This window comes from Mytilus edulis, chromosome 1 (genome assembly GCF_963676685.1).
Source record: "Mytilus edulis chromosome 1, xbMytEdul2.2, whole genome shotgun sequence".
NCBI lineage: Eukaryota > Metazoa > Mollusca > Bivalvia > Mytilida > Mytilidae > Mytilus > Mytilus edulis.
Window position 1 is genome coordinate 418719 of NC_092344.1, and position 107510 is coordinate 526228.

At 31.7% G+C, this 107510-nt stretch overlaps 3 protein-coding genes across 7 annotated transcripts; 2 read left to right on the forward strand and 1 right to left on the reverse strand.

The window, feature by feature from the left end:
* Window positions 1-1512: 1512 nt before the first annotated feature.
* Window positions 1513-58887, forward strand: LOC139520879 (ATP-binding cassette sub-family C member 5-like). 4 transcript variants are annotated; one of them, XM_071313904.1, is made up of 33 exons: window positions 1513-1645; window positions 2728-2763; window positions 4276-4394; window positions 7245-7304; window positions 22359-22523; window positions 24221-24368; window positions 25273-25420; window positions 25738-25823; window positions 26468-26641; window positions 27139-27201; window positions 28696-28780; window positions 30118-30266; window positions 30908-31015; window positions 34565-34682; window positions 35236-35279; window positions 35847-35918; window positions 36101-36225; window positions 36731-36803; window positions 37446-37649; window positions 38579-38717; window positions 39057-39194; window positions 40496-40680; window positions 41410-41598; window positions 42933-43062; window positions 44300-44582; window positions 44985-45171; window positions 47095-47184; window positions 53815-53998; window positions 54960-55119; window positions 56115-56193; window positions 56653-56766; window positions 57567-57731; window positions 58730-58887. In XM_071313904.1, exons 3-33 carry the CDS (start codon window positions 4360-4362, stop codon window positions 58823-58825), a joined length of 3996 nt encoding a protein of 1331 aa, XP_071170005.1. In that variant the 5' UTR covers window positions 1513-1645; window positions 2728-2763; window positions 4276-4359; the 3' UTR covers window positions 58826-58887. The 4 variants fall into 4 exon arrangements, with proteins under 4 accessions (XP_071170005.1, XP_071170012.1, XP_071170020.1 ...); XM_071313911.1 differs by lacking the exon at window positions 2728-2763 and having other exon boundaries at window positions 1528-1645; window positions 4334-4394; XM_071313919.1 differs by lacking the exons at window positions 1513-1645; window positions 2728-2763; window positions 4276-4394; window positions 7245-7304 and adding an exon at window positions 10146-10276.
* Window positions 58888-59369: 482 nt separating this feature from the next.
* On the reverse strand, window positions 59370-80790 carry LOC139521134 (beta-galactosidase-1-like protein 2). Its single transcript, XM_071314449.1, has 19 exons — window positions 80756-80790; window positions 77806-78014; window positions 77417-77485; window positions 76319-76414; window positions 75590-75698; window positions 75266-75379; window positions 73700-73781; window positions 73117-73275; window positions 72186-72329; window positions 71605-71697; window positions 70900-70950; window positions 69962-70017; window positions 69379-69528; window positions 68995-69072; window positions 67915-68005; window positions 64351-64438; window positions 63905-64016; window positions 60082-60198; window positions 59370-59546 (listed from the first exon to the last, which is right to left on the reverse strand). The coding sequence occupies exons 2-19, from the start codon at window positions 77979-77981 to the stop codon at window positions 59478-59480; spliced, it is 1854 nt and encodes a 617-aa protein (XP_071170550.1). The 5' UTR covers window positions 77982-78014; window positions 80756-80790; the 3' UTR covers window positions 59370-59477.
* Window positions 80363-94405, forward strand: LOC139521165 (HMG box-containing protein 1-like). Of its 2 annotated transcripts, none has more exons than XM_071314476.1 (13): window positions 80363-80404; window positions 81691-81905; window positions 82448-82590; window positions 83474-83612; window positions 84313-84429; window positions 84743-84849; window positions 87107-87212; window positions 87698-87864; window positions 88510-88630; window positions 89044-89104; window positions 90128-90288; window positions 91111-91270; window positions 94081-94405. In XM_071314476.1, the coding sequence occupies exons 1-12, from the start codon at window positions 80396-80398 to the stop codon at window positions 91244-91246; spliced, it is 1482 nt and encodes a 493-aa protein (XP_071170577.1). In that variant the 5' UTR covers window positions 80363-80395; the 3' UTR covers window positions 91247-91270; window positions 94081-94405. The 2 variants fall into 2 exon arrangements, with proteins under 2 accessions (XP_071170577.1, XP_071170587.1); XM_071314486.1 differs by lacking the exon at window positions 80363-80404 and adding an exon at window positions 80420-80539.
* The last annotated feature ends 13105 nt before the right edge of the window (window positions 94406-107510 follow it).

The following is a 107510-nucleotide window of genomic DNA, read 5'->3' on the forward strand; positions in this document are numbered from 1 at the left end:
ATGGTATTGAAACTAGATATATGATATCGACAATGTAGAGACAAAACGAATTATTTTCCCCAAAAATCAAATACATAAGGGAAAAAAGGGTTGGAAAAGTTCATTATGAAAAAAAGACACAAAACACGAAAATGGAGACACAATTGTAGTTGACAAATTAGGGGAAAAGTCATGGTTCAAGGTCGTATTGTCTAAAATTTAAGCAACATATGGCAATGAGTTGCAATGGTCTAGATGATAAAAAGAGGCAAAAGAATTCAATGAGAGACCCACAAAATACGACAAACGTTAACAAAGTTTTGTTAATCTTTATTTTCTGCTTATAATCTGAGCAATATGTATTAAAGAGTAATAACAGAATTAAATTGACTTGAATTTGGAATAGTATCATGAATAAGTCGGGATTGACTTACATGCCGTACTTCAGACTTATTTTGGAAACTCGTATGCTTATCGTTCTAGTATTGAATTTGTTTCATTCAAGTAATACAACTAGACCTAACTGTGTACAAAGAACAATGCAGTAAATTTTTATCAGATGCAGTAACTATCGCTTTAGACTTTAACCCTTAGCTTGCAAACGAGTATATGGACCTTGAATTAAAACGGTGAATAAAAACTAACAAAATCATACCTTACACTTTTATCATCAAACGAAACGAATGAAAAACAATTGTCATATTCCTGACTACAAGCATTTTTCGAAAGTAAAAACAATGGTGGATGAAACCTAGTTTCATGGCTAGCTAAGCCTTCCATTTGTAAGGCAGTTGTTTATAATGTGTTTAGTTTCATTATTTGAAAAAAATATAAAAAAAAAAAACTGCCTGTGTTTCTTTGGAACAATGTCTTTGCAAAGGATAGGAATGCCAAAGAAATCAAAATTTAAAGTAAAGGGAGGTGAGTATACCCTTATTGCACCAATTTTCATAGTTTTTTTTTCAACCATATTATTTCATGGTCCAGACAAAAGTTTCTATTCTGTGTTTATTTTGTAGACATATCCATATTTACTTATAGTTACACCAATTTAATTTTGAATATATATTGAATCATATAAAAATGGGTTTGGACCGACCAATAAACAATGTACGATTCTGTGACGAGGAGTATCAGATTCAATCCATGCTTTAATTCATAACTTTGAAAGAAAGAAAAAAAAGAGTTTGTATGCACATTTTCGTTGAATAGGGTATTTAACCACTTTGATCTTTTATCGAAGAACAGCGGACAGGTAATAAATGTATCATTGTAAAATCTCCACTGACTAGTTTCTTACAGTAATCAATTTCAATCACTAAAAAATATAATGACAGACTATCGAAGTTAAGTTTAAAGCACATTAACATAAACCATACAGAAATAAACTTTGTTATGATTTTGTATCATTGTTTAAATAGTTTATACTTGTCACAGTTTAGTTGAAATTTAATTTTATTTATTTGTTGATAATGAGATAAAACTTAATCAAGAACAAAACAGGTAAATCAGGTCAAAGGTGAGAGGTGTTAAAAAAAAACTCAAATACAAGACAATTGATGCTAATGGAGAATACCATTCCTTCAGCAATGGTCAGGCTTTAATATATACGACACAAGTGTTTCCTCGTCGACAAAGTATACAAAGACGAAAACCTGTAATGAAGGTATGGGAATATTTGAAAATATAGAATTATAATGTAAAGTAAAACAGATCTTTAGAAACTTTAATGTTAAAACTTGTCATGTAGTGGTTATGCGATATTGAACTAGTGTTGTAACTTGTAGAACTAGTGTTGTAACTTGTAGAACTAGTGTTGTAACTTGTAGAGTACATAGTAAGTTGATTTATACGGTCAATGTTCACAGATCACAGATGGAGGCCCCTAATTGTACAAATTTGCATCAATATAAATTTATTAATATAATAGTTCGTTATCTTTCACCAAGTAAGTCAGTGGTCTATATTTTAGTTTATTGATACTGGCTCGAGGATACTGGTAATACAGTTTGTAGATATCAAATATAGACACGCTAACCTAATATTTATGAATTGAATATTTAGTATTCCTATCAAGGGCCCCTTGATGGATAGCATGACATGTACACACAAACAATACATCATGATTTGTAACATAAAAATATTTTCATATGTTGAAATAAAACATGATTTTATGTGTGTATATGATAACAAAACAGACGACGGGCGAAACATAACAAAAAGTTTACACAATTTATACAACAAAATTATTTAATCTTTTGTCAACCAACAATTTGCACAAATATATTTACATTAAATAGTATGGGCAGGATAATTAAAAGATGAAACAGACAATTGTATTGTCATAAGGGGGTGACTATGGCTTTGTAACGACACAGTTTGCTATGGTGCATATTCATTCATTAACATTTTTCTAAGCTTTTAATGGTTCGAAATACTAAAAATGTTCTGCCACAGGAATAAATAACATTACCTTATGTGATTTTACCTTTCTGAAATTTGCTCCTCAATATCCTTCAACTTGGTACTTTAATTGGCCTTTTAACTTATCTATTTCAGACGAGTGTCTGGCGTAAAAAATTATAAGCCTAGTATAGTTTCTGTCTTATCAGAATTTAAAAAAAATAAATTATAAATCACTACAAGTTTTAATGTCACTCTTTAATTACCATCAAAGTTTTTTGTACAAAAATGTTTACATATTTCAAATTTAGACATTTAATGAAACTTATGTTTTATCTCCTTCAGGTAAAGTTAACATCAGAAGGTATTGGCAATTTAGAAGTAATTTTGCTCTTCAACTGTTTCATTTCTCATACATCATTCAAATATTCGGCTTTGAGCTTTCCTGTTGAAGTTAAATCCAGAAAGATGCTTTGAACCCCAGAATTATAAAAAGCATTGTTTTCATTTCTTAATAAAAAAAACACGTCATTAATATAATGCTGCAGTGATACTTTAATCACTATAAAACCGCTGCTCAACTGTGTGTATATATTCCTCAGTGATATTATTAAAAATGTAAAACAACAAAAATACCGAACTCCGAGGGAAATTCTAAACGGAAAATCCCCTGATCAAAATTTAAAAACTCAAACGCATCACACGAATGGGTATAACAACTGTCATATTCCTGAATTGATACGGGCAGTTTCCTTGTGTCGAACATGGAAGATTAAACCTGGTTTGGTGGCTAGTTAAATATATCACTTGTATGATATTTGCATAAAACTCCAATATATTGACAACAAGATGCATCGTTTAGCTGTGTTTGATATACAGATAGTTAAGGAATAACAAACCAAATGATGTTAGAACATGTCTGACAAACACAAAAGCAATTCGGCAAGATTTTATTACATCATAAACATTATATATCTGGTTACTACAACATACTACAATACAGATGTATCAGAAATAGGGTCCTTTTTTACATTGGCTAGAGGTATAGGGGGAGGGTTGAGATCTCATAAACATGTTTAACCCCGCCGCAATTTTGCGCCTGTCCCAAGTCAGGAGCCTCTGGCCTTTGTTAGTCTTGTATGAATTTAATTTTTAGTTTCTTGTGTATAATTCGGAGTTTAGTATGACGTCCATTATCACTGTACTATTATGCATATTTTAGGGGCCAGCTGAAGGACACCTACGGGTGCGGGAATTCTCGCTACATTGAAGACCCATTGGTTGCCTTCGGCTGTTGTTTGCTCTATGGTCGGGTGGTTGTCGCTTTGACATATTCACCATTTCCTTTCTCAATTTTATCCTTTTTTAATTCCAATCGATTAACGTTATAAGGTATTTCCTCTCTTTGCTTCGCACCAAGATACACTGTACGTATAATAATATGTAACCCTATTGATAGAAAGAAAAAAGGCACTAAACACTTGAGACATCTTCGGAGAAACCTTGAAAATATCCTGACATGCAGTTCCGTTCAAGGCTGCAGATTAATTAAGGCAGCATAAGTAATTCGATTTTCAAACCGAAAGCGATGAAGAAATTCCGTTGTTCAATTTGTTTTAGCGGCATTTAAAATTAACTGTACTTACACAGCAACAAAACAAAAGCTATACGTTTTACAATAATAATTATCAAAGGTACTAGGCTTATAATTTGATACACCAGACGCGCGTTTTGTCTAGATAAGACTCATCAGTGACGCTCAAATCAAAACAGTTAGAAAGCCAATAAACGTGTACTATTGTATGCTTTTTTTTAAACATAAAAGTACATTATAAATTTCAAATGTTAATTTATTTTATTGCCTAAATTGTTTGAATGAATTATCTTATTCAGCACATCGTCTGTATCTTTTAAATAAATGTGGTGTCATACCCCGATTTACATTCTACAGGACAATACGCAGGGAGGTATATCACAATGAATAAAACAGAACAAAAAGGATCCAAAAAAATGTAAGTTAATAATGTTTTAACTAGTAAAATGTCAGATTCTTAGTTATAGTCAAAGTGTAAACTGTATGTTTTTGGGGGAAAAGGTCATATCGAGAAACAAATTGACTGTTCCATATTTTCAACCCAGTAAGCAACGATAATATTCACTTAGTATTCATCTTGGCAAAATATTTAAAGGCAACTAAGATCGATTCTTTAGAATAAACGAACATCATGACTATAAATCGAGCAGTCTGTCATTCATTTGTGAGTTGGTGTAACAATGCTTCCGAAGAACAATATCAGAAATTGACACTAACTGCTTCCCTTCTTTGTTCCGTACCATGATACATTATGTGATCAACTAGTATCGAGACGTCGGGAACTCTAGATTCCCTGACATCAGAATATATTTGCATAGTAATTTCTCAAATAGGAGGTTAACATTGCCTTTAAAAACTGACCAATTGCCTCAATGAACTACAATTGTAGGCTACTACGAGTTCATTATAACTTAAAATACGTGGAATTGTTTAGTAAAACTGTCAACTCATCCTATGTCTGGGACTCTCATAATGATTTATTTTGTTTAGCGATAGCGTTTAATGTGAAATACATAAGTTTCAAATGTGCAGGCTCAGATTTAAAAAAAAATGTTGTTTACTGCCTTAACGATTTCACTTATTAGTACTTTCTTTTTCGCCTTGTGATAGTAGTTGCACTGGTTTTGTCCATTATTATACATTGCACTTGTAATCGTAACATTAAAAATCATGTATCTAGCGTGGCGAACAGTATCAAATGGGAAACAGTATCTAAGAAAATAACTCAAATACTACGCTTTGAATCTGGACGGAGAATATTAATAGAATATAGGGTACAACCGAGACAAATTCAGGAATTTAAATCTGAAAAGAAAATCAAAATACATGTATCCAATACACGCAAAACATATCATAGGTGTTGATCAAACGCTGCAATTTTCACAAAATTTACGTCCTAGTAGTACATAGACATGGCAAAAATGTGAAATATTTCAGTTTGTAACACGTGTTCTCGGTTGATCATAAACACGTAGAAGTCCTTAATAGTAACTTATTTAGATTGATTGGTCATTTACCCATGTTAACAAACAATGCGTCATATGTAAATAAACAAAAACATATGCAAGGACATAAGTATATCAATTAATGCAGAAATATAAAAGATAGTGTTCCCGACCTGATGAAGATCAATGCCAATATAGTTACGTCTGTTTCAAATATTGACTTACATCTAGAAATTGAAAACGAAGATCGTTTTTGAAATTTACAATAAAAGAGAAAATTTTCTTTTTTCTTCCTTTTTAACTTGACTTATATATTTAATTCTAATGAAATTTGTATGTAACAATTTTTTTTATTGGCTAAAAGTTGCCGTCAAATCCACAGTTGACCAGGCGTAACTTAGGAGGAACCCATCATTTTGAATTGATTGAATCAACAAATGTTTGATTACTCAATCGTTAAAAACAGCACCTACCTTGAATTTGCCGTTTTATTGTAATTTTATTCGAATTTGAATCGTGCAGGTAACGTAATAACCTCCAGTTTGTAAGTTTTCATTTGTATGACGTCACGTTTGTCCATGACGTCTTTGCGCCAAAATCATTCATGAAGTTTCGTGGATTTTTTTGTAGTCAAATGTAGACAATTTTTCAAGTATTATCGTATTATTTCTTTTATTTATGCATTATAATCGGACGGCAACCGTTATATTATATATAAAGTCATAACCGATAAGTCGCATTCATTTACAAAAAGAGGATGACATTGTGACTTTTGAAAGATGACAGATAGAAAGAAACACTATGATTAAATGACACAGTAACTAATATATCAGGTATACTTAGGGCAATTTTTTACAATAAATTGTTAACAGCAATTGCATGCAATTAAGGAATAACAGTACTGTAGTTGAAGAGTTGCCACCGTCCATTGTAGATTGGACGGTCGCAAATGCAGTTTTACTGGCGACGCGTAAGTCACAATGTCATATTCTTTTTTTTTTAAATGAATGCGACTTATCGGTTGTGACTTTCAATAATAATATAACGGTTGCCACTTTTGAAACATGAAATGCTTATCTTTTCAAGAGGGACATTTAATGAATGTGACCTACCGAATTAGACTATTTACCGGATTTGTTATTACATAAGCAACACGACGGGTGCCACATGTGGAGCAGGATCTGCTTACCCTTCCGGAGCACCTGAGATCACCCCTAGTTTTTGGTGGGGTTCGTGTTGTTTATTCTTTAGTTTTCTATGTTGTGTCATGTGTACTATTGTTTGTCTGTTTGTCTTTTTCATTTTTAGCCATGGCGTTGTCAGTTTATTTTCGATTTATGAGTTTGACTGTCTCTTTGGTGTCTTCCGTCCCTCTTTTAAATTGATAAGTTAAAATAAAACTGACAACGCTATCGATAAAAATGAAAAATAGAGATCAACAAACTAACAAATAGTAGTACACAAGCATAAGATAGAAAACTAAAGTCTGAGCAACAACAACCACACAAACAACTAGTACACAAACACAAGATAGAAAACTAAAGTCTGAGCAAAAACAACCACACAAAAAACTAGGCGTGATATCAGGTGCCCCGAAAGGGTAAAATTGTCTACTGAATTGAGTTTAACCTGATAACTATACGATTGAGCTACTCGGCCACATTAGCCATGCTTTTTATGACGAGGAGTTATAATGCGACAGCAACCCTACAATCATTATAGAATAAAAGCTTGATTTAGGGTAAACTGATGTTATTTGATGATTTTTTTTTAAATAAGAACTATCAAACAACATTTAAACACTTTTACAATTTTAATTGCAGTGTATATGAAGCAGTTACACAGAAACCCGATGAAGCTTTGCAAACAGATTCAAAAACACAGTAAGTTTTGGTTAAATGCATAGTCTATCTCTACGGTTTTCCAAAAATAGTTTATAGTTGTAGTGGTCGAACTTATTTCCACCTTAAAAAACGAAAACAGATACAAGAAATCGTTATTTTTTATGTTATGACCATAGCAACGTCAAATTAGTTATTATGCCGTTAATCTATAAACAACGTACTCTTTCGTAAATTGGATAAAATGTTGAGTTGAAGCGATTCATGAACGTGTATTAGGGTGAAAAAACATGTCCTCAAAAGATTTTACCTGTTTACTATTACTCAGTGTGAAATCTTTAGTATTTGGAACAATTTAAAGTTCTGTAAACAGTTAATATAGTATTATAACCATATAAATGATAACCCAAGTGCTGACTTCTGAACTACTCGGTATGGTAACCTCTACCATTAATGACATCGACCATGTGTTTGTAAATAAATCCATTATAGATACAAGGCTTAAATTTTTGTACATAAGACGCGCGTTTCTCGCCTACAAAAGACTCACCCTTGAAAAGTTTAATAACAAGAAATACCGAACTCCGAGAAAATTTCTAAACGGAATTTCCTACACAAATTGCAAAATCAAAAGCTCAAACCATCAAACGAACGTCAATGTCCTTAGTTAGGGAGAGCTTTAGTGTAGCATCGATCATGTTTAACCCCGCCATATTCTGTATATACCTGTCCCGGAGTCTTTAATTCGTTGTCTGTTGCTATAATTCAGATATATAATTCGCTTATTTTTTTCGTTTAAATTCAACGGATTTTTCAATTCCGCATAATATATTATGTAATGAAATTGAGAATGGAAATTAAAAGATATACACAGTCACGCAACGGTAGTAAATAAAGGCAACAGAAATATACCGCTGTTGGACATGGGACATGCGTTAGATTAAATGTACCATGATAAAAGAGTTACATGTACTAATAACCTCATTTCGCTTTGCAATTCTTTTCCAGTGAAAATTTCTGACCTGATCGAACATGCGGTGTTTTCTTATAGCTGACCATGTTGTTTCTACCTTTCTTTATAATTTACAACTAATATGAACTCGTTCTGACAACAATAATTCGTAGTGCATGTTTCTTTTTGGACAAGTACATCAGTACTTTGATTTCGTTATTACTGTATAAGAGTACTGTTGTTTAAATATATGCACATACACAATTTTAAAGAAAATGGCGTGAACTAATTAAGCGATATCATGTTCAGGAATTTCAGCAGATCTGAAAAAAAATAACGGATTAATTGTCGACAATTTTTACTTTATTCATATGAAACTACATAAAAATAAAGTTCTTAGGTTTTTGTTACTTTTTGTAGTAAAAATAAACATTTTTCTGATAAATTAGGTTCTTTTATCAAACATCTAAAATTCAAACTATTTTGAAATATTATTCAAGATATCTCAACCGTTTAATAAAAGATACCAGGTTTATTTGCCATTTTGTGCTTCTTTATTACATATTTGTTTGGGTTTTTTTTAGGGATTAAGATTATAACACAATGTTGACTGCCGTAATTTTGACATTTTAATCTTTTATGAATATGATGGAATTTGATGCGATTGTAATACAACTGAGATGTTTAGCTAGCTATAAAACCAGGTTAAATGTACAATTTTCTTCTTAAGAAAATCCCTGTAGCAAGTCATGAATATGACATTTTTCCATTTGTTTGATGTGTTTGAGCTTTGGATTTTGCCAATTGATTAGGGACATTCAGTTTTGATTTTTCCTCGGAGTTTATTTTTGTGATTTTCTTTTTTTTTTTTTGTGTACGCAAGACCCAATTTTTAAACGAAGCAAATTTAAAAGCTTCTAAGAAAAAAAGGTACAAAATAAAGAACATCAAGAAATATCTTGAAATATAAATCGCAAAATGAAATATATAGAATATTTCGGATATATTTTTTATGCTTTTATATATCTTTCGTTTTATCAATGGGCTATTATTTGCCTTTGGTTCGGAATAACGACTAGGGATGTTAAGTTGGTTTTTTTTTCATGTTTGCTCTGTCTTAACGTCATATAAAACGAGTGACTGTTGAAAAATGATGTTTATCCAATTCTTAAACCAATGCATGTATATATCATAAACTTCGTCTCATGTGCACGATTTTATCATTTCTTACGCTAACATATCATATAATCGTCAGTTTATTTTTTGTCTCTGTCTGTTATGATATGAAAATATGGCAGCCAATTAATTGCCGTGTTTTGAAGCCGTAGTTTACAGATTGTCCCCTTATTGTAAAAAATCAACAAAGAAGCATGGATATTGAGCAAGTGTATTACAGATAATACTTAATTTCAATGACATATTCATGTGTATTGCGATCACCGGATTTTTACGAGAATGTCCACGCTTAAGTTACTGGCATACGGAAAATATTTTGGCGAATTGCGTCATGGAAGCAAGCAATTAAGCAAAGTAAACTTCTTTTAAATGTGGACAAATTAAGAGATTTTCTCCAGAAAAAAGTATACATACATAAGTTTTAAAATGAAAAGATAAATCACAAAAATATCGAACTCCGAGGAAAATTCAAAACGGAAAGTCCCTTATCAAATGGCAATATCAAATGATAAAACACATCAAACGAATTTACAACAACTATCCATTAAGTTATAAAAAAACATATGCATCATGGTTGTTTTTTATTTACGGTTTCATATGACTTTAAATCTTCTATCTCTCGCTAAGAAATGTCTTGTTATTGTTGTCTATCTCTCACTAAGAAATGTCTTGTTATTGTTGTCTATCTCTCGTTCTTTGTGTTTATGAATTTACGGTCTGAAAATAGAAATAAGACGGAAAAAAATAAGTGTGTGTGACGTCGCTTAAAATATCAATGAACATTTTTTACAAATTCTTGTCATATAACCTAGTAGTGAGGAGATTTTCATACATGGATGAATTTAACGAAATTCAGATTTTATTTTAAAATGGGAGCCAAAGAAATGTGAGTATCTTTTCCATTTTAAGTTTATAGTTTAAAGTGTGGTTTTTAATCTTGATATTTTTTTTTAATAAAAATCACGGTATTACTCTGAAATTTACAAACAATCCAGTTGATGGACTTTCGAGGAACATTTGATAATATTATAAACATTCAAATAGCATCCAATAGTATTATTTGAAAGAATCCGAATATATTAAAGACATTCAAAGTTCAAAATTCATAAGTTGAAAAAAATTTAACGGAATTTGATGAGACTGTCGTACAAAGTAAAAGGTTTAGCGCTATAAAACCAGGTTTAATCCACCTTTTTTTTCATTTGAAAATGCCTCTACCGAGTCAGGAATATGACAGTTGTTGTCCATTCGATTTTGATGTGATTTGTCATTTGGTTTTGCCATGTGATTATGGACTTTCCGATTTGAGTTTCTTCTGAGTTCAGTATTTTTTTTTATTTTACCTTTTATAAAACATTACATTGAAAACCTCACTCTCAGAAACTACCAATTTCTTAAACATAATATTTCTTTTGTTTGTTCTTATTAATCAAACAATGTTAGATTAAAAATGCAATTGAAAAGGGTAGAGAAGTTTTATACTTTCATAAATGCGAGATAAAACTCAGATTGTTTGTACTTGAACAGAAAACCGTTGGTTTTCCCGTTTCAATGGTTTTACACTAGTAATTTTGGGATCCTTTATAGCTTTTTGTTCGGTGTGAGCCAAGGCTCCGTGTTGAAGGCCGTACAATGACCTATAATGGTTTACCTATAAAAATTGTTATTTTTTATGATATGAAAAAGAACATATTATACAGATGTCCATGCGCACGACATAAGCTAGCGGCATAATTTTTATCTGGTACGTCCTAACCAAGTGTTTAAAACATGTTTGGTCGTCCATGCTGTCCAACTTAGTACTTTCTTTGCCTTATTTTTTTGCTAAAGCTTCGCTGATGATTCTTTCGTAGACAAAATGCACGTCTTACAGTCCAAGCTATTAGCTAGTCTATATTCAACCTTTGAAGATTTTTTAGATGAATAAATGTATTCAACATTTGGAAATAAAAGAACGAATTGAACAGTTATAACTGTGGGAGCTTTTGATTTTTTCAATATTTTACAAATTTTTCTTGAATAGTTCCAAATTTATTCATAATTGATAAGTTCAATTGTACATTAAGATTATCAATTTTAATATCTGACATATCATTTATATTATTATAAAAAGATTGAATAACTCTACCATTTACTCTTATAATGAATGTGTTACACTATCATATCTTTAAATCAAAAGATTAGCTGTAACACTATTCATACACATTACTTGTATGTTTCAATTTGATTAAGATATGACAGAAGACACATAAAAGAGAGACGAAAGATACCAAAGGGACAGTCAAACTCATAAATCGAAAATAAACTGACAACGTCATGGCTAAAAATGAAAAAGACAAGCACAAAAAATAGTACACATGACACAACATAGAAAACTAAAGAATAAACAACACGAACCCCACCAAAACTAGGGGTGATCTCATGTGCTCCGGAAGGGTAAGCAGATCCTGCTCCACATGTGACACCCGTCGTGCTGCTTATGTGATAACAAATTCGGTAAATAGTCTAATTCGGTAGGTCACATACATGAAAGGGAAGGGGATTGTAGTAACGACGTAAGGAACACATCCGATATCATTTGTAAAACGGTTATTCCATAACGTCTGTAAAATTTACGAAGGTATGATTTCAACTTCACCATTTGGAACTTTTGGTTTGATAGCTTCCTTGTGAGCAGCAACCCTCTATCAACAAAATCATGATAGGAAACACAAGCACGGGAATATCGTATCAATTGGAAGATATATACCCCGTATGCAGGTGCTGCTGGAATGTTACTACTTAGAAATGGAAAGTTCACAATTGGAAAGCTGAAATCATCTCTTTTGTCGTAAAGTTTTGTTTTCAACCGACCCTCATTGTCAATTTCTAGATGTAAGTCAAGATATGAGGCCGACTTAACGATGGAATAGATGCGTTCCACATAGTCACCAAATTTTGAATTATTTAGTGAAAGAACATCATCTATATAGCGGAAAGTAGAGTTAAAGGATATCGCTTACTTCTTATCTTTCTTCCTAAGAAGTTCTTGCATGAGGTCAGTCTCATAATAATAAAGAAACAAGTCGGCAAGTAGAGGGGCACAATTTGTTCCCCTTGGAATGTCGACAGTCTGTTGAAAAAACGTCTTCCGAACGTAACAAATATGTTGTCAATAAAGAAATCAAGCATCTTGATAATATCAGTTTCAGAGAATTTTTTGTTTGAATCAGAGTGATCCTTTACAAAGTAGGATTTATCCCTCCCTAAGACAAGATACTTGTATCTACGTTGGCATTTTTATGAAGCAAAGCAATACCAACTCTTTCAATTTGTCTTTAGTTTGGAATGTGGAATACTTGTGTAAAGAGTAGAAAAGTCAAATGTTTTAATACTGTTACAAGATGAAAGAGAGTTAGATTGTATGTACTCTACAAGATACACATAAGTGACACTCAGGGGTCCTCAGTTATAAGTAAAGTTGAACTAAAACCACTCATACTATTTTTTTCACTTCATTTAAATAACAACTTAAAATTCAGTATACAATAAGTGAACATAGAAAATTCCGTAGATTTAAATCAATAACTTAATGTCGAAATGTTCGGTGTGTTAACTTACATTAAATACAAATGTGATCTACATTTTATTTGATAATTCTATAATTATTTGGAAATCTTAAATTTACACAGAAGAAGTCTTTTTCTGCGTAGGTTGATATATACCACTAACACATTTTGTTTTGCATTACAAACAATAAGATGAATGAATGATCAAATTCATATGTTTTTAAAGGTAGACGTGTACTTTTGGCTAAATATAGGCATTAATACTTTATAGTAGTAATTCCTCTCATTTATTGTACTTTTACCTTGGTTCAGTTTCAGTGATGATGCATGTCACACCCAGGTATAGTAATTTTTATTAATATTTTGTCATGGTGTTTTTCATTGACTTTATGATATTAAATATCTTTGGAGTCGGGGGAGGGGCATCATCTATGTTATACAGCATAAAAGGACATGCCGCTCGAATTGGAAACTTTTCCAGCTTGGAATTTGGGAAAAGGTTGGGGGCCATTATCAGAAGTATATACATTTTTACCTGCGCAATATATGAAAAGGTAAAATGGTAAATATGTGTAAGAACTGCATTATATGAAAAGGGTGGAATAACAGAATTAACTCTATCAATAAGTATTGAAGTGACCCCACCCCTCCCCTTGCCCCTCTGGTATCTTCAGACTTCTTTAAACGATATCGATTAAACTGCATCAGCTCTGCGTTTAAAAAAAATTCTTTTCACAGTGAGGATCCTACTTCATACAAATTATCTTACGTCAGTCAATTTTTTAAATCGTCAAAATGGAAGCCATTGTAGGGACGACGCGCTGCCAATTTAGCTCTTGAAAACCAATACATTTTCCCGCATAGAACAATCATAAAATGCCTGTTGTATTCTACAAGACAAATATATCTACTAGCTATTGAGCATCATGTAAGGTACTTTTCTGCTTTCAGTCAACTTTAAACTATTATCTTATCGGTTGTCAGGTGGAATTTGCTAAAGTTCCAAAACGTTTTAAAAAAAAAAAAAAAATATTTCGTTGAAGGGCAGACTTAAACAATTTCAGAGGTTGAAAACTGATAGACCTGCATAACACACACAAAAAAATGAAGCTTAATTGGAGTTATACATTTTTAAGATCCAATTTTTAAGTCTGTCGTCAAGTTCTTTTAGTAAAAAATAGTAATTCCAATACACCTACGCTATTGTTTAGACTCATTAGAAAGGTCGATCCTTATAGTACTGCCAATTTTTAAAGTTATCAAATCAACCTGTAGCGTAAATATATAAAAGTAATAGAATCTGATGCGAGAAGATATATCAAATATCTTGCTTATAACGTTTTCAAGACATAACTGTCAACTTAAACACGTCCAGGCTTAAAAAGGTTCACTCGACTTTCGATTCAATGTTTGTTAATTTTGGGGGATTTTTGCCATACAACTATCGCCGATCAAAGATGAAAGTTAATGCTTTAGAAAGATCAATATAGTATCTGTTTAAGGAATTTTTGTTTATGCACAAAAAGATCCACTTGGATATAGGTTCTACCACAATCGACTATTTTATAAAAAATTGTCTATTATTTCAAAGTTAACAAATATCTGGAAGCTCCATACTATAATTAAAGTCAAAACATCTATATAGAATGCGAAAAAATCCTAAATTAATCACTTTTATTAAACTTTTTAAGCCCATAGAAACAGACAGATGTAAACAATTTAAATATACCAATATGGCGTTTCCCCTTTTTAAACAAACATCACTGATTTTACAATTTATCTCAAAATTTTGAGTTATCTTATGATGAAATAAATTAAATTTTTAAATCATAATAAAATATTGTACCTGGTAAATTTTTCTTGATGTAACACAATATGTCAACTTCGTTCTAAATTAACCTTTAAACAAGAAGTCAACTGGTTTTTTTTTTCACAGACACTTTTTGGAATTGAACCCCGTTTTTGTCGAGCCTGCGACTTTTGTCAAGTCTATATCTCAGATACTATAAGCAAAAAGGCAAGTATATTCGGTGTATGGTAGGACAGTAAGGTGTACATGTCCAACTGGCAGGAGTCATCTGATCTTGACCTCATTTTCATGGTTCAGTGGTTTTAGTTAAGTTTTTGTGTTTTGGTCTGTTTTTCTTATACTGTATGCAATAGGTCTACTATTTGTATGGAATGATTGTAAGGTGTACGTGTCTAACTGGAAGGTGTAATCTGACCTTGACCTCATTTTTATTCAGTGATCAAAGTTAAGTTTTTGAGTGGGTTTTTTTCTAATACTATATCCAATAGGTAAACTATATTTGGTGTATGGAAATATTTTATGATCTATATGTCAGTTGCGCAGGTTTTATTTGACCTTGACCTCATTTTCACGGTTCTCTGCACAGTGTTAAGTGTTTGTGTTTTGGTCTGTTTTTCTTAAAATATAAGCAAAAGGTCAATTATAATTTTGTTGTATGGAAGAATTGTTAGCTTTACATGTATGCCTGGCATGGTTCATCTGACCTTGACCTCATGTTCATGGTTCATTGGTCAATTTTATGTTTTCTTGGTTAATGTTAAGTTTATGTGACAGTTATAATAAAGCAGCTTTATATTTAGAACTATAAACATTATATCAATGATTTGTATTCTATATTATATAGGTTGTTTCACAAATATAAGAGCAGTTTGTATGACAGTTGTTTTCTTTTCGTTTTATGAGTTTGAGCTTAATATTTAGCTATTTGATTAAGGATTTTGTTTTGAAGTTTCCTTACTATTTCATTTTTTTAATACAAAAAAAAACCAATTAAAATGGGAGAGAGAAAATAAACATGAAAAATACAAATGAATATTATGCATCACAGCACCATTCTGTAACACTCAACTTCAAAAAATAAAAAAATAAAATAAATGAGAAGTATTAAAATTTCAATCTATATTTTCCTTTTTTATTATGAATTGTTGAAATACAGTACAACAAATTATAACTAGACAGTGACCTTTGGTTGTGTAAATCAATTGGCAACTGTTCAAGTTTTCTGTCCTGTCGAAAAATCACAGCTTAAACGTAGGAATAAGCAAGTAAGAAGATGAATCAACAATCAAATTAAATTTTGAAAGGTAGACGTGTAGTTCTTGCTAAATATGGGTATTTTTACTCTACCGTAATAAATTCTTTCATTTATTTTACGTCTTATCTTGATTCTGTCACAGGGATGATGCGAGCCTCACGCAGGTAACTTTTGTTTTGTATTTTGATGCCTGATGATAACCTTTTGGTATCTTCTGTCTCCTTTTTAACGGTATCAATTAAACCTCATCAGTTGTTCGTTTCTGCATAAGGAAATGTCAGAAATATGACAGCTGTTTTTAGATGTGTTTGAATTTTTATTTATTTTACCTTTTTAAAAGAAGTTTCCGTTTTTAAAAATTATTTTTGTTATTTGCCCTTTTTCTGAAGGCGTAGTACTTTTAAAACTTTATCTGGTATCAAGCCGAATAAAATATAATTTTATCATATTGTTCAATAAATGTTATATACCTTTGAACCCGGATTTGTTTTCTCTCAATCTGTTAAAGACTATCGAACAGTGGTATACCACTGTTGTCTTTATTTATAAAGAAGTTACTTCAAATAGATTTAAAAAAAAACACAGAAATGTTCCTTTTAAATGAATCTATTTGCGACTTAAGGTAGCACTACAGTCTAACAATGATTTTTTAAAGATATTTTTTTTATCACATAATTTTGAAGTTAAAATTATTCTGCACAGTTTTTAAAAATCCCAAAGTCATTATCACATCACAACAGGGAGTAAATTGATAATAAACTTATTGAAATAAAAGCACATGGTAATTAATCTAAATATATAGGCATTTGGGAGGGGCTAATATGTCAATCATCTGTTGATACCAGTGTCCAGCTGTTAATCCCTGACCACAAGATAAATATTGTAGTCTTATCTTATTGTTTTGCAACAAAAATAATTTACATAACATGGAAGTGAACAAAGAGAAAGAAAAAATCTAAAAGGAAAAAATCTACAAAAAATTAAATAAAATTAATATGGTAAAGAGTGGGGAAGTATTTTTGAAAGCCTCTGACTGTCTGTATAAATATCTTCTCTTTGGTCTTATTCATTTAAATACAGTTTTATGCATTTTAACTAATTTTCAGTTCATGTTCAATTTGTCAGTTCCATTAAATTAAAAAAAAAACATGTGGAAAGTGGATTTTCAAGAAGAGTGTGGTCTAACTCTTGATCTTTTTATGAACATGTTTTTTGATGCACACTTTTAATGTTCTAGCTTATTTCAGACAGTTTATTTCTTTTTTTTTTAAATTCAAATGAAAGTTATTCTTTATATATAGACAATAATGATGTTAAACATTGATTATATGCAGCTGGTCAATCTTGTTATTCTCTTTTCTAAGACTGTCTGGAAAGAGGCGGAGCGTTGTCTATATTTAATTACTACATCACAGATGTTGGTCAAAGCTGTGACGTCAAACTCCCGCCAAATGCCAAGTTAGTGTTGGACAGTTCACATATAATGCAAAATTTACAGCATTAGAGCATCAAAGACACAAAGTGTGGTTCTATTGACATAGTAATGGTATCAGAAATCTCCTGGGGTGTTCCAAGTGGAATTTTTGTATTTATATTGTCTTTAAAGGGGTTCTAAGGGGGAAATTCAGTTTTTAGGTCATTTCTCAGAACACTTTTTCATGAGAATTGTAAGGAAAAAATGAAAATAGAAACTTAATGATTACCCCCTTTGTCCTGACTTTGATATATCTGATTAAAGGGTGTATTTTCTACAATACCGTGTCCCAGTTTTTGGATAATTTGTTTCTAAATGAATTTATAGGTCTTCAAAGATGAAAGGTGAAATGAGGTTTGGAACCCAGCAGTTAAATCAATATATCTTTACTGGAGGAATATATCAAAAATCTAAGACACGGTTTTGTTGATTGTATATGGTTGATTAAAGGGATGAAAACAAATTTTTACTACCATTTGACATGAATGTGCCATTTTCATCCAAGTTGGAAGACCACTTTTTGGGCAATTAATGAGCTATATTTTGAAATTAATCAAACAAAAAATAAATTTATATATAGATTAAGAAAATGTTATATTTCAGCTTTAAAATGAGTTAAAGATTTTAAAAATCCATTGAGTAGTTTTGTAGAAATTAATCTTTAAAGACTGTTGATTGGAGTCTATAAATTTTGACTGTAGTGCTACCTTAAATACGTATAATCAAACCCAGCTATTAACTATGTTCATTAGCTACTGTTGAGAATATCTTTTAGGTAAATGTTCTGGCAGTAAACTGAAGTTATGTCAAGAATATCGATCAATATTTGTTTAAAAAAATATATTTTATCTTCTGAATTTAGAAGTTTTTATTTAATATTTACGTATTTCTATACCTAGGTTACATTTCAAACGTGCATTCCCCGACTCAACAAATTATTGAGTGACCTTTCCCATATGTTGAAAATGAGGTTCAGTTACTTTTTGATTCCCAATAATGATTTATTGTCTAGCATTGCAAAAATTCAAACCATTTTGATAATCTGAACAGTAAAAAAGATTGTTTGATTTTTTTCTTGTAGAAAACAATACAAATGCAGTTGCAAACAAGTTATTGAAATTATTATATGCATAAATATCTTACCTTTTCACTGTAGATGGTCTTGAAGTGTAGATTTTCCGTACTGACGTTGGTTATCATCTTAATAACGTGTTTTAGTATTCTTTTATTTGTCCTTATTAATATTACTTGTACTGTTAAGTCAGTTTTTTTAGATATTCTTTTGAAGTGACTCTGTGGTTATGTAAACCATCATACTTTGAACGACAAAATTATTTCATTTATTAATATTACTTTTACTTATGGATCTTGACACACTATGAATGACAAAACTATTTTATTCAATAATACTTCTTTTTTTGTTAAGTCTGTTTTTTATGATATACATTTGACGTGAAACTGTTCTTATGTATCCCGTGATACTTTGAACCACACAATTATTTTATTTATTTGTATTACTTCTACTGTTAAGTCTGTTTTTTGTTATATCTACTGTACGTGACTCTGTAGTTATGTATGCCGTCAATCGAACGACAAAATTATTTTTATGTCTACCTGTTCGAATTTCAAACGCGCAATTTTACACCAGTACTGAAAACCTTCTATCCTTTACGGGTAGACTTAACATAGATAAATTAAGTCGTATAAGAAAAGCAATATGAGTATGTTAAATTTGAGTATGCCTTTTTGTGCTTCTTCGTTACATTTGATGTTTTTATAGTGATATTAAGATGATAACACAATATTGACTGCTGTACCCCTATTTTTGACATTTTTACTCTTTGAGTATGTTTGTTTTGTTCATGCATCGTTGACAATGTAATGGAATTTGATGCGACTGTCATACAAGTGAGAGGTTTAGCTACCTATAAAACCAGGTCCAATCCACCATTTTCTACATTAGAAAATGCCTGTACCAAGTCAGGAATATGACAGTTGTTATCCATTCGTTTGATGTGTTTGGACTTTTGATTTTGCCTTCTGATTTTGGATTTTCCTTTTTGAATTTTCCTCGGAGTTCAGTATTTTTGTGTTTTTACTTTTTTTTTAACTTACTGATATAAAAATCAAACACATGTTATTTCTGTAAAAGATATTAATTGATCATCGATGTACATTGTTGAACTCATTCTTTCTAAGCGCCGCACCCCCCCCCCCCCCTCCCCCCGGCCGCTAGGCGCTAGGCGAATAACATATTAAGTGTTATCATAGTCTGTCCTGTCTTTCCGTCCGTCGCGTTCGTCCCCAATCCTAGTAATATCGAAATGTTGTTATATCGTTATGGCATGATTCCTTGGTGTTCTAGTTACCTTTTATATTCTGATGCAGGTAATTTAGATATTTCAACATATATATTTAGCATAACAGAAAGTCTTTACATTAGTATATGACGCCAGATGTATCTAGGATAACACAATGCTATCGTAATTGCTGCTTATTACTTGTAGGACTGTAAATATTTTAACTATAATTGTTTTGCATGTAAAATGTCAAATGTTTAAGCCATTCTGCACCCTTATTTCGAATAAAACATTCTTCTTCTTCTTTAATCTGTCTCTTTTTTCAACATTTGATTATGTTAATCAAGTACTTTGATAACATGACGAAGTACTAAATGATCTGCATCGATTTTTATCTAAACGTATGCAGGTAAAAATAATCTTAACTTTGAACAAAAAAGTAAAAAATCTTAAATGTTTATAACTCAAGAAAATGATGATTCATCGTTTACAAAAACGCTGAGTAGACTCTTACACTTGATTTAGATATAAAGGAAATTTAAGATACTATTTAGAAATAGTTATGAATGAATAACTTTTGTAATTAACATTTAGTTCATATATAATAAAGTGAAATGCATGCCAACGCATACCTAACGACTACTTCTTTTGATATTTTTACGAAGTTTCTGTTCACTAGTAGGTAAAGTACATTAAGTACATAATTCAAATGTTTACAGATAAGAAGAGCTTATACAGTTCAGGTTCTCTTGGTGTAGAAATATTCAGTATGTTTACTTACATTAAAGATAAATGTGATAGTTATATATTTACATAACTTAAGTTTTTCACCAAAATTTATTGGCTTCAAACTTTGAGGCTTAGATACAGTTGTTCCCGGGCTTATATCTACTATCACGATTTCCTTGATAGAGAGTTGCTGCTCACAAGGAAGCTATTAAACCAAGAGTTCCAAATAATTCATATCATCCATTCTTTAATTTTACGGACGCCATCACGAGTTGGTTGACCGTTATGGAACAACCGTTTCACAGATGATATCAGATATGTTCCGTACGTCGTAATTACAAATCCCTTCCCTTTTCACGAATGTGACTTACCGAATTAGGCTATTTACCGGGTTTGTTAAAGCATGAACAATACCACGAGTGCCTAATGTGCAGGATCTGCTTACCCTTCCGGAGCACCTGCGATCACCCCTAGTTTTTGTTGTGGTTCGTGTTGCTTAGTCTTTGGTTTTCTGTGTTGTCATGTGTACTATTGTTTGTCTGTTTGTCTTTTTCATTTTTAGCTATGGCGTTGTCGGTTTGTTTTCGATGTATGAGTTTGACTGTCCCTCTGGTATCTTTCGCCCCTCTTTTGTAATCAAATAGACTTTTCGGAACGTAACCTTGATCCTATGGTGATGTAGTTTGAGTCCAATTCCGTACCAGAGTGCGATACTCTTAGTTCAAGTAATAGCATTCTCGTTTCGATAGTAACAGTTCGAATTATGCCATATGCAAGCTCATTCTAATATATGATTTTGTCACCGAGTCAATTATTATTTGATTTCACTCTTTATCCCCATGTGCAAATAGGAGATACTTCAAACTTCAAATTTTAATTTAAAAGTATTTAGCAAACCATCGAAAGCAATTCGAGTTGCTTGAACATATTCACTACATTCATTTTTGATAAAACAGTTGCTGTGTTGTGGGACATTAAATAATAATTTCGACAGTAAAATCTTTTGTTTTGCATTCTATTTAATGGTAACTAATTTAGAAAGTTGATTTTTTAAATTTATGTATTTAAGAGCATATTGGGGTTCTTATCAAACTACAAAAAAAAAACAGTCTAATACCACAACATTTTGTTTTACAAACAAACAGGTTAATTTCTTATCATAACGAAATACAAAGCCTTTGATGACAAGGTTGATTGCTTTAAATGGTGTCGACTAAATGTACAGCAAGACAATTCACGTTAATAGTAATTTAAATTAAATCTTAGTATTCTATGGTAGATATGAAAATTAGAAATACAAAAATATAGCTATATTAAGTGTTACCTTAGTCAGATCTTATGACATCCAATCAGAACCGATATTTGAACAGAATTATTTCAAGATAATGCAAATGTCAAATGAAACAAATAGCTTGATGCTATTAGCTTCTCATCGTGATAATAAGCAACAACTCCTGAAACGCATTGTTGAATTTACCTCGAATCAACCTTATGTATTCGATTAATTTAATTGATAAATAGACTGTTATCTTTGGTAGGGTTGTTGTCTCTTTGACACATTCTCCATTTCCATTCTCAATTAACTAAGGATTTTTTTATCCGAGGCATAGATTTCCTAAGCCGTATTTGGCACAACTTTTTGGAATTTTGGATCCTCAATGCTCTTCAACTTTGCACTTGTTTGGCTTTTTAAATATTTTGATATGAGCGTCACTGGTGAGTCTTATGTAGACGAAACGCGCGTCTGGCGTACTAATTTATAATCCTGGTACCTTTGATAACTATTTACATATAAAGTACCACATTTTGATTTTCTTTATATGAATAATTTATATCATTTCTTATTTTGTAGAACTGACCAAATACCAATAAACGATGTTGGTATACTATCGTATATTTTTCTGTCTTGGTTGACACCACTTGTTATGCAAATGTACAAACATGGAGACGAAAATATGGACGAAACTGACATTTGGCAATGTTCTGACCTTGAAAAATGCAAAGTCAATACTGACAGGTAATTAGGTTTTTCCAAGATACTTTGAATACTAAATCATGAGATACTAACCCAAAATTGACAGAAGAGTAAAATCGGCAATCAAAAACAATAAATCGAACAAACATAGAAGAAAAAATATTCGAAAGAAAAACAACGAACATATAAGCAACCGTCCATAAAACACTACACAGAAAATCGAGAGATCCGAAAGACGGATTCTCGACAGAAAGTATTCATTGTATTGTTCATAGCAAGTTCATTTTTTGTATTTTGCAATTTTGCGAGGAAACGACAATTATAACATATTTACGGCCTTCGCAGACATTCCTTAGATATAGGAAGATGCGATTTGAGACAACTCTCCATCCAAGTCACAATTTGTAAATGTTAACCATTATAGGTCAAGGTACGGTCTTCAACACGGAGCCTTGGCTCACACCAAACAGCAAGCTATAAAGGGAAACCAACGGTCTAACCTATATATAAAAAACGAGAAACGAGAAACACTTATGAACCACATGAACACACAACAACTACTGAACATCAGATTCCTGACTTAAGATAGGTGTTAACAATTGCAGCCCTATTAAACATTTAATAGTACCAAACCTTCTCCCTAATCTGAAACAATAGTGTAACATCACAACATAGAAAAACACATTATACAAACTTAAAAAAAATAAGGGGTGAATGATTAATGCTTTACAATTTCAGAAAAACATCAACTTTGAATAAAAAATACGTCATATTATACACAAGTAAATGAAAATAATTTTGTTGTTAAGTATACTTTTCTGTCTGCATAATTTTCCGTTTAGGAATACCAAATATTTCTTGTAAATCAATAAAACTATTCTAAAACTTGGAACATGTGGGTATTATTTGCAACCCTTTGTTCAATAGTTTCCTTATTGGTAGCAAATTAGGGGCGAAAGATACCAGAGGGACGTTCAAATAGAAAATATCTATCAAGGAGTCATTAAAGTAATCGCAAGCCATGGAATATCATATTTATTAACTATGAGATGTATACTCAAAATGCGCAAGTGCTGCTGAAATGTTGCAACCTTTATGTGTAAACAAAAATCAATCCAATCCAAAATATGAATAATTATGTACACATTAAAATATAAAATAGTAGATAGCAAGAATTCTCATATAACTGACGCCGTTGTTTTACTGGTTTGAATCGTGTTTTTTAAAAGGAGACTATACGGCATTTATCACGAAGAAGGCCATACAATGACCTATCGTTGCTTACATCCAAATCATTTAAACTCTGGTCGATAATTGGTACTACATGTCCTTTTTTTTATATAGACATACACAAAGATACATGTCAACAACAGATGATCCAAATCAAACATAAACGAGGTCACAAGCACAAAGTAATATTGACTTATAACTTGAAATCGACAGTGAATGTCGATTGAGTACAAAACTTTATTACACATCAGATGATTCCATCTTCCCAAATGTGAACTTTTCATTTCTATGCATTAACATGTAAGCACTGTCTGTATAAGGAGTACATATTTCCCAGTTGATTCGATATTCTAGAGCTCACATTTCCTTTTAAGATTTCCTTGATATAAAATTGTAGTTTACAATTAAGTGATTACAAAAAACTAGTGAAGTTGAATTCATACAATATTTTTACGAAACTAAAATTAAATAATATATATTCTTGAAAAGAAGATTAGCATGTGTTGTAGATTAGAGGAAATTTGGGACGAGGAAATTAAAAAGAACGGGAAAGAAAATGCTTCTTTTATGAGATGCTGGTGGAAGTTTTGTTATGGTCGATTTCTCTCAAGTTTACTTGGGGTCATCGTAAATGCTGTGGCAACATTTTTAGTTTCGGTAGGTCTTTGATAAACTTTAGCAACATTATTATTATCGATAGGTCCTTTATAGATAGTTTAAGAATCTATATATAGGTCTATAATTGAAGACCTGTTGGTGACCCTCTGCTGTTGTTTTTTATTTGGTCGGGTTGTTGTCTCTTTGACACATTCCCCATTTCCATTCTCAATTTTATCTATAATAAATATTTTTACTGATAAAAAAATGATTATGCTATTAGAGTCGGATTCAAAATCTGTGCTTAGTGCTGACGAAATATGAAAATAGTATTTGCAAAATGCAAGAGCCAAAAAACAAAAAAAAGTAGAGTAAAATACCAAAAAATACCGAACTCCAAGGATAATTCAAATAGGTAAGTCCCTTATCAAATGGTAAAATCAAAAGTTAAAACACATTAAACAAATGGAAAACAACTGTCATATTCAATCATTACCTTATGTAGAAAATGATGGATTAAACCTGGGTCATAGCTTGCTAAACCTCTCACTTGTACAGCAGTCGCATAAAATTTTAGTATATTGACAACAATATGTGAACAAAACAAACAGATTTTATAGGCACACATGTCAAAAATAGGGGTACAGTAGTCAACATTGAGTAATAATCTTTATTACTATTGTTATTTACTATAAAAACAAACAAATACGTCAACAAAGAAAAACAAAGAAAAACAAAATCGCATATAGACAAAATTAAAGCGCCTAAGAAATAAATGTAAGATAAAGCCTGTATTCTTCATTTAGAAAATATATTTTTTCAAAACATATTACTTATTTGAAACTGAATAATGAGTTACATCAAATGATCAAGAAAAAAATAAATAGCATTGACAGATTTATGAAAGTTTACTTTTAAAGATATATAATTAAAAATCAATTCATCACAGTGAAATATGTTATAGGGACTGCTCTTAAAAGAGATAGTATCCTACATTGAAACATCTGACGGTAATATGATACTTGGTATTGGACTCGTTATATCGATGTTAGTAGCTAATATTGTTAGAGCAGGGTCATTCTGCTTCATTATGGTGTTTGGTGCTCAAACAGGTAATTCAATATTTAATTTGAATCAATTCTGAAAAAGGCATTCCCAATTTTCCCTGATTTTTTTCAAAATTGGACATTTTTTATCCGGTCTTTCAGTTTTGACCATGAATATAATATGTGAACAATTAAGTGAAACAATATAATCACGAGATGGTAAATGGAAAAAAAATATAGATTTGATAAATTATAATGATTAATTAAAATAATAAGTATAAGCAAGATTTAGTCCTATTAGCGCTTTTTTTAGTATTGTCCCTTATTTTATCGTTACAGTTCACATGCACTTTGATTTACCTGATTTCTTTTCATTTGCAAAGGTGCAAGATTTCGGGCTGGATTTCTAGGAATTGCCTACCGAAAACTTCTGAAGCTGAAAAAAGTGAAAGGAAAAGGTTTATCAGAGGTATAGTTATATTGATAAGTCATCAAACTATTTAATCCCACGTATTTTGTGTGAATGATGTAGTCAAAGAAACAAAAGACTCGTATTTTTCTAAATAAATATAAAAATTAGAAGATGTCGTATAATTGACTATGAGACATCTCTCCAACATAGACGAATGCAATAGAATGGTTTTTAACAATGAACAAATCACATACTGCATAGACAGCTTTAATATGCCCCGAAATGACAAATGTAAAACAATTCAAACGAGAAAACCGAAGTCCTGATTTATGTGAAGAAGAAAAAACAATGAACGAAATACAAACATGATATACAGCAACCACTGAATAATATGTTCCTTCATATGAACAGGCAAAAAATAATGTGGCGGGGTTAAACATGTTTTAGGTCGCCCAACCTGCCCTAAGTATGTATTCAAAATAGACACGTTATTGCATTTTATTAGGACTCGATTACACGCACCAGTTTCTGCTGTCAACGATAAGATAAAAATCGGTTTGTTCATATTTCACAGACATAGAACTTCATCATCAAATGAGTGTCATGGATAATTATAAACCATTTGTTTTAGAATACAAATTTATTAAGAAGTCAACAGGTATTTTATATACAATTTTAAGACACACGGTTATATGTTTTAGATGATAACAATATTTGGTGGAGATGCTTACCGTGTGTATTTTAATTGTCTACTATTTGAGTATCTGCTGGCATTACCAGTGTATTTGATCATTGCCATAGCGTATTTGTATTATCTTATTGGAACATGGTCTTTTCTAGCCATTGCTGTCTTTGTTGTTGGCTATCTAATTCAGGTTAGTATTCAAATATTTGATATAAGCACAGCTGTTCCAATTGTACATAGAAATAATAATTGTTACACCCACAAAAAATCCCTAAGTAGTAAAGAATTAACCTCATGTTTTGAGTTTCTTATATGTCAAACATTTGAGTCTCGTTGAATATATTCCCTTATTGCTTGGTAAAACAGAACCCCATAAGCAGGTGCTCTATTGATTAAGGTGTATCTGCCAATTGTTTAGGAACTTTCCGTTTTTGACTTTCCTCAAAGTTCAGTATTTGTGTGATTTTAACTTTTTTCTTATCAGTTAATGCGTTTCGAATTGTTTATGAAACACATGATTTCGTTCCTTGGTGTACTACCTTCCTTATTAATTCCGCGACTTGGTCTTTCAAATTTAAAATAAAATAAAACAGAAAATGTACAATTTATTTACTTTGATAAAGTCAGCAGTAGTATATCGTTGGGTTTAACCTGGTAAAAATGAATTCTTTATTCCTGATATTTTAGCTACTTTTGGCCAAGTGTGGACAATTTTCAAGGGAAAATCAATTACTGTTTACTGATGCACGGGTAAATATATTTAAATACATTTAAGGTTTGCTGTAAATGTGTACTTATATATAAGGCTTGACGATTGTGTGTTATATAAAAAAATAACACCACTTTATAAACTTGGTGTCTACTCTATGTCTAGTCAACACAGAAGTGCTGACTACTGGGCTGGCGATACCCTTGGGGAATTTAAACTCTACCAGCAGTTGCATCGACCCAGTGGTTATAAATAAACTCATCTTATATTTACGCCAGAAATAAAAAATGTTAAAAAGGCCAAATAAAGTACGGATAAAACGCATAAATGTCAAAGCATCCCACAAAAAAACGGACATTAAATAAATACTAGTAGTCAAATTCACATACGGTCACATTACTTTGGAACCTTTGTTTCCAAATATATTTGACATTTATTTACGGAGAAACCTTAACGTTATGTCAAAGCAGAAACAATCCATAACAACTGCTATTGAAGACCTGATTCAAAAATAAATATTATAGTTTATCTTAATTTATAAAATTGTTTATTTCTTAATATAACTATTCAGTAAATAATTTGAAGAAGTGTTTAATGTTGTTTGTAATATATAAACTTAAATGAATTCATATTTTGTGTATTTTTTTGTGTGTTGGATTATGTTGGTGTATGTAATGTATCCAGGTTTTTTTTCTGTAATTAGTTAATACTTCAGTCTTATCATGTATATTTATCCTATAGTTATTTTATAAAATTTACTGTTTGCAAAAGTATAAATAATTCTAAGTAATAAGGAGGTTCTTATCCCAAGCAGAAAACCCTCACCGTATTGGGCACAATTTTTTTTAACTGTTGGTCATCAGTGCTGTTCACTTTTGTACTTCTTTTGGCTTTCGAACTTTTGTATCTGGGCGTCACTACTTAGTCTTGTATGGACGAAACGCACTTCTGGCGCATTTAATTTTAAACCTGGTGCCTTTTGTTAGCTATTATTCGTGTGTTTCTTTGTCCAATATGTTCTATTTATTTGTATTGTAGTCCTGTAATGTTTTGTTGTCATTTTAATGTTATATTTAAAGAGGAAGGTTTGACATGCCACAAAACCAGGTTTAACCCACCAAAAATGTCCTGTACCAAGTCAGGAATATGACCATTGTTATATTATAAGTAGTTCGTTTCTGTGTGTGTTACATTTTAATGTTGTGTTTCTGTTGTGTCGTTAGTTTCCTCTTATATTTGAGTGTGAATTTACATTACTATAAGACGTGTCGCGGTACTTTTCTATCCCAAATTCATGTGTTTAGTTTTGATGTTATATTTGTTAAAATATCATCGGATTTTGTCTAATGCTTAGTTCGATTCTGTGTATGTTACATTTTAATGTTGTGTCGTTGTTCTCCTCTTATATTTAATGCGTTTCCCTCATTTGTAGTTTGTTACCCGGATTTGTTTTTTTTTCTATCGATTTATGAGTTTCTAACAGTAGAATACTACTGTTGCCTTTATTTATATGTATAAATTGTGTTTGATTATAGGTGAGAAAAATAACAGAAGTTTTAAATAGCATAAAATTCATAAAGATGTATGCATGGGAAAATTCATTTAACGATGCAATACTACGTAAGTTAAATGACAAAATTGGAAAATTATTGGAAAAAAAGAGTTTTCGTTGAGATATATATATGCTTTCTAATCTTATTGAGAACATGGGGGAAACTAACTATATATAATAAAAAAATAAAAACATCTACCTAATCACAAAAAACACTTCCTTTCCATTCTTCTCTTGAAAAAATTTCGATTAAACTCATCATAGATACCAGGATAAAAAAAATATATTTACGCCAGACGCGCGTTTCGTCTAAAAAAGACTCACCAGTGACGCTCGAATTCAAAAATATTGTTTAAGAATTTGAATATTGGTTATGATTAAATAATTTTCTAATTTTGTCAACACTGACCTTTATTGCCAGAACGGTTTATATTTGTTTAATTGTCGGAAAGTCTGAAATTACTAAAGTAATATAGTTATAAGACATCGACACTGGAAATGTTCATTAACAACGTAATGATGGAGGAGAAGTGAACGATACCAGAGGGACAAACTGTCGAAAATAAACTGTTATCGCCATGGCTGAATATGAAAAACACTAAGCAACACGAACCCCACAAAAAACTTGAGGTGCTGCAGAAGGGTGACTAGGTCATGTAAGAAAGACAAATAACAATTGTCTTTGATGAGTACCTCACTGCATTGGATTGTTTGTTCAAATTCTAAAACTAATATATAATCATAATGAAACTGGATCTGTGTGATTGCATGTGAGTGCGTTTGTGTACGTGATATTAAAACATTACTGTGATTAAATAAAATTGAGAAAGGAAAAGGGGAATGTGTCAAAGCGACAACAACCCGACCATAGAGCAGACAACAGCCGAAGGCCACCAATGGCCATTGGGTCTTCAATGTAGCGAGAATTCCCGCACCCGTAGGTGTCCTTCAGCTGGCCCCTAAAAATATGTATACTGGTACAATGATAATGGACGTCATACTGAACTCCGCATTATACACAAAAAACTAAGATTTAAAAAAAAAACTAAGACTAACAAAGGACAGAGGCTCCTGACTTGGGACAGGCGCAAAATTGCGGCGGTGTTAAACATGTTTATGAGATCTCAATCCTCCCCCTATACCTCTAGCCAATGCAGAAAAGTAACGCATAACAATACGCACATTAAAATTCAGTTCACGAGAAGTCCGAGCCCGATGTCAAAAGATGTAACAAAAGAAAATAAATACAATGACAATAATACATAAATAACAACAGACTACTGGCAGTTAACTGACATTCGAATGAATTCATGACATCAAAGTATCAATAGTTTGCTTTTGACTCGTGGATATTTTTTTTAATTGTTTGACTGAAAATGGTACAATATTGTTATTATCTTTTTAGAAATACGAAGACATGAAAGGAATTTTTTATTACTATCTGCTACTATAAGTTCTATAGGGAGTGCTATCATACCTGTTTTACCTACATTTGCGTCAATAGTGAGCATCGCAGTATATCAAGCTACAGGACATGACATATCGGCTTCAACGGTTGGTTTTTATTTTCTTATGAAATGAAAAATAAAAAATAAACATTTTTATGCTCCTGCAATTTTAACTTCCATTCTTCTCTTCGTTTTTGCAAATATGTGGTTTATCAATATGAGACAAGAACTGACGACCAATGAACAACCTATGAACTATAGATATGGAGAAACTTAACACAAATCATCGAAGGTCTTCCTGCAACATAGAAGTATCATTTAACAAAAGACATTATAAAATGACAAACCACAATCACTCAAAAGATTCTCGAATGTACCGACTTTAGTAGTAACTACGACAATTATAAACTATAAAGCTTGAAAAGAAAAATATACGATAGTAGCCTTTACGCACTATGCTACAACATGAACACTGAAGCGTGAAAGGTATACGTTATATCAATTTATAATAAAGATAATGAAGGTATTGTCAGACAGAAACTGTACCAGAACGAAATGATTTATAATTTCCTATTAAGGAATACAATGATCACCCTGAAAAAAGCCTGGTAGAAAATTTATCGATGTTGCAACACACGATGAAATTGCACCTGATTAATTTTTTACACGATTCTGTATGGAAAAAGTGACGTCTGTTGAATTTCAATTTACTTTTGATTTATTTATTCATATATAACATTTTTTTAGGCTTTTGCCGTAGTTGGAACACTTCATTTCTTCAGAATTATTGTAATATTTACACCAATGTGCTTTCGAATGCTGAGTGAAGTTCAAGTTAGTTTTGATCGAATGAAGGTATGTACTATATAATTGCACTATTTATCACTTTCCCAAGTGCTTTGTTTCACCAGGTTTTTAATTGAGTTAATATATAGTTGTGATTACTAATGACAACACGTACGTATGTCTAGCATGTCAATTAATTACAAGTAGCTAACAGAATTGCACAAACATCTCTTGATAACGTTTGCCTATTTTCAAAACGACAGTTAAACCAAACTGATCAGCATTCTATATTTACATTGCGAAGATTTTCATTTTTGTGAATAAAGTGTTATCAACAATAAATTGCAGAGTAAAGGTTGATATGTAAATTTATGTCGAATGCAAGCTGATATGTTTTAAAAAAATCATTTAAAGTGAAAACGTCATTGTACATGAAAATTGTACCAATCTGTATTTAAGTTAAAAAAAAACCTCGTTATTTCACTGGCTCAAATGTTTTGACCAAACCAAATATGTTTTGAAAAATAGATATATGTATAAACTCGTCATAAATACCAAGATTACAATTTGAACGGCATTCGTGCGTATCGTCTACAATAGACTAATGAGTGTCGCTCGATACAAAAAGATCAAATACAGAATGAATTTGGTTAGCATTGAGGACTCAAATATTCGAAAGGTTTTTCCAAATACAGATAATGTTATCTATTTCTAGTAACGTAAAAGAGGAGCGAAAGATACCAGAGGAACAGTCAAACTCATAGATTGAAAATTAACTGACAACGCCATTGCTAAAACAAATTTAAAAAACCAGACAAATATGTTAACTATTCTTAGTTTATAAACGTTTGTCTTTACACATACAAAATTGATCATATAGTAAACACTTGAGGGACGTGGCTTCTGACACATAACGTATAGTACGCTTTGAAATTCGCTTTGCTTGACAAACTGTAAAACTGTTCAGAAGGGAACACAATATTTTACTTTTATAAATTGTTATTTGGCACTCATACCACATCTCCCTCTATCTACAAACGCTATGATGCATGGTCCTTTCGGAGTTTTTGCGATATCTCCCTCTATCTACAAACGCTATGATGCATGGTCCTTTCGGAGTTTTTGCGATATATCCCTCTATCTACAAACGCTATGATGCATGGTCCTTTCGGATCCCTCTATCTACAAACGCTATGATGCATGGTCTCATACCACATCTCCCTCTATCTACAAACGCTTTGATGCATGGTCTCATACCACATCTCCCTCTATCTACAAACGCTATGATGCATGGTCCTGTCGGCACTTATACCACACCTCCCTCTCTCTACAAACGCTATGATGCATGGTCCTTTCGGATCCCTCTATCTACAAACGCTATGATGCATGGTCCTTTCAGAGTTCCCTCTATCTACAAACGCTATGATGCATGGTCCTTTCAGAGTTCCCTCTATCTACAAACGCTATGATTCATGGTCCTTTTGGAGTCTCCCTCTATCTACAAACGCTATGATGCATGGTCCTTTCAGAGTTCCCTCTATCTACAAACGCTATGATGCATGGTCCTTTCGGATCCCTCTATCTACAAACGCTATGATGCATGGTCCTTTCGGAGTCTCCTTATATCTACAAACGCGATGATGCATGGTCCTTTCGGATCCCTCTATCTACAAACGCTATGATGCATGGTCCTTTCGGAGTTCCCTCTATCTACAAACGCTATGATGCATGGTCCTTTCGGATCCCTCTATCTACAAACGCTATGATGCATGGTCCTTTCAGAGTTCCCTCTATCTACAAACGCTATGATGCATGGTCCTTTCGGAGTTCCCTCTATCTACAAACGCTATGATGCATGGTCCTTTCGGATCCCTCTATCTACAAACGCTATGATGCATGGTCCTTTCGGAGTTCCCTCTATCTACAAACGCTATGATGCATGGTCCTTTCGGATCCCTCTATCTACAAACGCTATGATGCATGGTCCTTTCAGAGTTCCCTCTATCTACAAACGCTATGATGCATGGTCCTTTCGGAGTTCCCTCTATCTACAAACGCTATGATGCATGGTCCTTTCGGATCCCTCTATCTACAAACGCTATGATGCATGGTCCTTTCGGAGTCTCCTTCTATCTACAAACGCTATGATGCATGGTCCTTTCGGAGTTCCCTCTATCTACAAACGCTATGATGCATGGTCCTTTCGGATCCCTCTATCTACAAACGCTATGATGCATGGTCCTTTCGGAGTTCCCTCTATCTACAAACGCTATGATGCATGGTCCTTTCGGATCCCTCTATCTACAAACGCTATGATGCATGGTCCTTTCAGAGTTCCCTCTATCTACAAACGCTATGATGCATGGTCCTTTCGGAGTTCCCTCTATCTACAAACGCTATGATGCATGGTCCTTTCGGATCCCTTTATCTACAAACGCTATGATGCATGGTCCTTTCAGAGTTCCCTCTATCTACAAACGCTATGATGCATGGTCCTTTCAGAGTTCCCTCTATCTACAAACGTTATGATGCATGGTCCTTTCGGAGTTCCCTCTATCTACAAACGCTATGATACATGGTCCTTTCGGATCCCTCTATCTACAAACGCTATGATGCATGGTCCTTTCGGATCCCTCTATCTACAAACGCTATGATGCATGGTCCTTTCGGATCCCTCTATCTACAAACGCTATGATGCATGGTCCTTTCGGATCCCTCTATCTACAAACGCTATGATGCATGGTCCTGTCGGATCCCTCTATCTACAAACGCTATGATGCATGGTCCTTTCGGATCCCTCTATCTACAAACGCTATGATGCATGGTCCTTTCGGAGTCTCCTTCTATCTACAAACGCGATGATGCATGGTCCTTTCGGATCCCTCTATCTACAAACGCTTTGATGCATGGTCCTTTCGGATCCCTCTATCTACAAACGCTATGATGCATGGTCCTTTCGGATCCCTCTATCTACAAACGCTATGATGCATGGTCCTTTCTGATCCCTCTATCTACAAACGCTATGATGCATGGTCCTTTCGGATCCCTCTATCTACAAACGCTATGGTGCATGGTCCTTTCGGAGTTCCCTCTATCTACAAACGCTATGATGCATGGTCCTTTCGGATCCCTCTATCTATAAACGCTATGATGCATGGTCCTTTCGGATCCCTCTATCTACAAACGCTATGATGCATGGTCCTTTCGGATCTCTCTATCTGCAAACGCTATGATGCATGGTCCTTTCAGTGTTCCCTCTATCTACAAACGCTATGATGCATGGTCCTTTCGGAGTCTCCCTCTATCTACAAACTCTATGATGCATGGTCCTTTCGGAGTCTGCCTCTATCTACAAACGCTATGATGCATGGTCCTTTCGGAGTCTCCTTCTATCTACACACGCTATGATGCATGGTCCTGTCGGAGTCTCCCTCTATCTACACACGCTATGATGCATGGTCCTTTCGGAGTCTCCCTCTATCTACAAACGCTATGATGCATGGTCCTTTCGGAGTTAAAGCGATTTGTTTTTACCTTGATTTGTATCTTCCTGACACATTCATGATATTTGAATTTCCAGATAATTGTGTTTTAATTAAAATTGTGTCTTTTTAATAGAATCTACTCCTTGAAGAAGAATTTCTTCCACATAATTGTAAATGTAAAGATAAGGAGAATGCTGTTGAAATTTCTGATGGGTTCTTTCAATGGGATGCACCACCAGACGACTCAACAGGTACTCGACTTTACATTAATACATTCATTGCAGGTAGATAAATAGAGGTTCTACCAAGATTGATTTTCAAGAAAACAATTATGCAATATGACCTTTTTGGTCCGTAAATAAAGGCAACTGTAGTATACCGCTGTTCAAACTCATAAGCCAAACTTTCTCGGAAATTTTTTTTTTTTTTCTAATATGACAATTTATATCCCTAAAAGGATATTGTTTCGTTCCATTGGATAAAAATTTACTCCAGTAAGAAATAAAACGTATATTTTGACTATGAATTTGATTAATATATCTGGGTTAAGTTCATTAGTCCACGCTTGATGAAGATCTTAATTAGGATTACTTAAGTAACACGAAGTAGGTGCGTTTTGTTAAAATTTGTAAATTAGATAATGACTTAAGTCTTTGTTGTTTGAATGATAAAATATTTACAAGGAAAAGGGATGGTTATTTTTTTATTATCACAAAAGCAATATTAATTTTACCTTTGCAATCAGGTAGTTATTGTTAAGTTGTTTTATATAGTTTTTTAACCAGTTGTTTTCATCTTTTTTAGTTGAAGGCTACATTATTGAAGGACTTAATTTAGTCATTCAAAAGGTAACGTAAAAAGTTAAATAACAAATCATCTGAACTCCGAGGAATATTCAAAACGGATAGTCCGTAGTCAATTTGTAAAATGAAAAACTCAAACACATCAAACGAATGAATAATAATTATCAAATTCCTGACTTGGTAAGGATTTTTCTTATGCAGAAAATGTTGGATTAAGCCTGATTTTTTAGCTAGCTAAACCTCTCACTTGTGTACAAGATTTGATTTACAGTTTCGAACATCATTTGAAAGTAAAAATGCGGTTATTGCTTTAATGAATTTTTAACATTGCAAAATGTTGAAATATCATCATATCAGCGTCAATACTATGGTAACTTGTGTAATAATTAAATAATTAATATGTTGATCACAAATTGTTGAGAGTCTGTATTCTTTACATTACTTTTGCTTGTTACTGCAAAGACAAAATAAATGGAAAATGAAATTTGAAAACTAGTAATGTAATTGTAATGCTTATTGTTTATAAGTATAATTCTCAATTCTTTGTTTTACTTAAACATATGCACATTCAGTGGACTGAGAAGCAAGTTAACTTAATATCTTTAATTTCAGGAGAAACTAACAGCAATTTGTGGACCGGTCGGATCAGGGAGATCTTCAGTTCTTTCTGCAATTCTTGGAAGGGTATATTTATTTAATTTTTAATTCTACATAAAGTTAAAGAGCATAGAACAGTACTTACCAGTCTTTGCATATTTCAACTTCAAGTGATAATTGCAATTTGATTTTGTAGTTTTGAAAGGTCTACACAGTTGTATAGAATAATGCACATTTCGATAGGTTTTTCATTTTTTTCTAATTTATAGATGCCAATGATATCAGGAAATGTAGCAATTGATGGAAGTATAGCATATTCATCTCAGCAGGCATGGATATTTAACGACACCTTGAAGGAAAACATTCTCTTCGGGAAACCATCTGATGAAAACAAGTAAATTATCACAAAACGGCATATTTAATGAGAAATCGTTAGGTCTCTTATCGATTTATGTAACGTTACGGTGGTATAGTATATGACAGAAGCATACCAATTCATATATATGTTTTACAAGAATTCGATTGTCACAAAATTGAACAAGTAACTGAGCAACACATGAATATTCGAAAAGTTAGGTATCGATTTTATTATATTAGCTTTAAATGTAAATAAATAGAAAACGTTAAAACAAATCATTTTCTTCAGTATTTCAGGAAGTATTTCGAAGTATTTATTGCCTCCAACAATATATTATTAGCATTATGAAGAGGGGAAAGTAACGATACACTGAAAACTTTAGCACTGCATGTATTGACACTGTAAAAACCAGGGTTGAACTGAGCTGTTTGGAGTGTTTTCGTAAACCATCATTCCACTACTTATCTATAATCCAGTTTGAGTATTTCAATTATGACAGCATTTTATTAACTAACGCTTTGTTTGAATATCTAAATTTCAGATTTAAAGAAGTAGTAAACGTTTGTGGACTAGAGTCAGATATTTCTAATATGGACAACGGTGAAAACACAGAGGTTTGTTAAATTATTTTCAAGAAATACTGTGTTGTTTATGTTCTTTACTTTTTACGATGATTTGCGAAAGTCATTTTTCGTTCATTATTTTGTACATAATATTGTTATACATTTTCATCTCGGGGCCTTTTATAGCTGACTTTGTGGTAGGGGCTTTGCTCGTCGTTGTACGGTGACTTTAATACATAGCTGTCAATTTCTTTGTCATTTAGTCTCTTGTGAAAAGTTTTCTCGTTGGAAATCATACCACATCTTTTTTACATCTTGTGGAGAGTTGTCTCATTGGAAATTATAACACATCTTCTTATTTGCATGAGCTTAGCTTATAGTTTGCTAGCAATAAGAGTTAATAGTTTTACCGACACTAGATCAGTTTGTACCGAGATATAACGTCATCAGATTATTATGCGTATGGGTTTTGGATTTTATGGTTTAATAAACAGTTTATTTTGATTTTTTCTGTTTGAATCATTGGTACTTTGCAATTCATAGACATAATTTGAAATATTCTTCAAATAAACACATCTATTAGCTTCATAAAAATGTAACGACTACAAGTGCTAACGTCTTTACATGTAATACTTTGTGGGTTTTTTTTCTTTCTCAAATATATCTCTTTATATGAAGTATGTTTCTTTTCAGATAGGTGACAGGGGAATAAATCTTAGCGGAGGACAGAAACAACGTGTAAGTCTTGCTAGAGCTGTATATAGTGACAGTGATATTTATCTTCTAGATGATCCGTTGTCTGCAGTTGATGTCCATGTTGGAAAGCATCTGTTTAATGAATGCATAAAAAAGAAGCTTTGTGGGAAGACCATTATTCTGGTTACTCATCAATTACAGGTAAGTGTATTTCAATTTGCATGACAAATTCTGTGTTTTTGTTTGTTTTTGTTTTTGTCTATTACCTCGAACGTAATATAATCAATGGAGCATTAGACGAGTCAGTGAAAGTCGAAGCGTTTATTTTTAAGTGTAGTAAGTACTTGATAAATTGCATGCATATATTGGTGATTTTGAATCTGTTCATAGTTTTTATTTGTCTACCCTATATACCACTTTGCCTCATATTCTTATTAAGAAAACATTAAGAAAAAATTCGCATCCCTAATTAACTGCGCATTTAAAAAGTCAGAATGCGAGTACATATGTTCAAACTCTTTTAGGTCGTTTTTTAGCAGCAATAAACAAAAGAACTATGTCAATTAGACATGCTTCGATACTATTTATGCGATTGAATGTTTACTTGATAACATTTTTGTTCGCTTTGGAGATTCCGTATATCGTCAAGTTATCGGAATACCAATTGGGACTAACTGTGCACCACTTTTTGCGGACCTGTTTTTGTATTGTTATGAGTTACAATTTATGATTAAAATTAGCAAAGACCCATTGAAACAACATTTGATACATAAATTTAACAATACTTTTAGATATTTGGATTATTACAACTATATTTGTTGTATGGAAGCATTGTTAGCTGTACATGTCTGCCTGGCATTGTTCATCTGACCTTGACCTCATTTTCATGGTTCATTGGCCTTTGTTTAGTTATCTTGGTTAATGTTAAGTTTATGTGACAGTTTTAAATAAAGCTTTATACTTAGGACTATCAACATAATATCAATGATTAGTAAAGAAGGCGAGACATTTCAGCGTGTGCACTCTTGTATTTACAGGTTTTAAAACAATATCAGCTAGATAATATTTGAAAGTTTATGATGGTAAATTAGTTTTTTATATACTTATGCCCCTTTAGCAGTTTGTTTCAGTATCTACAATTCTGTGACGAAATAGTTGTTATAGAAAATGGGAAAATAACCGAGAGAGGACATCATGAAGAATTGAATCAGATTGGTGATGGATACTACAAATCCATGATAGAGAAATATCACCGTTTAGAGCAAAATGGTATGTAAAATCATCATTATCATAATTCAATAATATAATCTAAGTATTTCCCTAACTCACAAGTGATTTGAATTAGAAAACAATAACAATGAACCATTGTTGTATTTGAAGTAGACTATTCCTTTCAGATTATTTACTTATTCTGAGCATCGTTTACTAGTAAAATAGCAAAATATTTCAGTTTAAAAACAGTAAAAAAAAAACATTAAGGAAAAAGTATGATACAGATTTATTTCATAGACATATATTATCAGACAATAAAGATTAGCACTGTCATATAACCTATGCAACGCAGGCGAATCATTTTAATATTGAATATGGTTTCTTGCATAATTTTAGAAATTACCTCTCCTGATGATATTACAATGGAAGATTCAAATAAAGACGAACTAACAGTAGACAGTGAGGAAAAAGAAGATGAAAAAGACAAACAAACAACCAAATCTGACTATAACAAGACCAATAATAAGGAAAAAGGTAGGACTCTCAGTACCTTGGTAAAGGTAACTTTATCATTTTGTCATTTAAATGCTTTACGTTTTCAATGATTATTTTTCTTACAGTTGAGGAATGTCCCTCAATTTAGTTTGTAAACCGGATTTGTTTTCTTTCAATCGGTATGACTTTGAACAGCTATATACTCTTGTTGGTTATATTTAACAAATATTCAAATATCTCATTGCGGATTTCAGAATGATCAACAAGAAAAATAAATAAAAACAATAATCTTAATATTTTAAACGTTCGATTTTCTTGATTTACCTCTAACAGGTATGAAGAAGTTTTATGACAAAATAAGGACCTGCCCAATTCGCAAAATCCATTAAATGACCAACCTTGCCTTAGGGAGTTTAAACCTTAGTTTCTTAATAATTTATGAATTTCAATAAATAAATTTTGATATATAAAATGGAAAATGGAAATGGGGAATGTGTCAAAGAGACAACAACTCGACAGAAGAGCAGAAAACAGCCGACGGCCACTAATGAGTTTTCAACACGGCAAGAAAATCCCACAGCAAGAGGTGGGATTTGGCTGGCCCCAAAACAAAAATGTGTACTATTTCAGTGAGAATGGATATTATATTCTCCATTTGGATTTTATGGTTTAATAAACAGTTTATTTGGGTTTTTTTTTTCTATTTGAATCATTGGTACTTTGCAATTCATAGACATAATTTGAGATCTCACAAACATGTGTAACCCCGCCGCATTTTGCGCCTGTTCCAAGTCAGGAGCCTCTGGCCTTTGTTAGTCTTGTATTATTTTAACTTTAAGTTTCTTGTGTACAATTTGGAGTTTAGTATGGCGTTCATTATCACTGAACTAGCATATATTTGATTAGGGGCCAGCTGAAGGACGCCTCCAGGTGCGGGAATTTCTCGCTGCATGTTGGTGACCTTCTGCTGTTGTCTGTTCTATGGTCGGGTTGTTGTCTCTTTGACACATTCCCAATTTCCATCCTAAACTTTATTTCTGAGATCTCAACTATCCCCTATACATATAGCCAATTTAGAATAAAAAAAACACACACCAATACAAACACTAAGACTCAGCTCAAAAGATGTCCGAGTCTGGTGTAAGAAAGAAACTAAGCAAAAAATATCGCATAAATTAACAAAGGACTACTAGTAGTTACTGACATACTTGTAATAAATCATGTCAGGACTGAAGTTTTGACTGCTCAACTCATGACACGACAAAAATATAGATTTATAAAGATTTTGTTTTGAATATTTATATAACGATATTATTATCATTTTGTTTTGACGTTTACAGGAAAGCTTACAGAAAAAGAGGACTTGGAAAAGGGAACTGTCAAATTTAGCACGTACACAGGTTACATGTCGGCTGCTGGGGGTGTACTCATCTCCATTGTTGTGTTAATTTTGTTTGCGGCTTCTACAGGGTCTGTAGTGTTTAGCGACTGGTGGCTAAGCATATGGATAAATTCCTTATCTAAGGTATGGAGACGATTTTTTTGTTATACTAACGGTACATCAAACGGCTTGGGCTCGGTTTCATCTTTTCCTAATACTGAGCTTTGTCTAATAGAAAAACAAACTCGTATTATACTCGGATAACTCTTGACTAATAGTAACCAAGCGTGACCTGTATTTTCTATCGACATGTCTGATACTATGCATATTGTTTACTTGGCCAAACATATGTTCAAGGAAAAAACAAGCATTTTGTATGAATATGATAGACAAAGGAGATGTGGTATGATAACTTATCAGACAGAGTCCAAATGAAGCAGTTTAAAGCACAAGTATGTCACCCTACAGCGGGTTTTTTTGATAGAATTTACTTTTGTTGAACAACACACTTATTCAGAACATAATGGAGTAAATATATTGCAGATATTCATTTTGCAGTGAACCATGCTTACTACAAAAAAAGACGCCAGTTACCGTTAACCCTTCGGTTTACATTACCTAAATACATTACTATAAAACTGCTGAAACTGATTACACTAGATAATCATACAAATAAGCAATAATGAAATTAAAAACAAAAATTATTTATGGTTGTGAGAATATTGTCCAGCATGAAACAATATGATAATATAAATAGGACCCTAACTTCTAAAGTTAAAGAGGGCCCAATTGCAAAACAGATTTTGGTTTTTAATCAACATAATGCTGTACTAATGTTTACGATGATGATCATTCCAATATTATACCACACAGGAAACTCTGCTGGAATCCACAAACCTAACAACAAGTAAAACATTACTAGTGACAACACCTATTACATACAATTCCACCACCGGATCATCAGACAATACAAGACAAAGTGATGTATATTTTTTAGTTTATGTCTGCACAATTGGTGGCATCATATTTTTGACTATTATTCGAGGATTTATTGGTGCTGCGGTATGATTATTTTATTATACATTGCTTCTATCAGGTTTAAATTTTGACTCGTACTTAAAGTAGATTCATGGTACACCGCCATCTTGGATTGTACAATCGCAGTACAAAATCGGTCTAGTTATTTGCCCAAATCTCAAAATTTGAATACAGATTCGCAATTTTATTGTTAATTTATTTGTTTATATAATGAAAACTGGTGATTTTTTGCATTATAAAAGATATTTAAACAAAAAATATAAAATGTTGAGTTTTTACAATCATTTTTTTTCAAATAAGCCATTTAAGGGTAGATAACTCTTTCATTAAGTATTTATACTGGACTGATAGGGAATTTTTTTATTTTTACTTGTAGCAAGAAAACAAGTTCGGTGACACAATTTTTTTTATTTTCATTTTCTTATCGCATATTATAAAACCATTATTTTCACAATTTATTGCAAAATTCTATCTCATAGAGAAAAAAAATTTGCACACACATATGTTATTTTCATGAAAAATCTAACCAAATTTCGGCAATTTTGAAGGACTTATAGCTTAGAAAATAGCACGATGATTTATACTTTTTATTATATTTTTGAAACAAACATATCAATATTAAAATCTTCATTGTGGCATAGAATAAGATAATTCTATTTAAAAAAAAACATATACTAATGATGTCCCTTAAGTTCTATTAAAGTACTGTTAACATGAAACACCTTCAAACAGAATAGTATGTAAAAAGTAAAGAAGCAAAAATTAAAGGAAAATTCAAAACGGAATGTCCTTTTTCTGATGGAAAAATCAGAAGCTTTTAAAATACAATCGAATGTAAATGAGACAACAAACTAACCAACGAACAGTTTCAATGGAGTTGTATAAGAACAGTATATAAAGCTTAATCTTACAAGATCTACAATACCTGTTCTGTCGACAAGTAGTACATATACTAAACATAAACAAAACTATCCTGTCAGAGTCCTTAAGGACAAAAACAAGACAATGTCCAAATATACTTATACTTTATTCTAAAGACATGTCCGCTTGAAATAAAATTATGTAACTTTTTACAAAAGGAGATTCGTTATGTGTAATGAAAAAGATACGGAAGATACAAAAGAAACATTCAAAAGTCGAACAAACACAACATAGAAAACTACAGCTAAATAAAGGCTGCAGTAGAACACCACAAACCCAATCAAAAACCAATATTCGATGTAAATTTAGTTGTAATAAATAAACAGACGGTGATTTAATATATTAGCGTCATGAAATGATAAAAAGCCGAACGAGCTTCATGTTAATGTAGTATATTTTGCATTTATTTATTTTGCTGAATTGCAATTTTTAAATAGGTGACAATACAAGCATCCGTCCAACTTCACAAGAGGGCACTACGTGCAGTTTTATTAGCTCCGATGCATTTCTTTGATGCTAACCCTACTGGTAGAATACTCAATAGATTTTCTAAAGATGCGGATGAAGGTAAATTAATTTGATAATAGATTGGTTGCAAGATATGGCCTAAGTATGCAAATGGTTATTATTTAATACGCCAGACACGCGTTTCGTATACATAAGACTCATCAGTGACGCTCAGATCAAAATAGTTATAAAGCCAAATAAGTACACAGTTGAAGAGCATTGAGGACCCAAAATTACAAAAATTATACCAAATACGGCTACGCTTATTTATAACTGGGATAAGAACATCCTTACTTTTTCGAAAAATTCAAAGTTTTGTAACAGGAAATTTATAAAGATGACCATATAATTGATATTCATGTCAACACCGAAGTGCTGACTACTAGGCTGGTGATATACCCTCGGGGACGAAACATCCACCAGCAGTGGCATCGACCCTATGGTGTACATAGTTATCAAAGGTACTAGGATTCTAATTTAATACGCCAGACGCGCGTTTACTCTACATAAGACTCACCAGTGACGCTCAGATCAAAACAGTTATAAAGCAAAACAAGTACAAAGTTGAAGAGCATTGAGGACCCAAATTCCAAAAAGTTTTACCAAAAACGGCTAAGGTAATCTATTCATGGGACAAGAACATCCTTAGTTTTTTCGAAAAATTCAAGTTTTGTAACAGGAAATTTATAACAATGACCATATAGTTGATATTCATGTCAACACCGAAGTGCTGACTACTGGGCTGGTGATACCCTCTGGGACGAAACCATGGCAAACATAGCAACGATTAAATTTTAAAAAAAAACATTTACACTGCAGCTGATTTCTGAAAACATTGCAAAAATGCAACAACTAGATAAATAAAACTTATTGTTATGTAAAATAAATTAGGAAAACATATGTCAAGAATTAAACTTTATCTTATATCAATAATAAAATCATCATAGAAACCAGAACAAAAAAATGGTACGCCAAACGCACGTTTTGTCAAATCCAAAAAGTTAAAAGGGCCAAATAGAGGTCTGACTCATTTTTACCTCACCTGACCCAACAAGATCTTCTTCCGAAATACATTTATTTCATTGTAAGTTATCATCCTGTTTCTGGAGTCGCCGTATGCGGTTTATATCTTTGGTCTTAAAATTTACAATGTATATTCATGATTGACAATGTCATGTGCTGTTCGTTGTTGTTTTTGTTTGTTTGTACAACTGTTTTGATCGCAGTTATTTTTAAATGGACCCGTTTAATATCCGATTGTATTTCTGTTATCCTATTATTTATTCTTTGATTGTAGTTGACGTTTTCCTGCCACAAAGGATTGATGGTATACTACAAACATTGAGCACTGTAATAATCTCCTTAGTATCAGCTGCAGTAGTAATACCATGGATACTTATAGGAGTTGTTCCAGTTCTTATCGCCTTTGCTGTTTTGAAAAACATTTTTAATGCATCAACTAGACAAATGAAAAGATTATCAAATGTTGCAAACTCGCCATTATTCGCCTATCTTAACACTACAACTCAGGGATTATCTACAATAGAGGCATATCAAGAGAGGAACAGCTTTACCGAAAAGCAAGTATATAGACATGTAACTGTACTCAACTTTTAAATTACTTATGCCTATACATCTCTAGCATTTGTCTAGTATTTTCTTTGTGATTTGAAAAATGATGAAACAAATCACCTTACATTAAGACACTGAAAAAGAATAACTTATAGCGCAGATGAAAAAATATTTAACATGGTATTTTTAATTTCTTGCTTATAATCATATTCTAAGAACTATCCAAACAATTAAGTTTACTCTAGTCAGATAGTCAGAGAAGCTGATTGATATGACTTCTTCGGCTAATTTACTTTATGATACATGTATGAGATGTACATGTTTATTTAAGGTCAGAAAAGCTGATTGGTGTGACCACTACGACCACTTTACTTTATGATACATGTATGAGATGGACTGGTTTATTTTAGGTCGGAGAAGCTGATTGATGTGACCACAACAACCACTTTACTTTATGATACATGTATGAGATGTATAGGTTTGTGGTTAGATTTGATAACATCTATTATAGTAGTAGTAACTGCAGCTGTGCTCGTCAGTACCAAAGGAACAGTTAATCCAGCATTAGCAGCTCTTGCCCTGACTTTGTGTCTAAAGGTAATTTATTCAATTATACTAGAACACACCCGCGAAATCGCGGGCATTCAGACCGTAGTTTAAAGTATGTAAAGTGTTGTTGGAAGAATTTTGTAAAATATTGAATGACTGGAGAATTTCAGCAAATGTATCATAAGTCATAGGTTATTGGGGACAGGAAAATGTTTTTTTTTTATTCCTCCTTCTTCATTTCCAAAATTCCCAATTTTTGGTTTTCTATCAGTTTCAGTATTAACATACATTTAGTATGTTATGAACATTTAAGTAAGGAACCTGTAATTCAGTGGTTGTCGTTTGTTTATGTCAGAGACATATAAAAGTATTATATGTCTCTGTTTATGTGTTACATATTTGTTTTTCGTTCATTTTTTGTACATAAATATGGCCGCTAGTTTTCTCGTTTGAATTGTTTTACATCGTCATTTCGGGGCCTTTAAAAGCTGAGTATTCGGTATGGGCTTTGCTCGGTGTTGAAGGCCGTTCGGTGACCTATAGTTATTAATTTCTGTGTCAATTTGGTCTCTTGTAGAGAGTTGTCTCAACATGGCAATCATACCTTATCTTTTTTTGTTGTTGTAATTAATGAATTTTGTAAAAGATTTAATGACTGGAGAATTTCAGAAAAGGTATCAAAAGTTCACATGAATAATTTTAGCGCTTATCTGTATATTATGAACATTCATTGCTATATAAATAAATTAAGTGTATTTACTTTCAATTCCAAGTTTACTAATCGATCCATGGTGGTCAATTGATATATAGTATACAGACCCTCTCCATTTAATAAACTCTGTGACCGCCGTGGATAGTAAACTTGAAAATGATAGCAGATAGAATTAAAATACACTTTATTCGTAGTATATGTATGTTCAAAGTATACAGAAAAACGCAAACCGGAAGTCTAATCTGACTTAAAATTTCGTCCAAAGACGGGACAATATCCGGATGCCTTTTTTCTCGTTTTTCTCCCAAAATAAATCAATCTGAATAATCATATAAATGGATGACAAATGCGACTATGCACTGTACCTATAGGAAACAGAGGCATGTTGATTAATTTATTGTGAAAAGAAGAGAAGCGACACCAAAAATTAGGTCTTCTCGTTTAATAGTATAGATATCAAAAGACATGGTTGTTGTGATAAAATATTGTTCACACTTCCAGTATCTACTATGATATAGTTATCAAAGGTATCAGGATTATAATTTAGTACGCCAGACGCGCGTTTCGTCTACATAAGACTCATCAGTGACGCTCATATCAAAATATTTATCAAGCCAAACAAGTACAAAGTTGAAGAGCATTGAGGATCCAAAATTCCAAAAAGTTGTGCCAAATATGGCTAAGGTAATCTATGCCTGGGATAAGAAAATCCACTCAATCCTTCTACTAAAAAAAATAAACAAATGATAGGAAATGCAAGCTCTGTGCCATCGTATAAACTGGAAGATATATGCTCCATAGGTTGACGTTACTATATAGGCTTATCCACGAAACTTAAAGACAAGCTTCGGGTAATTGTATTTGCAATATTGGGATTATTGAATGTTAGTGAAAAAGTGAAACAACTACTTCCGAATCGTATTTAAATTTTTCATAGAGAGTTGTCATATTGGCATTCATTTTATTTATATCGGATAATTTAAAAAAAAATGAGAAGTAAATTTCCTTTTGTTTTCGTTAATTAGATTATCACGGAGGATTATAATGCAAACGAAATATTTCATGAGTTCCTGTATTTATGACCTAGGGATTGTAGCAATGTTTAAAGTTGTTGTTACTTTACCTTTGCTTTAGAGACCATGGCTTATTTGTTTTCACTAATTTTACGTGTATTTGGTTTGCATTGATGTTTAATGAATTGGAAAGGCTTAGTTTCTTCTTACAATTGTCAGAACATAATTGTCAGTATTATTTCACAGGTTGTAGGTCTCATGCGTGAAACAGTTCGAATGATGAATGAAGTGGAAGCAAAATTTACCTCAGTTGAAAGGTTAAATCATTATATTGAGGTTTGTAGAATTAATTTAAATTCAAACTATGATAATAAAAAATAAAGGGCTGCGCTTTAGCGCATGATACGCCCGTTGCTCTTTTAACTTGTCTTTTATGCTTTAAATGAATTTATATGATCAACTAGAAATAGTGTGAGCCCTGTCAAATACCCCCCCCCCCCCCCCCCGAAATAATAAATAAAAATGCACAAAAAAATTGGCACTATTAAGGCTACCTCAAATTTAACTAAGTTTGTTGTCTTTAATTTTTCATTCATACATAAAATTTTATGAAAGTGTTAGTTATTGTCCCAAAATTGGAAAAATCCCCACTTTTTTAAGCATAAAAATTCATAACACGGAAATGTAAAATCTGAAATTAATAAAAATTGAAAGGGAGCTTACATCAATAGATATAAACAATTCACCAAAGTTTCATGGACATTGGTGAAAGCCTTTTTGAGTTATTGTCCGAAGAGTTAAAAATCACCCTTTTTTTTATGAATAAAGCCCCATAAATCCAAAACTTAAAATCTGAAATTTATAAAAATTGAAAGGGAGCTTACATCAATAGATATAAACAATTCACCAAAGTTTCATGGACTTTGGTGAAAGCCTTTTTGAGTTATTGTCCGAAGTGTTAAAAATCCCCCTTTTTTTATGAATAAAGCCCCATAAATCCAAAACTTAAAATCTGAAATTAAAAAAAAAAACGAAAGGGAGCTTACATCAATAGATATAAACAATTCACCAAAGTTTCATGGACATTGGTGAAAGCCTTTTTGAGTTATTGTCCGAAGTGTTGAAAATCCCCCCTTTTTATGAATAAAGCCCCATAAATCCAAAACTTAAAATCTGAAATTAAAAAAAAACGAAAGGGAGCTTACGTCAATAGATATAAACAATTCACCAAAGTTTCATGGACATTGGTGAAAGCCTTTTTGAGTTATTGTCCGAAGTGTTGAAAATCCCCCCTTTTTTATGAATAAAGCCCCATAAATCCAAAACTTAAAATCTGAAATTAAAAAAAAACGAAAGGGAGCTTACGTCAATAGATATAAACAATTCACTTAAGTTTCATGGAAATTGGTGAAAGTGTTTTTAAGTTATTGTCCGAAGTGTGGACGACGGACGGACGGACGGACGGACGGACAGACGGACGGACGGACAACGGTATACCATAATACGTCCCGTCCCGGGCGTATAAAAACCGAGTAAAACACTTTATAACTTTCATGCGTCCGAAGAGCTGAACTCTTAAAAAGTCAATGGTTAAAAATGTATAGATAAAAATACCGAACTCGAGTGTTAATTCTTAAAAAAGGAATTCTATAAATATTGTCATAATCAAACACGCGACTATATCATCCAACGGACCGAACAGAAACATCGTTTAGTTATTTTGTAACGCAGTTTATAACAATTCTATTAAACATCAATGGTACAAAGGAATGGATGAAACTTTTTTCTTAACATATTGATCCTTAATACAAGTACAGGTTCAAATTTTCATATTTTTTACTATGAAGGTAAACCCTGACATACAGCAAAATAATTTTTTTTTAATACTTTTGTTGTAGAATTCCTGATATTTTAGTCAAATGAATAAACTTTTGAATAGTTCTTGAAATGAGGACATTTTTGTATTTTAAACATATTTTATTCATTAAGATATGAAAAGGATTGAGCAACAGGCACAGCCTATAAAAGCTCTCTCCATATTACATGTTCAAGGTATAATTCAATTATAACAACTGTATTTAAAATAATGCAATATAGTGGAACATGCATGCTACTAATGAGCACACAAGAGCAACTATATGTTTACAGTGTTACTTACTAAATGCAAAGTATATCTAAGTATATAGGCAATTACTCATCATGTATTCAAAAACCTTGAAACATGCAAGTATCCTTTATAAGTCATTAGAAATATATATATATATATATGGCTAGAAAGAGACACTTAGCTTGTTTAGTGGATAAAATGAATTAATGTTTAAGTTGAGGAGAAAAAAATAAAAAATTAAACTAAATGAAACAAAAAATAGGTAAGTTTCAAACAAAACGTTGAGTGTCACTGATATATTTATGAACAGATTTAGAAATAGCAATATTCATATCATATGAAAATAATCTGTTTCCAAAATGTAATAATTCAATATTTATATCAACATTATCAGTAATGGAATTAATGGAATCAAGAAGGATCTGTCTTACATCATTGTACTAAGGGCAAATGAAAAAAAATGTTTGTTATCCTCAACAGGGTGATTACAGTTTGGACAAAAAGTGTTCTCGGATAAGAACTGATTAAACAGATGATATTTTAGGTTGCTAGCATTATTTATGAGTTGACAATGACTTATATTAAGTTTCCTTATCCCATAGTGAAAAGGTTTAAATATATCATCAGTCCTATAACACTTTTCCAGTACACTTCTAAATATACCCAAACTTGGGGATTTTTATAAACACAAAGGAAGACTATTCCAATGTCTTATAGTGGAAGGAATTAAACTATTAAAATAAGAGCTAGTTCTAGCAAGAGGCGGATGAAACTTGTTATTGTCATGCCTCAAAGTATAAGGGGTTTGTCTGGGAAGATATGGCTGGACTAACTCATATAAGTATGCAGGTGTCATCCCATTTAATATTTTATAGAATAGTATAAGTTTATGTTTATTACGTCTATTCTCCCGAATTTCTAAACCTAATTCAATATAAAGTTTTTGTCTGGAGGAATTACCTCGAAAACCTGTAATAATTCGAGCGGCTTCTATCTGAATATTTTCAAGAAGCTCAGACTCGTGTTGGGAGCAATTTCCCCATACAACATCACCATACTCTAATATAGGTCTAATAAAAGCATAATAAATACGTATAAGTGAACTCCTATCTAATAAATGTTTAACTTGACGAAGCACACCTAGACGAGAGCATGCTTTTTTATAAATAATATCAATATGTCAGTTCCATGAAGCTGATGACTGAAATGTTATCCCAAGATGACAGTGAATATTTATTTTCTCAACCTCTTCTCCATTTATCCCAAAAAAATACAGGTGGGTGCTCCCTTTCCCTTCTAGTAAATACTATATTTTTAGTTTACTTAGAGTTAAATTGAACAGCCCATTATTTTGCCCAATTTTAGATAACATCCAAGTCATCAGTCAAAGCAGCAGCTACTACAGCAGGATCATCATCTACTATAACAAATAAAGAGGTGTCATCTGCAAAAAGTCTAATATCATTAGAAATGTCATTTACTATATCATTTATATAAATAAGAAACAGGAAGGGTCCTAAAACTGATCCATGAGGGACACCTGCATGTATACTTCTTAGAGTTTACGAAAAACCTTCTGAAACGAACTGTTGTTGACGATCTGAAAGATAACTTTCTATCCAAGATAAGAGCTGATCATTTATGCCAGATTGTTTCAGTTTAAATAAAATTCCTTTATGCCAAACTTTTTCGAAAGCTCTAAATACGTCACAAAATACAAACCTTACATCCCTCCCACTATCCATATTACTAATAATTTTATGATATATTTCAATTAACTGATTAACAGTAGAGTCACCTGGCTGGAATCCAGATTGAAACTTTGACAAAAGGTTATTACTTCTCATATAATTATACAAATGTTTAAATAGAACTGTTTCCATAATCTTACAAACAATACTAGTAACAGATATTGGACGATAGTTTAGAGCTGAGTGTGGACTACCTTTACCTTTAAAAATAGGATTAACATGTGCAATTTTCCAGAACAGTGGAACCTGTTTAACTGATAGAGACATATTTAATAACTTAGTTAATGGTTTAGAAATAAACTAGCAACCTCTTTTAAAATTCTTGGACTTGCGGGTTGGTTAACATTCAAGATTTTTAACTGATCTAAAATTTCTTTCTCAGTGATGACAAGTTTATTTAAATGATATGGAGGAGGCTCATTGTTATCAGGAATTTCTGGTTCTGTATCAATATTAGCTATATTAGCAAAATGATTGTTCAGGATCTCTGATTTGTCCAATTGATGAATACAAATTTGGCCATCATGTTCCAAAAAAGGGGGGTAATCTCTATTTTAAGTAAAATTTGATACAGACATGGCAATGCGCCACCATTTACCAGGAGGAATATTTTTGTCAATAAGTTGAGATGTCAGTTTGCACTTATAATCTTATTTTGCCTTTCTAACTAAGCTAATAATTTCATTACGAATTTCTTTAATTTGTTTCCAGTGATCTGGATTATTTGAAGTTGTCGCTTTGTGGTGAATTCTATTACGATGTCTTATCTTGTTTCTTATTAAGTTGCTCATAAAAGGTTTATCATTTGGTCTTACTGTAATAGTTTTAGTTGGTATATATCTATTTACGGTACTTTCGAATGTTCTGACAAAGTTCATATAAACATCCTTTATATTATTTGAATTAAAAACAACATTATCCCAGTCAGTATCGTTCAACTGGGTTTTAAGACCTTCATAATCTGCATGCTTAAATTCACGAATTTGTCTTTTAAACGAGTGTTGTTTAAAAGTTTTAAATGAAATTTCGACTTTGACAGGAGCATGAGAACTGCATATCGGTGTAAGACCAGTTACTGGTTTGATTAAGTTCTTGCGATTAGTCACACATGAATCAATACAAGTACCAGTCTGGATTGTAAAGTTGGTAGGCTCCCAAACAACATTTTCTAAGTTTAAACGGTGAAGTAACTTTTTAAAAGAGTTACTTGTGTTTGACATCAATTGAAATCACCACAAAGGAAAATTGTCAAATTACAATCAAGTGCTTTATCTACTGACTCATTAAGTCCCATATATTAGAATTTGAGTTTGGAGGCCGGTATAAAACACAAACTAAAACTTTTTCATTACTATAATTCCTCACTTCAACCCACAGCACCTCAAGATTGCTTACAGATATGCCATTCTGTAAAATAAAATGTAGACTATTTTCACATAAATGGTCACACCTCCACCATGTCTATTTCTATCTAACCTAATAGGCTTTTGAAACCCATTTAATTTAATTTAATTTAGTCATCGGTAATTGACTTGTCAAGATGAGATTCTGATATACAAATAATGTCATACTCATGTAGTTTATTGTTAATGAGATCTAACTTAGGAAGTAAACTACACACATTATTGTGTACTTTTTTCAAATTCTTTTTGTTACTCTGATCTGGACCTGGATTTTGCTCAATTCCATCAACCAGTAATAAAACTGTATAATACTACTAAGGGAATAAACATTTTTTTATGATTATAGAGAGGATTATGTTGTGATTAATATTATAGTTTACAAATTTAAAGATTAATGTTAAAAATATTGATCAGTCAAAACTACCAAAACGTATAATGAATATATAGTGAAACATAACACATGATGTACACTTTGGACAGACCTTCGAAACCAAAAGCTGGTATTTGCATTGATTAACAGGACACTCAAAACTAGAAGAGATAAAGTACAAAACAAAACATACATGTGCATAACATATATACAAAAGGAAAACATTGATATATAACAAATGTTAACAACATCAATTATCACTTATATTGTGATACTGTAATACTATTAAGAAAAAAAATAGCAAGGTCTGTGTTCCTTCAATAATCTTTGTTTTAGAGTTACAAAGATGTGGGCAGTTATTCTAAATTGTGAGACTGTGAAATGTAGAAAACAAAACTACAGCAAAATAAATAAGTAAAAGTAGGATAATATTTAGCATGCATTTAAGATAAAAATTCAATAATGCGCAATGATATTGACTAGACTAATCTATAGAATATGCTAGACGGAAATTTGTAAACTCGACTTAAACTTTCAATTTACGAGTGTAGAAGTGAGAAACATATTTATATGGGGACGAAGTCCCCAATAACAGTAGAAAAATCAATAAAAAAAAAATTTAAAAAATCGGGCAAATTTTTCCAAAATTTTCATTGTACTATTGAACTCAAAATCGTTCATTTTTTTTTTACGTCATGTTTTGAAATCCCACATCTGCGCAGAAATCTACAATGTACTTCCTTTCTTTCCGGTCACGTTTGTATGAAACTTTGAGTAAAATATATATTTATCAGTCTAGTATAAAATATGAAGGAACACTATACCAATTTTATTTTTAATAATTCCTTGATATGAACAAAACGTTACCTTATGATACATTCTTTGTTTACATTGCATATGACGTCATAACTTAAATAACGTCACAACTAAAATCCCTAACAACAGAATCAAAATAGAAACAGTTACGGTATTTCCGTTTCTTTTTTTTTTAACAAATATTTAAGTTACAAAAAAATAATTCATACAGACTTCGTCCCCATTTACAGGTAATGCCTGCCTCATATTATTCTCTATGTTTTAGATTCTGGTAATACTATAGTTATAACAACAAATGTATGTGAAACCCTTTACTATTGCAACCATTTGTCAGTTGTTTTTGTAGTTGAGTGGTATCAGAGACAAAGAGACATAATGTCAACCCAAGGTTCACATTTGTGTTAAAAACAAAAAAAAAATGATAAATGAACAGGAATTATATAAAAATACATATTTGAAACAAATATTGAAATGAGGACATACTTTAATTTCAAACTTAATTCCATATATTTGTTATAGAATATAGACGTTGAACCAAGCTCATTTCAGTGTAACCCAAATGATCAATGGCCAAATAAAGGAGATATAAAGTTTTCTGATGTAGAAATGACGTATCGAGAATCATTGGCACCTGTTTTGAAAAACATTTCATTTGATATTCAGCCACAACAAAAAGTAGGCGTTGTTGGACGAACTGGTGCAGGTATTTATCAATACATGACAAGAAACAACTTACTTTTCTTCAGAATGTGATCTTATTATTTTTCAATCCTCTACCGTTATCTCCATATAAGACCACAAAAATCTATAATTTTTGAAATCCAAAGACATAATTCCGATCTTTTTTACTAGGAAGACTTTTCTTCTTTAACCAATTCAGGAATATGACAGTTGTTGTCAATTCGTTTGATGTTTTTTGCCATTTGATTTTGCCATGTGATTAGGGACTTTCTGATTGAATTTTCCTCGGAGTTCAGTATTTTTGTGATTTTACGTTCTCTTCATATTCCTGACTTGGTACAGCCATTTTCATCTATAGAAAATGGTAAATTGAACCTGGTGTTATAGCGCTAAACCTCTCACTTGTATAACAGTCGCATCAAATTCCTGTATATTTACAACGATGCGTAAACAAAACAGGCATAACAGGTAACATTGTCAAAATATTGGTACAGCAGTCATTACTGTGTCACAATCTCAAAACAAACATTCCCCATTTCCATTCTCAATTTTAAATATCTAACAAAGAAGCACAAAGAGCATCTATCAAATTTAACAACCACAAACCGTTAGTTAACTTATAAATGACAATAAAATCAGTTCATGACACGAAACACTGCACGTACATGTCAATATTAATAGAGTATGTGTCAATACGACACAGATTATGCCACCGCTTGAACGTTACATTCACAGAAACTCTCTTTTAACTGTATATTCAAGTCACACCCTAGCAATGGTTAAATGTGAACTCTGCTAAACATTAACCACGCTTCATCTTGGAAGTTTATAAAGATTAAATTGCAGTCAAACGGAAAACACACCAGGTCACTGATGATTTTTTGCTCGGATTCTTTATATCATGTGTGTGATTTGCTTTATGCATAAGAAAACTCAATCAGATGTTTCCTAACCAAAGTCATTATATTGTACCACTATTGTAGGTAAATCGTCTCTTATTACTGCGCTATATCGACTTGTGGAATTGAGGAACGGACATATCAACATAGATGGTATAAATATATCGTTAATTCCGCTAAATGTTTTACGATCTAGATTATCAACGATCCCACAAGACCCGGTCATGTTTTCTGGAACTTTGAGGTAGGTGAGGATAAAATTCCGTAGAATGATGTTTCCAGTATATCTACCATACATTCTTTTTCTCCGACAAACACGAGGGAAATGGTTTTTCATAACTGAATAATTGTGAAATTTTAATAACATAAACGTTACCAATTTTTCTGCACCAAATGCGCATTTCGACAATCAATGTCTCTTCAGTAAGGCTCGAGGCCAAAAAATTCCTTCCGGAGCACCTGAGATCACCCCTAGTTTTTGGTGGGGTTCGTGTTGTTTATTCTTTAGTTTTCTATGATGTGTCATGTGTACTATTGTTTGTCTGGTTGTCTTTTTCATTTTAAGCCATGGCGTTGTCAGTTTATTTTAGATTTATGAGTTAGACTGTCCCTTTGGTATCTTTCGTCCCTCTTTTAAAAATTCAAAGCTTATTAAAAGGATGAAGAGCCATACACCAAAAAGGACCCAAAAAAACCAACCAAAGCCTTCGGGAAAAGATTGTTTCACAATTTTTTAAAGTTAACAATCATATTATTTCATTCTGAAAAGGAATCCATTTTTGACAGCGAAGTATTTTATTCTAAGGATCAAGGTTAAACAAAAAGAAGGGCTAAAAAAATAAAAAAATCCAAAAACATTCTTAAATTGGCGAGGCACAAATTGACTAGAAGCCTTAATTGAAATTTAACCTCCTGTGAAGGATAGTGGTTGGTTAAAGGTAGATAAGGTTATTCCCCACGTTTATGTTATAATACATAAATACTAAAAAGGACTTCAAAGACATGTATACATTCTTTACACATAAACTTGAATTGTTTAAATAAAACTGGTCCATGGCTGTCCGAAATACTAGCATATTTTTCATAAAAATGACTGATGTTATATAGACACGAATTTATAATGCTACACAAACGATTACAATTTTTTCAAATATTATTTCAATTTAGATATTCACCAATGCGATGGAAGTATAGTATCATTTGAAAACGTGAATCTGATAAAGTATTGATTAATTTCAGGTACAATCTAGATCCTTTTGACAGTTACACAGATGATGATTTGTGGAGTAGTTTAGAGAAAGCTCATATAAAGAAAAAAGTAAATGTGTATAGTATTGGTTTTTTTAATGTTTTTTTTTTATATAAAAGAACGTACTTTTTTGTTTATATAAAAGAACGTACTTTTTTTGTTTATATAAAAGAACGTACTTTTTTGTTTATATAAAAGAACGTACTTTTTTGTATTTACTAAAGCCATGTTAAAATCAAAATAATACATGAAGGAAAATATGATAAAATTCTTTAATGGTCTTCCACTAATGAGTCCTTAGCAGATGAGAAACATTTTAATTGTTTACCAAATTATGAGCCACTTATCTTTGATGAGTTTTTAAATATCAATTTTTAACAGTTTTTTTTATATTGTTTTTTTTAAACCTGACTTTAATAATGTTAAGAAAACACTTCATTTCGTAAGACTAACATAATATTAGTTTTGAACGAAGATCATGTTCATTTATATTTAATATGCATTAGTTAGGATTACATTTTTCATCAGATACTGCAACTAGATAAAGGATTACAATTACTTATAGAAGAGAATGGCGATAATTTTTCTGTTGGAGAAAGACAGCTTATATGCCTTGCTAGAGCGATCTTAAGAAAAAGAAAGGTGAGTGAGATAAGACGTTAGAGTGTATGACTTCATGTTAAAATAATTTATACATAACAATGCTCTGGATAAAATCGTTAGGTCCACTACTCCAAAAAACAAATATAAAAACCGTTTTATACTGCATAGAAATAATACCAGTTTATCTCTTTCCTGCATAATGAGGAGCTCATTTTGGGGATGGAGAGATGGAGAGTACAAAAAGGTAATTTTTAGGTGTGTTAAAACGTGTATATTAACATTTAAATTGCCATTTTTCTGCAATTTAGAAAAATATTTGTTTAAAGATTGATATATTTTAAGGTTTTCATAACACTATAAATAATTATTACATTGGTTGCCATGAATTACATTGATTTCCCAGTGAAATAAATACCGAAAATTTCACATGTGGAATAAAGATGGTTATTTCACTACTCTGACATCATACAACAAAAGACGTTGTCAAGACGTTGAATCAAAACAAATTGTGAATGCGTAGAAAAATATCTAGTTGCTTACATTTATTACATTAATTTCATACAAAAAGCCTTTTGCCAATATAACAAAAAGAGTAACTAACCAAAGAAATAAAATATCGTGACCCAACAACATTGATATTCAACTCATGCGCTACGCGCAATCGTGAATTAATGTGTTGTTCGGTCACTAGTTGAATATTTTTCACTATTTGAACTCTTCGATTAATTGTTCTATAAATGATTCCGGAATAAAAGATGTATATGAACAAAGTATGGTCGACGTTCACAGAAATATGTGATATATCCTTGCTGTTATTTATCCTGTAATTTTCATTTTAGATACTAATTTTAGACGAAGCTACAGCTTCTGTTGACACTGATACAGACTCACTGATTCAAAAGACAATCAAAGAAGCATTTTCCAACTGTACAGTACTAACAATTGCCCATAGATTGAAGACAGTTATGAATTCTGATCTTTTAATCATAATGGAAAATGGCAATGTAAGTTATATTAATCTGTCTGGTTTAGGTATGACATTTTTGTTAACATTAGTAATCTGTTGATAGTGACAGCATATATGTGATGACAGGGATCATATATCAATGATATTTGAAATTCATTACAGAGAAACGTGAGATACTTTTCATTTGTTCTTCATTGCATATAGTTAATAGTCATATGATCGAACAATTAGGAATAGAAGCAAAGAATACCAATGTCACAACAAAACTCGCATGTCGAAGAAAAACAGAGGATACTATGGCAAAAAGAAATAAAGAAAAAATGTCAAGAAGAAGAATCAACGTTACAATTTTCTATACAGAAGATTAAAGAATAAGTAACACCATTTTCAACCAAATCCGGGGATGTCCTCTGGCGCTATGGAACGGTTAGCAGATCCTGCTCCATTAATGGCATTCGTCATGTTGCTAATGACAAGCAAACATTCAATAATAAGTTTAATTCGGTGATATCTCAAACGAAGAAAACAGAACGGGATTGTGTCTTCAAATAAGTAGTACATTTTTACACAGATATTCCATTATGCCTAGAAAATTATGATGCCGACCCTAAATCATTCGTCGGGACTTTTTCAGTAGGAGCCTTTTGATAAAAAGCTTCCTAGTACGCTGCAACTCTCATTCAAGATAATCATTATAGATATAAAACGCTCCTTAATATATTTCCATATATTTATACCATATACAGGCGCTGCTAAATTGTTGCTACATAAAAAATTATAATTAGACAGCTAAAATTATTTCTGTTGTCCTAAAGTTTATGTCTGAACCAAGCATACTTATTGTTAAGCAAGTTGATTACTCTTAGTCAAGAGATCATATACTAGTACCTGTATTTTACTTTTAACTGCATAATCTTTTCACCGTTACTAACATGTTGAATATTTTATTTCTGCTAAGATCAATAATGCATATGCAGAGAACTATCTACAGATTATCGATATATATCAATTACTTTCCCATTATCTTATTGGCAGATCATAGAAACTGGTAAACCAGAGGATCTTCTTGCAGTTTCAAGTTCTCATTTAAATGGAATGCTAACAGCAGAGACCAGTATATCAAATGCATGAATGAATACGATGAAATTTTTAATACCCCATAATTTTTTTAATAAATAAGATTAAACATGCAACGTGACATTGATTTTTATATTCTTATAAATAAGAGGATGTCAATGAGACAACTCTCCACAAGAGACCAAATGAGACACAGAAATTAACAACTATAGGTCACCGTACGGCCTAAAAAATGTGCAAAGCCCATACCGCATAGTCAGCTATAAAAGGCCTCGAAATGACAATGTAAAACAATTCAAACAAGAAAACTAACTGCCATATAGCAGCATTTACAATCAGTAGACATGTAAATCAATATAAACACAGAAAAATATTTTGGTAAATCTGCATGTTATTTATTTTTTTCTAAGATTTTTCCGGAAAAAAAATAAAGAAATATTAGTGATAAAGTTAACTGGATAATGCAGACTGCATGAATACGATAACCACTATAAAATATTATTAACTAATAAAGAAATGAGCCTGAAAAATCTAATTCTAGTTTTAAAGAGTAGCATTACAGATTTACCTGCTGAGATTTAGAAATAAATATCATAGATTTTTTTCTTCTATTTTTTTTTATTTTAAGATTTTATAATTAGCCAGCGAAATTATCAAATATACATAATATTTTTACAGCATCAGGTAATCGAAAGAGCAAAGAGTTTCATTTGAGTATTGGTTCCTTTACAAACGCCACCTTCTTTCCAATTTGTTGATGCTCAAAAATCAAAATCTACAAGACAAAAAGAAATAGTTAAAAAAATGTTTTCCATTTGTTTAATTAAAAACTGTACAAAAATTGGCATGTCGTACTTGGTATAGATGAAGTATACACCTTATCGCTATTTGTCCGCCATTACTGGATATTACACAGGTTCCCGTAAAAATTTGACGTAACAAAACAAAATATCTGTCGCCACAATGGAAAAGTGATTGTTGTATGCGTCAAAAGTTCAAGCGGCCTGGTCAGCCGGGATTAGCGATAAGGTGTATTATATTGGAATCTTATAAAAAATATTAGATCATAATACACCTTATGGCTATTTTAAAACGCTTGACCAGAGAATATGTTCCTCCTGAACTTTTGACCTCCTACAACAATCACGTTTACATTGTGGCGTCACATATTTTATATTATGACGTCAAAGTTACACGGGAACTTTTTTTATGTACAGTAAAAGCGGACAAATAGCGATAAGATGTATCTAAACTTGTACTTTTAAAATGGTGAATAATATTCGGTGTAAACGTCCAGACTGATAACTTACCTGGTTATCACCAGTTTTTAGAATCGGAGCTGGTACATACAATGTCCTTTGTGGACCTTCACTCCAATATCTACCAAGATTGAATCCATTTATGAATACAATTCCTTTACCCCATTCCTAAATGACAGAAATGTATTTTAGTTTAAAACAATCATTTAAATCAAAGCCCTCTTCTTTATTTGATTACAAAACTTTAAGTTTGATCAGCTTTTTAAAACATTCTGTATTCATTTAATTTCCTGTTAATTCAGTATTTGTTCAGTAGTTTATCGATAACAGTTTGGCCTTATAAATGAAGGCAACATTAGTATACCGTTGTTTGAAACTCATAAATCGATAGAGAAAAAAACAAATCCGGGTTACAAACTAAAACTGAGGGAAACGCATCTAATATAAGAGGAGAACAACGACACAACAGAAACACAACATTAAAATGTAACACACACAGAAACGAACTATAATATAACAATGGCAATTTTCTTGACTTGGTACAGGACATTTTAAGAAAACAAATGGTGGATTGAACCTGAATTTGTGGCATGCCGAACCTCCAGCTTTTATGGCAATGTAAAATATAACATTAATATGACAACATTATATGACAGGACTACAATACAAATAAATGGAAGAACATATAGGACAAAGAAACACACGAATTATAGCGAACAAAAGGTACCAGGTTTAAAATTTAATACGCCAGACGTGCGTTTCGTCCACACAAGACTAACCAGAAACGCTCAGATGACAAAAGTTCGACAGCCAAAACAAGTACAAATATTTGAAGAGCACTTATGACCAAAAGTTCCAAAACGTTGTGCCCAATACAGCTAGGGTTTTCTGACGGGGATAAGAACATCCTTATTATTTAGAATAGTTCATACTTTTGCAAACAGTAAATTTTATAAAATGACTATATAATAAGTATACATGATAAAACTGAAATGGTGACTAACTACAGAACAAGAGGCTCTCAAGAGCCTGAATCGCTCACCTGAATTTTTTTGGTTTAATCTCTCATCAATGATTATTTTGGCTTTTCAGTTTATTTAAATGTTCTTTGAATCGTCCTATTTTCTTCAAAAGCAAAAAAAAATCATTTTCTCCTATGTTCTATTTTAGCCATAGGAGCTATGTTTCTTGACATACAAGGAAATGAAATATAAAATTTATACTAGATACTCGGAAACTCTGAAACTCATTTAGCCTAAGTTTGGCTGAAATTGATACAGCAGTTTCATAAGAGAAGATTTTTTAAAGTAAGTCAACATGATGAACAAATTGTGAAAAAAGTCTTTAAAGGGCAATAACTCCTAAAGAGGTCAATTGACAATTTTGGTCAAATTGACTTATTTGTAGATCTTACTTTGCTGATCATATTTGCTGTTTACAGTTTATCTTTATCTATAATAATATTCAAGATAATGACCAAAAACTGCAAAATTTCCTTAAAATTACCAATTAAGTGGCAGCAACCCAACAATTGGATGTTTGATTCATCTAAAAATTTCAGGGCTGATAGATATTGACCTAATGAACATTTTTACTCCATGTCAGATTTGCTCTTAATGCTTTCGTTTTTGAGATATAAGCCAAAAACTGCATTTGACCCCTATGTTCTATTTTAAGTAACGGCGGCCATGTTTTTTGACGGATCAAAAATCAAAGCACACACTTTGTGCAGGATAATCTAAGGAACAACCATGCTAAGTTTTAACCAAATCCATTCAGTAGTTTCAGAGGAGAAGATTTTTTAAAGTTAGCAAATATGATGAACAAATTGTGAAAAATTGTCATTAAAGGACAATAACCCCTTAAGGGGTCAATTGACAATTTTGGTCGTATTAACTTATTTGTAGATCTTACTTTGCTGATCTTTTTTGCTGTTTACAGTTTATCTTTATCTATAATAATATTCAAGATAATGACCAAAAACTGCAAAATTTCCTTAAAATTACCAATTAAGTGGCAGCAACCCAACAATTGGATGTTTGATTCATCTGAAAATTTCAGGGCTGATAGATATTGACCTAATGAACATTTTTACTCCATGTCAGATTTGCTCTTAATGCTTTCGTTTTTGAGATATAAGCCAAAAACTGCATTTGACCCCTATGTTCTATTTTAAGTAACGGCGGCCATGTTTTTTGACGGATCAAAAATCAAAGCACACACTTTGTGCAGGATAATCTAAGGAACAACCATACTAAGTTTTAACCAAATCCATTCAGTAGTTTCAGAGGAGAAGATTTTTTAAAGTTAGCAAATATGATGAACAAATTGTGAAAAATTGTCATTAAAGGACAATAACCCCTTAAGGGGTCAATTGACAATTTTGGTCATATTAACTTATTTGTAGATCTTACTTTGCTGATCTTTTTTGCTGTTTACAGTTTATCTTTATCTATAATAATATTCAAGATAATGACCAAAAACTGCAAAATTTCCTTAAAATTACCAATTAAGTGGCAGCAACCCAACAATTGGATGTTTGATTCATCTGAAAATTTCAGGGCTGATAGATCTTGACCTAATGAACATTTTTACCCCATGTCAGATTTGCTCTAAATGCTTTCGTTTTTGAGATATAAGCCAAAAACTGCATTTGACCCCTATGTTCTATTTTAAGTAACGGCGGCCATGTTTTTTGACGGATCAAAAATCGAAGCGCACATTTTGTGCAGGATATACTAAGGAACAATCATGTTAAGTTTCATTCAAATCCATTCAGTAGTTTCAGAGGAGAAGGTGTTTGAAAAATTGTTAACGACGACAGACGACGACGACGACGACGACGACGACGACGACGACGACGACGGACGCCAAGTGATGAGAAAAGCTCACATGGCCTTTTAGGCCAGGTGAGCTAATAAAAACGGATACATTACATAAAACAACATAATCAAGCACATAAAAATACATAGCCCAGTTATAAACTTGATGAAAAGTAAAATCACAAAAATAACGAACTGCGACAAAGATTTAAAACGGAAATTCCCTAATTTAATGGCAAAGTCAAAAGCTCAAATATATCAAACGAATGCACAAAGTATTGAGTACTGTTATCACCATGGTTACAATATATGACAAATTAAAACAATCTAAATAGGACTTGTTTGAAAGATGCAAATGGCTAGCAAAGGTGACTTTAGAGCTTCGATTTCAAGATAAATCTACACAAAAAAAGGAAGGGAAACTGTGCTTTTCTTTGTCAACGATCCTTTTTAAATTTGGAATTTTCTTGAATAAAACAACGTCTATGGTTAAGTTTACAGCACCAGTTGCAACACTTAAGCACCACGACGGCTACTGCATGTGCAGCAGGATCTGACAACTCTTCCGGAGCACCTGGGATCACCCATAGTTTTGGTGGGGTTCGTGTTGCTAAGTCTTTAGTTTTCTATGTTGTGTTTTCTGTACTATTATTTGTCTGTTTGTCTTTTTATTTTTAGCCATGGCGTTGTCAGTTTATTTTCAATCTTTGCTATCTTTCGTCCCTCTTTTGAAGTAGAATTAAACTACAATGATCATTTCCATTCTTCTTATCAAATGCCAAAATTCATAGATTGCTAACATATCTATCAACATCATCAAAACCAACGAGTTCAATCGTGAATGATAGTTATCTTTAATCCAAATTTTTCTGATAAAGCTTTGATGTATATAAACTCATCATAGATACCAGGATTAAAATTGTGTACGTCACACGAGCATTTCGTCTACACAGATTCATTAGTGACGCTCGAATCAAAAAGTTAAAAAGGCAAAATAAAGTAAGACGTTGAATAGCCTAAAAGGCAACTTCTTGGTCAGGTTCAGTACTTACTCTAAGTAGAAGAAATGTGTCTTTGGGTGTATCCTTGAGAGTCAAAATGGTTTTACATAGAACTGGGATATCTTTTCCAAATGAGCTTGTCCAATTGTTACCGTGCAAGACACTGTACAAATATTAAATAAATTGGTAAAACAAAGAGTCAATCTCTACATCAAATACACTTTGTTATAAGTGAAAATAATATGCGTACAATATTGAATAATGAAATAACAATAAAAGTACAAACAGCTTTAAAGCAAACCTTCCTACTAAAAAAATATTACAAAATTAACAGGATAAGGAATTATTGACATTTAATATATTATAAAAAGAAAATGCTTAATATTTCTTTCTATCATTATTTCTTTTTAAATGAAATTTCTTCAACAAATTAAGGTGATAATATCTGCATCAGATTGAATATGTTTAATAGATAACATGGAAAATAAATGTCCTACCTTTGAACAAAATCACCCTCAAATTCCATTGGCACGATAGTCCAGTTACTAATGAGGTTATCATCGAGAAACACATTACCAGTTATACCTTTAACAACAAGTTATGTAGTAATTTCAGTAAAAGTAAGTTGGTTTTCTTAATCAAAATGGAAGTTATACGAAAGTGTGAGAACAAAAAAGACAAAATTGTAAGTTTGGCAAAGAACAATATAAATTTGAACGGTATACAATACAATTTTACAAATACTGTATCACTAGACCAAAGTGTCAATCATGTCTTTAGGAGATATCATGAATGAATTCAAACAGAGAACTAGTTCATTATTATGAACTGTGCCTTGAATTCTATAACCTGGTCACTGAAAGTAAGACTTACCCGATAAAACATTTTGTCTTTAAAAATGAAAGCTTTATGTGGCTTCTCGGGTGTCCCAAAGCCTCGCCATATAAAGATCAAGCATGTGTCAATGAAATACAAACATACTTCGGATCTGTTTTACGTTTTAAAGTATTGAATAATATTTCACCAGTAAATCTCTCACAAAATTTATGGTCGGATTTAAATCGCAAAAAAACTTTAGCCCGCAATGTCATTAATAAAACAATTACTGAAATCTTTCATGTATTCAATATGTCTATAAATTATTTGTGACATTTCAACATGTTCTTCCAACTAAAAGCCGTAGAGGTATGTACCATTATCAAAATATAAACCAAGTATATACATATGCTGCTCTTCAACTAAGGCCATGTTCACACCAAACGCCATGTACAGTAAACATGTTTACTATTAGTTTAATGTAATGTACACTGGTTTCACATTAAATTTGTTCACATCTATACACCTTGTTTAATTACCTGTACATAAGATTTGTTCACACTTGTAAATTACATGTCATTTAAGATTTTTTTTTGTGTTATTAAAATTTGCTGTTACAAAATGATAGAAATTATTATAAATTAAGGAATGTATCTCCCTCATGCAAAGCTCTGATTCCTTTCACGGATTTGGCTATACTTTTTGGACCTTTTGGATTATAGCTCTTCATCTTTTATATAAGCTTTGGATTACAAATATTTTGGCCACGAGCATCACTGAAGAGACATTTAATGTCGAAATGCGCATCTGGTGCAAGAAAATTGATACCGTTAATTTTATTAAATGTTCATTATGTAGAACCGAATGTAAATTTTTCGGACAACTTTTCTAGCAGTTAAATAGGGAACGACGGTTTGACTTCAAAAAGGGGGATGTATTTTTCCATGAAAAATATTCTGGTCCCTAATTTGATAAAAAGAATAATATTCTGGTCATTCAGATAATAACAAAAATTATTTTGAATCCACAGTTTCCCCATACGTTATAGTGTAAGATATTGAAAAAATATATTGTAGGGAGGGATAAATCCTACTTTGTAAAGGATCAATCTGATTCGAACAAAAAATTCTCTGAAACTGATACTATCAAAATGCTTGATTTCTTGATTGACAACATATTTGTTACGTTCGGAGGACGTGTTTTTCAACAGACTGTCGGCATTCCAATGGGAAAAAACTGTGTCCCTCTACTTGCCGACTTGTTTCTTTATTATTATGAGGCTGACTTCATGCAGGAACTTCTTAGGAAGAAAGGTAAAAAGATAGCACTATCCTTTAACTCTATTTTTCGCTATATAGATGATGTTCTTTCGCTAAATAATTCAAAATTTGGTGACTATGTGGAACGCATCTATCCAATCGAGCTAGGGATAAAGGATACTACAGATACAGTTAAGTCGGCCTCATATCTTGACTTACATCTAGAAATTGACAATGAGGGTCGGTTGAAAACAAAACTTTACGACAAAAGAGATGATTTCAGCTTTCCAATTGTGAACTTTCCATTTCTAAGTTGCAACATTCCAGCAGCACCTGTATACGGGGTATATATCTCCCAATTGATACGATATTCCCGTGCTTGCATTTCCTATCATGATTTTCTTGATAGAGGGTTGCTGCTCACAAGGAAGCTATTAAACCAAGAGTTCCAAATGGTGAAGTTGAAATCATCCCTTCGTAAATTTTACGGACGCCTTCACGAGTTGGTTGACCGTTATGGAATAACCGTATCACAAATGATATCGGATATATTACTTACGTCGTAACTACAATCCCCTCCCCTTTCCTGAATGTGACCTACCGAATAAGACTATTTACCGGATTTGTTATCACATAAGCAACACGACGGGTGCCGCATGTGGAGCAGGATCTGCTTACTCTTCCGGAGCACCTGAGATCACGCCTAGTTTTTTGGTGGGGTTCGTGTTGTTTATTCTTTAGTTTTCTATGTTGTGTCGTGTGTACTGTTGTTTGTTTGTCTTTTTCATTTTTAGCCATGGCGTTGTCAGTTTGTTTTAGATTCATGAGTTTGAATGTCTCTTTGGTATATTTCGTCCCTCTTTTGTATTGCTACCATCTAAAAAAAACTGAATAAAAACGTCCGCGCGAAAAATTCTGACTAAAAAAAAAACCCATACCCCCTTTGAAGTTAAGTGTTTGCTCCTTTATTGAAGCCATTTTGATGATTTGCAGTAGTTTAAAGATACTAAAGATGTCTCGATTACGCATTAGAAAACGTAGGCTGCAGCAGCGTGCTTAAAGACGAAGAAAAAGGATTGAGATGTTAAGGATCATTACATTTCTTTATTTTCTGCTGGTTTCAAATGGTATTTCTTCTCCAAGAAATATTTGGCAAAGGGAGGGGGTATTTTTGTTTTATTTCTAAGTGTATTTTAACGGATCTGAGATACTAGACAAACAAAAAATTTACCTCACACTTTTTTTAGTAATGCATTTATGAGTGCATCGTTGTTTGAGTAAAGACCAGTGGCAAATATTTCTGTGTACGTCCACTCGATTCGGGAAGACCTTTTCAAATGAATTATGTGTTCGGCAATGGTGATGGTTTGAGTCTTGATAAGGGGTTTATAAAGCTACGTAAAGGGTTTTTTTTATAACTTATGAATATATTAAGTTTAGACAAATATTTCTGTAAAGAACTTTATAAATAATTGTTATAAATATCAATTTTATTCAAAAATCGTTTCTTCCTTAAATATTCATGGTAAAACTAAAGTTCTAAATGCCTTGTTTTGTGTACACTTAACCTACAGGCCTACATCGACTATCGACTGCATGTAGACAAAACATGATTTAAACTACATGTACACATTGAGTTTTATCAATGAGAACGTAATTGTGTTCAGTTTACGTGTGAGTTACACTAACACAACACCCAGTTAAGGTCAATGTGAACACGGCCTAAATGAAGTAAACATTCACTGTGATAAATATTTCACAAGTTTAAAAGAACTCATCAGAATGTGAATGAAAATTAAAGATTTAAGATGATAAACTACTGCAACATTTTTTATGACAATCATAAAAATCAGGGCACATCGTATCAATTTCAAGAATAAAATTAAAACTATCCACAAGAGTGTCAATTTGTGCAATGCATCATTAATATGGTAATATGTGTATTACACCGTTGATAAATATCAACTCCAATGTATTTTGAATTACCTTTTCTTTGCTCGTTTAATAGACTTTCGCCAATTTCGATATAATTCACTCTCCCATGATTTTCAACCAAAATATCTAGAGTGTTGTTTTCCTTAAAAAAAAATAGGTTGAAAAGTAGTGAAGGCTAATGATATACTAGTAACTTAAAATTTCACAACTTTTTTATTTATTGAAGACCGCCTTCTAACTATAGTCAGGCGACAGTGTTGATTTTTATAAAGAAGTAACTCATGTCTGTAGTCTGTCCACATACACATTTTATCTTTAGTGACACTGGGTTGACGCTACTGCTGAAAGACGTTCTCTAGAATATCACCAATCCAGTAGTTAGCAGTCTTTACTTTTCTTGATTTTGGCCACTAGTTTTATTATTCGAACGTCACAGATCTGACATTTCAAATTTAAAATTTAGTCAAGTTTCAGTGTTACGTAACGAATGGTTTACTAATTTGTTGATGATAAGATAAGAGTCGTTAACAAACCGTCATTGTGTATGTTGTGTAATGCTTTGTTACCTGATATAACTCATCAACGTCTTTATACGAGAAATACGACAGATTTTACATGTGGAGCACGATTTGTTAATCCTCCTGGAGGATCTTAGATCAACCCCGGGTTTTGATGGAGTTCATGTTGCTCAATCTGTAGTTTTCTATGCTGGTTTTGTATACTGTTATTTATCTTTAGGTCGTTTTTTTCGCTTTTCTTGCAATGACATTGTTTGTCTGTTTGTAACTTTTGATCTTGAATTTTACTACAGTATCTAACACCTTTCTTTTTTTCTGCAAAAACTTTTCCCCTAATAATAGTATTTTATAAATGTATAACAAAGACATGCTATCAAATAGCCCGTTTGTATGTATCTTGGCTTTTATTTTCGTTGCAGTTCTGTTGTTTTGTTGTTTTCCTCTGAAGTGTTTCCCTGTGTTTTATTTTGTTACCCTATTTTGCTTTCGTTTAATTTATTTGTGACTATTGAAAAGCTGTTTCTACTGTTTACTTTATTCATCAAGCCATAAATTATCTACTTATTTTAAATACAAAATATTGATGCTTTCAGTTAAATAAGTAGTCCTTTACCTTATCTGTGTTGACCTCTTGTTCTACAGAAGCTTCTCGCCAGTCTAATACACCATTCTGTATGCCATCAATAAAAATCTGTAACATTATCAATTATTTTATATTTAAAAAAAAGCCTACATTTCATAGCATAAAAGTAAAACGTTTGATTTTTTAAATTTTTTCAAATCAGTACTGCATTCATGTTCGTAAAATGAAAATAATCATAACAATCTTTGAACAGCAGTGAACTACTGTTGCCTTTATTTAAATGTTATGCGTCCGAACTACGTTTCTGGGTTTCCTTCATCAAATTGCATGTTTAAAGAAAATGTTTCATATCTAAAAGGAAATTTAAAAAACTTCAGATTAAGAAAGTATCAATGCCATAGAAAATCAAAATACCTGTGCTCTATCCATAGGCTGTTTCTCAAATCTGAGCGTTCTGCCTTTACCAATTGTAGTTCTGTATAGAATATAACCATAGTTTTGTCCAAAACCATTGTGAATCTGTAGATTTTCCATGTTTATTGGTTTAGAGGATTCTACCTTTTCCTGCAATAACGCTAACGTATTATCATTGCATCAATATTATATCAGTCTTTCAGAAAATGCGCTTTATACAACTTGTCTTTTTAAGTGTGTATTCAATCAAGTCCTTATTCTACACTGTGTTGAAATGAATTGCAATTGGTAAGGTCAAACTTACAAATTAACTGTTTACAATACATTGAATTTTCAAAATTCTATGGATTTTCTCGTTTTGGCAAAACTTTTCGGAGTTGTGGGTCCTCAATGTTCTTCAACTTCGAACTTTGATTTACAGAACCTGTCTTTAGGATCCCTTCTTATATTGTTCGTATTCTGAACTTTCGTTTGGAATTGGCATTTGGCGTTCATAAACAATAACCCGGTCAATCAACTAAATAAATGTGCTTGTAATACTAAAGGCTAATTCAAGTATTTATACAATAAATTTTAAACTCACATTGCAATATGTTAGGATTGAATCCAGGGAAAGATACTCTTTTATTTCTATTGAATCTGAAATAAACAAAAAGAATACTTCAACGTACTTGCATGCTTGATAAAGACGACTCCCTTTATAGATTTAGCTCTTACAAAAGAAGCTTCGTAAGATGGGTGTCTAGTCTTGTGCTCCCACTTTGGTTTTAGTTAGACGACATATAATCTAGATATAAAATTATGCTTGTGAAAGTAAAACTGGTTTCATCCCACCAAGTGTACGGCCTGTACATAATCATTCCTGTCATCCATTCTATGTATTAATCGTATTTGATGGAAGTTAAAGGAAAGTACATACCTATAAATCATAGTATCTGATTTTTAGTCTCAATATTATGCCATTGGAATATATAATAAATTGAAACATACTTCGCAGAATAGATTACTTCTGAGTGGAGCAGAAACTGCTTACCCTTTCGGAATACCTGAGTTAAAAACTGTTTTTGTGGTTGATGTTGCTCGATCTACGAGCGTCTACGAACGTTTTGTTCTTTTTCTTATTTACTATGGCGGTATCAGTTTTTATTGTCCCTTGGTATTTTCTTTTTTAAAAACACTTCTAAAAGAGGGACGAAAGATACCAAACGGACAGTCAAACTCATAAATCTAAAATAAATTGACAACGCCATGGCTAAAAATGAAAAAGACACACAATAGTGCACATGACACAACATAGAAACTAAAAAATAAACAACACAAAACCCCACCAAAAACTAGGGGTGATCTCGGGTGCTCCAGAATGGTAAGCAGATCCTGTTCCACATGTGGCACCCGTCGTGTTGCTTATGTGATAACAAATCCGGTAAATAGTCTAATTCGGTAGGTCACATTCATGAACCAAATACAAAATATTTTGTTGCAAGTGTTCTGCAAAAATAAAACTTTGTATGAGTGACTTACCATAACTGGCTTTTGGTGTATTCGGTGGAATAGTTGGTAAACAATTGATGCCTAGAAGTCAGAAGATAAAAGCAAAAGGTTATTCTTGGAGGTTAACGGTTAACAGAGGTCTTGAATCTTACAATTAAAATGGAATTATTCCATTGTTGTATGTTTAAAACTTATGTCATTGATGAAAGTAATATCAAGCACTACATTTATACATATAAAATCTCTATCTTGACTTCGAGATTAGAAATTTCGAGGAAGGCTTAACTATAAAGGGTGGTACGTTTCTTTTATCTTAACATTATTTCATTTCATTGGAAATGAAAGTAATTAAAAGCGATATTTACGGAGTTTATTGATGTGTTAATGTGAAAAAGAAATTGATCATTACTGATAGGTCGACAGCTAATCTAAGGATGATTAAACTAAAAATAAATTTAGAATGGGATGATAGACGTTTCAAAATAATCATTTTACTCCCTGAAATCCATACAAAGACGATAACTTTCGACAGTTTTTCTAAGTATCCATTTTATACATTTTCTTTTTTCTTTTTTTGACTAGATTTTTCGATACAATTAACGACAAGAACTATAAGAATTTTGAATTTACTGTTGTATTCTAAAGAGTACTGAAATGTCACAGGATAACATTCGAACATAAGATTTATAAACTCTATACCATTTTCCGAAGAATAAAACTATAGCTTAAATTTACCTTGTGGTTTCAATATTTTTTCAAATATAATATCCCTTGCTTTTAGATATTTTGCTGTAACATCTCCTGCCTCACTCAATGGTGCATCATAATCTAAACATTATAAAATATATTTTAAGGAGGTTTACATTTCATATCTATTTAAATTATTCAAGAAAATAGGATTGTAATTATAAAATCTATGAATATTACTAAAAACATATATGATATGCTTTATTGGGTATAATATAGAAGTTCCCTGTCCGAAATTAGGGGTCTGAAATTCATTGGTTGTTGTTTGTTGGTGCTTAATTAGTTGTTTTTCGTTTGTTTGGTTATTTCGTCATAAATCTCGCTTTCTCGTTTGATTTGTTTTACAATGTGTTATTCTATGGCCATTTATAGCTTGTTCTGTGGTCTAGATTTTACTCATTGTTGCATCATTTGGTATCTTTTGGATAGTTGTCTCATTTGCAAACATAACACATCTTATCATTCTATATCTAAAAAATCTTCAAAAAGAAACCACCTGTTTTTAAATGTATTACTTCTCTTTAGTTGTGTAAAATATAGTTAAACAATTCAAAGGAAAACAGTTTTACCATAGCTGGTGACATCAGGTTTATATGTTGATTCTGGAAATCTATTGGCACCAGACATGAAACCAAAATTTGTGCCTCCATGGAACATGTACATGTTAACAGACGATCCAGCATCAAGAATGTCTGTGAGTGTTTGCGCAAAGTCTAAAATAATAATGACAAAGCATTACCGAGAATCATTCTATATCTTATATATAATCATGTCTTTTGTGATATATGTAGTATATCAGTAGTAACTTATGAGTCTTTCTCCGTTAAAGTAGTTTCTCCTATTTGCTCACACAAAGTCTACACTATTTGAGTTTGTGTTGTTTGGTTCTGTGAATTTTTTAGTTGTTTTAGTTGGTCAGTTAAAAATTTTGACAACAAAAGTTGACAACAAATGTTTAAAAAAAATAACAATTTCCTTTTCCTCATAAAATTAAACTTGTATTGTCCAAATTTAATTGAAGTGCAATCATGTTCCATCCCCAAACATTTATAGATGTTCAATAGTCATAAATCGACTAACTGAAATAAATTTTGGTCACAAATCAAAATTGTTTGTGTAATGCCTCAGGGGCGTGTTTCGGTGTCACGTCCTTATACACGTAACGGTATCATTAATTGTCTTGAGCATGATCAAGTAAAGAAATATTAATAAAACAAGTCAAACACGCGCATTTTGTCCCTTAAATTTTGAAAGGGTTTATATCAATATTTACTAATATTGGTTTGTTTTCATATATATTTCGCACCTTACTTAAACTTGATATACACTAACCAGGAAATTTTTTTTCTAGATATTAAATGTTAAGTTACTCTGTTCCTATTTATCATTCTAAAATGTGTGTAGAATATATAGGAAATGGATTATAACATCTGGCATCACAGACAAACATAAATCAGCGCATATCCAACAAATAGAGATATTTATTCATACAAAAAATACCATCAAGAGGCAGTCCTTTATGTGTTGATGTCCAGTGGTCAAACCAGCCAGACCAGAATTCCGTTACCATCAGAGGAAAGCTTGGACTCCACTTTCGTATCAGGTCAAAGGTTTCTGCCCCAACTTTCATACTGGGAAAATTAGCTGTTGGAAGAGCTCCTGAAAAATTTGATGCAACAAAAGCAAATAAATTAATATATCTTTCAAAAAATGTCAATATATACCTGTCTACTTTTCAAAATCTTGGTGTGTGTTTTTGAAAGTCGGAAAGTACATAAAAACTATGATTACGTTAATGTGTAGATTACAAAAAAGTAACAAATACTTAAAAGATACATTACTGATTATAAATCTTAAGCGAATTGCCTACAATATTATTGAATATTTCATATTATAGGTGTTATAGTATAAGTTTACGTAGCGGATGCCAAGTGACCATATAAATTACTGTGTTTCTTTAGATAATCCATACCTCCGCTTTTCGTCAAATGTTAATCTTGGTTTGCTATGCCCTTATTATCTATTTTCTGAATAGGCGTCGAAAGTATGACCAAAAAATAAAGCTAACCAATATTTCACTTACGATCGTAGAAAGGACAGTTTGTAATCCCGTTAGGATTTTCAGAAGTCAAGAATAATTCTTTAGCACCATATTTTACCAAAGTCTGAAATAATCATAATTAGTTTGACTACTAACATTGACACCTTAGAAAAAAATAATTGCTTTTAAAATGTTACAGTATTTATTACATTAGTGAGAAATAAGATCATATTCTGAAATAAAAATTTGATAACCGATTTTAGAATACGAATGAATTATGCCTAAAAGATGATCCAAAACTGGCCATATTATCTGCATGGTGAAAGATGTTCAGTAATGCATTCAAATATATGATTAAGGAGGCTCGAACTTGTTGGTGGCCTTTGTTTTTAATTTGTGCTACAAATACGTAGAGAAAGCCTCATTCAATACAGTTTTATATGCATAAATCACTATTTGCATTCTTTAACTAAAGAACTTGGAATTCCTAGTAAATCCGAGAATCCATCAGACTCTACATTATTTAAACACGTGGAGATTTAAGAGAATCGCAAATCCGTCTTTTTCTTGTTTGATATTAACATAAAAAGGACGATGAAACCTCTAATCGTTATACTGGATACTTAAACTTAACAAAATTCTTCAATCACAATCTTCAAAACATATGGGGTTTGATTTTTTCGCTTTACACTTATATTATATACTCTCAATTGAAAGGTAAACTACATTGCCTCTTTCAGCTTTACTTTTAGATATATTGATGATGACCTGTCACCCAAAAACTCACATCTCAATGAGTGATTACATTTCATGTACCCCAGTGAACTTTTAATAGCTTAAAGATACTGCTTCATATATTGATATTTTCCTCGATTTTTGACACGGAAGACTACTTCAAACTAGAATAAAAGACAAACGTGATGATTTCACCTTTCCAATTGTGAACTTCCCATACCTCTGCAGTAGCATCCCTCAGCTACGCTCGTACATGTTCACACTAAACGGATGTTGTTAACCGGTGTGTGTTGATTACACAAAACTGCTCTTACTGAATTTTGAGGCAGATCGATGGGAATCGATATCCTGAAGTAGTTGACATATACAATATGTCAGTGTCTTAACTCACTAGCGATATTGGTTGCTATCTTAAATCGTTAGATATCAGAAAAGTCGTCTGATCTGTAGTTTTACCAATTGTAACATTTTGAATCGATGTGGATCCGCAAGGCAGGTGCAGCATGCAGAACAGGATACTCTTACCCTGTCGACGCATCAGCTCTCGCTCATTTTAAAGTTAATGTGATTAGTTTTGTTACCTTAAATTGTCTCAAATAACGACTGTAACAGGTCAGCAATATGACAGTTGTTTCTCATTCGTTTGACGTTTTTAAGCTTTTGGTTTGCAATTTGATTAGGAACTTTCCTTTCTTGAATTTCCCTTGGAGTTTGGTATTTTTGTTATTTTACTTTTTCCCGATGAAGCTATATCCAGAAAAGAGCTTCGAGTGAAACACATTTAAAAAGCGTTTCTTTCATTTTTACTATTGTACCAACTCCCAATTGCATTATTTCATATATGTAAACATTTTTTTAACTTTTAAGTCTTGCCTCGTGAATAAACTTTAGATGTTCATACTCTTTACTGTAGGAACCAAATTCGTTCTCCACTTGAAATGCTATGATTGGTCCGCCACTTGATTTTTCGGGCAGTTTTAGACAATTCTGAATATAAACACAACATATTTCATTAGGCATCTAAAATAAAGTCATTAAAATTAGTAGATTTAGGAAGAAAGGTATATCATTGGAATGATTTTATCACTAAAGTATAAAGTATTTTGATTGGAAAAAATGGCTTCTCCTATTCTAAATAATTGACCATAATTTCACAACAAAGAAATAAGAAAGTTAAATTTTAGGAAATAAACAAACCTGCAAGTCGGACACTAGTGGAATGAGCTGACTGAAAAATCTGTCAACAGCATCTTGATATGGCTTATAATTACTTCGTACTTTCATTTCAGGGTCACGCAAAAGCCATCTAAAAAAAGACGTAAAGGATAAAAAGAAAATGATAGTCTATGAAATTTTTAGTTTACCTGTAAATCGTTCTCTTAATATGCATCGTCAAAGACATCATAATTTGACGGACATGATTTATCAACTTCTCAGTAGTGAATTTCCCTTTTCTGAGTGTGACTTTACCGATGCATCAAGCTTATGGTGTTAACTTATAACATATGATTCGTCAAAAATCATTTTAAGTGTGCATCGAATTCGTTGACAGAGCTTTTTTCTTTCTCAGATATTACAAATTTTAAGTTACAATCTTTTCAGAATGGTATCCGCACTAATGACGTTTTTATGGTAGTTGTATCAGATTAAATGTCTATGGGATGCCTGGAAACATATTACCCAATAAGTCTAGAGTTCTCGCATTTCCGCAAGACTTGACTCATAACCGGACACTTCAAAATAATGTATTTATCTACAGGACAATAAGAAGGGTGAGAATATACTTATTTATAAAAAATAATAAAACCAGTTTCATTAATTTACAAAGATGGTTCTGTACTTATTGGAAAACGCAAGCTTGCTAAGTTTGGCGCTAAAAAAATATATACTGTCTCAACATGTAAAATGTAAATGATTTGTACTTACGCAGGCATTCCTCCAAAATCCCATTCAGCACAGATATAAGGTCCCGGTCGGAATATTACATACAAACCTACTTCTTCTGCCAGTCTGATAAACTTTCTGTAAAATTATAACTCTGTATTTTGCTTCATAAATTCGTGGAAAACTAAGTTTTTGTGGGGTTCGTGTTTCTCAGTCTTTATTTTTTTATGTTTTGTTTTATGTACTATTATATTATCTATTTATGTATGTCTCTGTCCTGAGTGTTATTGGGGGTTTTTTTTGTTCTGTACTCCTGTCACGTGGTGTTATCATTTTAGCAGTGTGTTTAACATTGCCATGTCAGCGTGAGGTTTGGCTAGCCATAAAACCAGGTTCAATCCACCTTTTTTCACAAAATGTCGGGTACCAAGTCAGGAATATGGCACTTGTTATCAAATAGTTCGTTTCTGTTTTTCCGTTGTATTCCTTTTATAGTTGATGTGTTTCTATCGGTCTTAGTTTGTAGCCAGGATTGGATTTCGCTTAATCAGTCTATGACTATTGAACAGCGGTATACTACTGTTGCCTTTGTTTGTCCATGGGATTGTCAGTTTATTTTTATGAGTTTGAATGTTCCTTGGTATCTTTCACTTCTATTTCTAAAATTAGTTTTGTTTGCAAGATGCAGTCAGGAATATATAAACTCATCATAGATACCAGGACTAAATTTTGTATATACGCCAGACGCGCGTTTCGTCTACAAAAGACTCATCAGTGACGCTCGAATCCCAAAAAGTTAAAAAGGCCAAATAAAGTACGAAGTTGAAGAGCATTGAGGACCAAAATTCCTAAAAGTTTTGCCAAATCCAGCTAAGGTAATCTATGCCTGAGGTAGAAAAGCCTTAGTATTTCAAAAATTCTCAATTTGGTAAACAGTTAATTTATAAATATAACCATATCAATGATAATTCATGTCAGCACAAAAAGTGGCAGTTAATTGTTATCAAATAGTTCGTTTCTGTTTTTCCATTGTTTTCCTCTTATAGTTGATGTGTTTCCATCGGTTTTAGTTTGTAGCCAGGATTTGATTTCGCTCAATCTGTTTATGACTATTGAACACGGTATTCATATATAACTTACCGTACATCCAAGATACCAGAAAAATCAAATTCATTGGGATACTTTTCGTGTAGGTTCCAACACACATATCTACAAAAATAAAGGGAGATTAAAAAAGTGTTCATCAGTCAAACCATTCCATTGTCAAAAACTATCATTATAATTTGATAAATTATTTCCTACTTAAATGGTAGTACTCAGTTTATTTTCACATTTAAAACAATAAGTTATACTTCGTGTTTCTTGATTCTACTTCAATCTATGATGTCACTCGGCAAAGTAAAGATAGGATCGTTGTATAATGCATGCTGAAATTCCAAAGTTTTAACTCAAATGATTTTTCCGTTAACACTTTTAACACAGTCAATGATAGTTTATATAATGATTATGTGGACCTATATTTAACTTACGTTTCTACTGTATTTAGTCCGCATGCTTTGATTTTCATCAATCGGTCTTTCCAATATTCTGGAACCACTCGAAAATAATGCATTGCTCCACTAAGAATCGTGAATGGTTTGCCATTTAGATAGAATTGTCTATCTCGAAATGTTAATGATCCCGTGCTGCAGTAGACTTCCGACATTTTAACATGTACACAGTTGTAATGTCGATATACCTGCGATAACAAGTATTATTAAATGGAGCAACATAAGTATGCATCAGGTATGACCCCTATAGTAAATATCTCAGAGGTCCACTCTTTATCAGTAATGTTAAAATACATGTAGCTTCTTTACTAGTAGAAGACAGATTTAATTTTTTTTTTTAATTTTTGGTATTAACTTTGCATATTTCTATAAATACACATAACTCTTATGGCAGTAATGCAAACACAAGCCAGGGGTATTGATTCAGTATATAGAACACAAAACCCAAAATCATACAAGACTTTCAACCTGAGGAAAAACTGGTATAGGAAATGAAAACTACGGAAATAATGCAACGATCTACAGATTTATATATATTATTTGAACTTTATCTCTATAAAATCATAGTCCATTACTAGACTTCTAGAAATGAACTCAAAGTTCTGATAAATATATAAAGTATTCCCGGCCTGAAGGACTGTGATATGAATGGTATGTACTTTAAAAGATGTTCAAGATTGTTAAACTGACAAGGTCAAGTTCAAGTTCAGATTCTTTATTGTAAACATAAATTATAGTTTTACCAGAGGAATTCAGTACATATATACACATGGATATGGCAACTAAATATACAAACCTCGATACAAACGTGTATCATCTGAGTGTATCATGCTTAAATTTATTATAAGCTGGTGTTTTATCTAAATAATATAATTAACCAATAACAATTTTTTTTTCTAAATTCATTAAAAAAATATATAGCTATAAAATTCTTTTAAGACCTATACTTTACATCATTTGTACATAATGAGAATAGTCCATAGTTTATATATGGATAACGTGTGTAATGTGTTGGAATGTATTGATCCTAACCATGCTCGGAATCAGGGGCGGATCCAGCCATTTTAAAAAGGGGGGTTCCAACTATATGTCCCCATTCAAATGCATTGATCGGCCAAAAACAGGGGGGTTCCTACCCCCCGCCCCCCCTGGATCCGCCAATGCTCGGAATCTACATATCTCTTAGAACTCAGGGTCAAAAACGGTAAAAGTGACGCTCTCTAAAGTCCTACTTGATCTGAGTTTTGTTGTAATAATCATTGTAAACATTTGTTTAACAAACTTAAGGTCAGAGAACGGGAAATAAAAATTCAGCATTTCAGTTGTATTCTATTTGTAAAGGGGCATAACTCTAGAATGGGACAAGTGACGTCTACCAAATTCAAACTTGATCTGTGTTTTGTGTTAGTAAGGGACGACATCAAAAGATTGATGTAGGATAAAAAAAAACTTAAATCAAATAGTTTGGGGGTGGGGGTCAACATTGCTGAAAGTTTTGTTAATCTAAAATCGATTTTACATATATCCCTATTGGTCAATCAATTTTTCCCAAATTAAGTTAAGAGAGGGGTGTGGGGGTCAGTGAAAAAACTAGATGAATTAAGTTTTTTATCCTTCATTGAACTTTTGATGTCGTCCCTAAGCATTGTGCATAAGTTTTATATAATTCGATTGAGTCAAACTAATTAATGTAAGAGAACAGAAACCAATTTCGGACATACGTATCTATAGACGAACGAGGGTAAACTCATTTTTGAACAAATTTTAAGAGAGATTTTCTCGCTCCAAAAGATATAGTAATTTTTATTAGGTAGAGTTGATGTTGATGAATGTCAAGTGATATGACCCGACTCTTCATTACTTAAGGGTGTACTAAGGTCAAATTAAAAAAAATCTAGAATTTAAAATTGATACTGCACTGTGCTGGCACTATTATTCTAATAGTCCCAGTACTGTGTCAGAAAAGTTAAAAATAAAATTAAGCTAAAGAGATTGATATATATATAGGTTGTCATTTTAATGTTATATATTTAACATTGCCATAAAAGCGGGAGGTTTGGTTAGCCATAAAACCAAGTTCAACTCCACCATTTTTTCTTAAAATGTCCTGTATCGAGTCAGAAACATTAATTGCCATTGTTATATTATAGTTCGTTTCTGTGTGTTGCGTTTTAGGGTTTCTGTTTCGTCGTTGTTCTATTATATTTGATGTGTTCCCCTCACTTTTAGTATGTAACCCCGATTTGTCTTTTATAAATTTCGATCAGCGGTTTAATACTGTTGCCTGTATGTATCCCAGTGGCTCCTTTCGAGATATTTTATATACAAAAAAAATATTAATGGCGGGAAAAAGGCTCACTCACACTCATATTTAAAATCCACTGATGTTTGGCACTCTCCCATGGGGCCTCGCTTTATGTTTTAACTTGATTTTTTTTTCTTTTTTAAAACTTGAGAAAAAATGAATATTCAAATAATGCTGTCCAATCAGGTACTGTATAACGTTATGGGTGATATTTTTTGACCAATAAAATTTTGTCATACACCGTCACGCACCTGTCGAAGGAAGATGGCGTTGGTAAGTAAACTTTTAAATTCTTACTACGTTAGTTTATGCTGGGAAAACGTTAGTTTTAATTTGCTGAAGGAACAGAAAAGTTGTGACAAAATCATAATTTGTGAAAGTTACTTCATAACTGATGTTGTCATGCAGGTAAACATGATTTTACAAACTTTGACCGGCGTAGTATTTCAAACTAGGTCAAAGTTACTTAAAAAGTAAACACCTTTCATGTTTGTAAACATTGTACACAAATACGAGTACCGTTATATTGAATCATTGTGTTTTGTGAAATTTAAATGAATTAACAATAACGGGTGCATTTAAAACACATCTTTGAGTTTTGTGTAATGAAATAAATCACCTTACATGTAATCCCCCGAGACGTCCACGAATCTACCCAATAAGATTAACAGACAGTGCATTTGTTATTTTCAAACATAAGTGTACTACAACCTTTTATGAATATTGTAAATGAATTTGTGTGGAAAACAATAATAAAAAGTTTAACTTGAAAGAGAGCAATGGACCCAAAATTCAAACCACAAACAGCACTGGCAGTTATATGTCTTATAGAAATTTAAATAGAACCTTTTTCTTCTATGTTGTATTAAAAGTTTAAAAGTGAGTTTAATTGTTTTAAAATAAGTTATTTAATCTAATACATTATACAGCAATCAATTGTGATATTTAGATGTTTATTTATGTCCAAAAAAGAAGTGATTTTATAGTAGTTATTTTTTAACTTTAAAAGATGTGGAATAAAATAATTGCATGCTCCTGTCTATTTTTGGATAAACTATTCTCATCACTAGAAAATGTAGTAGTCTTTAGAGTGGACACACATGATTGATATTAACAAAAACATAATATAAAGGTAAAATAGATTAAAATAACTATTGAAAAATCTGGTTAAACACATGTAGTTATAGTCACAGCAGGCGGGGATCCAGAGGGGGGCTTCCGGGGGTTTGGAACCCCCCCTTTTTTTTGGCCGATCAATGCATAAATCTATGAATTACATGCAATCATATTTTAGATTGGATCATTTCTTGTTTCTATGATGCACTATATACTTAAATTTCTTTGCAAATACTTTTGATTGTAATGTCATTACTAAATATTGCAAACTTATAGAACATGTTCAATAATCTTCATATTTTCTTTCAATTTTGATATAAGATATCCTTATACATGTTATACATGTATTACAACATTGTACAACAAATGGCCAAATTTTTTTTATTTACAACAAATCGCTAAAATACTCTAATATTTACAACAATTGGCTATTTACTCTACAGGAACCATTGCAGGGAAAGCGGCCCCATGTGAAAACAGAAAAAATGATGGAATTTATAAAGACACAAGAAGAACAGCATAAACATTTTTCGTGTCCATTTGAGGGATGCACTAAAGTACTAACAAGTTATCCAGGCTTAAAATATCACATCCAGAGAAACCATGAACCACAGAGTGATGGATTCATATGTGAAAAATGTCTAAGATCTTTTAAAAGGTAATCTACTTTCAGGTATTTGTATATATAGCTATAAAATTATTGTGGATTTAATCTCAATGAGACAGCAACCAAACCACACAAATAACCAAATGACACTTATATGTAGAGGTCAAGATAGTCTTTAACAAGAGACACATGTCATGTAAATAGTTATTTAAAATGTTTTTTTAAAAAGATAGAAGATATATAATTTTTAAAAAAAATGTCTTGGACCCCATAAACTTCTTGCATATAGCAGTGTATATGGTTGTTGATGATATTCTAGAGATACTTAGAATGTTATTCTTCCACAATTTAAAATGAATTGTGATTAAGAATAAGCAACAGCCTTATACTATAACTAATTGGTTTCTACACTTATTATACATTTAACTTTTAGGCTGTTTTTCCAGAGTAAAAATATTTCCAAATAAATGTATTCAAATTCATGACCAAAAATTGAAAACAAACATGGCTTTAGCATATGCAGCGTTTAATACATGGTTAGGAAATGTTATTATGTATAATTACATGTATTTTTGACCATTGATATATTTTAGTTCTAATGGTTTGAGGTATCATTGTGAGAGAGGAAGATGTGAAGAAGGAACCAGAAGAACAGATTCTGCTTCAGACGAAGAACCTCCTTCAGAAATCCTTCAAGGTTATGGGGCTGCTGCTGTTAAACAAGAGAAGCTATCAAGTAAATAAACAATTATATTATGTGTGAAGCCAGTTTGTCATATATTTTAGTCATATTTTTTAAACACTCCCAAGAGTCTTAACATAACTATTTTAAGTCAGTTATAGCGAAGGACCAATGATTTTGTGGTGTAGACATTTATAAGAGAGACAAATTCCTTTCATTTTGCACCTTTTACTCCATGGGAACTCTGTGACCTGTAAATTCTAAGGGTTTGATTTTTGGCCCCCGTGTGGCGAGTGTGTCTGACTCAAATTTTGATTGACTTAAGATTTTAATTTTCAGCCGTAGTTATCTCTGAGCGCTCTGACTTCTGCCCCACTATAGCCTGTTGGTGTAATACCACCATTGATTTTCCCCTATTAGTCTTTGTTAAATTTGCACTTTTCAAAAAAAAAATGTGCAGAATTTATCTTTGTTTCAAATAAAGAAATATTTGGCATGAGTAAAGCTTTATCCTGTCCAGTACTATAAGATTACAAAATATTCTATAGAAATCCCAAATAAAAAATAATGGTGTTTTGAAATACCCAAGACATAATTTTATGACACAGAAATGTTTTACTGCAATAAAATGTAGGATTAAGTACCTACAACTGTCAAATTCAAGGGAATATTTTTTTCCGACCTACTTTCTTATACAACCAGATGTGACGTACCATGATTTGGTGTGGTATTACACCTGTAATGTTGAAAGAAGCTGTAAACGTCAATAATCAATCAATCAATCTTTATAGATATATTCTTTTTAACACAGCATTATCTCATACAAAATGAATAAAGGTGTCACTGGTAAAGACATAAATTGTTTCCAATAATAGCCTAAATTTACTTTTACATTTGACTGATTTTCAAAGCATTGTAATTGTTATATATGTTTTAGAGAAGAAGATTCCACCCGCACTTGACTTGAGTAATTTAAATGACCCTGCATATGGAACAGAGAGACTGACAGAATTTGCAATAATTGCCACCAGTCCATTGGTACAGAGAGCACCAATGAAACCATGGGAAATACCAAGGTAACAATTGTTAACATATTTTATTTGTTCCCTACCATCAAAGTCCAATGGAGACTTTTGGGTTTGCACTCTGTCTGCCCTTAAGTCAGGAATTTACCTTTTTCTTAATTCAAAATTTGGTATATTGTTATAAAGTCAGAAGTAACAGATCTAGCATGAGTTATGTTAATGTTGAGGGATATTTTGATGTATTGATGGCCTTTTGGCATTGACATGATTGTGGTCTGTGAATGTATATTCATTATTATTTGTTGGATACTAGTTTTCGTGGGAACAAGTAAACCTTGAAATTAAATGTTCAACGAATGACAAATTTTCTATATAGGCTTGTATGCATACACAGGCAAAACCACGAAAGTAAATATCCACGAACATACAAGTTTTCCTTTATCCACAAAAATTAGTACCCACGAAAATAAATGAATCCACAGTATATAGATTGAAAATGAAAATCAGTTGCAACTTAACCCTTGTCCCATTGAATTTTGATTTTCTTTATATGTTAAAGTTTCCTAGTTGAGATCGGTCAACAATAAAAAGTACAAGTTTCAGACATTGAGTACCTGTATTTAGGGTGAGAATGCAGATCATCAATTATGTTGATATGTCTATCAACATTCTTTATAATTATTTACCTTCCAAATGTGTTTCATGTTTAATATAAAATTTACTCATTTGAACAATACGTGCTTGCTTTCAGTGGACAGCTTGAGTCGTATTTAAGAGTTAAACAGGAATGTGACACAGGCAATGTGGTAGAAATGGAAACGTCACCATGCTTACAGGAAACCAGACTATCAAGTACAGATAAAAATGGGTAGGTTGAAATATTTTAAAAACATGGAGAAATGTTGAACAAACACAAAACATTTTTAAATAGATACAAGTGTTTAGATATTGCTTTGCAGACTTTTTTCTGAGATAGAAAGTGTTCAACAATTAAAAAGAATAAAGACTTTTGAATGCTAATTCTATATTCTTTAGATATTTCATTGATTACAGTTTTTGTGGATTTATGGTATCATAATACCTAATAGATTTTTGAAGCGAATGAAAGAATGCCATATGACTTTGTTTACATATGAAAGTTGTATATATGTATCAATTATGATTTAATATGTTTTATTCAGGAATTATTGTGATAACGAAGTGACATCTTCATCTGAGTCCAAAGCCAACAGAAATGATGTATGGTCTCATCAGTGGCCAAAGCCTGTGTGGCAGTGCTTCATAGCAGGTATGTTATGTAATTCACATCAGTGGCCAAAGCCTGTGTGGCAGTGCTTCATAGCAGGTTTGTAATTCATCAAAGTCTCTTTACTTTACATTGGCCAAGAGGTCTTTATTGATTATCCATGCATACTACTTAAAGTAATTATTATGCATTGTGTAGTGTTGGTAGTGTGATAATAATAATGTTTGACTCTCTTAAGTTAAGGATAAAGAATTTATTGATGGCATCAACAAGGAAACTTCAGAATATGAAGAAAACAATTTTCAGATTTAAGGTTAAGAGACAATGAATTCTGTAACCAGTCAATTAGAGAAAAAAAACACTTTTGTATCCCTGCTCTGAAAGCCATGTTCTAATTCCATCAAATTATGAGATGCACATTTTTGTTATTAACTGAATTTGCAGCATATGTTGATATTTTCTGACGACACATGGTTAGCTGTATTATGGTGTTTAGTGGGTGTCTGGTTGCTGCCGTTGTTAAATCTTTTTCATACAGATTTGTAGCTGTACTTAAGATTAGTATATCTTGTATAAAATTGAAAGTTTTATTGATAAATCATAGATGGGTTGCTTTGGTTCTTTTTAAATAAAACTATGGAACTTGAACACTGAAAAATTCCTGCAGAATTGAATCTGATATTTGCTTTATTTTTGCTGATCATCAGGAATTGACATGTAAGTATGATGTGTTCCTTGGTGGCTGTGTGCACTATTGGGATTTATCATCATGTTCACACAACTCTTAAATGGTTCAGACTTCTGTGTTCAATTGATATAAACATGATAAAAAGCTGATGATATAAATTCTCACACCTCTGGGCAATTTCAGTTAAATTTCAGTAGGAAGTTCAATATTTTTATACCTTACCTGACTACCTGAATTGTATGCAATTGACTGCTTAGAATAAGTTTAACTGTAAATACCTTTTCCATTTTGTTTTCATAATAATGCTTTTAGAAGAAAAGATCAGCTGCCATTCACATTCTAAGAACTAAATTTACTTAAAATATGTACTCAGTTTCCTTACTTGAGACAGAAATTCTAACATTGGGCAGTAAATTGTTGTTGTGTTACACAAGTTTTACAAATGATTTTTTAGTTTTTAAAACTTAGTCTCAAAAACTGCCACAGTTAAAGGCACATGTATGTGTACAACACAACTCACCCATAGGATAAAAGATATATTAACAGCATTATGTTAAGCATCATCTTCACATAAATACACCTGGCTAGATTTGTTTTAAACTTTTGAGAGCTAATTTAAATACATTAATGTCAAATGCTACATATTTTTATTACCCAGAACAACTATCGCCACTCGTTGTTTGGTATTTTTTTTTGTTGGCTTTTCATTTTTGAGTTAATGTTTTATGTAGTAGTTTCTTGAAAGTTTGTGAGTTAGATTTTTGTTTGTATGTTTTCTATGATGGGTTGCTGAAGCACATTTCTTTGCTTTACTTTTTTAGTAGACCTGCTTGTTAAAGATCAAGGTTTTATCTGAAATGTATTGGTTGTTTTCAAAGACGAATGTCATAAAATGTGACAAGAAAGCACTGATGTACAAATAATAAATGTGACAAGAAAGCAATGATGTACAAATAATCTGAGGAATTCAAATTTTCCCGACGTATGTTTCGTCTGCAAAAGACTCATCAGTGACGCTCGAATCCAAAAAAGTTAAAAAGGCCAAATAGAGTAGGAAGTTGAAGAGCATTGAGGACCAAAATTCATAAAAGTTTTGCCAAAAACAGCTAAGGTTATCTATGCCTGAGTTAGAAAAGCCTTAGTATTTCAAAAAATTAAAAACATTTTTGCTAACCTCAGCCAAAAATTTATAACCCCAAAAATATGTTAAACATGTAGTAAGTAATCTTATGATTTTCAAGAGAAGCAATTGACATGAAATAAATAGTTAATTTTGTTAATCAACTAACTGTCAGATACACTCATGAAATGGGTAATGGTCCCTCTTACACTGGCTGTTCATAGAAGAAAATAATATAGAAAATTTAAAAAAAATTAAGATCATAAATTTGTCTCCCTTTATAGAACTTTCATTGCGTATTCTATAAAAGTAATCTTTTTTTCATTTCAACACAGGCTAAAATTAAATTGAATATTGCTTACAATATGATTTGCAATGAGAACAAAATCATCTGTGAAAAACTTTTAGCAAGATTTTTATGTGTCATAGTACTAAAGTTCTAAAAAGATTCAATTAAAACAGTTTGTATTTTTGGAAAATGTATTTTTCAGGAACAAAAGTTTGTATTGGTTTTGTACAGTGGGTAGATGTGGAGTATGTAGCCTTACAGGAATCAATAGCCCAGAGGGCTGCTGGTCTTAATGGATATGTGGAGAGGTAAGCATTGCATACAATGAATAAAAACACCATTTGGTGATGTTATAATAATGTATTTACCTTCATGTGACATTTGTTCATTGTCTTTGCATGCACATTGGAGGGGAAAGATAAGAATAGAATATTTTTAACTCATAAGTCGAAAAACAAACTGATAACACCATGGCCATAACTTAGGAAAATGATGACAAACAACAGTATACAAAACACAACATACAAAAATGAACACTGAGCCAATGGGCCCTCTTCAAAAACCATTGTAAATTCAGGTGTTCCAAAAGGGCAAGCAGTTCTTGTTCCATATATTGCAGCTGTGCTGTTTCTAATATTAGTATAAATTTGGTGATAATTGATAAACCACACCTGGATGATTAATGAAAAACACATCTTTCATATTTTATAATTGTGGCGACAGAAAATATATACAATATTAAGATGAATTTATTTTATAAATCATGTAATTATTTTGCATTTTATTTTGTCAGGTATGTTGCACCAAATGGTTTACGACTGATAGAAATCAGAAAGTTTGCACAGCTGGACAACATATCTAACTCTTTAGTACACTTGTACTTTACATCAGACGTTCCACAACAACAGAATATGTGTGCTGAATGTACCATCGATCATCCATTCTTTGTCAAAGGAAAAGGTAGGTAATCCCACTTGTACTTTACATCAGACGTTCCACTACAACAGAATATGTGTGCTGAATGTACCATCGATCATCCATTCTTTGTCAAAGGAAAAGGTAGGTAATCCTTGTAGATACATAAACGAGTAGGTGCTGTAAGAACTCTTTATGTACATGTAGCTCAAATATTTTAAGTTACAAGACTCTGATATGACATTCTTTTGATTGGTAAACAAAGTCATTTTCTCATTCTAACAAAACATAGTGTAGATTTGTTTGAATTTACAATGTTGGATGTGTTTTAAAGAAAGCTAGCTATACCTTGGGTAATTTTTGTTGGAGTTGCTCACTTCGAAATTCAATAAAAACTTTTTTAAGTATTACAATGCACGTCTTGGAGGACAAGACACTACAGCGGATCTTGGTTTATAAGGTTGATTATTCAAAACAATATAATTTACCAAGTGAAAATATTTGTGTAAATTTCTTGTGTTCAAAGTGCTTTTCTGGTTTTGATTTCATCGAAAATGCTCAAACCTAAAAATGGAAGCCCATAAATATAATGTATAAATGTTAGAAGCTTCATGTATTTGACCTATTAATGATTGAAAACAAATTATTAAGATATCAGATATACAACTTTCTCAATAATCTTGTCTGAAGGTTGGTGTTCCAATGACCCAGTATTAACAGAACAGCATTATGGGATACCATGTAACAGACTGGAAACAAATGATGTGTGTCTCCAACCATCCCACAGTGAGACAACTGAAACAAGAACAAAGTAAGACATTATCATCATGTTATAACTTCTGTTCGTAAAGACATTATAATATATATCATTTGTTTCCTGGTACAAGTATGTAGTCCTTTTTAATCCAAACCCTGATTGACCTTAAAAAACTATAAAGTGAAGATATTGAAAAAACAAGTATTGAATATCTTACAGTAATTTTTACAAAACACATCAAATATTGAAAAGTGATTTAGTATACCATAATTTGTATAATAATAATGTACCGGGCTAAATGTATTTTTGGACAATTATGTGCAAGATATAACCTGATATATTTGTGTCTGTATCTTTGAGGCGATAAATCACATCCATATATGATCTGACAGAAATAGTAAACATAGTTATATAGTCAGTACCAAAGCCTTCCGTAGTATGATTTATAGTTACTTTGAATTTTCCAGTTATGACCAGTTTACCCCTATGGACAGATCTGCTGTGTACACCCTGAGTACTATGGCACAGGTAAGTCAATAAGTTTAATGCTGAGTTTCTTAGAAATATTGCTAAAACTTCAGGATAAATAATATACAATAACTGTCTTTTGATGAGGTAAATATGTAGTTTTATTGACTTTTGATAAACTAATATTCACTGAGGCCAACGGCCGTAGTGAATATCAGTTTTTCAAAAGTCAGTTGAACTACATATTTACCGAAACAAAGGACAGTAATTGTTTTATTCCATATTCCGAGAGAAATTTATGTTACAGCATTTATTTACCAAAAACCAATTGTACATCAAACGTTTTTTTACAAAAACAATGCACGTAAAAGCAGGCTACGTTTTGCATGGTGAATATACTTTTTCCGCAGGTGAATATGCTTATTTATTCAAAATCCCATTCATATAGAAAAACCTTCTTAAATTTTACCAATATGGAATAACATAACAACCATAATTGACTTAAAAAGATTTTTATTCTGTTCAATGATCAAACAAATTCTTTAAAGAGTACAAAGTGGTGTTACTTTTGCAACCAGTGGAAGACTGAATATAAATTTTAAAAGTTTTGCAGTGTTTTTAAATGAAATAAAGTCAGAAAATCAAACTTTGATAGGAAGACATCTTATATTATTTAAAGGAATATTGTGTGGTGTGAACCAACATGTCTTTTGATTGCATTATGTCTGTAAAATGATACAGAATAGTTCAAAAACTGCAATTTAGGATCATAATCTATCCTTGAATATACATGTAAACATATACGGTGACCTATGGTTGTTAATTTTTGTGCCATTTTGGTCTCCTGTGGAGAGTTGTCTCATAGGTAATCATACCACATCTTTTTTATATTTGATAAAAAATCTGTTATACAAAAAGCATCTTTCTTTAAGGATACTTAAAAATAGATTTAGGAAAAAACAATAGGAAACATTTAACTAGCTATATAGCCAATCACTGTTTTAAACTTTAACTATTTCTGGCCATTTAAAAAGTATATATATATATACAAATGTAAATTAAAGAGTGATTATTTATTTATAGAAGACATCCAGTCCAAAGAAAAGTCCACATAGTTCTCCAACCAAGAAAAGGCAACTAAAACTGGACCAGCCTAAACCAAAGAGGCCCATGAATGCTTTTATGTTATTTGCAAAGGACCACAGAGAGGAATACACCCAGAAATATCCTGGAAAAGATAACAGGTAACATTGATTAGTAGCTGGGTTTTTTGACGTCATTTAACAGCAAATATTACCTGCATAATCAGAAAGCTTCTCTAGGATGTAAGGTTTTACTCAGAAAACAGCAAAAATTTAACATTTTTTTCCATTTATGTAAGGGCTATTCCAGAAAAAAATGTATGGGGGGGTTGGAAGGCACGTTGTATTAATAATACATGGGTGATGGGTATCAGAGCAACTTTTCACACTATAATGCACTATAATTCTCAATTACAATTGTCTTGGTGGCGGGTGCTGACAAAAACTGCCTTCCAACCCCCCCATACATTTTTTTCTGGAATAGCCCTAAGATCTTCATACATCTGACACAGATATTTGACATTCGTTTAAGAGAAATTATTCTTTTAAGGGTTCCATACACAAAAGCAGTCAAAAAGAAGTGAAAAAATATTGGGTGAAAAGTGAAAACATCAGTTAAGTTTATTATTTTGTTCAAAATTATTGTGCTATGTTTGCATTCCACATAAACATTTCATAAATCTCTTGAGAAATCCACTAAATTTATCAATACATCACCAGAAAAACATGGAGAGTAAGTGTTCATTTCACCAAAACTCTTAAGAAATACTAGCCAATTACCAATTTATGAAATATAAATTCTATCGTAATGTGTCACACAGTATGATTTAGGATAAGATAGAAATTGAGAGTAAACTTTTCACCAAGCTTATCTTCTTTTTGATAAGACATCAATTGTGTTATTTAAAAGAAGATCAGCTTGGTGAAAGTAAATGTCAACTTTTAAAGGGTAATAACTTTAAATAGAAGATATAAATATTTCAGGGCCATCAGCGTTTTATTGGGTGATGAATGGCAGAAAATGGGTTTAACCCATCGCCATGTTTATTCAGAGAAAGCAAAACTGATGGCAGACCAACAGAAAAAGATTCACCCAGATTGTTGGAAAAGGAAGAAATGATTCCGCGGAGAAGATTTCGTCCATGTTAGTTAATTATTATGGACTGGATTCATTCATTTTATAGGAAACCAGTAAAAATATTTTTCCTTTTAACCTTACCTTTTGGTTTTAAAAAATTTGAGAAACTCTACTTCCAGGTTCTTGAATTCTGTTTACTCAGTATCTTAAGTAACACTTTGAGGAAATCAAACAGATTCCTCATCTTTTTCAGAGAGATTGTCATAATTTCAGAAGTAGAACAAAACTCCCATTTTGATGCTTTTTATACGACCGCAAAATTTGAAAAAATTTTCGTCGTATATTGCTATCACGTTGGCGTTGGCGTCGTCGTCGTCGTCGTCGTCCGAATACTTTTAGTTTTCGCACTCTAACTTTAGTAAAAGTGATTAGAAATCTATGAAATTTTAACATAAGGTTTATGACCACAAAAGGAAGGTTGGGATTTATTTTGGGAGTTTTGGTCCCAACATTTTAGGAATAAGGGGCCAAAAAGGGCCCAAATAAGCATTTTCTTGGTTTTCGCACTATAACTTTAGTTTAAGTTAATAGAAATCTATGAAATTTTGACACAAGGTTTATGACCACAAAAGAAAGGTTGGGATTGATTTGGGAGTTTTGGTTCCAACAGTTTAGGAATTAGGGGCAAAAAAAGGGCCCAAATAAGCATTATTCTTGGTTTTCGCACAATAACTTTAGTTTAAGTAAATAGAAATCTATGAAATTTAAACACAAGGTTTATGACCATAAAAGGAAGGTTGGTATTGATTATGGGAGTTTTGGTCCCAACAGGTTAGGAATAAAGGGCCCAAAGGGTCCAAATTAAACTTTGCTTGATTTCATCAAAAATTGAATAATTGGGGTTCTTTGGTATGCCGAATCTAACTGTGTATGCAGATTCTTAATTTTTGGTCCCGTTTTCAAATTGGTCTACATTAAGGTCCAAAGGGTCCAAAATTAAACTTAGTTTGATTTTAACAAAAATTGAATCCTGGGGGTTGTTTGATATGCTGAATTTAGAAATGTACTTAGATTTTTAATTATTGTCCTAGTTTTCAAGTTGGTCCAAATGGGGGTCCAAAATTAAACTTTGTTCATCAAAAATTGAATAAATGGGTTCTTTGATATGCCAAATCTAACTGTGTATGTAGATTCTTAATTTTTGGTCCAGTTTTCAAATGGTCTACATTAAGGTCCAAAGGGTCCAAAATTAAACTAAGTTTGATTTTAACAAAAATTAAATTCTTGGGCTTATTTGATTTGCTTTATCTAAATATGTACTTTGATTTTTGATTATGGGCCCAGTTTTCAAGTTGGTCCAAATCAGGATTCCATATCAAGTATTGTGCAATAGCAAGAAATTTTCAATTGCACAGTATTGCACAATAGCAAGAAATATCTAATTGCACAATATTGTGCAATAGCAATTAATTTTCAATTGGAGTTATCTTTCTTTGTATAGAATAGAAGTTGATAATATATGTTGGAAATTTGCCAGACATGACTATGATGTCATTTTCTATTTTTATTTGCCAATAACTTTATGTAAATAACTTCATTGGAAATTTGCCAATATAAAATGTTGCTGATGAAGCTTTTTTTCCTTATCTTATCTAAAATGTTTTTAGATAATGTATGTTGGACATTTGCCAGACATGACTATGATGTCATTTTCTATTTTTATTTGCCAATAACTTTATGTAAATAACTTCATTGGAAATTAGTCAATATAAAATGTTGCTGATGAAGTTTTTTTTATTGTTTTATACAATAAACAATGTATATTCACTTTTACTACCAACCAATCTTTACCATTCAGTGATAACAAGCACTTTATTTTACATTTTAATATTTTATGATGTATTTAAAAGAGTAGTTATTGTTGCAAACTCCATTAGAAATTTGAATTGATATCAGTTTTGGAAAAAGGGAAACGGGGATGTGAAAAAAAAGGGGGGGGGGGTTTAAATTTTTCTCATTTCAGATTTCATAAATAAAAAGAAAATTTCTTCAAACATTTTTTTGAGAGGATTAATATTCAACAGCATAGTGAATTGCTCAAAGGCAAAAAAAATATTTTAAGTTCATTAGACCACATTCATTCTGTGTCAGAAACCTATGCTGTGTCAACTATTTAATTTTAGATTTAAAAAGTTTGAAGAAGAAATCTTTAATTGATTTGTAAAATCTTGACATTTGTTTTGTGTAAAAAAAAACATGTAATGTCAAAAATTTGATCACAATCCAAATTCAGAGCTGTATCACGCTTGAATGTTTTGTCCATACTTGCCCCAACTGTTCAGGGTTCGACCTCTGCGGTCATATAAAGCTGCGCCCTGCGGAGCACCTGGTTATTGCATAAACTTGACATTTTAAGTGTGTTGAAATACTGTCTGGAGCTTTTTCTAACTAGTTTGTTATTATTTGATTGACTTAAAATCCTCATCCAATCTTTTTTCTCCCTGATTTTTAATCAACATCTAGTATTCAATGTATCTAAATTACAGGAACTCTGATCATCGCTAAGAGACTTCATACAGTCTCTAACATGTATGTGAAGGAATTCTTAATTCAATCCATTGAACTTCATTTATTTCAACTAGCTCAAATACTTCTGTTATAGATATAAAAAAAATAAAAAAATGATTTTGGTCTCACTTAGAGAGAAAACACTTAACAACATATACAGATCAGCAGAACTTCCACAGTAGACATGTTTCTATTTGAATGAAGTACTGGATGGTTAAACACATTGTTGATAATTAGCAGATTAACAGATTTGTGTTTTGACAGCTTGTGGTTCTCCATTGTATTTTTACCTTGATCTTGTTTTTCAGATTGATCTCATATTTATATCACTGCCATGGTGAACTACAACATAATGGAGGCCTCGTAATACAACAGAGGCAAAGCTCAGTATTGTAGTCAGATAGTTTTCCACAACAAACTCATAGATTCTTAACTAGATTATTCATGAAAGTTTACGTAATTCAAGACTTCTTTGTCTATTTGTGACATCAGTAGATGTCTGTCTCTACATTTGTATAATTAAAGTTTCCCTATGCCTGTTTATGTAGATTTGTAATTTGGACTTTTTTCAGGTTTTGAACGATTGTTTTTGTAATTAATATTTTCACTGAGAATATTAACAGTTCTGCAAAATATCAAGTGTTTGAAAATGATAGATATATCTTTTTCTGAAGTTTTATCATTTTAGGATTGTGCCCCCTATTTAAGGAAAGTGGTGACATCATTTGACTTACTTTGAATATGAAATTTAATGAATAATCTTTGATAAGAATCTAGTTTGTTGTTTATTTTTATTCTGTCGACATTCCTATTTAATTTTGATGACTTTATAATTGTTTTATTATATTTGATATTTATATATTTATATATAGTCAATCAGACTTAAACTGTTGATATGTTTTTGTTTTTTTATCATGTCTTATAATGTGTTCAAAGGAGAGAAATATTTCTTTTGTATTGTTTTGGCTTTTTACATACAGTTATTTTATCGATATAGGAAAATGACTACCGGTATGTATATTAAGAAACATGTTCAGTTTTTGTATTTTATGGAAGTGTAATGGATGTTATTGAAACCTGACATCGTCACTTCACTTTGTATTTTATTGAAGTGTAATGGATGTTATTGAAACCTGACATCGTCACTTCACTTTGTATTTTATTGAAGTGTAATGGATGTTATTGAAACCTGACATCGTCACTTCACTCAACCAGAGCTAGATTTAACTTAAGAATTTCTTGGAATAGGGTCATTTTATTAGAGGTTTATTGAAAAAAAAACAAAAAAACATTCCTTTTATTAAAGAATTCTGTGTTAACCTTGAATAAACTTTGAGTGTCATTTAATTCTCATTTTTCTGCCAATTTAACACCCCATAAAAACCTCTCTGTATAGTAGGGAAAAAATGATTTTTCTTTGATTATTTTCTTAATTTTGATTTATTTAATGAGATACAATATTTTATATGACCTTATGTTTTAATGTTAGTCCTTCCATCTTGAAATTACTAATGTGAATGGTTGTTCATATAAAGTGTATTTGAATATATTTTATCTGCAAACTGTATACAGAATATGAAAATGTTAAGTTTTGAATGTCATATTTTATAATGAAATTTTAAGTTAAAGGATGACACATTTTATGTACAATTATATAGTGCTTGTATAAGTTTGATTTTTGTTTGCGGCAGAGAAGAAATTATAGATTTGTGAAATGAATACACTACACTGTTATACTATTGCATTTAGACAAAATGTATTATGAACTGGACTTTTGGTGCATTTAAAGATATATTATAGCTTGTCCTTTTTTATTTGTTTTTGTTTGCAGAATATTTGTTCTTGTATATTTTATTTAGTGGATGCTTTTAAAGTAAATAGTATATTTATATGTTGGTTTTACTACACCATACATAATAGTCAGGTTGTTGAATTCCAGCTTACAGTGGAATGTTCTCAGACTTGTGTTAGCCAATACAAAAATCTACAGTATATTATAAAAAAATATATGTTTAACAGATAGCTAGCCGCTAAAGAGAGAAACTCACGTCATTTAGTCTCTAGTAGCTAGTTGTCTAATTGGCAATCTTTTTTTCTTTTTTTTTTTACAACAAATAAATATTCTTTTTTCTTCAAATTGCTTGTTACAACTTAACTTCATTGTCCAAGCTTCAATAAAGTATCCCTGTGAAATACTTTCTGAGTATCCAGGAAAATACACAGAATATAATAAAATATAAACATTATTTTTTTTCCATCAATTATATCAATCTTAAATTTATGAAAAATACATTTTGAGATATTGTTTTGTTCTCATTCATAAACCTTCGTAGCTCCTTTATAAACATAGCATACACATCAAAAAATTTCAGTTTTTGCTCGGATACATAGTACGACTTGTAAATACAAAAACCTATAATTGTCAAGAAATAAAAAAAACTTCTTCCTAAATTAATTAATGAAGATTAAACCGGATATGTAACAAATCGTTTTATTGGATTTAATTTACGGCAAATCCAAGATATAATTGACTATGCAGAATCAAACGGAATAGATGGGGCTATAATATTTGTTGATTTTACAAATGCTTTCGATTCTTTGGAATGGAATGTTTTAACATGAGATAATATTTTCAAATCTACATTTAATAATGATATTGGACGATAATTATCTAAAGATAATGGATCATTTTTTTTTAATAATAAAGTAAGAAGACCTGTTGGTTGTGTATATGAAAGAAGTTTTTCCTCATTGCCAATCTTATCATGTCTTCTTCTTTCTGTAGACATATCAAAAAGTTATTATTTTGTAATAGAAATTGTTTGGTGTATGTAGGTAAATCTTCAGTCATTATCAATTTGTTTATTTTTAGACTAAGCAGAAGTACATTGGCAATAGCTTTCACAATTCTGGGAATGTTTTATTGTTTTACACGGAAAGTTGATCTCAACCATTATGAGCTATGGATATCATTACTTATATATATATAGAAGTTTTATCATTATAACAATTGTTAATGTTTGAAGTCTAGTGCTATACATTTGTCTGTTGTTAAGCTGTTTGAATGTTTGTTATTTTTGTTTTAAGGATATTTTGGTAAAAAATACTTCGTTCAAAAAGATCACTATCATTGAAATCAAATTATATTTAAGTTGTCGTACAATTTTCATTAAAAAAATAAACTTTTAAAATGCTCAATGGAATTATTGTTTTAGGACTGTGGAGAAAATGTCCGTTTTCTAGTCTTTACATTTTTGTATATATCTATATGTTTATACCTGTAAAAGTGCTATCTTATGAAGAGTGCTATTTAATTTGGTTTCTACTTTTGTAGTGGATTCGAAGAATCAAGTGCTTGGTGTTTGCAATATTATATTTATTTAGCTTCAATATTTGTATTCTAGATTTGTTTTTTGTTTGTTTATAGTATTAAAATAGGACTGGATATTTCAAGCTCAGTTTTTGCAGGAAGGAGTAGACATTTATTTTCTTTCACTCCCAATGACAAAATGTCTTTAATTATCATTGCACAATTCGCTGCTTCAGAATCTAATGCATTTTGGGTAATATTTGAAAACCGTACACCAAATGTTGATTGGTTAAAAACATAAACCATTGATAATGAAAATTTAACAATGATGTAACATTATTTTCCTTTTGGATTTGGTTTAAAAATGATAAAATGATATTTTTATTTAAATCTTTTGAATTGATTTCCTAGTAAGAATTTTAAAATATATATTTTAAATCAATTGCAAAAGCTATTTGGTGGTTAAAGTTCAGTGTAAATAATTTTTTTCAACTATTCTTTTTATTATGAAATTTGATATGAGTATTTTGAGTTCCAGTCCTGTTGTAGAGTTTAGCTGCATTGTGTATTTTTCTTACTTTTGAATTGTAGACTTCAATTTGATCTCATAAATTATTTATAATATATTTCCAGTGGAAAATGGATAAGTAACATAAAAATGTAAAATCTCTGAATAAATGATATTGAGGGGAAATTGTTGAATTTCTGAGTAAAGAAAAAATTGAGGAACATTTGATTTCGCCTTAATGATGTGGAGCACAAGCATTTACCAAAATAATTGTTTTGGCAGCAAATGGAAAATCTATTAATATAACTGTGAAAATAATTTTTTGGCTAGGATTGTGATCTATTTTACTTATGCCTAATCAACCTTAAAATTTACATAGACTGAAAGAGTTAAGATATAATGCTCCTTGATGTTGCAACATTTTTGTATGAAAAGGAAATGGTGTTGATCATTAAAGAAAATAGTTACAAAGAGTTTCTAAGATTTTCAACATGTATGCTTACATTTTATATATTTTAATTGATCTTTTGTTTCATTTCATGTGGCATTTTATCTAAATATTGCAAAAAGTGAATTTTGTTGTGACTTTGAATGATTCAAGGCAGCTGTTTGTCTGTTTTCATTGGTGTATTATCAAACTCATCAACCAGTAAAATGAGATCTTATATTGTTAACCATCTCAAATCAAGAACCAATGATGAGGCAGCTTTTTTATCTGGCATTTTATTGGTGCACATCACTCATTTTAACCAATGGCCAGGCAGCATTTATATTGGGCATTTAGTTGGTGCATCATTGATCCATAATTGTTTTTATTGATGAAAATGCATTACTGATTAATTTGTTTGATAAAATGAAATACATGTGTATTTACATATTGATATAGAGCTCCCCCTTTTTATTTCCATATCCCATTTTAATATTCCAGATTCAATAAAAATTTAACTGTATCTCAATTTACATTGTACATTGTATAATGCAAGATAGAACCATAAACTATGAGTGCTTCCTGTTTTCCCTTTGATAATTAATTAGAGTTAATGTATAGCAACAAAAGTGCTTATATGACTTTAAATGATTGTCGTCATCAGTGACATATGCTTTATTGTATTCAACTTTGCAAACTCCTTCTCCTTACTAATGTTTTTCCATTGTCCATATCCATCTTTTATTGTATATCAGCAGAAAATTATCGATGCAACTCTTTAATGTATACAGTTAATTGTAAGATTTTCACTTAAATGTAAAAAAAAGTGTTCAGGTCATGTTCAGGTCAAGGATCAGTGAATGGACTAATTTGCAGTTTTGAGAAAAGTAAAACAAAATAGGTATTGACTACATATTGATTATTTTATTATTATTCAGATAAAGCAATTCTACTGTATTGCATATTGATTATTTTATTATTATCATTCAAATAAGGAAATTCTACTGTATTGCATATTGATTATTTTATTATTATCATTCAAATAAGGAAATTCTACTGTACTGCATATTGATTATTTTATTATTATCATTCAAATAAAGCAATTCTACTGTACTGCATATTGATTATGTTTTTTGATTCTTTTTTATAATGATTTTTAATCAGATAATCAAGTCTTTATGAATATTAAAGAACAAAAATCAATCATGTTTTGAGTTATTTCTGCATAGCCTGGATTGTATGGCCACAGACCACAATTAATTCCTCTATCAGTTCTTTATAACCTTTTGCATCATTAAAAAAATTGCACCATGCACTTTTGTCCAATTTTTTGTGCGTGTAATGTATTGTCCTAGTCCAAATATATATTCAAAATTCAGAAAGATTGAAGCAATCACTTTTACAAATTTAGCCAATACACATCCATACCCCTATTGACAAGTCAAGAGATGTTCCGAAAACTGTAAATATCAACCTTTTGCACTTGACCTAATCACTCATTCCATATCAAAATCAGTTAAAATACAACCTCCAAAAATTTATTTGACCTCTCTTCTTTCATTTCCACCCAAAAAGATTTAAGGAATGAGTGAGGAAAGGAAAGAAAAAAAATTAAGGAAAAATACACTCTAATTAAAAGGAACTATATTCGTGGACAACGAAAAGCGGGGTCATTAATTGTGGTCTTGGGCCTATTAGGGGCCTAAAACTTGACCAATTCTAATAAAACTTGGCATGATTCAAGCTTAGTATATTATAAAACAGGTTACAAAGTTTCAAAGCCATATGATACCAAATAAAAAAAATGTGGCATTTTTTATATCTGAATTTTGGGTGCTGAATTGTGGCGTTGAATTAGAACAATTAAAACTATCAAATTTGAGCTTCTAAAAACCAAAAGATACCAAAACTAACACTTTTTAATGTCTCTATGTATAAGTTAACATCTATTTAAAGCAACAGAAAGCATATTTCATGCATCAGACTTATTCAAAATGGCCAGAAGTTAATTTTATATGAGCCTGTGCCAAAAAATAGAGGTTTTCAATTAGGGTGAGGCCTTATATCAAATGTAATATTTTTCACTTACCACAATTTTCTGAAGTTGTTAAGTTATCAAACAAACTTTAACAGGTTATAAATGTACTTTTGATGGAAATATAAGTTTCAAATAGCATAACGCATGTGGATAAAATGGTCTTTAGCAATGTTATGCTTAAAAAAACAGATTGCCAGTTTAGGCCGTTCCCCACATTTGCATATTTAAAAGCATATAAATGATATGGGAGATGGAGATATACTTCTTTTTGCTAAAATCTGTGCTCAGATATGATAAAACATGGAGCCTGGATGTAACAAGACTGTCACTTTCAACTATATATGCAGACAGTATGGTCTGATGCAAAGTTTATTAACTTTACTGTTTAAAAACTGAATGAAATGTCAGCCTCAAAAGGCCAATATTTAAACCACTAGCTATCCAACAGAAGAAAGTAAAGGTAGTCTGTGAAACAGAAATGGTTAAGCAACCAGTAATAAGTGTTTTTGATGTAGGTTCAGTGCAATCTGTTTTGGAATACAACTTTTAAGTGCATAGAACTTCACATTTCACCTGCTGCGTATACTGACCGTTAGACTTAGACTATTAAAACAGCACATTTTGCACTCTTTTTATGTTTTTATCTACTTTTTTTTGTGTTCAGAGTTCACAAATAAGTCAAACAACTGAAATAAATACCACAAACACAAATAGATATCAGAAAAAAACTGTCAGAGAGAAATTAAGCATGCTGTTTTTGAAAAAATAGTGAAAAAAGTGAAAAGGCTACATTTTAGGCATTTAACCTGAAAAGTGACTTTTTCACAAAATTTCTATCAAATGAAAGTGAAAATCATTTCTTCTCATATAGTTTGACAAATCAATACCAATAGATCATTCAGAAAAGATGCCAAAGTAAAAATTCTAAATTTGCTGAAATGCACCTCTTAGGGGCCTAAAACTTGACCAATTCTAATAAAACTTGGCATGATTCAAGCTTAGTATATTATAAAACAGGTTACAAAGTTTCAAAGCCATATGATACCAAATAAAAAAAATGTGGCATTTTTTATATCTGAATTTTGGGTGCTGAATTGTGGCGTTGAATTAGAACAATTAAAACTATCAAATTTGAGCTTCTAAAAACCAAAAGATACCAAAACTAACACTTTTTAATGTCTCTATGTATAAGTTAACATCTATTTAAAGCAACAGAAAGCATATTTCATGCATCAGACTTATTCAAAATGGCCAGAAGTTAATTTTATATGAGCCTGTGCCAAAAAATAGAGGTTTTCAATTAGGGTGAGGCCTTATATCAAATGTAATATTTTTCACTTACCACAATTTTCTGAAGTTGTTAAGTTATCAAACAAACTTTAACAGGTTATAAATGTACTTTTGATGGAAATATAAGTTTCAAATAGCATAACGCATGTGGATAAAATGGTCTTTAGCAATGTTATGCTTAAAAAAACAGATTGCCAGTTTAGGCCGTTCCCCACATTTGCATATTTAAAAGCATATAAATGATATGGGAGATGGAGATATACTTCTTTTTGCTAAAATCTGTGCTCAGATATGATAAAACATGGAGCCTGGATGTAACAAGACTGTCACTTTCAACTATATATGCAGACAGTATGGTCTGATGCAAAGTTTATTAACTTTACTGTTTAAAAACTGAATGAAATGTCAGCCTCAAAAGGCCAATATTTAAACCACTAGCTATCCAACAGAAGAAAGTAAAGGTAGTCTGTGAAACAGAAATGGTTAAGCAACCAGTAATAAGTGTTTTTGATGTAGGTTCAGTGCAATCTGTTTTGGAATACAACTTTTAAGTGCATAGAACTTCACATTTCACCTGCTGCGTATACTGACCGTTAGACTTAGACTATTAAAACAGCACATTTTGCACTCTTTTTATGTTTTTATCTACTTTTTTTTGTGTTCAGAGTTCACAAATAAGTCAAACAACTGAAATAAATACCACAAACACAAATAGATATCAGAAAAAAACTGTCAGAGAGAAATTAAGCATGCTGTTTTTGAAAAAATAGTGAAAAAAGTGAAAAGGCTACATTTTAGGCATTTAACCTGAAAAGTGACTTTTTCACAAAATTTCTATCAAATGAAAGTGAAAATCATTTCTTCTCATATAGTTTGACAAATCAATACCAATAGATCATTCAGAAAAGATGCCAAAGTAAAAATTCTAAATTTGCTGAAATGCACCTCTTAGGCCACAGACCACAATTAATTCCTCTATCAGTTCTTTATAACCTTTTGCATCATTAAAAAAATTGCACCATGCACTTTTGTCCAATTTTTTGTGCGTGTAATGTATTGTCCTAGTCCAAATATATATTCAAAATTCAGAAAGATTGAAGCAATCACTTTTACAAATTTAGCCAATACACATCCATACCCCTATTGACAAGTCAAGAGATGTTCCGAAAACTGTAAATATCAACCTTTTGCACTTGACCTAATCACTCATTCCATATCAAAATCAGTTAAAATACAACCTCCAAAAATTTATTTGACCTCTCTTCTTTCATTTCCACCCAAAAAGATTTAAGGAATGAGTGAGGAAAGGAAAGAAAAAAAATTAAGGAAAAATACACTCTAATTAAAAGGAACTATATTCGTGGACAACGAAAAGCGGGGTCATTAATTGTGGTCTTGGGCCTATTAGGGGCCTAAAACTTGACCAATTCTAATAAAACTTGGCATGATTCAAGCTTAGTATATTATAAAACAGGTTACAAAGTTTCAAAGCCATATGATACCAAATAAAAAAAATGTGGCATTTTTTATATCTGAATTTTGGGTGCTGAATTGTGGCGTTGAATTAGAACAATTAAAACTATCAAATTTGAGCTTCTAAAAACCAAAAGATACCAAAACTAACACTTTTTAATGTCTCTATGTATAAGTTAACATCTATTTAAAGCAACAGAAAGCATATTTCATGCATCAGACTTATTCAAAATGGCCAGAAGTTAATTTTATATGAGCCTGTGCCAAAAAATAGAGGTTTTCAATTAGGGTGAGGCCTTATATCAAATGTAATATTTTTCACTTACCACAATTTTCTGAAGTTGTTAAGTTATCAAACAAACTTTAACAGGTTATAAATGTACTTTTGATGGAAATATAAGTTTCAAATAGCATAACGCATGTGGATAAAATGGTCTTTAGCAATGTTATGCTTAAAAAAACAGATTGCCAGTTTAGGCCGTTCCCCACATTTGCATATTTAAAAGCATATAAATGATATGGGAGATGGAGATATACTTCTTTTTGCTAAAATCTGTGCTCAGATATGATAAAACATGGAGCCTGGATGTAACAAGACTGTCACTTTCAACTATATATGCAGACAGTATGGTCTGATGCAAAGTTTATTAACTTTACTGTTTAAAAACTGAATGAAATGTCAGCCTCAAAAGGCCAATATTTAAACCACTAGCTATCCAACAGAAGAAAGTAAAGGTAGTCTGTGAAACAGAAATGGTTAAGCAACCAGTAATAAGTGTTTTTGATGTAGGTTCAGTGCAATCTGTTTTGGAATACAACTTTTAAGTGCATAGAACTTCACATTTCACCTGCTGCGTATACTGACCGTTAGACTTAGACTATTAAAACAGCACATTTTGCACTCTTTTTATGTTTTTATCTACTTTTTTTTTGTGTTCAGAGTTCACAAATAAGTCAAACAACTGAAATAAATACCACAAACACAAATAGATATCAGAAAAAAACTGTCAGAGAGAAATTAAGCATGCTGTTTTTGAAAAAATAGTGAAAAAAGTGAAAAGGCTACATTTTAGGCATTTAACCTGAAAAGTGACTTTTTCACAAAATTTCTATCAAATGAAAGTGAAAATCATTTCTTCTCATATAGTTTGACAAATCAATACCAATAGATCATTCAGAAAAGATGCCAAAGTAAAAATTCTAAATTTGCTGAAATGCACCTCTTAGGCCACAGACCACAATTAATTCCTCTATCAGTTCTTTATAACCTTTTGCATCATTAAAAAAATTGCACCATGCACTTTTGTCCAATTTTTTGTGCGTGTAATGTATTGTCCTAGTCCAAATATATATTCAAAATTCAGAAAGATTGAAGCAATCACTTTTACAAATTTAGCCAATACACATCCATACCCCTATTGACAAGTCAAGAGATGTTCCGAAAACTGTAAATATCAACCTTTTGCACTTGACCTAATCACTCATTCCATATCAAAATCAGTTAAAATACAACCTCCAAAAATTTATTTGACCTCTCTTCTTTCATTTCCACCCAAAAAGATTTAAGGAATGAGTGAGGAAAGGAAAGAAAAAAAATTAAGGAAAAATACACTCTAATTAAAAGGAACTATATTCGTGGACAACGAAAAGCGGGGTCATTAATTGTGGTCTTGGGCCTATTAGGGGCCTAAAACTTGACCAATTCTAATAAAACTTGGCATGATTCAAGCTTAGTATATTATAAAACAGGTTACAAAGTTTCAAAGCCATATGATACCAAATAAAAAAAATGTGGCATTTTTTATATCTGAATTTTGGGTGCTGAATTGTGGCGTTGAATTAGAACAATTAAAACTATCAAATTTGAGCTTCTAAAAACCAAAAGATACCAAAACTAACACTTTTTAATGTCTCTATGTATAAGTTAACATCTATTTAAAGCAACAGAAAGCATATTTCATGCATCAGACTTATTCAAAATGGCCAGAAGTTAATTTTATATGAGCCTGTGCCAAAAAATAGAGGTTTTCAATTAGGGTGAGGCCTTATATCAAATGTAATATTTTTCACTTACCACAATTTTCTGAAGTTGTTAAGTTATCAAACAAACTTTAACAGGTTATAAATGTACTTTTGATGGAAATATAAGTTTCAAATAGCATAACGCATGTGGATAAAATGGTCTTTAGCAATGTTATGCTTAAAAAAACAGATTGCCAGTTTAGGCCGTTCCCCACATTTGCATATTTAAAAGCATATAAATGATATGGGAGATGGAGATATACTTCTTTTTGCTAAAATCTGTGCTCAGATATGATAAAACATGGAGCCTGGATGTAACAAGACTGTCACTTTCAACTATATATGCAGACAGTATGGTCTGATGCAAAGTTTATTAACTTTACTGTTTAAAAACTGAATGAAATGTCAGCCTCAAAAGGCCAATATTTAAACCACTAGCTATCCAACAGAAGAAAGTAAAGGTAGTCTGTGAAACAGAAATGGTTAAGCAACCAGTAATAAGTGTTTTTGATGTAGGTTCAGTGCAATCTGTTTTGGAATACAACTTTTAAGTGCATAGAACTTCACATTTCACCTGCTGCGTATACTGACCGTTAGACTTAGACTATTAAAACAGCACATTTTGCACTCTTTTTATGTTTTTATCTACTTTTTTTTGTGTTCAGAGTTCACAAATAAGTCAAACAACTGAAATAAATACCACAAACACAAATAGATATCAGAAAAAAACTGTCAGAGAGAAATTAAGCATGCTGTTTTTGAAAAAATAGTGAAAAAAGTGAAAAGGCTACATTTTAGGCATTTAACCTGAAAAGTGACTTTTTCACAAAATTTCTATCAAATGAAAGTGAAAATCATTTCTTCTCATATAGTTTGACAAATCAATACCAATAGATCATTCAGAAAAGATGCCAAAGTAAAAATTCTAAATTTGCTGAAATGCACCTCTTAGGCCACAGACCACAATTAATTCCTCTATCAGTTCTTTATAACCTTTTGCATCATTAAAAAAATTGCACCATGCACTTTTGTCCAATTTTTTGTGCGTGTAATGTATTGTCCTAGTCCAAATATATATTCAAAATTCAGAAAGATTGAAGCAATCACTTTTACAAATTTAGCCAATACACATCCATACCCCTATTGACAAGTCAAGAGATGTTCCGAAAACTGTAAATATCAACCTTTTGCACTTGACCTAATCACTCATTCCATATCAAAATCAGTTAAAATACAACCTCCAAAAATTTATTTGACCTCTCTTCTTTCATTTCCACCCAAAAAGATTTAAGGAATGAGTGAGGAAAGGAAAGAAAAAAAATTAAGGAAAAATACACTCTAATTAAAAGGAACTATATTCGTGGACAACGAAAAGCGGGGTCATTAATTGTGGTCTTGGGCCTATTAGGGGCCTAAAACTTGACCAATTCTAATAAAACTTGGCATGATTCAAGCTTAGTATATTATAAAACAGGTTACAAAGTTTCAAAGCCATATGATACCAAATAAAAAAAATGTGGCATTTTTTATATCTGAATTTTGGGTGCTGAATTGTGGCGTTGAATTAGAACAATTAAAACTATCAAATTTGAGCTTCTAAAAACCAAAAGATACCAAAACTAACACTTTTTAATGTCTCTATGTATAAGTTAACATCTATTTAAAGCAACAGAAAGCATATTTCATGCATCAGACTTATTCAAATGGCCAGAAGTTAATTTTATATGAGCCTGTGCCAAAAAATAGAGGTTTTCAATTAGGGTGAGGCCTTATATCAAATGTAATATTTTTCACTTACCACAATTTTCTGAAGTTGTTAAGTTATCAAACAAACTTTAACAGGTTATAAATGTACTTTTGATGGAAATATAAGTTTCAAATAGCATAACGCATGTGGATAAAATGGTCTTTAGCAATGTTATGCTTAAAAAAACAGATTGCCAGTTTAGGCCGTTCCCCACATTTGCATATTTAAAAGCATATAAATGATATGGGAGATGGAGATATACTTCTTTTTGCTAAAATCTGTGCTCAGATATGATAAAACATGGAGCCTGGATGTAACAAGACTGTCACTTTCAACTATATATGCAGACAGTATGGTCTGATGCAAAGTTTATTAACTTTACTGTTTAAAAACTGAATGAAATGTCAGCCTCAAAAGGCCAATATTTAAACCACTAGCTATCCAACAGAAGAAAGTAAAGGTAGTCTGTGAAACAGAAATGGTTAAGCAACCAGTAATAAGTGTTTTTGATGTAGGTTCAGTGCAATCTGTTTTGGAATACAACTTTTAAGTGCATAGAACTTCACATTTCACCTGCTGCGTATACTGACCGTTAGACTTAGACTATTAAAACAGCACATTTTGCACTCTTTTTATGTTTTTATCTACTTTTTTTTGTGTTCAGAGTTCACAAATAAGTCAAACAACTGAAATAAATACCACAAACACAAATAGATATCAGAAAAAAACTGTCAGAGAGAAATTAAGCATGCTGTTTTTGAAAAAATAGTGAAAAAAGTGAAAAGGCTACATTTTAGGCATTTAACCTGAAAAGTGACTTTTTCACAAAATTTCTATCAAATGAAAGTGAAAATCATTTCTTCTCATATAGTTTGACAAATCAATACCAATAGATCATTCAGAAAAGATGCCAAAGTAAAAAT

Coding starts and splice junctions, on each gene's coding strand:
- LOC139521165 (XM_071314476.1), top strand. Junction 87,213..87,697: donor CTTAATGGATATGTGGAGAG/GTAAGCATTGCA, acceptor TTATTTTGTCAG/GTATGTTGCACCAAATGGTT. Junction 87,865..88,509: donor ATTCTTTGTCAAAGGAAAAG/GTAGGTAATCCC, acceptor TCTTGTCTGAAG/GTTGGTGTTCCAATGACCCA.
- LOC139521134 (XM_071314449.1), bottom strand. CDS start 77,981: ATGTCGGAAGTCTACTGCAGCACGGGATCATTAACATTTCGAGATAGA. Junction 64,017..64,350: donor GAGGGTGATTTTGTTCAAAG/GTAGGACATTTA, acceptor ATATTTGTACAG/TGTCTTGCACGGTAACAATT. Junction 60,199..63,904: donor ACACATTTCTTCTACTTAGA/GTAAGTACTGAA, acceptor TCTGTCATTTAG/GAATGGGGTAAAGGAATTGT.
- LOC139520879 (XM_071313904.1), top strand. CDS start 4,360: ATGAATAAAACAGAACAAAAAGGATCCAAAAAAAT. Junction 36,226..36,730: donor AAACCATCTGATGAAAACAA/GTAAATTATCAC, acceptor TCTAAATTTCAG/ATTTAAAGAAGTAGTAAACG. Junction 38,718..39,056: donor TCACCGTTTAGAGCAAAATG/GTATGTAAAATC, acceptor GCATAATTTTAG/AAATTACCTCTCCTGATGAT.